This window comes from Tinamus guttatus, unplaced genomic scaffold, assembly GCF_059628265.1.
Source record: "Tinamus guttatus ecotype Peru unplaced genomic scaffold, ASM5962826v1 Tinamus_guttatus_pri_ptg000439l, whole genome shotgun sequence".
Taxonomy (NCBI): domain Eukaryota; kingdom Metazoa; phylum Chordata; class Aves; order Tinamiformes; family Tinamidae; genus Tinamus; species Tinamus guttatus.
In genome coordinates, this window is record NW_028288973.1 from 63,518 (window position 1) to 207,696 (window position 144,179).

The following is a 144,179-nucleotide window of genomic DNA, read 5'->3' on the forward strand; positions in this document are numbered from 1 at the left end:
CATGGGAAGGATGGGCAGCTGGTGGAGATGCATGTGGTTACGCTGCCGGAAAGGGAATGGAAGATGCACCCTCTGGAGGGCTTGTTGCAACCACAATGGAAAAGTCACATCTCCTGTATTGAATCTTGAATCCTGAGGCAGGTGAGGCATCTGCCCTCACATTCCATGCTCTTAGCCCTCCACAGTTACCAACCTGGGATGCGTGCACGCTCCTCTGCAACGCGCTGGCAAGGAATGCTGCAGTTCCCTCCTTCTCCCCATATCTCCTCTTGCTTCTAGTGAGCTGCCTAGCCATGATACAATGCACATATGCAGCCTTATGCTTGCACACACAAACACACACACTGACACAAATATTTCCTGTTCTCCACGATCTCAGTTATCCCTGGGCAGCAATCTGGTCCCAGCCACACTGATGCAAATCAGAAAAACCTGAGAGGATAATGGAGATGATGGAGAGGAGGTAGAGCCACCACTGAGCTGAGGAAGTTCTTGCAGGTTCTTCCCATTATAACTTGGAACAGAGTTTGCCCACATCCAGGGGACCCAATACATTTTGCTTTGAAGCCCCCTTTGCTTTTATTTGTCTTTTTTTAAATGTTTTTTTTGTCTTCTTTTAATATATATAGCTATAGATACAAAAATAACAGATAGTTTTCTCTAGAGACGGTTTTTGCGCCTTTGGGCTTTGAAAATAAAGTATCACAATTACTGCAAATAAAAGGGGGGAAAGTGCAATCTCCTCTCCCCTTTTTATCTTCCCCTTCCTCTCCTCCCCCCACCCTGCTGCCTCTCTCACTCCAAAATTTCCCACATACCCTTGCAGATTTCTTCCCTTAGCAGCATTGTTTTGAACAAAATAAAAAAGGCAAACCAACAAAACAACAACAAAAATATGCCATGTAGCCTCCATCCCTTCTTCCCATGAGCATGCCTGCTGTGTTCACATGCTCCCTTCAAAGCAAAGCTTTTCACCTCAAAATGGTTCCCATGCTCCATGGCTGTTTGCATTTCCCTGCTGCTGGGGCCAGCTTTTCACCTGCTGTAAATCAGCATGAATCCACCTCAAGCCAGAGCTCCGCTGCTTTACACTAACAGAAGTGTGTAATCGCGTTTTGCTAATTTAAGCTAGACCTGAAGATCTGGCCCACAATTTTTAATATTTGAAATGGAAGCATGAACAATAAGGAAGTTCCCAGAAACAGGCAAGGTCAACCCCAGACACTCCTCCTCTGTTGCTCATCCCTGTTCCCTTCCCTTCACCCCTACCCTGCCCCCCACCCTCCTTATTTTGACCAGGACCTCCCCCAGTCCCTGTTTGCTTATTCCTTCTTAGCACTTTCTGGAATTCATAATCTCTCAGTAAAAAAAATAAATAAATCAATCTCTCTCTATATGTATATGTATATAACTAAATGGCTGCCGCGTGGCAGTCACCTGGCTGGAGGGTCCATTTCCTCTCAGCCCCATGGCCTTTTCTTGTCACTATAGTCTCTGCAGTGATGGTCCAGGTCTTGCCCTCAGGCAGGACTGTTCCCGTATTGCTTGCACTCTCCCATGCCTCTGAGGTACGGTACCAGAGTATTTATTTTATATATATATATACATATATAAATGTATTTATCTCTGTATATATATATATATATTTATGTGTATGTATATATATATATATTTATAAATTTTTGTTTTCCTGGTTCTTTTTCCCACAAATCCTTTGGACTTGCTGCTGGGGAAAAGTTATAGCACATTCCTGTGCTGGTGGCCGAACACTCCCTCCCTGTGCCCCAGGGACTCTCATCTGTTCCTCTTGCTGACCCCATCACCCAGCTCCAGCTCAGAAGGGAGCGGGGAACCATGGTCCCCTGTTCCCATTTTGCCGGGGCCGTCCGGCTCCTCTCCGTCCCCTGGCAAGGGGGTGTCCTTGCAGAAGTCCGTCACCCAGGAAGGCATCGAGAGGAAGCCCCGGGGGTCGACGGTGTAGAAGGGCTTAGCGTCATGGGCCACAGGGCCCCGGGACGATGGGCTGGTGTGGAGGCTGCTGGTGCTGTTGCACTTCTTCACAAGTGTCAGCCCTGGGGGTGGTGGCGAGAAGAGGGAGGTCAATGAGAGGCTGCTGAGGGTCTCCGAGGGCTCGCTGTTGTTGCCGCCCCCCCTCAGGCTGCTGCCCGCCCCCTCCTCATCTGAGGGGTCCATGGAGTCATGGTGGGTGCACCCAGGGCTGGTGCTCCCACCACTGCTGTGGCTCCGCTGGTGCCGCCGGATATTTTGCAGGCTGAAGATCCCCCGGCCCCTGAGACTCCGCCGGCGGGAGGCGGGTGACAGGGGGGCTGCCAGTGGTCTTTGGCTGGCGACGGCTGGCATGGGGCACAGAGCCACTGGGAGGTCCAGTGTGCACTGGGGAGAGTCGCTGAGGTTGAGGCTGTCCTCCAGCGTGGTCTGCAGGCTGCCCACGGAGCTGCTGCTCCGGCTGTCCAGCGAGTTGTCACTCCCAGGCCCCTAGGAACAACGGTGTGGAAATACATGGTTCTCAGGGAAGACACAAGGGTACAGGACCAAGAGATTGTTTTTTTGTGTGCTTTGGGCTCTGTAGTGTAAAATAAACTAAAATTATGGAGAAACTCGGGAAAAACTCCAGTTCCTCTCTCACTCATTCTTGTTGGGAATGCTTGGCTATGCAAGGTGGCAGCTCTAAGTGTTTGAAACATATTCCAGGAAGCAGCAGCCATGCAGGCTCTCCATGGCGTATCTCCGCAGCGGGTGCTTCTGGAAGATGAAAGGTTTCGGCATTTTTCAACTCTCATTTCATTCTGCACCAGGATGTATCTCCCTCTCCCATGAGGAATACCCCACCAGACAGGAGGTCTGTGAGTTCTGCAAACGCTGCCTGTGTGCTGCCCCTAAGCACTGGTGGCCCAAGAGGCTAAGGTTCTCTGTCATCATTGGCTCTTGGCTTCTGACTGAAGCTGCTAGACAGGCTGCAGACAAGTCAGAACCATCAGCTGGTCAGAAATCAGGTGGGCTTCTGTACACAGGTCACAGGAAGCCTTCTCTCAGAAAGTCACAGATTCACAGAAGGGAGGGCTTGGAAGGGACCTCTGGAAATCATATAGTTCAACCCCCCTGCTCAAGCAGGGACACCTAGACCATGTTACACAGTATCGGGCCCAGGTGAATTTTGAACATCTCCAGAGGAGACTCCACAACCTCTCTGGGCAGCCTGTTCCAGTGCTCTGTCACCTTGACTTCTGTCAAGAAGTTTTTCCTCATATTCAAGTGGAACTTCCTGTGCTTCAGTTTGTGGCTGTTGCCTCTTATCCTATTGCTGGTCACCACTGAAAATAATCTGGCTCCATTCTGTTGACAGCGTCCCTTAAGATATTTGTATGTACTGATAAGATCCCCTCTCAGTCCTCTCTTCTCTAGGTTAAACAGTCCCAGCTCTCTTAGCCTCTCCTCATAGGAGAGATGCTCCAGTTCCCTAATCATTTTCATAGGCTTATGCTGGACTCTCTGCACTAGTTCTTCTATGTCTCTCCTAGCAGGGAGAAGGAGAGGTTCTTACCTGACGAAGAAGTGAACAGTTGACACTCGGAGATCTCAGTGATGCCCATGAGCCTTGCAGAGAGATCTTAGGAAGGTTGTGTGGACATGAGACTTTTTCAGGGCCTGTCTGGGTGGCAGAGATGGCTGGGTGGAAAAATTCTGCTGGCACAGGTAAAAGAGGGCAAGATGTACCTGGAGAGAAGGGGCTGGGAGGGACTGACAAAACATCAAAAGGAATGGGGAGAACAAAACAGAAATAAGGTCAAAAGTCCTCTAATTTACTTTGGTACCTTTGTTGCTGCTACATAGAAGGTCCTGCAATTCCAAAGTACATACAATATGTAGTGACACATGTTCCTGATGAATCTTCAGAGTATGGTGTTCACACCATGGTCTCATCTTCTACACAGTGATCAAAACTGGTATGAGGACTAGAAGGACTAACACAGGTCAGAACAACAGAGCAAGAGCTTCCTTCTCCTGTAGTTTTCTTTCAAGAAAAAGCCTGAGCCATAAATATGCTTTGATTCAGCCATGTATCCCTCTGCCAAAGAACTTTCATCCCAGTGCCTACAAGGCAAAGGATGAAAGGAGACAAACTGGTGATTTGGCAAACTTAGGGGCCACAGGAAGCCAGAGAGTATTCCAGAGCGGAACTGTGACTCGTCTACCAAAGGCAGAGAGAAGCACTACCTGTTCATTGCAGCTGTACCTGAGGAACCTGGTTTCAGGGGACAGTAGTATGTTTTACCATGAAGAATGAACAGAGTGCATCCAGCCAAATACCAGCTGTAATGTCACTGGAGTCTGTATTCCTGGTTCTCTTTTACATTCAGCTATGACTGTGTGCAGGTGCATTACTGTAAATAAGAATCAATTCTTTCAGGATGCTTCACACAGGCAAGTCTGAGGAAGAAGTCATTTGAGGACCTAGCAGTAAAAGCAGGAACTACTCTTCATCCCACTCCTGAGGGCTGGAAAACTGAAAGTTTATTCTTGATTTGCATAATCATATGTCAGATTAGCTCCATTCCTGGCAGGAGTAAAGCAGGAGAAAGGCAGCTGAGTTGAATCAACCTACACTTTCAGCAGACTTGGAGAACGATAAAAGCAGTCCTCACCTTTGGTACTTTCATGCTTCAGCCAAGACTGGACTGAGTTGAAAGAAGTTTTCTCCATTTCACACAGGTAACTGTCAGGGTTTGAAGAATCATCAGCACTGGTAATTGGGAGCAGGCATTCCCCCAGATCTCCTACCCCAGTGGAACCAGGGCTGTCCTGGCCATTCTGTTAAAAAAAATAAAGGAAAACAAAGTCTTGTGAAATTTAACAGCAAATGACAGAGCAGACTGGTCCAACCTTGAGAAAGGCTGATTCTGTATGGACCTTCAGCTAACTAAATAGCTACTCAGAAAGATTGTATTTCTGAGAAAAAAAATTGACTTAAATTTAGGCTCATTCAGGGGAAGTTATTAAGAGTGGTAATGAGAACTTTCAAAATCATACATCCCTATATTCTGCTCAAATTCTTCTGCACAACATGTCTCTAAGAAGGAGCTCTTGAAAAGTGACCATCATTTATATTCCTCACAAGGGACACTCAGATGAATACAGAGCACTTCAGACCTAACAGCAATACAATATATGATACAACTTGTCTATTACCATCAGGGGCTAACCTTTGTCTCCTTAGGACTTAGTTGAGAAGTGCTGCGATTGTCTGAATCATCTCCTAGAAGGATGGAAGAGGACTTGTCTGAGTTGAGGGATAAGGCTTCCATTTCAGCTAGCTGAACCTGCAAGAAGGGAAAGGAATGGTCATGGGACATGCCTGGAGTCCATATTTCAAGAAGTCACACTGGTGTAGGTAAGTAACAGCCTGTAGACTTGAGAGCGGCTTTAAGTTTTATTCCTTGGATACACCAGACCTGAGTTGGGCAGGAGAATCCACTTTTAAGGAACCTTGAACATATAGTCTGCGAGCAGCCTGTGGCCAGTCCATGTTCTCCTTGTGACAGAACTGGAGAAAGGAGTTCCCAAATCCGTCCCAGCGATAAGGCTGGCACAAGGCCCTGTAAGCAAAGCCAGGTGAGGAGAGCAGTTCTCAGACTGGTAATAAAGCAGTCTGCTCTGTTGAGGGACGAGGAGTGGATCCCTCTTTCTGAAGGCGCCTCAGACAGCTCTGCTTAAATATGAAGGTGCTTTCATTCCAGGGATAGTCATGCCTCTTTCAGTCCATGCCAATATCATGCTTTTCATATCCTCTTACCTTCATCACTGAAACTCATTTCCCTTCAGCTTCCCCGCATTTTCCCTTTCCCCTCCCCACTAATATAAACAAGGCGCCAGCTAATACTATCACTATTCCTATTCTACACTTCTAAACTCATCCCTCCAACCCCTGCCAGATTTGTGCTGTCTTGCTTTCTGAAATCAAGTCTGGTCATTGAGTTTTTGTCATCCTTGAGGCTCAGGTGTGCTTCAGTCCCATGCCTGCGTTTGCTTCATCCCTTAGCCTGTTTCATACCACACACGCTCCTCTCCCATCCTCCCTTCTCAGAGCTTTCCATTCCCATTTCACCTTACCTCACCTCCTCCCCCAAAGCCTGAAAAGCATCTCCTTTCCTCTAGTAGCTGAAGCAGCTGCCCTGTCCCTCCTGTGTTCAGTTCTCCATTGCTGGTCTCTAAAGTCTCACTGGTTCCCAACACCACCACCTGACCCTTAACAGTTATATTTTGGTTTGTCTCAATCAGGATTCCTTGTGTCTTGGGCAGTTTTATGTGTTTGTAAGAGGCAGGTACAGTTTTCATCTTATAACAGCAGGTGGAACATTTAGAGAGATGACTCCTTCGAGCTGGGAGTTTGGTGGCCTGTGCCAATGCCAGACACCGGAAGAGGTCTCCATCTGAGGGATAATGCACTTGGAATAAACAGAAGGGAAAACCTGAGCTGGATTTAAATAAAGGATGCAAATGGCATCCGTCTTTTGGATATTATTCTAACATACAAACATGGTGCCATTCAACCATGAAGAGAGCCCAAGGACAACTGCTGCTGCTCGAAGCACAGATGCACCAGAGAACCCACAATGGTGTTATGCCAAGCACACTACACAGCCATCAGTCAGCAACAACCTGTGTACAGAAACACATCCAGTCCTGTTCAATGTGTGTACTCATCCATTACTTGCATAAGTGCTTGTCTCACCAGAACAGCCTTATAGCTGTGCTTGTAGAGATGCAAGCATGAAATGTGATAACATCTGAGACTACCTTCTCCATCCATAAAAAAGGGTTTCAACAAAAGTCAGAATAGTCTGTTCTTCACTGACTGCTTGCTCACAAATTCTGGCCACCTTGGGATCTACACAAAAAAACATAATCAACCAAGCCATGAATAGACAAACTGCGTTTGTGAAAACATTGCTCACTGCTGCTCATTGACAAACTTCTGCCACTAGCTAAATACACCATCAGCCACCAATACTCAAATGTGTCACTGTCAACCAGCCCGAGAGTGAAAGGACAGAGATGACATGAGATGAGGTTAACACTATGAGGGGAAAAAAAAAAAAGAAAAGAAAATCATGTTCTTCAATCTGGTAAATTGCATTACTGCAGAATATTTTAAAATCTTTTGACTAAAAATGAGGGTGAGAAAAAAGAATTGCACTAGGGGAAATGGGGTGTTCAGTAGAAGCAAGGTCTTCAAAAATTGCTTGGGCATTAACTTCAGGCACTGAACCATACATATCCCTTAGAAAAAAACTAGTTGCAGATACAATACATCTTTAAAAACAGAGTCAAAATTACAAAAAAACCTTAGTTATATGAATAATTGTTTTGAAAATGTGATGCCAGGAAAGATGCTGAGTACTTCTACTCAATGCAACAGAAAGTTGAGCCCATATTAATAATTTTGAGAACATGTCTAAGGGTTGTATTCCTTCACAGTACTCAGCCTCTTGATGGACTAAATTACAAATGAGATGGGAGCAAATGTTTTTGGCTAGTATGTCATTTTTGCCACAAAGGCAGCATTAACAGTGATTTGGTGTGCTATGAGCATACTATTTTGTTCAAAAACACATGTATTGAATATGGTGAGATAAAAACTGCTCTGGCTTCTAACATAGCTTAGTACAATTCTGCTGCTTGTACCATGTACATTCTGATACTCTGGTAATATTAATGCATCTAGGTACACTCTAGTGTACAGGCCTTGATGTGACACAATATAGTGGCTTGCCTTTGGAATTTCCATGTTGTTTTTTGCATTGTGAAATACAAAGAGAAAGTCATGATCAACTGTGAGTTAAAATTTTGAGCTGTAGTTTTGATTTAAGGATAATAAAATTGACATTTTACTGTTGAATTCATTCTTGCAGATATAGAGAATTTATTTTCAATTCTAGATTTTACGTATGCTTAAATAGCAATACTGAAAAATATTTTATGGAATTTATTTGAAAAATAACTCTCATCTATAAAAAAATGATTGTGATTATTCTATCAAACTATTCTTTGCTGGATTTGTGTTGTAATTGCAGAATTTGCTGTCTGTGTTCCTTGCTGAGAAGGTGAAAAAATGTTGTCTTCATTCATAGACAGGATACTAAAGACTATCTCTAAGATTGTCAGATGGAACTATTTAGCATCAAATACTTCTTAATTTGGGGGTAATCATTCTGGAATGTCTTAGAAGGACAATTTCCTGAGAAAGCTGAGCCTCACCTGCTCAATATAAGGACTGAACTAAAACACTAGTGACTTGAACCACTCGTTATTTGTCTGTATTAGTGCAGCATCCATGGCTTAAGTGTTGCAGTACTGAGAAACTACTACAATGTTTGCATTTTGATACCTTCAAAGAGAAGCTATTGGAGCAAGTAGATAGCTAAAAGGCTGAGAAGATTTAGAGCATCAGAACTAGGGGTCGAGACAGACTCCTAGTCTCAAACTCTCTTTAAATCACTCTCTTTAAGTAAGCATAATCTGACAATGACTTTCCCAAGTTTCATGTTTTCTTTATAAGCTGTAACAACATAACATGCAAGTTACGTGGAAGGAGATGGTGAAGATTGCCTCTGATGTACTGATGTACTGACCTAAGCTATTGACACAAGCCTGACCATGGTAAAAACACTTAAATACAACAACATGATTTCAGAAGCAAATATAATTCTGTTTCTCACCTGATTTCTTTCTGGCTACTTTGCTCCTAAAGTTTCACAACACAAAGAGACTAATTGTTAAGGAAGTGTTCTTCCAAAGCATCTATAAACTTCAGGAGCACAAGTCTAAGTCACTTGGTAACCTATTCTTAGTGGCAAGACATTTGTCAGTTAGCAAGTTCTACATCAGAAAAGTTAGCAAGTTCTACATCAAACTAATTAACTAGCTTTCATCACAAACCAATCCTTGTTCACAGATGGTGACTCTGTTCAACAAGGCATTTAAGCATGTGCTTAACTCACCAACCTCAATGGGAAATTAGCAAGCACATACTTAAAATGAAGAAAAAATACATACCTAAATCTTCCACTGAATTGGACCTGAGTGCTATCATTTGGGTGAGATCCCACCAGTCCTTTCTACAACATGAGCCTGAACCTCTGCTTTTCATGCAGAGCTGAGCACAAGAGGATACCCTCAAAGTCAATCCTCTCCATATGCAGTCAGTCCTGAACAGTGTCCTGGCACATCTCACCTTTCCACCACCACAAACATCCTCCTGGGCTAAGGAGAACAGGCCAATACTAGGCAGTTATCAGCAGCACATGACAGATGACAACAGGTCAAGCCCTCTGTCTACACAATCTACAGTGAGGAGCACACATCAGATGACCTGTGGGCATGTGGATGTGAGTGCGCAGGTTTTGGGGGGAGACTCCCCTCACGCATCCTCGTACGCAGGTTACCTCTTGCTTGTCATGGTTACACTTCTCGCACATGGCCGGCGAGGAGTAATGATGGAAGACGGAGCCCGATAGGTTATCGATGATCATTAACTCCCCGTCGAAGGAGTCCTTAATAATTAAAGAGACACTGTCCAGCCATAAGTTCTCCTAGGGGACAAGAAAGGGGGGAGGATGGGAGAAATTATTTTAAGAATACTGAGTTTTTTGCTTCGATGTTTAACGTGAATTTGGGGCTGGGCTTTCCACCCTGACTCATCAGAAGCAGCACTTTGTACTGCAAGTACCTGCACAGGGTCTTTGGGGGAACATTTGCTCCTTAGGGCATGTAAAGAACGCCTTGCCTGAAACCAAGGCAGAAGGGAAGAAGGAGGGACAGCCTTCACTCATTGTCAGTGCATCATGGCACTGCTCATGACTCTTTTCCAGCTCTGCTGATGTGTTTCACTCTTGATCTGCTGTTTCCCCTGCTTTCTTCTCCTGAGCTCCCCTCTCAAATATGTCCCTAACACACCTTGAGCTGATTTGCTCCATCCCTCTTCTAGCCCTCAAGTTCCTACAACATGACACAACTGAACTTCTAGGCAGTGCTAGAGGACCCCCTGCTATCACATCTGTGCTCCCATGCCAGTCTACCAACTCATCAGCCTACAGCTGAAAGCAAATCTCTCACCCTGAGGCAGAAGAGTCTGTCTCCTGCTGCTAAGCCCTCAGGTGCCTGGGCTGCCTGGCTTCTCCCAACAGTCACCTGCTGCAGTGTGATTGGTAAGCATAAAGGTATACCCACCTGTGCTGGAGAGTAACATCTCATGCATAGACGTCCTTCAGGATCTGTTCTCCCACCACCTCCTCCTGTTCCTGTTCCTGCTGCTCCTCCTTGTCCTGACTTTGGGGAGCCTGACTTGCGGGAGCACAGCCCGTGTGAAAATTCCAGCTCAATCTCAGCATCCATTTCTGCATCCTCCTGGGCCTCTTTGTTGCTGTCGTCCAGGTGTTTCATGAGCACAGCTACCACCACATTGATGAGGACAAACTGGGCTGTGAGCACAAAGCTGACAAAGTACAGCGGGGAGATGAACTGCAGGTTGCTGAGGCAGCTCCGATCATCGTGGCTGCAGTCACGCAAGGTATCCTTCAGGGGAAGATGGGTTTGAGAGGGAATGAGGGAAGGAAGGACTAAAGTAAGAATATAAATTTGGCTGATCTTTCAGTCAAAAAACACTGATGCCAGCAGAAAGAATGGCCAACATTGCTATAACCCTCACCCTCTGGTATCATGGGGTCCAAGAATTGATGACACTGTCTGAGCATGAGGTATGAACTGCACTCTGTGCTTCAGAGCAAATACCTCCAAAGATTTCCAGAGCAAACTCCTTCCAGACCACCACATGTTGCAGTAGCCCTGCACATGTGCTAGTGCAGCTTGACACTGCCTTCCCCCGCCCAGACTAAAAAGAACCATATGTGTTCAAAGAAGTTTACTTCCTTTCCTCCATCTTCTTTGAAGAGAGGAATTTTGGTTTTGATACTCCTGGTCTCTCTGCAGATGAGTGACATGTCCAGTGCTCCTATATTAAAGTTTGATAACAGGTCTTATGACAGTGGATATTCTCTCCTAGCTTGGATGCTGTCTTCTTCTTCATCCCAATGACAGTTTGCACTTGTCTGAATCATAAGGCTGTAGGACTAGATGAGCCCAAAATCTGAGATAGTGTTGTGGGGAGGGAGATTCCGACCCAGTCTGGGACCGGATCTAGCAGCTCAGATCCAGTTTTCCCTCCCTTTCCAGCCCGAGCAGAGCTGAACAAATCAGAATTTATCCTTCCTCAGAACAGGAATATCAATGCTCCTAAGGCACTATTACCTTCATGATCCCATTCCAGTTGTCGCCTGTGGACACCTGGAAGAGTGTGAGGAAGGCCATCCCGAAGTTCTCAAAGGTAGCGTGGCGGCTCATGCCCTCACAGGGGTTCTCATCATTGCATACTGAAAGGAAGGGGAGCACAGCTGTCAATGAAGGCTATCCTGCCACCTCTAACATCACCAAAATGAACTGAGGAGGGGGCTCTCAGGCCTCTCACAACTTGAAGACCTCAATTAATGGCCCCAGCATGCTGTTCAATAGCTGGATATTGCTATATAGGACACAGGGCTATTGGGCAACAAAACTTAGTTGCTCGGGGTATTCTCTTAATAGGTCATTGTGCTGCCTTTTTTCTTGATTGCTGATCCCTGGCAAAAGACATGAGTAAGGTTTCCCTGAGTTTTTCCTGTAATCTTGAAGACAGGCAAAGTTGCTTTTTTTTTAAAAAAAAAAAAAAGTTTCAGAATGAAAGAGAAACTGGGCACTGCTTTTATTCTGAGACTGGCTGTTAAGACAATGAAAATTTAGAGGGAAAATCCTCTTTTATCAAATATACATAGGGGAGAATAAAGGACACCACATAACTTAGTTCCTTTATTAAATCAGTACTGAGCTTGTTGTGTGACGAGAAATCTCTGATTCCCAGGAGATCCGTAGCTCACACTGGAGCACAGTCTGCTTAAAACTTACCCAGTTTTCCAAAAAGCTCCACTCCTAGAGCAGCGTAGATGAAAAAGAGGAGCATGAAAAGCAATCCGAGGTTCCCCACCTGAAAGTAAACCATATGGTCAGCCTACCCTAAAAACTACCTCATCCAAAAAGGAGAGTGTAGATCATATCTTATCCAAGATCTGCTTTTCAGAGCCAGAACAAAAGAACAGCAAATTCCCAGTGTACAAATGCAACCAAACAACGCCCAGCACATGGGATATCAACAGTCCATACTACTACCCAACACGTTACCATCCATGTTACAACAGCTATGCTTAAAGGATGCTCCGCTCCCAGCTACCTCCAGCACTTCAGGACACACTCCATTCAGGGCTGGCTAAGGTGTGCATCCATGTTGTGGGTCAGACAGAGACAGACATGTTGAAGAGGGGCACAGAGAAGTCAAATTGGATGTGTGAAGGATGATCTATGGATTACAGAATACAGGCAGTATGCTGCAATGCTACATGCCCCACCAAGCTACCTAACTCCCTCAAAGTTATGCCTGTGTGAAGAGCAATACAGCAATGCTTTGAAGGAGAGGCATAAATACAGCAGTTCCTGTCATGAAACCAGCAGAGGAGGGTGGGGAGGCAAAGCACCAACCACATCCAGAGGAGTGAGGAAGACTTGTGGAGAGAGTAAACAGGAAGAGTGGATGAAGAGACCCTTTTGAGATGTGTGGAGAGGAAGAAGGATAGAAAAGCAGACTGAGGGAACCAAGAGGAAAAGCAGAGCTATGCTGCTCTTTGTTCCCATGAATAAAAGAGCAAACTATGGTTCTTAGGTCTCCAGCATTTGTTGTGATGATGGCTGCATGGTGCACAAAGGCATAGTGCACAAAGCAAATTGCAAGAGCAATAAGACTTTTGACATTGTCGCATAACATCCTCATCGGCAAGCTCAGGAAGTGCAAGCTAGATGAGCAGACAGTGAGGTGGACTGAAAATAGGCTGAAAGGCAGAGCTCCAAGGTTTGTGATCAGTGGTGCAAAGTCTATTTGGAGGCCAGGAGTCAGTACTGGGTCCAGTATTGTTCGGCTTATTCATGTGTGATCTGGATGAAGGGACAGAATGCACCCTCATCAAGTTTGCTGATGATACTAAACTGGGAAACATGCCTGATACTCCAGTACTGTGCTGCCATTCCGAAGTGCCTTGACAGGTTGCAGCGATGGGCAGAGAGGAACCTCACGGAGTTCAACAAAGGGAAGTGCAGGGTCCTTTACATAGGAAGGAATAACCCCATGCACCAGTACAGGGTGGGGATTGGCCTCCTGGAAAGCAGCTCTGCAGAGAAAGACCTGAGAGTCCTGGTGGACTGCAGGCTGAGCATGAGCCAGCTACATGCTCTTGTGGCCAAAAAGGCCAATGGTCTCAGCATTAGGCAGCAGGTCGAGGGAGGGAGTCCTCTCCCTCTACTCAGCCCTGGTGAGGTCACATCTGGAGTACTGTGTCCAGTCTGGGCTCCTCAGTACAACAGGGACATGGAGCTACTGGAGTGAGTCCACTGGAGGGCTGCAAAAATGATTAAGGGACTGCAGTATCTGTCTTATGAGGAATGGTTGAGAGAGCTGTGCCTGTTCAGTCTGGAGCAAAGAAGACTGAGTGGGAATATTATCACTGAATATAAATATCTAAAGGGATTGTATAGAAAGGATGGAGCCGGACACTTTTCCTTTGTGGCACAGGAAGTTCTGTCTGACCATGAGGAAAAACTACTTTACTGTGAGGGTGCCTGAGCACTGGCTTCTCCGGGGAAGTTGTGGAATCTCCTTCCTTGGAGACAATCAAAAACTGTCTGAACATGACCAAAGGCAGCATGCTCTAGGTTGAACCTGCTTGAGCAGAGGGCCTATACTTGATCTCCAGAGGTCCCTTCCAACCTCAAAAATTCTGCACCCAAGGCCTCACTTCTCCATATCACTGCTTGCCTCTGATTCTTTTGCCTCCCATTGTGAGGGGCAGCAGATTGTATCTGAAGTGGGGAGGTAGAAAAGGCAGTCTGAGCAGAAACAGAAAATGCCAGCAGTGTTCACCGAACTAGTGGGGCAAGGGAAGGTAGGGTCAAATTAAAGACTTAAATGATATCTGGGGATATTTGAAAAAAAAATAGAGTCTGATCTGAATGTCTGTCAGTGAACGGTCCTTTGGCCCGTGCTAGGATTATCTACTTTAGGAGTCTTAATATAGTTGTTGCAACTCTGGTGGCATCCAAATTCAGGAGAGAAATATATGATTCAGCCCACCCACTTTTCTGGGCTGCCAGATGCTGGCTCCCTGCATATTCAGTGGAAGGAATTATTTGTGATGACTAAATTGGACACCTCTAGTAAATACGTATCCCTCTAGACCTTTAGCTACAGGGCTTTTTTTTTTTTTTAAAGAAAGAAAAGAAGCATGATAAAATTCAGCTAAGGGCTAAATTTCCAAGAGGCTCTTAAAAATTAAAGCTTTATTCATTTCTAAGAATTGTTGCAATATAACAAAGACAGGAGGGGAATTGAAATAGGGCAACTGGAGAAGCCTTATAAGCCATTAGCAAGCCAAAATCCCTGATGTGACTCTGTGTTCCAGGAACATAAAGAGAAAGGTTGAGAGGAAGAAAAAGCGCAAGGGAAAGGACAGCTTATTTTAAACTGCTTCTTTTGCCAAAGCCAATAAATCTTGGAGAATAATATTACAGATAATTCAATTGTCCCCTGAAGAGTCAGTGTATAAAATATGGAGACAAAATTCGATCTTTTAACAGTGAAACTGAGGGATTTTAGCACAGCGTTAAGTGCAGATTTTGACGCAACTTTAACTATGGAGTGATTTTTTGATCTCTCTGTTATATAATTATAATTAAATGAAGCCAACCTATTACAGAAGGAAATAAATGCCAGTCAATAGGGAGCGGACTGTTCACAAGCATTGATGCTGGGAGTATTACTTGTTATTAGTTGCCAGGGAATACCTCAAGGCCAGATCTTCAGACATCTGCTCGTGAAGGTTTTGTGGCAGATATTAATGACCTCCAAAAGACAGATCATCTTGGTTAGCAAAAGAGCTGTAGAAGGCAAATACGTGTGAGAAAAGCTGGAATTTATTAAGTTGGAAGAATATACTTGTGGTTTGTGGCTAACACCAGGAAGTAGGGCTCAGAGGCTTGGACTGAAGTCTCAGCTCTGCACTTTGTGTCCTGGGCAAAATATTTCATCACTTGATAGCTCTTTTTCTCAATCTGCATGACAGGATATGAACATTTTCCCCCTCTCCTATTTCTTCTCCACACATTGGCAGTAGAAGCTGTCTTTCACCTTATAAGTGCAAATATTCTTCAGAGTCTTCTCATTTAGGGCCTCTGGATACTATTTCACTCGGTTCTTAATATGTATGTGCATTTATCTGATTTGCAGAATAAACATGCCACAGACACATAGACATTGGATCTGGAGACATGCCCACTCCAGATATTTTCCTGAGCAAATGAGTTGTTGAGGCTCTCGGAACTGAAAAGAACAAAGTGCATAGAGGCTGCGCAGATCCAAATTGGGGGCAGCAGAGCCAGAGCTAATAAACATTACCAGTCCAAAGTGGCCTGCTACAAAGAAAACCTTAATATTCTGTTTTTCCATTGTCCAAGATATATCAGCTACCCTGGATGAAAAAATATATTATTATACATGCAATATATTAGTATTATATGCAAATACAAATTATTATTGTATAATAAAGCATGGGAAATCAGAAAGAGCTCAGAATTCAGGGAAGATCACCATCTTTTCCCCTCATTTTTGCCCCACATGATTCCTGTAATTCAGATTGACATCATTTATTGTCACTGACATCAGAAGTAAATTCCTTGTGTAACTACTCATGCTGTTTTCAGATCGATTTTCAGCCCTGCATCACTCATAAACACTGGCACATTAGCTGATAAATCAACTGACAAATACTGTTGCATTTTGATATCATGCAAGATAGCTGTCTGCCCCAGACCTGCCATGGGAATGATCTGACATATGATCAATAGAGTGACTTGGTGCCATTACTCCTTTCTTAACAATTCTCCCTTGAGCAACCAAAACAAAGGAGAAGAGCCTCCCTGACTGCTCATCCATCATGGAGGATCCTCTCGCTGGGCTGGATGCCTGTGTAAGGCACCATGTCAGCCTCTCACTCGGGAACAGCTGCCTTTCACAGCTCATGAAATCCTTCTGTCTAGCTGTCTTTCAGTAGACGCTTAACTGCCGGCTGCGTGAGCCACAACAGAGAGCGTCACTGCTTATCATACACAAGAGGTTCAGAAAAGTGTAAGGATCCAGGAGGAGGAAGGGAAAGAAGAAAGCAGGAATGAGGAGGCACTGGCTATGAACAGGAGTGAATGAGAGAGAGCAGGAAAAAGGAGGCACCTGTGGGGAAGGGTGAATGTGGCAGAGACCGCGATCTGCTTTCCTCCTGAAATGGCTGCCAGTCACTCTCCCCTTCTTATGGAGAATAGAGAGAGTAGCTGTTGACTAACAGCAAGCAGTAGGACACTACCTGGACATCACGGGAAGAAACTTGTGTTATCCAGGAGCAAGGCATTATTTAATTCAGCCACCACAGAATAAAGATTTGAGGTAAACTGCACCCCAATATTGGCACAATAACCTGGACATCACCTGCTGGTCCACCTGCTTGCACCATTCAGTAGACACCATCTTTGAGGCTGTATGTGCACCAAGGTAACTGGTGACTGACCCTTTGGGGGTCAGTCTGACCCTTTGGGGGAAAAAAAAAAAAAAAAAACAGGTGCAGAAAAGGAGAACCTTTAGGGAAGTGCATCTTTCTTACCTGTGGCAGGGCTTGAACAACTGTATCCAACAGCGCTCGCATTCCTGTGGCCATCTTCAGTAGCTTCAAGACTACCACAACAAGCACAAGATGAATGTCACTCAGACTCAGCTCAGAAGGTCCATCCGTTAGGTGACCAGCACATGAGACAGAAGACTGGCTCCCTTTGCCCCAGAACAACTGCATTTTCTCTCTCATTCCCTTTCTCCATTTGCTCTCTATTTTTGACTGTACAAGTCCAGTGGTTCTTTTCCCTCTAGTCTTTCTATCTTCTTAGTAAATACTCTTTCTTCACTCATGCTTACTGGTTTCTTCCACTCTGCTGAAACACGCTCTGACCAAGGAACCTCTTTCTCTCAGCAATTTATATCACACTTCTCCCTCTGCTTCAATTCTTCATGCTTTTTATCACCTTCTCTCCCTCCTGCCACTGTCCATGCATGCAGTTGAGCAAGTCTCTGCCATTATCAGGAATAATTTGGTACTCTCCCTAGGCAAGCTCCAAGCCAGTTTTGGAGGCTCCTTTCCAAAAACCACAACAATACTTGCCCATACAAGAATAACAAGGAGAATTCAGCTCTCACATCCCACTGCCTCCCCCCAGAGGTAGGGATAGGAGAAGCCCATAGCTCTACAGCTCAACATTGAGCTCTACAGCTCAATGCAGAGTCCCAGCCCAAGTCTGCCTACAGCACTGACTCCAGCCAGCATCTGTCTCACCCCGAGCGATGCGCAGCACCCTCATGATGCGGATGATAGTGGGGTTAATGGGTAGAGCAGCATTGATTTCAATCTCTTCCAATGTGATTCCCATGACAGACAGTAGCACAATGGCCAGATCTAGCTGGTTCCACCTTAAGAAGAAAAATTAAGGAGGGTAAACAAAGACAGATTTTTTTTTCACGTCCCTAAAAGATAAAGTAAGTTGTTTTCACTTCAACCTAAACATTTCTTAATGTGTGAATCCACAGTCCCATTCTGAGTCAGGCTACATGAACTTTTGTAGACAGTCACAGATACACTTTGCACAGACTGTGAGCAGTCAGAGGCAAGCCAGACTGATTTGAAAGCATGGAGTTACACTACTACAATGGGCTCAGCTTCTTTTATCTCAGATCAGCATGGTTATATACATTCAGTTTTATACATTCAATTATATATGTTCAGCTTTTCATTTGGCCCAAGAGCAAAAACGTAACAAAACAAAACATGCTGTCTCTAAACCCACCTCCTTGCTATCTAGAATAGTCAGCATATGCCAACAAAGAGGCAGTTTTTGCACAACTCTCATTATTGCCTAGGAATTGAGACTCATGTGGGCTGTAGCAGGGTCCATGCTATACTGAAAAGGGAGGCAGCAGGGCACCCTTTGCTAAGCATCACACTCCAGCTAGGGATCCATCCTCAAAACCTCCACCCCAAATCCAGCTGTCCCACTCACATGCTTGACACAACCCCTCTGCTCACCTGTCTTTGAAGAATCGCCGCAGCCCAAATGCCACCAACTTGAGCACTGCCTCCAGCACAAAGACTGTGGTGAACAGGTAGTTGCAGTATTTGAGGGCTGTCTCCAAGGACTGCCAGCAGAAAGAGAGGGTGAAAGAAGTGAAGAGAGAGCAGGACCAAGTATGTAATCACGTGGGCTCTCCTAAGCACCAGTAATTCATTTGCAGACAGCGAAATTGTCCCAGACTACCCACATCAATGTGGAGGCTTTTTTGTGGGCAACCATGGACCCTCTGCTCCATGTTCCTTTCAGAAATGTTCACTGTTCCTTTTTCCTCATCTGCTCAGCACAAAGGGGAAGAGGAAGTTATCATAAGGGCCATCCACCAAATATTATTATCTTTCTCCCCTATAGCCTGTGTCACCTGGATGCTGCCTACTAATGGCACTGACGTAGCTTGGAGTGAGGCAGAAAGGTCATTTCTGCTGGAAAGAAATCCTTCTCTGCCTTAAGCCAGGGCTGATATGCACCATATCTAGACTTCTGGTTCTTCCATGTGTGGCCCCTTCTCCACCACCAAGAACTTGCAGACAGTATTTAGTGGCACTTCTACTGCAGACGTTCAAAGCTCTTTACCAGGGTTTTTTACTGGAGCCTGACAGCATGCAGGCATGGGTAGACCTGCTTTACAGTGGAAGGAACAGAGGAGTAAGGAAGAGCAGTGCTTGCTCAGGAACAAAAGCCTGGCATGAGGCTCAGACAGATAATGGCCAAGAAGAGTTCTGAAGAGTAAAACTATGGGCACCATCAAGGAGAAGATAAGAGGTGGGCAGGTGAGCAAAATGGGCAAGAAACACAGAGGAACTTGGCAGTGGATTTGAACGATGACATAGATTCAGTTCTTCATCAAAGCCTGAGCTACCTGAACAGCACCTGCTCAGGCACCATAGCTGTCACCTAAATCAAGGGTCTCCTGAAGAGAAAACTGACTCATCACTGAACAGATATCCATTTGTCCACATAAAGAGGCAGAAATCCCTTTCTATGTATGCAGCACACGTTCTTTTCATCAGAGGCTTCCAGAGGTCTGCAAGTAACTGAGAGATACCTGGTCTTCCCTAAGGTAAATATTATACTTCTTCACAGTAAGGAGCCTAGAATCCTGAATAACTCCCTGCAGCTGAGAGAGGCTTTCTTCACAGCTTGCTTCTGCAGCTTCTCCTGTGGAAGAAATGTGGTTGGGCAGAGGGATCCCCCTTAATGGCACACAACAAGCCACTCTAGTCCTCACAAGTCAGGACATGCATGAGAAGTGGACTGACATTTGAAAGTCTGATGCAAAGCCTGAAGCTCCTGGGGCACTCTGCTACTTCCACCACTTTCACTACACACTCACTTAATAATAAAAGGCTCATAAGCCTAACTCCACAAAGCTTTCCAGGGCCTAAGTCTTGTTTGGATGGATAACAGGTGTCTGAGCAGGGTCTACTTTTCTGGATGCGTACCAAATTCCTTCTTGCAACACTTACATAGTATTTTTCAGACACTCACCTCTCCTACCAATTCTGGTGAACAGTGATCATCAGAAAGCTGTAGCAAAATAACATAATTACTAGAGGCAGGGCTTATCTCCATGATCTCACTCACCACAGGTTGGTTGTAGTGCTCCAAGGACATGGTGACCACGTTGAGGCAGATGATGAAAGTGATGAAGATGTCCAGATAGTGGCTCGTGCAGACTGAATGGATAAGGAGGCGTATGGGGCAGTAGGTAGCATAGTACGGCAAACGCTGTGCCTCTTCAGTGGAAAGAGGGAGAGGGGAACAGTTAGCAGGAAATTGGAAGAAAGAGAGAGATGGGTAAGAAACACCAATCAGGGAGCAGGCATTGAAGTAGGGATAGGTTTTGAAACAAAAACAGGTGAAGGAGGGAGAAAGAAAGAAAACAAAAGGATAGATAAGAGATAGGGGACATCATAGAAAGAAAAAAATAAAATATCATTAAAAAGAGGAAAGCAGAAAAGGGAAGAAAAATAAGTAGAAAAAAAAAAGGAAGGAGTCATAGATAGAAAATCTGTTAGTCTATGTTTGTTGGAATGGTGCTAAATCAGCATTTCATGCCTCCACAAATTAAGATCACAAATGATAAAAGGAAGCAGATGGTTCCAGGAGAGACCCCAGGGTGTCACAGGAGAGAGGGAAAAACTGGAGCAGAGGAAGGGAAAGCGTGCCCACAGGCTGTGAATGGAAGAAAACCATCAGTCTGGGGTAGTAGTGATGATTTCCAGGGGTGAGTGTGCCTTTGCGATTTTTTCCTATAAAAACACAGAAAAGGACAGAAACACCAGGGAAAGGGCTTGCTTCCCGCCAGAGGTCTGGGACACCAAGGAGGGATGCTACAAAACTGATGGAAAGAGCTATAAACAAGAGAGAGGGATTTTTTTCACTCTCCCCTGCTTTTTGATTTTGATTTAAACACAAAGGACAGACTATTCAAGCCTCCCTGATGATACATGCAGGTACATACACTCATGTATTTTTAGTATGTGTAATTTCCCAAAGGGCAGTGTGATAAAGCTCCTCTGGTGCCCCAGCTTCCCAACAGACCTCTTCAGCCAACTCCCCTTCCCCAAATTGCCCTAGTATAGTGCACAGCAATGCAGCAGTGGTGCAGGGAGGGAGACTGAAAGCATGGGCACAAGCAATGAATTTCAGGAACCAATCCGCCAGGAAAGAAAAAGAAGAGGAGAAGGTTTTTCTCAGAAAACCTTGGCCTACGAACCGACCAAACACTTAGGCTGTGCCTTACTCCTTCGCTTCTTCTCCAGGCGCCGCAGGCGCTTCTCCTCCCGCCGGCGTGCCTCCTCGGCCTCCTGATGCTGCCGGCACTTGTGGAAGTTCTCCACCACCACCCCCACAAACATGTTGAGCACAAAGAAGCTGACGATGAGGAGGAAGGATATGAAGTAGAGGAGCATCCAAGGGTTGTTGTTGATCACTGGCTGGAGAAGGCGGGAGAGGAGAGACGTTGTGGTCAGTGGACTGGTAGTATGGAAATGAAGGGGCTGAAACCACCTTGGTGACTGGCTGCTGGGCAGGTGGGCAGGGTTATGGAAACGAGGGAATAAATGGCTCATGTAACATTTACCTGAACCCACACAGTTCAAGCCTATGGCGCTGTACCAACACTGTTACAGTCAATGTTAGTGTTACCCTCGCCTTAGGGGTGGAGCAATGGTGGCCAAGCAGCTGAACAGTCCTTGTTTACTGAGTAATAGAGTAACCACTTCTGGGCCTGGAAGAAGCCAGCACACCCAGAGAAGCACATGATACTTTGCTAAGGCTTTACAAAGAGATGGGACCTGGGGACCTGCCCTGTGACACAAATTGAATAAAGGGTGTGGGAATTACTGTAGTCATCCACCAGACAGCCACAGCTGCAATTCCCTGCATGGACAAGGCCTACCCCTGACCACTGCAACTGGGTGAGTGAAGGATTCAGAAGAACCCTAAAAGGAACCCTAAAAGAAGAACCCTTGTCAGAGAGAGGTGTCTGAAGCAGTATGTTACAGCAGTAGCCTGAAGTCAAGAAGGTCCTTTGTAAGGAAATCTTTGTACCTGTTGGTCAACAGCCACAGCATCCAGTCCATTATACATAATATTGACCCAGCCATCTTTGGAGGCCAGCACAAAGAGGGACATCAGGGCCTGGAACACACAAAGCATATCATATGTAGAGCAAGAGTATCTGGCAGGCAGGGAAAAATTAGTGTTTTACATTCTAGCACACAGTGTTGAAATTCTCTTCCTGTCTGTGTCTCTGCACATATCAAAACCTACTCCTACTGTGAAAGGAGAGCGAGGGAGGGACAGGAAACTAAGTGCAGCCTGACCCACCACAGAAGAGAAGTCTTGAAGAACATCTGTTTTATGGTAGGAAGAAAAAGAAAATTAAGCTCTCTGCTGCCACCCCTTTTCTTCCCTCTTGTAACCTGCAAGTTTCATCCTAATATCAGCTCACTAGTGGCAGAGACTGCACTGATACCCATCCACCACACTCCCTTTCCTTGACCTGGAGATCAGTCTTCTCAGGCACTGTATCTGTGCCCCACACAAGGACATACAGAGAAGGTGACAAGCCTTGAACTGGACTCAAACTGTGAAAGAGGGCTATGAGCATACTCACCTGTCCAAGGTTGTCAAAGTTGTACTTGTGGTGCACCCACTTGTAGTTGGCAGCCACACAGTCAGATCTGTTGGTGATGTTCCTGATGTCAACCCCCAGGCAGTGGTAAAACTTCCCCTTGAAGAGCTGCAGGAGGGGAGCAACTCTGTTAGTCCACTTCCCCTCCAGTTGTATCCCCTCTCCCAGGGCACAGAGAGCAACAAAAGGCTCCTCTGAGACAGCCAGTGAACTGCAGAGCTCCTCCAGCTGCAAGCCAAGTGGCAGAGGACAGATAACGAGGGCCACCAGCACATCACATAACAGACTCCCCTGGCAGACTCCCATGTCATGCATTGCTAAGGACCCAGAGCCAACCTGTTAAACCCACATCTGGATTTTCAGCCTCTTTCACTGACCCAGACCAGTAGTGACTGTAAGTTCTCATCATCTGGAAGCCATTAGGGCTGCCTTTTGGAGCCCAATTAGAGACAGTGGCCCAAGGGGAAAAAAATATCTTCTATTCAGTCCCTCCAGCCATGCAGTCTCCCCTTCTGCTTCCCAATTACCAAGTAAGCTGAAGGGAAAAAAAACCTCATCTGAGGGTAAAGAAACAGAAAAAAAACATCCCCTCCTTCTCAAATACTTTTTTTTTTTTTTTTGGTAAAACTGCACTGATGTGATTCTTCTGCCCAAGGCACCTTTCCCCATATGGAACATACTGGATTGTGCATTTGTACAAACTCATCAGAACAGACTAAGTATAGCGCATTCTCTGAGATGGAAGTAACACCCACGCCTGTGCTCCTCTGCAACGCAACAGCCGAAAATAAAGAGGATTAAATAAAAGAAGGTTGTGGGTGGATTTAGGGTTCAGAGTGAGGGGGAGAAACAACTGGCTGCAGACAGAGATCAGGCAAACAGGCTCTGAGATGCTTACCTTTCCAGAACTGTGTAGATCTGTCCCTGCGACACCAGTCCTGGCCCCTCCCTATAGCAGGGATCCAAACCCTGCCCTCCTGCCTAGCTGTGAACATTAACTCCCGTCTCACACATCCACACATCCATCTCACACTTGTGCTTGCTGAGCACCCAGCTGTCATTGCCAATGGCTGTGGGGACGTTCTGGTGAGCGACAGAAGAGCTCAGGGAGGTGGGGAAGGTGCTGAAAGTTTCCTAGCTTGCCTGTCCCTCCTGCTCTGCTCAGCTCCCTGTGCCTGTTGCAGTGTTTGGAGACACAGGTTCCCTAAGATAGGGGTGGTGGTGGGACAGGTAAGGCAGGTTGCCCAACTATAACAAGCCTACCTGTACACCCAGGATGCCAAAGATGATGAAGAAAGCACAGCAGATGAGGACAATGTTTCCTATGGGCTTCAAGGATGAAATGAGTGTTTCCACCACCAGCTTCAGGCCAGGGGCTCGGCTGATAACTCTGGAAGGGAAGGAAGGCGATAGAGGGATAGGGAAGTGATGTTTGCCCTGAGCAACATGTTTTTCAGCGTCATATCTCCCCATGCAAAGATTTGTTAGTGGGAAACACTCCAAGGGCCAAAAAGCCTCTTTCATTCCCATGATTAACAAGGTACCTCCAAGGTAACAAGGTACAGCTAAGAGGAACCTCTCTGGCAAGCACACTTGCTACCTGTGAGATACCACATTTTGCTTGGCACAGCTGCCAGACGCGTGCAGGGCCCCTGCCTGCTGCTCTGAGCACGGTGTGGGGCACTGATCTGGGGACTTTTCCTGGGGACACAGCTGGAAGGGAAGAGGGCAGCGCGCAGTGGGGCTCTGACCGGAGCGGACGCAAGGTGCGTAGCAGTCGGAGGACCCGCAGCACTCCCAGGATTTTGGCACCACCAGCAGAGGCCACTGAGACCACAATGTCAATGAGAGACACGAAGACCAGGAAGCCATCCAGGACGTTCCAGCTGCTGCGGAGATAAGCCTGGTCCCCAAAATACAGGCCTAGAGAGACCACCTGCAAGAGAGGGTAGAGGACCAGGGGTTAAATGGCTCCACTCCATGTTTCCTTGTAGAAGGCAGCCACAGATAGAGCGGGAGAATGGAAAACAGTTATTAACTCCACCCAACGCTTCCTGAGGTAGCAATAAGGGCTCATTTTGCACACTTCAATAAATCTCATTGCCTCTTTCTCTTTTTCTGGAAGGCTGTGAAGGAAAATGTCTTTGGGGAAAGCAGTGGCACATAACTACAGAAATAACAAGGCCATGCTCTAGAGAGGCATTTCAGCAAGATTTCCGTAGAGTTTTCTCACCCCTCGTCTGCCTCTCCGAGCAATAGGACACCAGAGAGAATATTACAGGGAAAGTTCCTGGCCATTTCACAGACCTGAGCTAACTATCCCAGACCAGAGATTATCCTTTTTTTTGAAGGTAAAATTTGGCACCGACATCTGTACTCAGACTCCTAAAAGAGTGGTCTGATTTTCAGCAGCACTGCCCTGAAAATCACACCCCTTTTTAGAAATGAATTTTTAGGGTGCTAACCTTAAGGTACCCAGTTTTGAAACTCTCTTTACTCACTTATGTGACACTTCTTCATCACAAAAGGGGAACAGCATGATTTGCGCACTATTGTAAAATACTTTGAAATCTATTAAATAATATCTCAAGTAAGAGTATTTTATTAATATTGTTGTTGCTATAGCCTTTGCTCTTACTCTGGAAGGAAAGGAATGGCCATTTGTCATTATTACAAAATCCATATCTGGAGCTCAGATATTTCTCCCAGACAACGAGATCCCTGTGTATAAATGCCCTTTTTATGCAAGAGTAGAGCAGATTGAACCCCAGGCAGTATCTACCCTTACCAAGGCACGGTGCAGGGCTAGTCCACTGAATAGCTAGAGAGATTTTGGAGGGGTGCTGCGCTAACATAAATCGTGTTGCTCGTCACATGCAGAAAGGACCCTGAGCAGTCCATCTCCAGTAACTTACCTTCAGTGTCATCTCAGCTACAAAGATTGCTGTGAAAATGTAGTTGGACACAGTAAGAAAGATTCTCTCCTACAAACAAACAAACAGAAAAAAAGAGAGAAAGGCCCTAAATATATCTCAACTTCTTCCTGTTCTGCTGTGAGACCCCTTCTATGAACTTGGTATCTCTAGCTTTCCTGTGAAGGGTCTGAAAGTTGGGGGAATAAGAGCATTGCTCCCTGGAAAAGGTCAGTGTTGGGCAGCATTCAGCTTTCACATCTTGACTCTGCCCTGTGTCCGGACAGAATCCCATGCAGCTCTACAAAAGCATAGTGGGTGGGATGTGCCATGCTTCCTCCAAGTCAGCACTGCTTAGTTTGCATCTGCTGCACCATCCCAAAGTGCTCCTGAGCACTGACCACTGTGCTGTGCACAGCATATTCTGTGGGACAGCTAAGGCAGAGATGCAGAAAAAGTCATTTGAGTTTGTCAGCCTGAGCCATCAATAAGTTCAGCTTAAAAGTACCGTAAATGAATGCTGACATACTGCTTCCACAGGGACTTTGCTACATATAGAAGTTACTTCTTCATTTTAGTTTCCAGCCCCTGCCCCTTTGACAAGCCATCTCTTACCAAGGGTAGCCTGTGAGACTCCCTCACCTTCTAATAGAGGGCACTAGGATTACTCTACTATAAAGAAGGCTTGCCTTACTATAAGACACTTCAACAGAAGCATGTATGACGTGAATTACTAATATCTGGGCTTTGGAATAGATGAGTGAGAGTTAGTGTTTAATGCCAAGGTTTGTCCAGAGGCTTTACCAGTGCCAGGAGCACTTACGAGCCTCTGCCAGAGGTCATGCTAAAAAGTAGGTAGGAGGGAATTCTCACCGTGCTTCTGTGTTCAATCTGTGGTCTCTCCAGGGCAATGGTGATGCAGTTCAGGAAGATGAAGGCCAGCACAACATAATCAAAGAGCTTGTGAGCAATAATTGTTTGGCAGAGGAGACGAAACCTGCAAGAGAAATCCAAGCAGGCACATGTGCCTTGGGCAGAGTTATATTAGGAGCTAGGACAGAATAGAGCATTCTAGCCAAAACTGAGCTCTGATTAGAGCCATAGCAGCTTTCCTATCACATATACTGATGTCTCCTATCCTGGCAATATCACAGAGCAACCCATGGTAACACAGCAAGTCTGCACCAGAGCAAGGAATTGAATCTCCATCCATCACCCCAGTGCTGGAGTTGTCTCTTACCCACTACGTCACTCTCCTCCCCTGTAGAAGAGAGTTTGACTCTACCTCCCAAACTCAGAGCTGCCTCACATTTGTATTTCATTACAACAATCACCCGTGTGCTGAAAGTCGAGGAAATGCAGGGAACAGTCATGGGGAACAGACTTCTGGCTGCTCTGAAAGACACTTTTCCCCTTAAAAGGTATCATATGGAACTATAATAAAACCCCATTCTTTTCAAGAGGTGATGCACACTTATGCAAATGCTGTCAGTTAAGGTATATGGGCATTTTCTTCTTATGGGAAGACCACCTTGTCAGGAAGAATTTGTCCTAAAATGTTTTTCTAGACACAAGGAATACTAACTTTGCCCTAAAAGATATAATATGGCTGCTGATAAACTGGCAGAGAAATGGAGAGATTGTTCTTGTACCAGGGGAGGTAATATCAGTGTTATGGAGTCATTAATAATGCATTACTTTTTCTTTTTTAGTTAATGTCTGTATTCCCTGTCTTGCTTTGCTATAAATATTTATGATTACAGAAAAGACAAATGGAATGCTCCTAAGAGAGAAAAAAATCATAATAGCCATTTAAGATTCTCTTCTTCCTTTTTGTCTTTAGAACTAAAGAAGAGAAATGCTGTTTGGCTAGGGAGGTGGAGATGGAGGAGACAAAACATATTTCTAACAGATAAGGTTTAAGTTGCAACCTAACATCCAGCTTATAGGGTGCAGCTGCTGTTCCAACAAAACCTGTCTTATCTTCTCAACCCTCTGCTAGTAAAAACAGCACAAACCTGTTCTGTGGAGAGAAGAGATATATGGACCAGTCCTCTCGTAACTCACACCAGTCTGGCTTGTAAACTTCCATCATCTTCCGGATACGAAAACACAAGCTCTGGAGGGATGCAGCAGAAGTTACTGTCACTGGTTACCTGCCCAGTTGCCTGACAAAGTCACTCTTTCTTTCTCATTCGATCCTAAAACATCACTACCTGGAGTTTCCCAGACAAACCAGTTCCACAGGGCTGCTTTTCATTAGCCCATGAGTGAGGAAATGGACTCAAAGAGCACCAAGCCACTGATAAGGATCTGCTATACTCGGGTCTGTTTAGTTCTCAGCATCTGATTTCATCCCCAAACTGCATAGAAATGAAACTGCTGGTGGCCTTTCTCATGAAGGATGGTGTCCATGGTCTCTTCTTAGTGGCTTGAAGTGAGTCTGTTACACTGGAATGGAATTTCCTAGATACCTCAGCTATCAAGAGGCAGACATCCCAGCCCAGGAGGCCCAGGAGAGGATGGCCTTCCGTAGGCACTTGGGCTTTGACGTTATTTAATTTCACAGGATATATTTCTGTTCAAATCTCTACTGACACTCCAGCTATGCTCTTTTACAGGCTCTCCCATCTATTTCGCAGGGAAATCTGACCTCAAGGATGAAGTTGGAGTTTCCCACAATATTGAGGCATAACTTTAGGTTCCTTGTACCAAATACTCACATAATCTATCTCCTCATCATCCTCTCCCCGCTCCTTGCGGTTGTTCATCTTTGGGAAGATCTCCTTTGCAATGTTGGGCATTTTACCATTACAGTCCTGGTGCTCGTTGACCCCGGACGCTGCCCCTGGCTTACGGGTCACTCTGTAGCCAGATGGGACTGATGCCAACTCCACCAGGTCACAGGAGCCCTTGTTGTCCAAAGAGAGCGTTCGGCGGTGATGAGACATCCTTCTAGTCGCATCTCGCTCCCCATCTGCCTCCCTGCGTCTCTCTCCAGACAGGAGAGATTCATGCTCGGCAGAGGGAGGTTTGTTTTTCAGGCTGTGTCCCCGAGCCAGGCTGTTCCAGCTGGAGCGGCGGCTCCCCCAGGCTCCGCTACGGCCCCAAGCACCATAGTGGGAACTGCGGGAGCTGGACTGTAAGAGAGTGGTACAGGAGTTCAGTGACTATGGGCATACGGAGGGTAGATATTGTTGTATTTCAAACCACAGACTTGTCCCTGGGCCCCTAAGACAGGAGATTGCCTGTTTTGGTCCTCGAGGAAGGTGCATGTTGGGAATATAGCAGGTACTTCTGTAAATCTGATAACAGATTGACAACAAGTTAGTAGTAGTGTTGGCTGTGATTACTTTACAGCACCATCTGTGTGTGAGGCACTTACAGGGAAAGTAAACAATAAAGCCAAAGGGCAGGTGCCTGACGTTGTCACTTGCATGAACACACAGCAGGAATAAACCTTTCCAAAAATCCGACTGGCAGCACTTTATACTGCCCTGAGGTAAAGGATAACACAAGGTATGGGGAGATAATCTAAATCATCGTCTTCGAGTAGTCTTTGTAAAAGCTAGAAATGATAAAAACGGTCTTGTTGGTTACAGTCTAGTTCCACCACATCAGCAACTTGTCACGTAGCACATGGCTGTCACCTCTGGTTATTTAGGAAAATGGGAGTATGAGTCCTTCTAGCACCAGTGTACCCACACAAAGCTGTGTGTATCAGTGGGCAAATTGTCTAGAGGTTGATATAACAAAATGGACAGGTCTAAGGTGTGTTGGCCAAACAGCCTGCATGTCTGGAGAAGTGCTAAGGGGCCACAGGGCTTGCTATGGGGGCTCCAAGTCAAAGTTTTTCTCTTCTTTTCTCTGAACAAAATCTTTCAGAAACCCCATCTGTTGTGAGGCTTGGCAATGCTTGCATCAGCCAGACTGTTCTGGTTCTCAACTCACTCTGAGGATCACCTGGGAGTAGAGCACCATTGTATTTATCCCATGCTCTAGGCAAAAGGGGCAAGGATAAGAAAACAGATGTTTCACTCTAAGAAGAAGATTCTGTCTGCTTGCTATCCCCTCCTCTCTAACCAGAAAAATAGAAAAGAACTGAATCCTACACTCAGCAGAATATAGATTGGTAATGTGGAAATACAGGTCAATCATCCAGACTGACTTGGTTTCCTAAGGAGAGGCTATGCACTTGTGTTATGCATTGTGGCAGCAATGCATTCTTCCACTGCAAACCCCAAATGATGGCAGAAAGACAGCAGACTCCTTGGGCTTTGAAAGGATGGTACCACTTGCTGTTCATTCACTCACCAAGGACCGCTGGTCATAGGTCATTCTCCCCAGGGACATCACACTACTCTTCCTGGAGCCAACAGCAACAAGGATCTGGTCTGGCTGCAGGGAGTTGCGCGAGGAGTTAGTGACCCCCCCAGAAGACACTGGTGGGTTAGAAGAGGGCAAGGATGGGTCCAAGTGTCCATTTGGTGTCACAGGAATTGCACAGAGCTTGGGATCTGAGTGGAAAGATGCAAGGAGAGGAAGAAAGAGGAAAGAAGGCTGCTTTCTCACCATCCAGCAACTGTTTCAATTTCTAGGCTGTTAAGCAATGTTAAAATCCAACACTGATCCATTCTAACTTAAGGCATAGCAGCAAAAGTAGTCAAAACTGTAAAGATCATGAGGTATTCCTCTCCAATCCCCAAACTGATGGTAACTCCCCTTGGGGCCAGAAGGACAACTGGAGTGCCACTCAGACAGACTCATACCGACAGGTAAAGCAAGAGGTCCAACCCTGGCAGCAAGGGGAGGAAAGCGTGCTTCTGCATGCCAAGAGTCAGGGGTGGAGATTGGCTTCTTCAGGTCTCAACAAATACTGCCAACTGTCACATAGGCAGTCACTATTTAAAGCAGTTAAATTGAGACCCTGAGGAAGAGATCAAGATGTGGGGATATCAGCAGCCATCAATGCTTTAGGCTCACCTTAAAGTTCCTGTGATCGTATTCTTCATGCCAGTCAGTTCTACTGCACTGGGACACTTAAAAAATGACTTAATATTGGCCTTTAAGACCCAGAACAGGTATGCTAAGTGCTGTAGAAGAACATGAGCCATCCAATATGCATGGAGAAAACGGGGCACTCTGTTTTAAAGCCTGACAGGACTGGAGCAAGCTTTTTTGATTTTCCTAGTGCATCCTAAAGATTATATATCCTGCATGGCAAGTACTGCACTTGGTGTTAGGGCCCTGTGCATACCCATAGGCTCTGTTACTGTCCCCCATTCTCTTTCCTAGGTGTATGGCTGACTGCATTCAAGGTCAGCTCTGATATTCTGCAGCTATATAACCTTGGATCAGACTGTTGTGACAACAGCTAGGTTGTGAGAAAGAGCTATGATAAGCCAAGTCTGGAGCCTCTGCTCCTTGCCTTGGGAGCTGCATTTAAGCTCAGGCCCATGTTGTTGGTCTTTGCTGGGCTATTCTTCAAGTATGCTTGTACCTGGCCTGGTGCTTTGCTGATCCTGACTTTGCCTTGCTGACTTGACTTCTACTTCTGACCTCAGACCTGTCTCAACACTATGGACTTGCCTGGCAAACACTGAGCCATTGGTTGACCCTACTGCTGTCAACGCATCTGCTCCGCTTACTTTGTGCAGATACTGCACCCTTGTTGGTGTGGTCTCTGTCTTGCCTGTGTGGCTATCACCCTGGCTCCCATCTCACCTTCCCCTGGGGAGCACGCCACTCTTACCATTCTGTGGCACAAAATCTTTTTTGAGATATATACCTTCTGTAGAAAGACATGAGATCTTCAAGGAAAAACTTCAAGTATTAGAGAACCTACCCTGCAGTTTGTAGGCAGACTGCTTCAACAGTTTGTTATCCTTAATTTAAAATATGTGGCTTTTTTTTTTTCAGTTTGAAATTGTCTAGTTTCAGCTTCCAACCTTTACAACCTCATTATACTTTTTTCTGCTCAATTAAAGAACCATCTACCATCCGAAATCTCTCCTTATGGTCGACACTTGCAGTGTGTGTGATCAAGTCACTTCTCTAGATTCTCTAAGGTTCATTAGTCTCTCACTATGAGGCAGAATTTCCAAATTTGTCTGGGTCATTTTTAATTTCTCTGTATTCCCTTTTCAAATGTGGGTGCCAGAACTGGACACAAATGGTACCTCTGAAATGGTACCTCTGGAGTAGAGACAGTATCATTTTCTCATTCCTATTTTCTGCTCTTTTCGATTATTCAAGAACTGCTGCTCTTAGCTACCACTTTCCTCAGGATATCAACACAGTTCTGAGTTTCCACCAATGACACCACAAACTGGTATAAAGTTCAAAATGAACATGTACAAATTAGAAGAAAACTTTCAAAATTGTTTTGCTATGGGAACAAGCAGATGCCACTGTGGAGATGGGGGTGAATTTTCGTAGCAATCTGCATTCACATTTTTCACCAAACAGCAGTGCAAGTTGAGCAAATGAAACTGTTTGCTCAGTGTACCTGAACCTTCCTGGACATCATGCAGCTGATCCAACTCCTCCACGTTTGATGAACTCTGATCTTCATCTGAGTATGACCGGTTGGCATCACCCTGAAACAGACAAATTTAGAAGCTGTGAACTCATGAAAAGAAAAAATATAGTTCTTTTCTTTCATTCTTGAGCACGACTGTAAAATTCCCCTTGGTATCCAGGCATCAGCAGGGCCCTGGGAAGAGTCCTGTCTGACCTGGAAGGGCTGAGATCCTGTGTTCTTGCTTTTGGAATGAAAAAGGACTCATGCTGGGAGCCTGTTGCAGAGAATGAAAATTGTGAACACTTTTCTCAGTGGCTTGTTTCTTTCCTTGGAAGGATTATCGCTGTCCACTTGTTTTTTGGATTAAGCCCACTCTGAACTTAAGCAGGGAAATGACTAAGATTTGATACTCTGAGAGTTCTCTAGTGTTGTCCCCAGAGTTTCCCCTTCTTAATACCTCTCTTCCTTCTCCCCATCAGAGACAACATCTGTGACTCACCTCAGCCTGGAAACCCTCCACCAGGATGGCCACCAGCAGATTGAAGAGTACATAATTGCCAAATGTCATGAGAGCCACAAAGTAAAGGGATGCCCATGGTGAGGTGGAGGCCATGCCATTATAAAGTACAACATTCCAGTCCTCCTGTGTTAAGATCTGCAACCATGAACAGAGGCCACATAAACCTGAAGAACATGATGACAATTCCCAGAGAATCAGAGTAAAGGACCTCTTGACCACATCAGGCCTCTTAGCTTCTCTATAACCACCCAGCCACTGCCCAGTGTCACTGGCTGGCTGTTTTGCTGATCTGATAATGCTGGCTGAGCAAAAAGAGTGTACATCGGGGTAAGCATGTGCTGGTGTTAAACACAGGAGTTGCCCCAACAGAAGTGACTTTTGCAAACTGCACAGCCTTCTGTACTGTTAGGAGTGAGTACAATGCGCCACACAGAGAGATAGCACCTCCTGATGTTTTTTATTTTGTCCTGGCCCAACTGGAGAGAGGAAAGTGGGCTCACCTGGAACACAGTGACAATGGCCCACAGCAAGGAGTCAAAATTCTTGCGGTCAGGAACCGTATCTCCTGTGTCTGTCCTGAGGCTGAACTTGCATCCAAAAATGTGCATTCCCAGGATGCTGTTGGGACAGGAAGAGGAGCCCAGTGTCCAATTTAAATATCTCTGCCATCACAGTGAGCTTGTTGGAGAAGTTCTCTTTTCTTCATGACAGGCTAGTGTAGTACCACAGGGCTGAGGGGCAGAGCTACACAGCCAGAGCACTGGTACCTATCTGTGAAGGAAGAGCTGCATCCTCTAGCAATTCCCTCCAGCTCATCCCTCAGACCTGCTCTCTCGCCATTACTCTTGTTTGTTCCTGTCTTCTTCTTCATTCCCTCTTGCAAACAGCATACACTCATGGTGCCTTGACAGACTTTCCTGGATGCTTTCTGCTGCCCTCCTGTTGTAATCAGCATGCAGACTGGTCCTATAGCCATTACTGGTTACCAGTAAGGGATCATGCTCAAGATAGATGTTTGCTGGCAGTATTTCTCCATCCCCTTCAGGCCAAATCTGCTGAAAGCAATTTAGGGCAGCAGTGGCCTCAGCCTTTACGCACACATAAATGTCTCTCAGTACTGCCTAAACCTAGAGCGATGGGCAAGATGAGTCACACACACACATTGAAATTGTCAATATGAGCTAGGCAGCACCTCTCCAATTTACTGTGATGCAACTGCCTCCTCACCTGAATATAAAGATGAAGAGCATGAGGAGCATGCAGAAGGTGGCTACGTTGTCCATAGTCTTCATCAGCACCACGAGCTGGCGCCGCAGCGCAGGCATGAAACGCACCAGCTTTAGCACCCGTAGAAGGCGGAAAGTCCTCAGCACCGAGAGCCCCCCGTCTGACTGGCCGATGATCTCCCAGATGCTACAGCCCAGAGACAGGCACAGAAAGTGCAAGGAACAAGGGAACAGAGAAATGAATAAATGGGAGAGAGAGGGGAATAGCAATGCTAATCCAAGTTCTCACCTCTGCATTGCCAGCGTTTATACGAGGCTCAAAGAGGGAAATCTGCACAAACAAGGTATACTTGGGTGTGTATAGTGAAAGCTTATACTTATGTGTAAAAGGTTGCATTTCTCCCTTTCAGAATTTAAACATGGCACTATATGTTTCAGGAATAAGAAAATTATTCCAGCATTAAATCCCAGCAAGGTAAGTTCCTCTACCAAATTCTAAACCACTGTAGCTTTCTTCACTTACGAATTTTGACAAATAATTCAAAATTAATGCTTTCCATGGACTTCCAAAGCAGCTGTAATTGCCTCTGTTCTACAGGGGAGGGAACTGAGGGACAGAAACACTATGAAGTGGCTTGCCCAACATCACTCAGAATGTTGGAAAAGGATATCTAGTCTTCAAGTCCATTTCTTTGTGCACCAGCTCAGCTCCCTTTCTTTTATAGCTGGTAAACCCTTTTGGGAAAAACACATGAGAATTTACAAGCTCTCTGGTGTTCTTTTCTATATGTACTTCGGATGACCCACAGGGCCTTTGTCACCTGATGATGACGATGATACTGTCAAAGATGTTGTAGGGGTTGCGGAGGTAATCAAAAAGCCCAAAAGCAGCAAGTTTCAGAATCATCTCCAGGGCAAACATGCTTGTAAAGACAACATTGCTGATCTCCAAGATGTTGGTCAGTTCCTCTGGCTGGAAAGAATACAAATTCAGAGAGTCAAACCTGAAAGAGTCCTGATGCTATCAGGAAAAAACAAAAATGCCACTATCGCCTTGGTACAGGCTCTGTAAGGAGCTATGAAGGACCATGGGTGAGATTAGAGTAGACCCTTTGTACTGTTATTCTGTTCCACATTTACTACTTTCATCACAGATTATGTTTCTAGTGAATGCTGAACTTGTACAGTTTTATTGGAAATGGTCATGAGCCCCATAGCCATTTAGGCAGCTGACAGTCACCAAACATATCCCATGCCCTACTCTATACTCCTCTCACCTGGCTAGGGGCTATTTCACTTTGTGCAAAGAAGATGAGTATTTTTTGAAGCAAGGAGCAGAGACTCCCCCATTTGCTCAAAAGCAGCTAATCTGTGGCCAGTCACTTACTACAATACATTCCTTTGAGGTTTTCACAAATACCTCGGCACAATTTGTTGCTAAAATTTTGAAAATATTTGGGTGAGAAGAAAACAGTTCCCCATCTTCTTCTAAATCTCACTGCACTTCTCTGCCCCCCTTTTCCTTCTATTTTTTCCCTTCCCTCCTCATTTCCTACAAATCCTTGGTGGAGAACCACTATTTTCTTTGTCTTGCTCTGGCAATCTTTTCTCACACTTCCGTCCTCACAGGGGTCTCGATAATTACTCAAGAGAATTGACAGAAAGGAGGAGCACACTGCTAACATATAACAGACAAGGGCAAGAGGAGCACTAGAGGGGGAAGAAGAGAGAAACAGGAAATGAAAGCAGGAGGAGAAAGGCAGATACATAGGGTGAAGCCCTCTACAGACCTCACAAGATGACTGTGATGCTAAAAGAATCACAAAACAACCTAACCCTACCCAGGCATTTTCCTCTATTGACTCCCAGACACATCTTCCACCCACTGTGACAGAGCCTCCTTCAGCAGAGACCAGTGTATTTGTGCATGTGAAAAAAGTGTTTTAATGACTTCATCAGTGGAACAAGCCTGAACAAATTAAATTACTCCTCCCTTTGTTTCTCAGATTAATGACTTTTGCTTCACTGTGTACAACCTTGGAAACTTCTCTGACAGGGATAGGAAATGATCTAGACAGTTTACTCAGGAATAAGGAAATGTCCTCACAGAGGGAGATGGAAGCTACACTCTTGTCTTTGATGAAGGATGTTGCATTCTTGCTGCCCCCTGTTCGAAAATAAGGTGTTCCCTCTCCTGGATTTGGGGTGGACTGCTTTGCATAAAGCACCTCTCCTTCCAGCAGTGCACCAGGTCAAACAGCAAGGGCTGAGGACCTTAATGAGGTGAGATGCATGAGAAGCAACACATGCGCAAGTATGCCCCTGCATACATATACCCAGAGACATGCAGAGCCCACGGAGACTCTCACAGCAATGACGAGGTATAAAAAACTGCTAAAACAGAAGAACTTCTCCCTGTACAGGGGGTCACATGCTGGAGGTCCAGACTGTGGACAACCCATGGCCTTCAGGTTATACGAGCTTGCCGGGATGGTCCACATGGCTGCAGAATGCTGCTGGTCATCACGTTCCCAATCGCTGGGACAGGCACTCCAGCTCCAGGGGACTCCCACCAGGCTCCTGGGGCCCAGTTTTCCTATTTACCTCAAGGCAGGTACACCACATCTCAAGGCAAGGTTTAACCTACTTTGCCAATGAACCCCAGCTCCAGTTTCTTCCATCTAGTTTTTAGCATGACCCTAATCCAGGCTCATGGCAGCAGGTAGGAGCACTATCACTCTCTACTGATCGATGCCAAATAGTAGGCCAAAGGCCCCGCACTTCTTTTATGGGGATCTGAGCTAGAAAGACTACTTTTTTGAGTATCACATAAAATGGGTGGAAGTAAAAACCTGCAACAGGCTGTTGCTAGGTGAAAAAAAAGAGGAGAGACTTCTGGCACAGAAGAAAAACAGAAAGGTGAATCCTGCATATCAGAGCCATTTTTTTTTTTTTAGTGAACTCAGTACTAGCATCTACTAGGAAGAGAGGTCAGGAACACTCCTTGAGGACTGCAAAATTGCTGCCCTTCTGAAGGGCAGGAAAGGTCCTTTTGTGTTGATTGTGCCTTTTACTCATTCAGCTGGCGGAAGGGGAAATGAGGGATGAATGTGGTTCTGGTGTGACCCTTCTGCTGGGGACTTTTTAAATCCCTGCTCCTGGGCTCTCAGGGCCATACAGTTAGCTTTTCTCTTCTGTGGTCCACTAGCTGACTGGAAACTGCTCCTTACATCTGTGACATCCTGTGTCCTTTGCTAATTTCTTGTGCTCCCTGCTACAGATTTTAATTGAAATATTCAGTTTCATAAAAATAAAAAAGGGGAAAAGGCTCGATTTCCACCTGTAATTACATTTGAATAACAAAATGATCCTAACAATGGTGAGGGAGGAGAGGAGGGGAGATAAGAGTCAAGAGAGAGAAAGAATGAGCGAGTGCACACAGGAAGGGAGAGATGAAGATCACTTCGGACAGAGCCAGGCAGTAATGACACTGGCTCACTGGAACATGAAGCCCATATGCTAAACAGAGCTATGCCAGTTTCAGCCTGAATCAAATGATGGTGTCAGAGAGAATGAGGTATGCAAAAAAGTGACCCACTACGATGAGTGGATTATCCTCTCTGCCGTCCATGCATTCACTCTTGTGCTGTCGTAGGGAGCAATTGATGTTTGAAAAGCCACACTTGCATCTCACTTACGGAAAAGGTCACCTGTTCCCTGTCTCTCCTTCCCTCCCCGACATCTGTTTCTCTAGTCAAGCCTGCACCTGTTAATCTTTTTCTAATGGGCCATCAATCAGCCCCAGCAAAGCATCCATCCTAGAGAGAGGGTTAGGAAGGACTGGGCAGGGAAAGAATGAAGAGACAGACAGAGATAAAGACAGGGAAAGAAAAATTAAAATCATTGTGGAAGAAAATAGTAAAATGAGCTCACTGACACCCAAAAGAAGACGAGGAGAAAAGATCTAAAAGAAATGGCACAGAAGATAAGAACAGGGTGGGAAAGGAAGAGCAAAAGGAATGAAGTAAGAGAAAAGAAAGGGAAAGAAGAGCCAGCTGGAGAGGCCCAAGGCAACACACTCATGGACTAAAGGCAGATCCTGCATTGCAGCTGTTTCTGGAGATACAGATAATTAGGCACAGTGAAAAGACCCATTAGCCCAGAGCGCAGTCTGCTGTGAGCAGGGTGGCGGCAGGGTCTGGGTCCTGCGCAGGGATGCTCTCACATCCCATGTTGCCACCATGACCATGAGCCACAGTGGACAGGGCTGACGGCTGGCGCACAGCCTGTGGCGGGGGAAGCTAAAAGGGAATAAGTGGGTGTCTCCCACTATTCACACAGACACATGAGAGTCCCAACACAGCATATGTGCTAACCCCCAGGGATAAGAGATGTCCAGGCTCTCACAGATAGGTTGCCAGATACATGCTGTCAAAATGTTAAGCAGGCTCCTTCCAGGTTACCTGGATCTGTCTAGAAACTATATTAAATTAAAATATCCACAAGGAAATGTCTGAACTCGAGGCTATTTTGGTCTAAGAAAAAGCAGAGATCACTAGAAGTCTCCTCACACATTAAGAAGCCAGGAGAGACTGATTAACCCCCCAAACTAGGAGAGAAACTCAAACGAAACTATTGGAGTTAAATACTGAGCTAAGGAGTGTAGTTTGAAAGGCAGAGGGATCGCAACAGGGAAAGCATGAGGTAGAATTTTGACTGAGTCATTTTGAATATGAATCTCTTTCCAAACCCATGAAACTAGCAAATTGCAATCCCTATGGCACTAAAGCCTTCTTCCTTACTAGTGTTGATTAAATACTGAGTGAAGTGCATGATCCAAGTCTACTTTAGGGCTTGCTGTTCTATTCGTCATGCCTGCTCAGTGATCAGGATGCTAAAACTGGGGCAAAAGAGGATAGCTGCACATCCTTTCATCCCCTTTTCAGTTTCTTATTAGTTAACATAGTAGTTTTTAGACCAGATCATACCCAAACCCTAATTAGCCCATTATCTGACAGGAACAAGCAACAGATGCACTGTACGAAAGGTTAGGAATGGGTAGACCACCACAAAGAGTGTTTCTCCTAACCAGGGGTAAATCAGCAACTGTCTAGAAACTGAAGAGCAACCGATGGGATCTCTGTAGACCAGAGCTATTGAACTGTACCTGCGCATCACTGTCTTTGGGAATAAAAGAAATATTCCATTAAAAAGTCTCTCCAGGCTGTCCATTTTTATACACCACTTCAAAGTCACTTGACAATAATCAGAGGAGTCATAGAAACTGGCCATGGAAAATACCACCTAGTTCATGCTTCTTTCATTTACCACCCCACAATCAGTACAGGAATTTGAGATGCTTTGGTTATACTCTAGTTTTACAAGACTTAGCAATGTGGTTTATTCTACCGCCCTGGGGAGATGGTTCCATCATTTACTGAATGTCAGTGTGATGAGCTGGCTTGGACATTTGCTGAATGTTTCCGACAAGCAGCAAATAGTAAAGAGAGAAGCAGTGAATGTAAAATAGGATTTGGTAGATCCAATAAATGATGGAATAAAGAGAAACCACTCAGGCTAAAATGATATGAAGATACTGAGGGGCTGGTTCTGGTGTGGCCTAGCCGACTACGAAGCAGGAAGCAGGTAATTTTCTCCCGATCTGCACAAGACAGATGCCATGAAGTATTGCTCCAGTATAAGGTATACTGGAGAAGGAAAAACAAGCTACTAGAGCTACAAAGCAGTTGCCTGCTAGCAGCAAAGCCTTGAGCCTTACAGGCCATTCAGGAGATATATGAGAGAAGCAGCAAAGGGGCATGAGAGAGATTTGCTCTCAAGCTGAATAAGGAAGAAAATTGAGAAGCAGCAGAGCCTCTATGAACATTAAGAAAAACTGAAGATGCTTATGGACACAAGCCCCTGATATCCTGATTTTCTACACTGGCTTTTAAAAATAAGGCACTTCTAAGTAGAAGGAGATCCAAAAGACTGGAAAAACTATTTCAAGTAGGACAGAGCTTGAAATGATGACTTCTGGCTTGTGCAATGTCACAGCAGTATTTGAAGACCTAATGTTGAGGGCATTACATGGTATAATGCGCACTGACAGGTTTGAATAAACTTGATATATTTATAAGTGATAACTTTTGATAAGCTTAAGGTTTAAAGATGACTCATGGCAGTGCAGTTTGTCCCCAAATGAGTTGATTTCCCTCACAAGAGATGTGCAAGGAGAAAGGAAGCAGTCTTGGCCATATAAAGAGGATAGCATGAGGGACTTGACAGATGAGCAAAGCAAATTCCAAAGACAAATTCCAACATGATTTGCATGCAAGAAAAGTGGTTTGGGTTGCTAAGGTTAAGATTCCTGGTAGAAAAAAATATCATGAATATTAAAGCATAGCTGTATGAAGAGATATTTCTTAATTTATATTTTCTGTTTTGCTAGTGCTGAGTTCTTTACCCAAAGCTGAGCGCTGTTATTGTGGGAGCCAGATCAGCCAAGGCTCTGGATTTGAAGGTGACCCTCGCACTTTGGCTTCAGGTTCAAACTCTCCATCCTTTTGAGAATGAATCTAGTTCCTGCAGTCTCTCCCACGACACAACTTAATGGCTGGTGGGCACTTTGGTCTTTTGGCCAGCTCATCTGGCTGTAGTTTGTGGGCAAGCGGTGCAACACAGAGTTGGAAAGATGTGCTGTGAGCAAATCCTGGGACTAGCCTGCTCTCTAAATTTGGTCCCTCCGACCTTAAGGATTCTATGATTCTTGTGCCCAAATGGATGGATCCTTCAGTGAATGACTGGGAAACTCCTGAAACAGAGAATAAAAACTCGAGGGGTCTCTATAACCAGCCATTTTCATCTGGGAGAGAATTATCTCCTTCACATGATGAAACAACAGAAGTTACCTCAGTCAAAGGATGGCATTGCCATCCAAACCATAGATCTGTGGGGGCAGGTGGGTTTTGCTGGCTGTTGTTTTATGAAATATTATGTTTCTGGGAGGAAAAACAATGGGAAAAGGAGAGAAAGGAAGGGAGAAAGAGGCAAGGAAACATCAGATTTAAGTGTAATAATATTATGGCTTGAGAAAAAAAGAAATAAAGCAAAATAAATTATACATGGCTATGCGCTTTTGAGTTAATTGCTGACTGAAAAGAACTTGGATTTCACAGTATGGTCTGAATTTCTTTTTGTTCTAATCTCCCTGTGCCACAGAAAGAGGACTCGGCATACACATTGTAAATAAACAGGCTACACCACATTTTTCAGGTACGATCAATTCAATCAACATTCTTTCTAGTAGAAACAGCCCACAGGGCCAGGGCTTTTGCCTGCTACTTGCGGATAACAGGTGATAGCATAACTTGAAGGATGTTTCATTAATAACCTGCTACTAGAAACCCTGAGGCTGCAAGCAGATCTGACTCTGCTAAGGGCTGTACAAACACAGCAGAGGCTTAAATCTGCGCTTAACAATAGTCAGAACATGAGAGTGAATTCTCTACCTCCAGCTCAAATATTCCTTTGCTAACTTCCTAATTCACACTGTCTCCAATAAACCAAAATGAACAATGCCTCTCCATGCTTGGCACTCACATCTTTGAAATACTGGTGGGCAGTTTTCATATTGTCCTGGGCTTTAGCCCTTAGTGATCCCTCTGTTACGTGATAAATGCATATCTCTTTTTCATCTATTTTCAGGAGTCAACCCCTCCAGCCTCTTCTTCATTTTCCTCTCTTTGGAGCTCCTGTCAATATTTTTATGGTACTTAAGTATATGTAGCAGTTTTGCATTCTGAGGTCAAATTAAGATTTCCTATCTTTGCATCGGAAACTGGTTGGGCTTTAAAACTGGTCTAATGCTTGGTGTGTATGGGATATAGACCTATGGGGTTTCAAATATGGACTCAGCCACTATGTTGCCACAAACAAACAAACAAAGGGAGCTTAGGCAACTCCGGGTCTCAAGAAACCTCCATCCTGTTATGGTACAAGACAAGTGTGAATGCCTGGTTAAACCAGACTCGCTTGCTGCCTCTATTTGATGCCCAAGACAGTGCTCAGGCCTAGACTTAGCTTCAGCTCCAAAGCTCCCTGATGCAGTCAGCATCTCAGTAGCAGACCAATCTCCTTTCTGTGATCTGGGCAAAGACGAATACATGGGATCAATCAAGGTCACGTTCAGATTGGCAGCACAGATTTGAAGTGTAGATGTACAACATGGACACTTTCATCTGAAAGTGAAACAGAGCTGCCTGCCAGCAGTATGGATGCAAGGTCAGGGGTTCAGCATGCTTAACAGCCTCTCAAGCCTGCTCTTTACATTGCAGAGTAGACATAACCTGCATGGCCCATCTATAAAATAAAAGCACAAAATCCTTCTCCATCTCACAAGTTTGTCATCAGGATAAAATGCACTACTGACTCAGAGCAGCTGGGGACTTCAGGAAAAAAGTTAAACCTGTGTCCGAGTTGCTGTATATGTCTTGACCTATATATTACTGGCTATCAGGGCAAAGGAAAGTCTCAAGCCATTTGAGCCCCCTGAAATGACTGGATATGAGAGGTGGTGCTTCTCTTAGCCTTCTTGTACAGATAGACTGTGCTCAGGCATCTCTTAATTAAGCTGGAAAGGCTAGCAAGCTGATGGATTTGAATTGAGATGCTGGTGAAGTGCCTGTGATATCCCCAGAGGGAACATTAAATTAACCAAATAGACTAAGGATTCAGTAAGCTAATGAAGAGAGAAATGAGAGAGAGAGATGTGGAAGAGATGGGGTGAAGGAAGGGAGGCAGATGGAGAGAGGAGACAGAGAGAAATAAAAATACAGGTATAAAACTGAGATGGGAGGACAAAAAGAGAGGGATAAAAAGGAGGTGAGAAGAAAAACCATGGAGACAGTGGAAGTGATTAAGTGTATGGATAAGGAAAAGAAGCCCCTGCAAGATCCTAACACTATCTCAAACGCCATTCTGGGACCATGACCCAGAGTCCAAATTGCTCAATCTCTGCCTCCACTGAGTTGCATCGCCTTTTACATAGATCCTAACCCAGGGCATGATTCCCCAGCCGCCTCTCCCACCCTGCTCCCATGATGCATTACCTGCTCATGGTGCTCGATGCCCATGCTGATGGTGTTCACCAAGATTGCAATCATGATCCCACGGTTGAAGTACTTGCTGTCCACAATCCCTCGGAGCTTGACCCTTACTTCTCGCCACATGTCACTACAGAGTTTCAGTCGTCCACTTTCTTCCACCTCCTCCTCCTCCTTCTCCAGCTCTGAGGTACCCTGATCCCCCCTGCTTTCATCTCCCTCCTCTTCACTGGCTCCTCTATCCTCCTGGTCTGAGTCAGCACTGTCCAGGACAGAAAGGCTTCGGGACGCTTCATGCTCTCCCCTGTGGCATCGGGGACAGTTGGTGGGATCAGAGGTTGTGGTCAGGGCAATGGGCTGGACTAAGCCCCGAGGAGCGCAGTCGAGAGAGTTGTGTTGCTGGCAAAGCCCTGAAAGAAAAATAATCTTGCTTAAAGTACAAGGCTTTGTTGCCCCCACCCTAAATGTATTCAAATTGGGCACCTATTGGGTTTTGGGGTAACTAGACTTTTTAGCTGTGAGGATGATTAAACACTGGCATATCAGCTCAAGGGTGGTGATAAAGTTACTTGATTGGTTTACCGACTGTGTCACCGAAAGGTATGGTATTTTTCAACTGCCCATAATTAGGTTCAGTGGGTGTTCATGTCAATCAAAGGAAGAACCGTCTTGTCTGGTGCAGGATACAGTGGCTTCTGTTAAGCAAGGGCTGAGAGAAAAATGATCATGAGGGCTGCTTTGGCCTAAACAGCTACAAGTGGTTTCTGAGACTCCAGATGCTGAGCTGAAATCTCTAAATTAGGGCAAATACACTAGCAAAGTACATCAGAAAGACAGAAAAGCACATGTGTGAATGGTACCTTTTAATTGTCTGTATATTCTGAATCAGAACAGATCTGCTGACTTCACTGAGAAAACTAAGTCTGTGCTCCTTCAGTCCTAAGTCCTTCAGTTGGCCTGGCAGATCAGTTGGACCCTGGGGGAATGAACCAGCTCATTCCATAACACAGTGCATGAGGATTGCAGGAACTTTTCTCTCAGTAAGTAAAGAAAATGAAAAACTGTGTATGCAAGACCAGGTGAAGGAAAATCCATCTATTCGCTTTTTAACGGGGAGCATTTCTTATGAACAGTATCAAGAGGTAGTTAATGCTAGCTTTATAAAACCATTTTTGAAGTCACTTTTCAGGCTAGGAATCCTCTTTCCATGATATCTCCTGCCTAATTTTACAGAACGAGTTGTGCTCCCATCAAGAACAATTGTCTCCATTACTCTTGCACATCAAAACTGCCATCTTCAGTATCCCTCTTCTTCCTTGTTTCCTTCCTTGTTTAGGAGACACCCTATTGTGCTCACTTGCCTCCATCCTGAGATCCTGTAAAGCTCAGGGGGATCTGCTATGTCACCCAGTCCCCACTCTCATACCAATTCTTCATATCCCATTAATTTTTTTGTGTGTGTGTCCCAGGCTGCTATTAACCCCCTGCTCCTCCAGACTTAGAATCCTTTCCAAGCCTCAGTTAGCGAGTTTAATGTTCTTCCACCATTGTTTTTAGGTTTCAGAACTGGCTTTCCATATTCCTTGATGGTCACCCCCAACAAACTGCTCTGGTGTATTGACCACAGAACTGTGCTCACTGGCCAATATTAATTCTACCTCTCTTCTTCCTAAACACATACCCTGTGGCAAGCTAGTGTACAGGGTTGCTTCCAGTTACTCTCACATTTCTACTACTGGTGTTTCCAGCTTTGCACGTGCAATGCTTACCGTAGTGTCTCTGGCTTTTCTTCTTCACGCCCAGCTTGGCATCGCTTGGCTCCACATGGCCTCGGCGCCGGCTCTGTAGGCTGTTGTAGAGCCCAAGGGTGCGACGTTTGGCCTTGCGTACAATGTGGCAGATGTACTGAAAGATCTCCTCATAGCAATCGCCCGGTTCCATGTAGCTGGCCACTGTGCTTGAGGACAGGTACCGGGCTCGCTGCTCCTGCATCAGCTGGTGCTCTCGCTGCTTGGTCTCTGAGAACTGCGTGGCGATGACCACCAAGCACAGGTTAATCATGAAGAAGGAACCCACCTGGTAGCAAAGGAGAAGGGACAGGGGATGTCAATGGGAGGAAGAACATGCAGGAGTGGAGGTGAAAGGGGAGAGAGACGGAGAAAGTAAATAGCAGGAAGAGAGAGGAATGGGAACTACAGCAGAGCTGGGATTCCAGAGGAAGCCAGGTTTGACTCAACTTCTTTTTGACTGACCCAATGCCATTTTGAAGGAGTTTAGAGCTCTGAACTGCAATTCAGGAATAATGGGCCTTATTTTGGGCTCCACTGATTGGTTTTGCGACCTTTAGCAAGTCACTTGGAAGTGATGTGCAAAGGATTTGGTGAAAAGTGGACTTCTTCTATGATAAAAAGGTGGTAGGCAAAAGGCTGGTTTGGTTGCCTTTTTTTTTTTTTTCTTTTTTTTTACTACTGGAAGAGCCATGCACTGTCATTCCTGGTCTTCTTTGACTTCCAGAGGGTACATCAATGTTCTCAAAACATTTTATTTAATTCTGCCCTTTATACTTTAATTTACTATACAGGGATATGATACTTTGCAGAAATAAATGAGCTCTTGAAATCCAAGAGGCATTTACTAATGACTTTGAAATGGGCAGTAAATAGTCTGTTAAAAAAAAATCCTTCCGTGTTCAACTTTTATTGTTCTGCTTCTTCTAACACTAGACATATTGTGCAAGTTCTTATGTCACTTGTCCTCTAGCCTAGATAGACGACTTTCCATTTCAAATATGCAAACATAGCCCTATCCCACGATTTCTTAGAAATGAAACAAAAAGCCACAAGACTTTGTTATTTACCCTACAGAAGCTGAAAAGCCCACAAGGCTTATTTTATACTTTGGGACATTTCCTTTAATCTTCTTTTGCCTGAGTTTTCTCATCTATCTGAAATAATATTCCTTGGTGCTCAGAGATCCAGGGGTAAAAATCGCCATCTCGGTTTTATTAAATTATAGATGAATCTCCACTAGGAGATCTATCCATTACAGTCAGGATAAAACCCGAGATTCAACAGAATGACAATTTCACACATACAAAGGCTGGTGACCATGTTCAAAATCATTTTCAAAAGATATGATGCACGAATGGTGCTTGCTCCCTGCAGAGCTATAAGTGATGACATGGCGACTATAAAACGCCATCTGATCTTTAAACAGTCGTCACTGCTTTGAAACAGGCCCTGTGCAGGGTGGTTGCTGGGAGGAGAGGAAGCACTAGCGCTGGATTTCTGTGTCCCTAGGACTAGGGATGATCACTGCTACGAAGGCTGCTGCTATACTACACTGAGTACGTGCACCGTGTTCCCCCTGTAGAACCCCTCACAGGACCAATGGCACATCTCTTCTTCCCAAGCAAAGAGCTCTGTACAGAGCTGCACGTAGTCCTATCCTTACCTTCATGCATGTGTCCTCCCCTAAGCTGTGAAAAACTTAGCCCTTCCAGACCAGTGAAGACCATAAGCCATGGGGATGACATGCTTACAGCTTTTGGAAAACCTGGGGCACTTTTTAAGTGAGTACCCCTGTGTTCACCTGCCCAAGTGCCCTTCCTTGCACAGGCCTTGATATCTCCCCCGCTCCCGACAAACTAGCTCCCTTGGCTGTCCCTTTCCTTGCACACAAGTGCTCAGGAGCTCCATCAGGAGATACAATACAGTTGCTATCAGTATTTCATAGCGCAGACAGCCCTGATGATAGCATATGAATAAGCCTTCGAAAAACGAAGCCCTGCCCAAACAGTTTTCAAGAAGCCCTGTCCATCATTACTCATAAGGCTAATAAACCATAATAAACCATTTTGTAATAAAGATTTTTTTTCGTAATCCTCCTCTCATCAGCCTTCAAAGCTGTTCTAATTCTGTTCCCCTTCATCACTGAGTCCTTCTCTTTCCTCTCTACCAACCTATATTTCAGCTTTTTTTCCCTTCGACTTCCGTATATGGCCTTAAAAAGAAAACTGATGCCTCATTCAGAGGCCATGCTTTCCTCCATGGCTTCTGTAGTCCAGGATCTCTTGCTGTGTTTTCAGTGATAAGTGTAAGAGTGGGAATCCAAATCTTTCTCAAACACATCCTCCCACCCTCTTCCCTCTCAGCATCCCCCAGCATTACACAACACTCACACACTCTTCCACTCAGTTATCTCCCTCCTCTTACTTTGAGTGAGGTAGGGTTGGGATCTGGTTACATACTATAGGTACATTTCTGGACACTAATTATGGCACTGTCTAATGTTTCATACCTTCCAAAAATGTCATAAACAACAACTGACTAAAACTTGCACCACCATGCGAAGTAAGGAAATGCTGCTATGGTACAAGTAGAGGAGCTGAGGCACAGGACAGTGATGTGCTCTGAAGAGAGTCACCCCGTAAGCCTAGGGTTGAATCCTGAGAGCAATTCAGGTTTCATATTGCTAAGCCCTATGCTCACAATCATTTGCTGTGATCTTCCATCAGAACACCAGAAAGAGAAGGGATGTCTGGATATGGTATCTAGCCCACATGAACCTTGAACCTCTTAGCTAGAAACAGCAAACATGAGACAAGTGTGCTTATTTTCTTCTTAAGATGACAGGCAAGCCCACAGACTCTAAGGTTCTAATGAGCTCAACATTACCTCCTAACAGGCAGAAAGCCAGAAAAGGTCACAGATGGTTCAGAACCGAGCAAGTCACCTCAGCTAGATGAGCAGGGAAACCGAAAGTGTCTGATATGGAAAATTGTCCTGACTGATAGAGTCAGAAGGAGATTGTAGATTCCAAGCCTCAGTACAGGAGATCTGTTCAGTCCTGTGATTGAAGTGAACTTTGGTTAAGCTGATCCTGCCCTTTTTCCCTCTAAGGCTCTATTCCCTTCTCTGTAATATCTAGTAAAACATGACCACTGCTGGAGATGCTGGAGACCTACCCATTATTTTCATTTCTCATGCCTGGATTTCCAACATCTATGAAGCCTACACATATAAGGACAGAGCATTTCAATGAGGCCACTGAGTCCTCCAATGTGAATGACACCTTAAAGTGCAAAATAGCCCCAAACTTTCTCTACAACAGGAGTGACACCAAAGACCAACTAGCTGGAGCACAGACATGAAGAGACCTGGGAATCAACTGGACTTCAAGTAGGAAGACTCAAGCAGAGTGCTGACCCCCAAGAGCTTAAAGAATGTCCTTAATGTCACCTGCCTGGTCTCTGGCAGATGGAGAAACTATTTACAGTTTGATGAGTAGGCAAAATATTTTTATCAGGTGTTCTGCAAGGCCATTACAGGGGCCAGTGTCAGCTCCCCAGCAACATATTTAAGTGGAAGGAGTGTTAGACTACTCTGAGAATATACTCAGGTGGTAGAGCCTTCTAACTGCTCGATGAGCATTAACAGCTAGTATTCTAAAATAGGTTTTCAGAATCACAGAACACATATCTCTGTGTTCTTAGGTAGGAAGGAAGAAGTTATGCACAAAAGCATAGCTCTAAGGAGAAAGCTCTTAAGATCCTGGTCCAGAAGAGCTCTGAGACATAGCTAGGAAGAACATGGAATAAACAAGCCCCAAGGATCAGGGCAACCCTACCTGTAGATAAAGTCAGGCTTTTGAACCACAGAGAAGGAGGGAGGGATAAAGGCCAGAAGGATTTCCTTCATGAGGTCTTGAATAAAGAAACACAAGGAAGGAGCACTTGAAAGGGGAATGCCATTGCCATAGGAAGGCTTGTCATAAGAGGGGATATAAAACTGAGCGATTGCAAAATCATGTTGTGATGTTGCTAAGTCTGTGATGGCATTCTGGAAAGATACATTATATATGCAAAGTAGGTAGTAGGAAGGCTATATACTTTATTGGTGTTATTCCTCCAAAGACAAAGGAAACATCCCACTAATGTATCTGGCCTATGACTCCTCTGCTCTGAGTAGTCCCCAGAGTGAGCTGAGGTTCACGTGTGCCTGTGTTTGATGGAAATAAACCCACATGGTTTCTGCAAATGAGAAGGGTGTGTCTAGAAATGTCAATGACATTTGGCAGTAAAATCTCAGGCTCAAGGCTTAATTGAGGGTTTTCAGACGCCTGTAAATTCAAAGACGAAATTTGAATCACTGAGAAGCCACATGAGGTGAGCCAACACTAGAAGCCTGCTCTCACTTTAAAATGAGAAATACGCATATGTAATTTATGCAGTTTGGAGTTAAGGGGAGATTTTGGAACTGGAACACAGGAGACAGGTATTCCTGCCTCAAAGTGTTATACACTGACACAGCAGTCTGCACAGTCCCTCCTGGCTCAGAGAGAAACTGTGTCTGAGAACAAGCAAAAAATCTGTGCTGAATAGCACATTATACAAATATGGATATCCTGGTCAAAGTAAAAATGTAAGTAGGGGCTGGTTGCATGGTAGGAGATCTGAACAAACAATACAGGAAATGGTTGTAGGGCATATAGTAGGCGTAAAGTCAAGTTTTAGCCAGGTCCTTTCCGTGGCCCACTCGAATGTAGACTTTGGATATACAACAAGATTCTTACCAGCTAAGTGACATTGAATCTACCATGTACAGATTTTGGACTTCTCATACTCCATCCTAGGTCTTCATCTTCTACTCTTGACTTTGGTCTCCATGTGAGAAAAGTGCAAGTGTTTTCATAAAAACAAAAGCCTTTTTTTGTCAAATACAGGACATTCCCTCCAATAAAATATATTTACACATGGGAAGTCTGAGGAATGGAAGCAATAAAGGCATTATGTTTTTCACCTCTCTCTCCAGAGACCCATGCTCTTGCCTGACAGGTCATAGTTACCTCATGAGAAACAAAAGGGTAGGAGAGATGTAAAATGGTCTTGCCTCAAAGAGAAAACTTAACAACAAAGTCAAGGTTAGGTGAACTCTTTCAGCTATCTACTACAAAGAAAGTCTTCATAGCTAGAAAAACTATGACTGTTTAAATATGTTAATGCTTTGTATGGAAAGCAACTCAAAAGGCATGTGATGAATACAGAACAGATCTTAATTCCAACATCTGCAGATGGAGACTCAAAAAGTGAGATTTGCTGTCTCATTGTAGAATGAATGGGCATCCATCACATAGTACATAGAGATTTGCTTATACAAACATTCTTAAAACAGAACAACAACCTTCACATGCATAAATCCACATGGTCTATAAACTGCTTAATGAGTTATCATTGATACATACCTCTCCTTCCATCCTCACCAGTCACAAGTTATGTCACACAGTCACTCTAGTTCAAGTTGGATGGCAGGAACTTTGCGAGCATCAAATCTTTATTCTTCATGGTGAGGAAGCAATTCTGCATGACAGACCTTGATTCTGACTGACAAATTCATGTGTTGCCAAAGCCATAAAAGAAGAACAACTCAGAAGCTTCAAATATCTAAAAAGAGCCCGTAGGAGGGAAGACGCAGAAATGTTTTTCTATGTTTTGGGGCCTACTGGTTTTGGGAATTTACTTTGAAACAAGATCTGTGGATGAGAACATGATCCTCCACTGGATGTGTTCATTTTGAGGAATCAATCCTCCACATTTTTTTGAGTGGAAGAGAAGAACCTGATCCACACTATGCGATCCTACCACTGACTCTTGGTGAAAATCATGTGAACTAGACTCTTAAGCTCCTAGAACAAATAAGTGATAGTAATTTCCTACTCAGTGTCCATGATGACCTAACATTTGCCCTTTTAAAGATTGTAACACTGAGAGTTTCTCTGTCTTATACTTACAATTATCAGCAAGATAAAGTAGATAAAATTGTAGAATGAATGGGCATCCATCACGTAGTACATGATCTCCACCCACCCTTCCAGTGTGATGACCTGCAAAGACATGCAACCACAATAAAAAGAGGGGGAGAGCGGGCTTCCACAGCTCATTCACAGTGTATACAGGCTGGTACTGACAAGGCTGTTGCAACCCAAGGAAGGTGAGAAACAAAAAATGATTTCAAGGAGGCCAAATTTCCATTCCAGAAAATCAGCGTGGTTCTGCTTGGTGACACTGGCATGCGGTCAAAGCCTGTGAGATCATGCTAGTGCGCAGCAGGAATATTTCATTAAAATAGTTCATTTCCCTGGATCACAGCAGGGAAAAACTTGCAGCGGGTTTCTGTGCCCCTTGGACTGGACACAGCGTACAGCCAGAAGAAAAGAGAGAGACACAGATTTTAGCTCCCATATGCAATGTGTGCTGAGAATTAAAAAAAAAAAAAAAAAAAAAGTAGCCCCCTTTGCTGTAGTGATCTGGACTGAAAGGGAAATAGAACACAGCTCAGTGAAGGATTTAGCTCATTTTAGCAAGGCCCCAAAACAGTTATATGCCCCTTCCCATCTTCAGGAACACTATTTGTGGCATGTGCTATATCTCACTGGCCGGAAGAGAGGTTACAAGGCTGTTCAGCTGTATCCCACCCTGCAGAAACCACTGTGAGAGCAAAGACAGATTCACGTGAAAAAAAAAAAAAAAAAAAAAAAAGCCTGAGTCCTAGTAGGAAGCTAATTAGATCTTACCTGAAATATCACAATCCAGGCATACCCGATATTGTCAAAATTGATGGCACCTTTGTGCGGATTGGCATTGCCTGTACGGCATACGTTGTAGTACTGGTTCCAGTTGACACACATACCACTGACGTTGAACTCTTGCCGGACAGAGTTATAGTAATAGTAATCATCCTTGTCCAAACAACATTCATGGCCTCGCTCCTTCAGAGGTGGGATCTCATGGCATCCCATAATTCCATTGTCTCCTGACAGTGAGCAGATAAAGGGCATCTCGTCATCTTCCTCAGGTTGGTAATAAGGGGGTAGGACAATGTCACCTTGTCTACAAGGATAAAAAACACTGTCATAAAGTTACTGTAACAGATGTTGCCCTTAAATGGCATTTGATGAACTGCAATTCTGATGTAGGAACTGTACTGGATAAAGGATTTCTAGGTTCATTTCTTTAAATGAACAGAAGATAGGGCTTCTGGAAAAGTAAGAACTTCCAGGAACAAGTCCCTCCTTTTTTAAGGTTTGCCACCATAAGATGCCCAGACACAAATCACACAGTCTTCTTGACTGGAGACAGAGAGAAGTTAAAATGCAGACATTTGCATTCTGATCACTTTCTCCATTAGCATAAAAGTTAAATCAGATGCAATGATATTAAGGAAGTTCATCAGGCTTTATGCGATGTGCTCATGTATGTAACCATTGATGGACATGTTTTATAACATTTGGTAGTGAACCTTCTGTACTTCTAACAACAAAAAAAATCCAGTTCATGCATAAATAAGGTTGCACAGCTAAGGCTTAAAATCAGGAAATGCAAAGCTAAAGTTGACTTAAACTCAACTTTGACTCCTCCTTGACAGTTGGCATTACTGGTGCAATGTTTCATGACAATTTCACGTGCTTTTTTTTCCAAATGAGGCAAGCACCTTCCAAGTGCATGAATAATTAAAATCATCTATGCTTGCCTGTGCTCCAGTACATAGCTTTCATGTTGTATGAACGCAGACATTTTACTAAATGTTATTGGAAGAGGACAGGTGCTGATGCAAAAGAAAAGAGAAAAAGCCTCTGATTGTAATCTCAGTGGGACAAACCCACAAAGATCTCTCATTACACATCCACATTACTGGTGTATTGGGTGCTTGTAGAACGGGTTTATCTGGTAATGGTCAGACAAAGATTTATCTAGCATCTGTCACGTTGCAAATTGTGGCTCCAACTCACTTCTCAGTTACTTCTCATTCTGTATGGATGTAATTACACTCATTAAAGTAGTATCATTCTTGATTTACATAAAGGACAATCATCCTAAACAGTCATTTCTCCCCAAGGAATATATAAACACAGTAAATGGCTGCTTTAAGCAGCTCCTGCTCTACTGCCCCACTGCTGTTCTGCAGATTGTGTTTTCACACTTACTTTTTCCCCAATTTGAGATGATCTAAAGCTTCAGAATTGTTTAATCAGTTTAAACTGATCTGCAGCTTTGGATTTTTTAAGCAGTTTAAATTGATCTAAGGCCTGGGATTAGCACATGTTTTTTAGAAGATGTTTTAAAGCCCAAGATCAGCTAAAGCTAGAAAGTCAACAGGAGGAGCTGTGCTCTGGTATTGATACTGTGTTCCCCGGGAGGGTAATTGGAGAATTTGTGCCAAGCAGGAGCTTTACCAGCACTGTGGCTGAGAGGGAGGACAGCAGTGTTCTTCAGGCTCCCTCTGATTCAGCTAGAAAAAAAAAAAGTCCTCGGATACCTGCCATTAAGAAGAATATCAGAGAGAACATAGAAGATTGTGTGACTACGGTTCTTGTCACCAGAACTGTGCCCATTTTTCTTCACATCTTTTCTTCCCAATCAAGAATCTGTGCTTTGCTTTCCTGCAGCTGAACTTCCCAAGAGCCTTGGGAAGACCTGGGAAGCTGGAGTGGGAGAGGGTCTCCCTTTCACTAAATCAGCTTTGGGACACCTCTCCCAACCGCCAGCTTCCCCTGCCCCCAGCACCTTTTCCAGATATTTCTGTTCCTGAGGCTCTCCAGTGGTTTCTTCATATCCCCCAAAGCTTGTGGAGGTAACGAGCTACTACATGAAAACAGCAACTTCACCTCCACCTTGGACAATGTCCCTGGAAGCACACAGGCAATACCACAGTTTTCTGTAGGACTCCCCTATTTGTTTTCTGAAGCAAGAACACATCCAAAAGAAAGAGAATGGCTGGTGTTTCTACATTTTAGCTATTCCTGGGAGTAGAAGCAGCATCTTGAGGGCATGGCTAGAAGAGTCAGCTATTCTAATTTGAGCCTTGCCCAGTTTCAGATTAGCCCACAGATATGTAGCCTGATCCCTCCCTTTCTGATCACTGCAAGATGTAGCTAATACTCAGGGCCATATCATCTTACAACAGTCTGGAGTAAAAAATACATAGAAAGCCAGGCAACAGAAGACAAGAGAACAGGGAAGAGAAAAGCAAACCTCCCTTTAGGGCAATGAAGTTGCTGAAGGGGCTGAAGAACAGACCCTGGGGAGTGGCTGAGGGAGCTGGTATTGTTTAATCTGGAGAAGAGGAGGCCCAGGGGAGACCTTATTGCTCTCTGCAAGTACTTGAAAGGAGGTTGTAGTGAAGCAGAGGTCAGTCTCTTCGCTAAAATAGCTATCAACAGGACAAGAGGAAGTGGCCTCAAGTTGTGCCAGGGGAGGTTCAGGTTAGTTATTAGGAAAAATTTCTACATGGAAAGAGTGGATGAAGCATTGGAACAGGCTGCCCAGAGCAGTGGTGGAGTCACCATCCTTGGCAGTGTTCAAGAAACGTGTAGATGAGGCACTTAGAGATCTGGTTTAACAGGCATGGTGGTGATGGGTTTATGGTTGGACCTGATGATCTTAAAGGTCTTTTCCAACCACAATGATTCTATGATTCTACAATTCCACTGGAAGAAAGAAATGGGCCGTAATCTTTTAGCCACTCACATTGTGAAGTTCTCCTCCATGAAACAGCGGTTGCGGAGCAGCCCAGCCCATAGCTGCACCCCGATGATGCCGAAGATGAAGAAGACAAAAAAGCAGAGAAGTAGGACGTTCCCCAGCATGGGCAAGGTATCCAGGAGCAAATTCACAAGGATGCGCATGCCTGCAGGAGGGGAAGAGAACCAGAAAGAGGAAGTATAGGATGGAAAGAAAGAGGAAAGGAGAAAGGAAAAACAAGGAAGGGAAGGAGAAAGAAAGGAAAAATAAGGAGATATAGATAAAAAGACAGATGAAGATAAAAGCAGAAATGTGTAGGAAATTAATTACAGCCCAAATCAGGATAGATTTATTATCACTGCCTTTTCTTGTCCTAACCTCTACTGACAGGCAGCCAGCTGAGCTGCTGTGACACTCTTAACCCTATGCCTCCAACTGCAACACCAAGAAAAAAAGCAAGAGACTTTCAGCACCATCAGCAATCTGATTGATATTTCATTCTCCTGCTTCCTTACAGAAGGGCAATGGAGTAAAAACCCTGTCCCAAAAGTGTAGAAGAGTTCAAAGCCCCCATCCTTAGACAGCTTAGACTGAAAGTCATCCCAGTTTGACTACTGCACACTGCAGCCTATAAGAATTGAACCGGTGGTACAAGGCAAACCTGCCTGGTGGGATGAACCTCTCCAGCACTCACAAACAACTGGCATAAATTGGTCTTCTCAGTGGCAATCTCACTAGGGGACAGTCATGGAAAGTACATTCTCTTCTCTTGGTTAGTCATCCCTCCCCAAATCTGTTGGAGCACACAAGTAGTGGACACAGCCTGAAATGTTCTCAGCATAGCATCCTTGCCAGTGCAAACATTTCTAAAATCTCTCTTCTTTTCCTTTTTTTCCCTTTCCTTTTTTAGCCACCTAATGAATTCTTTCTGTGGTTTTATTCCTCTGCTGGTTCTTCAGCTCAGAGAGCCGCAAGCAGGGGTAAGGGCAGACTTGTTTCTCCACTGAACTAATTACTTCCTCTCTGTTCTCCAGGGATAGCGAAAGTCCAGAAATCCTCCCAAGCATCACTATCCTGCCGTTACCCCGAGTGCAGCTTGAATGGTCCTTCTCTATTCGCCTCCACGGAGGTCCCTCCTCCAGGGGCCCAGGGAATTCCACCACAGAAGATGTTCCATGTGAGCCAGCAAATAATTAGCTAATTAGATATTTATAACCAGTTCATTACTTCAGATGGCAGTGGAAGAGGAAAGAGGAGGGGAAGAAAAGATTAGGATTCACTGACAGCCCTATGAGGCACAAGTTAATCCCCCTTTTATGTCCAGTGTCAAGTAATTAGCTGCATCACGTTGTACATAATACTCTGTCTCCATCCCCTAGCTTGTTCACACTGTGGAGGGAGGAGAAAAGCGGAGCGTGTAGGGTGCATGCAGGCATGGGGCTGCACACACGCTGCTGGGAGTGGGAGGATAGTACACTGATAGTAGGGAGTATACAGGAGAAGAAATAACTGCATTAGTAACTCCAAAATGCAAGGTCACAGCTCTAGCCACTCGGGGGGATCATGAGCAGGCCGTGAGCCACTGCCAGTTTTCTCATCTGTTATACAAAGCCCAGTAGCAGAGTCATGGTGCCACACAGCCTGTCCCTTCAACCTCCCAGGCTCTGAAGCAATGCTCTGCACAGCACTCTGGCTCTAAGGCCACACACTCTCACTGCAGTGCAGTACATCCCCAGCATTAATACTCCTTCACAGCATGATCTCAGTAGTTCTCATAGCTACCCTGGTCAGCACATTAGGGAAATTCAAGCAGCATAGGAAGCTGTGCCAGCAATTCAGTAAGAGGGGTTGATGTTTTTCAATATAATTGATGCTAGTTCCATCTCACAGCAGAGAAAATGGCAGGAATGACTGCCTTTGGGTAAAACACAGAACAGACATTCCCAGCAGAATTCTACAGATGAAAGCTTGTTTGGTGAGAATTTGCAGAGTCTGAAAAGAACGAAAGATTTCATGGTGATGCTATGGTTACATGCATGTTACTTGCATGTCTTTTCCTTGAAAACATTCTGCCTGCCCATACATTCCCACTTCTGACTCTGAGAGATGCTACTGAGGATGCAGGATTTGTATTTATCCATAGCTTCAGCATCATGGCAATATACCTCATGCTAGCATCTCAACCATAACATAAGAGTAGTTTTCTCTGGTGCAAGGACATGATCTCCTTTCTACATGATAAAAAATTTCAGTAGTGGTGTTTCAGTAATTCTAAGTTCAAATGAAACTTAATTTTGACATTAAAAAATCCTCTAGCTCAACAGAAACATCCTTCTCTGCACACTGACACCTACGCATCTAGCACTGGTTCCTCCAAAAGTAAGAACACTGAACCTACACTCATCCAAAGGGCAAGTGCAACTCCCCTGTGGGCCACGTGTCTCTAAAACAAGACCATTTCACTTTTTTTTTTTTTCACTCATTTCACTTTGGGCAAACCCTGTTTTGCTTCCTGTCCTGAATCACAAAACAGTTACGCTGTTCTTCACCAGAGGCATCACCTTTTCAGCAGAAAACAAAATGGACCTCCTCTGCTAAGTTCACCCAGTTAGTTAAAGTATTCTGGGACTCACTTACTTGAAGCATAGAGTGTAAATACTAGTTCGTTACCTTTGTTCCCTCTGTTGTGGCTTTTTCCTGCTGACTGTGCTGTGCTGGCTGTAATAATCATAGCCAGAGCCTCTGAGGCCTGTCCCCTGCAGAGCACTTCCACTGTACTCTGCTATCAGCCATCCTTACATCTCTGCAGGTCCAACTGCTGCTAAGAGCTAGCATTTTTTTAATGCAGAGCCCGAATGGGGCTGGTAGGAACTGTCATGGCATTTTGGCAGTGCCCCCTGCATCTGTGCCAGCCCATATTGGCATTTTGGCTGGAAGCCTGTGGAGCCTCTCCATGCAGCGCCTGAGCCAGCAGCCCCGCACGGGTCTGGCTGCAGCCTGGGCTCTGCAGTCCCTCAACCTCAAGCAGGCCCAGGCTGGTCTGATATTCACACTACAGCACCTGCTGTGGGCATCCAAGGAATGATTCTCACTGCCAGACTCCTGAAAGCTTTCAAAGGCAGGAGGAAATCAGCCCCACTCAGCATGACACATATAGCAGCATGCTTCCAGGATCTGCACAGCCAGAGGCAGGGAGGCATATGGTCCATGACCCCCTCAAGCACTCAGGAGCTCTGAGGGAAAGGGGGAGAGAGAGAGAACAGCCTGAGGATGGAGATCTTCACAGTTCAGATAAGATCTCTAAAGCAACTGCATAGGGTCGGAAATCAGTAGAAGGCAAGGCAGAAGCAGCAGCATATATTTGTCAAGGCAGTGCTGTAAGCTCAAAGCAGTCCAAACCCAACCTTTCCGAGGTGGGAACACACAGCAGTGACACTCACTTTTAATCAAACACCTTTGGGAATGTTCCCGCTCTAGAAAACCAAGACACCTTTCTACAACAGGCCAAAATGGCTAAGAAAGGTGCACAGTTCCTTCAATGGACAGCCCAAATCCAAGATGACACTGGTGCATTTCACACACGAGTTCTGGAAGGAACCAGAACACTGATTCTTCAGAAAAGTCCTGCAGTTTACTCTTTACTGCCTTCTGCCATTTCTGCCTGCCTCTTCCCTTATTTAATTCTCTTTCATTGTGCCTACTTTTATTTCTCTTCAGTGTGAGTGCTCGTGTCTTCCTTCCTGCCTGCCTCCCCCTCCCCACCATTGTCTTTCCCCGTATCTCCATTTTTCCTTTACCATCAGCAGCACAAAAGTCACGCTGGCTCACAGCAAGGAGGGAATATGAAAGAGACAATGACCTTTTCTGAAGAAGCTTTTGAAAAAGAGCTGTGCCCTGAAAAGAGAAAGGAAGAGGGGATGGGCAGTTGGGAGAAAAAGAAGGGAAGGAAAGCATTGATGAGGCAACATTCAACAATCAAACAGGCTCCCGGGGCATCAAATATGAAAAAGATTTGCTCTTCAAGGGGAAGAAAAGCTAGAAATATGAAATAGTTATGAGTGCCAGGTGTAGGCTCAGAGGGGCCTTTTGCATTCCCTACTCACCCTCACGAGGAGACCAGGGGAAGCAAGGAAACAATACACGGCATCTGCTGCGGGACTCCAAGGATGGGTCCTCATGGCCAGATATCTGAAAACGACTCTGAGATAACACTTCCCTGTCACCTATCCATGCCCTTTACTCAAGGGCAGGGGAAGAGCGTGCAATGGGTCCTCACCAGCAGGGTGATATCCTAGGATATCCTCTAGGATATCTTCTGGGAGCAAGGCTATAAGCACAATAGAAATAGGGCTCCACCAATGTCAGGTGGAAAAGCGCCTCGCAGGGGCAGGGAGCAGCAGGACGGGGGGAGGAGTGCTGGGATTTGGGCTGTCAGAGTGGAGCAGGGAGCTACGCAGAGCCAAAGGTGAAGGCGAGTCGCCAAACTCCTGCCTGGTTTCCAGCAGAGCAAATGCACTGTCTCGCACGGGAGGCATCCCGGGGTCCTTTCTGACAAACTCTGTTGACGCCAGCTCGACCATCGCTCCCTCCAGACACTTCCCGTCACCGCCGATTAGCTCGGCCGTCACGGCTGAAACCTTCCTAAACCGGCCTGGCGTGCGCCAGCCCTGGGGACAGCGGGGCCGCGGTGAGCGGCCTGCGAAGGGCTGTGGGGAGGCGAGCGCCGCGCGCGCCAGCCGCGCACGTGTGCCCAGCTGCTCACCGCTGCTACCCGCTGCTCCTACTCCGCGCGACGTTTTCCTTCTCTCCACCTGCCCCTGTACAAAAGCGATGGCCAACAGCTGACCCAGTTCATCCCATGGCGCTAATTACCCCGTGACCTGAACAGTGGACAGGCTGTGAACAGAGTGAGGAAATCTGTTTTATTTTGGGTTTCTTATATCTCACCCGTCCCTGAGGCTTTGTGCGTGCCTCCCCGCTCTATTCTGTGGGACGAAGCTCACGTGTGCAGAATCAGAAGGAAGTAACACATTGAGGCAATTGTTTCCTTGCTATCCACTACCTAAAATAAACCAGATGGAAAGAAATATAACTCTCAGTACTCATCTTATTTGCATCACAGGCCAAGTCGCCAATTGTCATTTTAACTGGAGCAAAAGGAACTATCATCTTCCCCATCAGCATTTGTGACGGTAGCCAGCAGCACATTTTGCAGAGTGCAGAGACCGAAGCATCTTTCTGTCCCCCATCCAGGCAGCTTGCCCAAGCGTGCCTCTTTCCTTCCTCCCGCGCCCCAGGACACATGGCAGTTCACCGAGCTAGCACTGGGTGGGCAGGATTTTCCTGTGCATGTTCCTTTAGAGGAATTTTCAGAAATGAGGCACCATTCCAGGAGAGAGACAGTAATCGTGTAGTGAGCACACAGAGAGCTGTGGCTCGTTTAGTGCCCAGCCCTTGTGGCTGAAGTAATCTCAGTTTGTGTGTAAATGCAAGCTCGGCTTGCGGCCTTCCTCGCTATGGTCGCTTCTCTCACAGAACCAAGGCTCAAGCTGTCATTCCACTCATTGCATTCATCTACATCAGCTAAAATGTGAGGCCAAACTACTACTACAAAGAGAAACTCTATGGTAAATGCCCAGAGAAGTTCATCATTATTATAATCTGCAGCTTCCCTTGCCACCCAGGTCATTTTCCCGTCGTTGCATTCCCCTTGATTAAGGCCTCTCCTGCAAACACATGCATGTGGGAGCAAGCAGAGCTCAGCAGGAGAGGCCAGCATGTGGCTCCAGATGCCTTTCTCTCAAGCTGCAAGACCAGCCTCACTGATATCACAGCCTGTCACCCTCCTCCTCTGCAGCAATGCCACAGACAGCATGCCCAAATCACTGGCTTGATACAGACGAAATGAGTGAGCCAAGTTAGAGCAAGGTGTAGGGATAGCTCTGAGCCATCTCTGGAGCTAAGAAAAAGGGAGCTGCCTCCCTAGCAATGCAAAAAAAAAAAAAACGGCCTCGTTCAGGGACTACTAAAGTCTTTTTCTTTGGTCTCTCAGGTTCTTGGATGTGTTTTTAGGATGTGGGCTTGGGTTTTGGGGGTTTGCACTTGCAGGTTGCCAGTATGATCCATAGTCTAGAAGTGCCAGTAAGTTCCTCACCCCACTATTGCCTTGCCAACAAGCAAAGCTTTCTCTGATTCTAAGTAGCTCAGAGACCTCAGCCCAGTCAGCCTGTTGATGAACCTGACCTCCAATTACTCACATCTTTTTCACTTCTCAACTAGACCAGAGACAGAAAATATCAAAGCACGGCATTTTCAGCACTTACAAAGCTTCAACCAGTACAAAAAGGTATCATTCTTTTTCTCAGCACCCTGGTACTGACTTCACCTTAGGATACAGAATCAAGTTCAAGCATTAAGTATCCCCAGCCCTTGCCTTCAAAGTACTCTTCAGCCTAAGCCTGAGGTAGCCAAAATAGAAATTAAAGCTCCAGAAAGAAAAAATAGTGGTAAAAACTTCACCCTGCTGGGATGACGGAGCTCTCCAGAGCAGGTTTAAAGTGTACAGATGTGAGAGAAGAAACCCTCTCATGCTTGCTTTGAGGCTATAGAAAGAATTCCCTCAGGATCAAGGGACCACCACAGACCTTAATGCTTTTTGCTCTGACAGAAAGACACCTTACGTGGACCAGATCAGGGCAACATGGACACCAAAATTAAAAAAAAAAGGGGGTGGGGATAAAAGAAAAAAAAAAAAAAACACACTGCTAATACATCTCTACCACACCCCCCCACACAGCCAAAGCAAGCACCAAAAGAGAGAGAAAATGAAGCTCAAAACAGTCCCTTCCATGCTCTCTTCCTTGGAAGACAAGGAAGCAAACAGTGTGCATGGCCACACTGCCCAGTACGCTATGGAAAAGGACACAGGTCCCAGGGCTAGGGATGAACCTTCAAATTCTGATTCCCTTGAAGGAAATAGTTGCACACATGCCAAGGAAATAGGCCCATCCTAAGAAGACTTAGGATGCAGAAGTGTCAGATATGTTGAAAACACTGAAATGATCATCCCCTTTAGCAGGTTTATCGCCCGTGGAGATCTCTGCTGGCCTGGTCACTGAGGGCCAGGCAAGCTCTGCGGGGGCTTGCAGCACAAGTAGTTAGTACCTTGTTTCTTTGCTGGAGGAAACCCTGCAAATAAACACGCCCTGACCTCTGAGCCCTGCTATGGTCCACAGACAGCATTGAGGTCAGTGCAAAGTTCATCCACTTGTTCAGTAAGTGCCACTGTAACATTTTGGTATTTATATAACCTGCAATGTGAGCAGCAACCGAGATGCAAGTGCGGGTCTCAGGCAGGAGCCCCTCTCGTCACTCTTTCATCTCATTAGCCCTTACAAGCTTTCGGCTGTTAAGTAACGTTGCCTTGGAGAGTGATGCCAGTTGCTGGATTATTTCTTAGACAGGCGTCTCTTTGGGGGATCATGGCCTTTCTGTTCCTTTTCCTCATACTGAACATTTAATAAGTAACACCTACTACCACCTGCTACTGTTGTTCATTCACTGATCATCTCACTTCTCAAGTCATCACTGCAGTAATGACTGCATTCACTTTCAGGGGAAGCTGTGTTTAAAATATGCCATGGCAGTTTTTCTCTCAGAATTGCAAGGATCTTGTAACACTGGGGACAAACAGTAACTCCAATGCTGCAGTTGTGAGCCACTTGCCTCGGTTCTAAAATTACACTCTTACATCCTTTACACATCTCTAGTACTGTATAAGTAGGACAGAATAATGCAAAATATTATGTAAAACAGTGTTAATGCAACTTCTGGTTAAGATTTAACGGAGCTGGTTTCCCCTTGCTGTCACTAACATGAATCATGTTTCATTCTACTGTAGGCAGTGACATGACATTAGGTGAAATGTGTGTGAAAGAGGCAAATGCAGCCCCAAATACACAAATACCAAGAAATCTAAGGTTATGGTTGTAAATTGGCCTGCCCACACACACACAGTGTAATTTGCATTAGTGTATATGACATTATCTTTTACCCCCATAATACATTGTCATTATTGCTCACATTTCCATGGTATCCATTGCTTGATAGGTCTCCTGGGACAGATTTTGCAAAATAGCTCAGCTCCCATTTAGGCATCAGAATAAGTGGCTGGGCCTTCGGGATCGCTGTGTATACTGAGAGCTGAGCTTGTTTGAGAAGGCAGCAGAATTGCCACGATGGGAGCTGCCAGATTCTGAGCATTTTTAAAATTCTGACTGTGCAGGTTCCCTAGAGAGGAAAGAAATAAAGATTCCAGCGAAGGTCTCTTTATGACTGTTTTTTTTTTTTTTTTCTGGGCTTGCTTTACTTCCAGTAACACAAACTCAGAAATGCTGTTGCTAACTCTTGTGATTTCTATCAGGAGTCTTGGGATGCGTGGCATAAACCTCCAGGCGTGAAATCTTGCTATGACTTGACAATCTTAGATCACAGTAAAAAACAGAAAAAGTTTCTATTCCTCACTACTATGGGGAAACAAAAGTTGCACAGGATCTGAATTACAGGTCTTGCCGTCTGAAATCCACAAGAAAAATAAAAAAGAATTGAGATTTTTTTTCACCTTTTCTTCAAATCACATGATTTTAAACCCAACAGACGATTTACAAGAAAGATTTGTGACTTTCGAATAATGAGTTCTAACAACACTGAAATTGAGCAGACACATTCTGAGAGCGAAAGATGAACTTCTCCACTGATCTATGACCTCCCAAAAGGGCCAAAGCAATATGTGATTGAAAACAAGACACTGCCATTCCTATACTTCCTGTGCTTTAGTGTTACCGAGATTTCTGCCATGACTCTGCACTCATACAGGGATATACTTTTTTATTTTCCCAAATTTACTTTGATTATCCATTTAAAGACATGGCACTTGCACTTGTTTTGGGTTTGAGCACATCCTCACGGTCTCTCTCCAGTGCCTACACGCACATGTGGGACTGCCCCACTGCCAGGGCAGGAATGTCCTTGCAGGTCTTACCCACCACCTGCTGCTGCTTGGGCTCCTCTCCTTTGAACCCAGCTCTTTCCCTGCACCTCTCCCTCTCGCTCCTCACCCCACTGTGTTTGCTCTCCTGCTCTTTTCCTGTATCCTGAACATGCCTGTCTGATCGAGGACTCGACTGTACCACGTGCCATGCTGCTTGGGGATGGCAGGTAGAGGGAAGTGCTGCTCAGCACTGCATTTCCACCTCCAAGGAAAGTTGCCCTCTAATGACATGATCTGGGCACAAATCACAGCTCTGTTCAGTGCTTTGGCTCCACTGGGCTAGAAGATTGGGATGGGAAGGCAGGATACACACTGAGGTTGAGCCCATCAGTGCTTGGTTTCATCCTTTCACTGCTCGCCTGCCTGGATCAGACCCTATGCAAAGCTGGCAGCTTCATTTTCAAATGCATTTGAGTGACATGTGGCCTGATTAGGGAATGAAACAGGCTTTTTGACCCCTTAACTTATACATATGGATGCTCTGAGAGAACATCAGTCTTGTCCCTGCACCATCCTGCCCGTGGCAGTGGCTGGGTATGGATAAGCACGTAGGTGTGTGCGTACATTCGCACAGTGAACAGAGTCTGTGTATAGCAGTGAGACATGTTTGCATGCAGTACTTTGTAAATATTTAAGAAGAACAGAGGGCAGGTAAGTTTAAATATTTGAAAAATACAATAACATCTGAGTTTAAATTTTCTTTTTTCACACACACACAAAAAAAGGACTTCCCAAATGATCAACTGGAACTGCAGATTTTCTAAAAGTGAATCAACTATTTTGGATAAGAACAAGCAAGTGAACACTTCCTTTCAGAAAGATAGAAGCAAAGACCTTCAGAGGGGTTCTTTAGACAAGAAATTCCATAATCCCTTTGCATTCCCAACTTCTTGGGCAGGACTGTACCTGTCACATGCTCTTGTCTTCTTTGTCTGATTTAAATGCTTTAAAGGAGGGTCTTTTACAGCCTAATATATTTCAGTCAGAAGCTAATTTCACACACGCTCATCAGTGAAATTAGTTCCTCAAAAACAGATTTAGAGAAGTAAATGTCACGACTTTTGCCCTGTGCCATGTGTGAGGTTTGTAGCCACATCACTGTCTTATGCACTGAAATGGCATCGACCACTGGTAGCTAGCTGTGGAATACAGATTTAAGGCAAGCATAAAAATACAAAACAAATTCTGCTTTTCCCATTCCAGGGTTCAGCTGCTTCAGATTATTTTTATATTGCTGCTTTGGTCTAGTGGGCTGAATGCACTGCTAAGTATTAGGAGATATCAGTTGTATTCTTGATTCTGGTGGTGACTCACTGTGTCTCACTCACCCTGTTAGAAACATGAAGATGATTAAACTAACAAGCTTTGGTTTGTGTTTCTGAGATCTGTAGAAGAAAAAGACAGAAATCTGTTTTTTGTTGTTGCTGTTGTTTTCTGACCAAAGGCACTACTATAATAATAATTATTAATAATACAAGAAAAACTGGGCTAATCCAAGATTTTCATCACAATATTTTTACCAGTCAAAAATGATATTTCATTGAAACGGAAAAACGTCGACTTAGATACTGTCATAGATGCTGAAACTTCATTTATGAAAAAATAAGGATTATAAGAGGGGAAAGCATTCTGATAAAGTAGAAATGATCTGTTTCAACCTTTATAGAAAGGGAGGGTGATTTTTTTCATTCTAAAGCATCTTTATGCTTTATGACAAAATATAGAAAACATATCAAAAAGTTAAACAAAACTGCTTTAATTATATAGGATCAAGCTGCATTAAAAATGGGAGATGTTCATTCTTGTTCTGACAGAGAATAAAACAAATTTAGAAAGAAAAGAAATCCCCGCAAATCTGAAATTCCATTTCCTGCACAGCTAGAAATTATTTCTGAAGTCTATACATCCACATACATATTACTGCATTTATACACCAAATATTAGTAAGTGTATACACTTGCTATTCAATAAAGTTGCTATGCAACACTCCACAACAGACTCCTTCACTTCCGTACAGTGTGCTCAGCTGAAGTAATCTGCTTCCAAATAATGAATCGGTTACCAAATTGTAAGTGGAAACTGGAAGGCATCAAGCACAATGCAAAGACTCTTCTTTGCATGAGACCAATGCAACGAGAAAGAGTAAATTGAAGAAACGTTTTCTGCTCCAATGTCAAAAATCTAATAATGTGAGAAAGAAATTCAAACTACCAGAAATGACTGCAGACTCTCCGTTAAAAAAGCAGGAAAAAATAAAACATTAGTCCTCCATCCCTGCCCTAAACCTTGTGTATTGCCATGAGAAGAACTGATGAAAAAGCTGACAGAAATAACAACATTTCACCTAGCAACCTGCCACACAATTGTGAAAGGACAATAACTACAAACGGATGCAGAATTTCATTGCAAGCCCAGGGCACAGACATGCCCAGAGCAGAGAGTAGCTACCTTTGACAGAGATCTGAAGGGAATTTTCCCTCTTTACACTTGTTTGGCAACTCACTTGGTTTGTCACACCAACCCAGTACTATGCAAGTCACATGGCAGTAGTACCAGAACAGTCTACAATTTTCTTTCATGCGTTTCCAAACAAAACCCCGAAGGGCAGCGCTCCTGAGGCTATAGTCAGGAATGCAAGAGACAAGCAAGAATACTAATGCAGAGGTAATAAATATTACAAAAATAGGGCTCCTCCTTTTTTCTCTAGTACACTTTAAAAATTGCACGTGAATACAGGAATGATGAAACAGGTCAGAGGCTCAGGCTACTTCATTTAGAAGCGCTATCTGAAATTGCCAATAGAAAATGCTTCTGAGACTTGCAAGAAATGCAATTAAGTGCTGCTAACAGGGAGCTCTAACCCTGAAACATCGAGGTTTGAAACCTAGTGTCTCCGTGTATCCTCTGATCCCTTTAGACAATACTGTTTTATTTACTGTTACTTTATTTACTAGGCCTCTTGGTTTGGGGCTGAACGGACTTCCCATAGCAGAGTCCCACAATCTAGGAGCACTTTGCTCAGTGGATTTTACATTCACCACAATTTGGATTTACTGTTCTTTTCTCCTTCTGTCATGACTCAGGTAGAAAAGTCTATGCAGCCTTTGCTCTCCACATAGTGATTAATGCACATATAAATAATGTTTGTCAACTCCTTGAGATATATTATTTCGAAGTCTTACAGGTCTCATGGTAAGGAAGAGCTTTCAGTAACATATTAGCAATGAATACAGGTAAGCAGAATTTAGACATATCCAATTTGGGCATTTAGCATTCAGCTTGCTCTCCTGTCCTGAATATAAAATAAGTGAGTTTGTTCTTTCTTTCCCCCCATTTATCTAATAGGTGATTTTTTTTCCCTCTGCACTGTTTCCTCAGAGTCATTCTAAATAACCTCCATCCTAATTTCCTGGTGTTACTTCTTTTTTGCCTACCAAATTTCTCTACAAATTTCTGCCTCTAGTATGTGCACCTTTCAAACCCTTGTGGATTATTGGACTATTATAACCTAGCCAGCCAGACTTCACTTTTTTTAATAGTCTTCCCATACAACAATCATGCAGCTTCCTAATCGTGTTGTTTACTCTGCTGATAATAAACTGCCGTTATCCGAGTGCACTAGTGTAGATAATGGTCTTGTAAACCACATTCACTGCCATCCTGAATCACGGTTGCCATTTTATGCAAACCCCAAGGCTGCTATACTAAATTGCAAACTCTTTCCTGCTTTTTGCTCTCGTTCACCTTATTAACCAGGGATTATTCAGAATCTGTAACTGGCCTGTAGATTTTTGAGGAACTCAGCTCCCAGAAATGTCTTGATTTTTGGAAAAATGCATTCTACCTCGTTAAATCCTTCTGTAAAATTGGTCCTCATCCACATGCCAGAGTGAAAGCATTTGAAATGGCTAGTAGTAAATGCTGGGCCATCTTGTCCCTTGTCAGTGGAGTTTGTTGCATGATCCGTCCCCTCCACTGAATATCTTGGTTTAGGATTAGCACCTCTGTCCCTCACCAGATATCCCAGACTTCGACCAATGCCTTTATTTCCCTCTACCTCCTGTTGTGTTATTCCCCTCTCTCTTTGCTAGCACCTGCAACTCCTCCATTTCGGTATCATCTGCAAATCTCAATAGACTTTGCTCTTGCTTCAGTTAAATAATGAAGAACTTAGAAAGACATTAAAAAAAGATTTGCGGCCAAAGGTCCTATTAATTGTGTTTGCTGTACCCCACTAAGCACCTTCCTTCAACGCAGCACATTCCCATTTATCATGAGTCTTTGTTTACAGCTTCTTAGCCAGATTCCAACCCACAAGTCAGTGCTTCCTCTCCCAGGGAATCTGATTTTTTTCCCCCATTAATAACAGGACACCTCTCTACCAAAAAGTTCTCTGCCTACAACCACAGATGTACGAAGCAAGAAAGACAGGCAAAGGTTTAACCACAGAGTAGAAATTAAAACAGCATCTGTTTCATACAGATGGAGTTTTATATTGGCAAAAGGACAGCTTCATGGGCAAGGGCAATCAGGTGAAATTCAATAGGTTTTGCTATGCAGAGGTGAAGGTTGGTGATTGAAAGCTTCCTGGGAGCCTGAGCATCTACAGAGAAACTCTCTAGCAGGGCAATGCTCATCTCACTTACACCACTCCTCCCCAAGGGTAATTTCTGTGAATAGTGAAGTGACTCCTACTGTTCCCAGCTATAAATAAGAATGAAACAAGGGCTTGACTTTTTTGTCAGTCAGGCTTCACTCCTGACTGCTGGTGTCCAGTAATTAACATGTCTTTGGCAGATGTTTGCAGGAGTAATTTGGATATCACTCAAGATATTCCCGCTCATCACAAAGGCTAAGTCTGTAATGATAATAGAGGTCAACTTTGGAGTGGACTTTGAGCACAGACTCAAGGGAGACCTTATGAAGCGGAGAGGAAAGCGGGTTGTGTAACTTTCTGCCACGGCTGCATGCCCCAGCCCTTTCCCCTCCCCTTGCCCAGCTCCCATCCCAGAAGAACTGTTCTTCCCATATGCAGCTGGTTGGACACTTTTCAAAAGTGGCAAGCTGACTGTGCATGGGCTCAGGGACATCCCCCTCATCTCACAGAGAGCTTTCAGACAAGGTGGCCCCCAGTCATGGCTGTGTGTCCACAGCAAAGCCCATGGCTTGCTTCCAGCTGCCTTCCTCCACAGGGGCAGAGAGAAGGGGCAGAGAGCAAGTCATGATCGGGGGCAGTTGTTCTGCCAATAGCCAAAAGGCAAAAAGCCATCCCAGGCTGCTGTGTTTATTACCTCCACAACAGACCTGCTAGAGGGCTGGATACACAGCCAGCCCCAAACCAGCTGTTTCTCTGCCTGGCCCCTTCCTGCCACACTGGGCACACATGACTATGCCTCAACACCCTGTTCATACCTTCAGCATCCTCTACCCCTGGATACTGCCCAGAGAGACAAAAATACATCCAGGAAGAGGGACAAGACCCAGAAGGGCTTTGCCCTGCGTGGCACCATGGATCCTACAATCTGCCTCCATAGTATGTTCAAGAAATGGGCGGTATCATGCAAGTGACTTTGGTGCAACAAAAAGCATATGGTGTAGACTGGGAGGCTGACTGTGCAAACCTTTTCAGAAAAGGGAACATCGGAGCTTAAGAGAAGGATTAGGAGAGCTCTAACAAGGTCTTAGCCACTGCAGACAGTCTGATTAGGGAGATTATGAGGAAGAGCAGAGAGACTTCCTGCTGTTCTGGGAGAAAGAAAAACTTACAAAAGAAACACTGAAAGTCTTACAAGACTGCATGTGGTGGTGGCCGTCTTTGAACGGGGAATAGCCAGAAACATCAGACTGACACTGCAGACCAAGTTCACTGCTCTTGCAGCTATCCAGACATCAACAGCATGCAACTTGCCCACCGGTCCAATTCCATCTGCCTAGTTACAAACACCACGAAGCCTGAGCCATCCCTATTGATATTTCCTGCAGTTGAATAACAACAGCGAAGCTTGTTTACTTGCTCTAGGGTCACAGGACTAGCAGTACAGACTTGTGAAAGACAAGAGGCAGCTGAAGGGAAGAAGAGGAAAGAAAAGAAGTTCAGTACTGGTAAAGCTGCAAAGCTCAGTAGAGAGCCGGTCTTGCTCCCACCCCCTGGCAAAGGAGGAAGTGAAGGCTGTGGAAGTGCAAGGTGGCCGACCCTGTGGCCACCAGTACAGAACAAATGGGGGTAGAAAATAGCCCCAACCCCCCAGCATGACCCAGACACTGTGTGAGAGAGAAGCATAACTTACTGGGTACACGGTTGATAGCTTTCAGGGGTCTCAGGACACGGACAGTACGAATTGCAGACAAGTTGATATTCTGGAGATCCAAGGAATACTCCACCATACTGCAGAAGGAAGGAGATAAAGAGTTTAAAGCAATCCAAAATCTGACTTGAGATAGATGGTCTGCAGCACAGGACTGCAGCCCAGCAGGATGGTCCTTGTGCTGTAGGTGTACCCACAGCGCAGGATGAGATCCCTGAAGGTGGCTTAGGTTAACCTGTTTTATTTCGTGTAGAAATAAATTGTTTGCTTAAATCAGTAACTTCTTCAGCTGCCTCAGCTAGATGGGAAAGCTTCTCCCATAACTGTGAATCACTCCTTTTGGACACCAACCTAAAGGGGGAAATATATATTTTTTTCTTTTTTAACCCAACAGCATGCTCCCCAAATAACCTTTAGATGCAAGTAGCTATGAGTAATGAAATTGCAGAGAGGCAGGCGCAGGTAAAGTAGTGACCTGCCACAGTATCCCTTTGTCCAATGCTCTCCTCACTCAGTGAGGCAAACATTCAAGAATTTTGCCTACCTCATGGAAAGCTTTGGGAGAAGCTGGATTATAACTGTTTATCCTGGCCAGTAACTTCCACCTGAGTGTCTCACATTTTGCACACTACAGTGAACACAGATCCACAACATGTCAAGGAAGACATGGTGTGTTGCCATCAGCTCCCCTTGGTGGGAACCTGATGGGCAGAAGGGATCAAAAGGATGACAAAGTTGTCAGATGCAACAGCAGCAGAGTCAGAAACAGACACTGTCTCTCTTGAATCTTTTCCCAGGTATGAATAACAGAGCTACTGAAAGCTCTCTTGGCCTTTCATGGTGTGCAAGAGACGGAGGGGTCAGGCGACACAGCCTTGTACTACTGCACCCTTTCCCAAACCAAAAGCAATACACATAGAAAGATCTGCAAGTCAATAGTCTAACAGTCTAATCCTTCTGCCCAGGCACCACTGAAGGGAAAATGGGAGGACCTAAGCGAGATGTTGAGTGGGAAACAGGAGCAGGGCCAGTCCATAAGCAATGTCGGGAATAGGACTTGAGTGGAACTCAGCTTACATGGATGTGGCTCTGTGTCTGGGGCTGTCCGTTCCCCTTCTCTCACAAGCACTGACCTTCCTGTCTAATCTAACACAAAATTGCTTTCTCCCAGTCTTTCCACATACTCCAACTCCTATACCTTTTACAGACACTGCACCAATGGACTGATCTTTGTTCTGATGGCCCTCTTCATTCAAAAGGACAATGAAGAGTGTCTAGTTACCTGTCAACACCTTTTGCAAAAGGGACTTGTCAGACTGATAGATTTTCAAACACAATAGCGTAAACCTGTCGAAGTGTTGTGATTATTCTCTCATGCTCTCTTTCTTTCTCTCTCTCATTCCTTTCACTCTGTTCTTTCATACACTTTTAGGGTAATTGCATGAAATAATTCTTTCCCTGAAATGCAGTGGCAGTCATTTACCTCCCTGGAACTGTCAGTTCTACATACACTGAATGCAGACAGAGCGAGAGAGAGAGGAGGGATTTCATGCAGATAATCAAAATATTCATATTGGGAAAAAAAAAAAGATGCAACTGAAAAAAAAAAGCGAAACGTAGTAACAATACATATATAACCTATAGAAAGTATTCGTGATAAACAGGGGCTTGGGATTTGATCAGCTGCAATAGGAAAGTGACTATAAAAGAAGGAGGAACATGCAGTGCTGCACAACACACAGGCACAACTAAAGGGCATCACAAAGGACATGAGTGCACGGTGCAGGGAGCACTGGGCCTTTGCACGAGCACTCATCAGCCTCACTGCAGAAGCACAAAGCAAGACTACCTCATCAGAGTGATATTGCTCCAGAATTTGGTTTTGCGGGAAGGTTTGACTTACGCTCATACACAAACACTGTTTCCAGGAGTTGAGCTAACACCTTTTCACAGCAAAGAGGCAGAGGCATGGCTCAAGGAGTCTTTACCCTGCAGTTCATTATAGGGGGATGTATATGCAGGTGTATCTCATTTCAGAAAGTGGTCTTTGCTCAACAACAAGTGACCAAATGGAAGGTCCTGAAGAACACCATGACCCTCACAGCAATTAAGCGCATTGGAGCAGCAAAGGGCTAGCATCAAGATGAAATCTGTCTTCCATTAAACATGGTCCTGTAAAAGTTGTTTAAAGATAGAACCTGCATTTACCAGCCTTTTCCTTTCTCATCCTCTTGTGGCTACAACCATGTAGTCCTTATTAAAGCGGGATAATCCTTAACCAGGTACATGCTGCTGCTCTCTACTAGAAGGAATGAGCTTGTCATCTATGTGCCACAGTCTCTGTGTTACTAGAAAAGTAACAGTGTTCTCAGCAGCAAGTGCTGATGCTTTTGGAGCAAGGCAATCAGAATGGTACCGTAGCTGCAACTATGTAATTCCAAGCAGACGGAAAGTCAGCATCCTGGAGCCCTTCGGGGCTGTGGATTTGCCATGATATATTCCAGTTCAGCTAGAAAACCCTCAGAACAGTCAATGGCACTGCCAGTGAAAACAGCAGGCTGTTCCCAAGGATGGGTCAGGAAAGGGCAACTGCTAAATTTTTCAGAGAGTAACTTCTAACAAAAATGAGCTCAGCCTTAGCAGGCCCCAGGGCTTTGGCTCATTTAACATGCCCATTCTGCCTATGTTTCTCCCTAAGACCTCATGGTCTTGGCTGTAGTAGCAGGGACATATCCAAGATACTTAAAACCCTTCAGCTTAATTATGCTTGTTGAAGTCATATGTATAATATCCAGAACAACTCCAAAACAATTCCACTGCAATTTTGTGTTAAGGCCTCTCATCCTTACCTGTTCATTCCTAGGATAGTTCTGATGCTTTTCTTTGCACAAGGGTAGTATATCCATATGAAAATAAGCTGGTAGTGACAAGGATAACACGAAACTCTAGCAATTGTAAACAATGAAAAAAAATATGTATATGCAGAACAGATTAATCCAAATATTGCCTCCTTGCCCTAACAAAAATGAGATCCCTCAGGGACTTGGCTGTAGTCCAGAATGATTACTCCTTGTTAAATCTCACGACCTTTACAGTCTCCTAGTCCTTGTTCCACAGTGGCTCACTGCAGTGAGTAACGGTGTCCTCCATATTCTGATCTAGCTTCTCTAATACTTCCCTCTTTCTTGACTGCTTTATATATTTTTGTTTATGAAGACCTTTAAGCCCCAGAGGTAGTCAGACACAGCTTAAAATGTGGAAAAAACCCAAAAACGCAGTGTTGAATGCGAGTTGTCCTTTCCCCTCATCTTGACAAGGTATTGGGGGGTGCACCTTTCCCTATGGAGATGGCAGCTCGTGTCTGGTACTGCTGAAGTATTATGTGGCCTCTGTTTTGGGTGGGTGAGTGCAGGGACAGGTTAGGAAACTGGAACTACACTAAATCAGAGAGAAACTCCTGATCTGTGAAGGAATTTGAGCACTGAGCTGTCAAGATAATTGAATTTATTCAGTAATTCTTCTTCCCTCGGTAGTGATTTTCTTTTGCAAAACTTTCTGTGAGAAACTTTTGGAGGAAAGAAGATAGACACATCAGCCATCCCTGCTCAAGGCTGACATATGGTGGGAACGCTGTCACAGTGGGAAATGGGGCAGAACCATCGGCTGCGTGGCAGGATTCATCCTTGAGGATGGGCAGGAGCAGGGGTGGCTAGCAGGGGATATCTCAGTGAAGATGGAAAGGAACTAAAGCCCTGTTCGGAGGCCATGTGTATCCCACCCTAGGCCGAGGATGGCTTCCAGCCCACAGAGGGGCCCACAAAACTCATCAGGGACAGCAGTAATTGGCAGGGCCTGGTGCAGATTGAGGCTCTGAACCCCAGGGAAGGGGACAGCCATTGCAAGCAGCAAAGGGGGCAGCAGAGAGTGAAAAGAGGGAAGAGGTGGTGCGAGGAGACACACAGGCTTTGCCCTGTGTGCTTTATTCGTCAAAACCAGCAAGGCCCTCGCTCCACAGACCCACCCTGCAAAGTAGTTGGCTCTCCTGCTCTCCTCTCGGACTCTGCCTCTCTTCACACCTTCAAGACCTATCTCCCCTTCCCTACTGCATCTCTCTCTCAACCCCTCTTGCCTCATGCCTGTTTGCAGCACTTCCACCTCTCCTTTAAATTCTTCCGGCTCTGCACTTCTCCCTTTGCACTTGCCTTTCCCTCTCCTTCCTTTGCTTACCCTCATTTCCTACAGTGTCATTCCCAGTTTTTTCTTTCCTCTTCCATTTCCTCTTTATTCCTTTTGTCCCTTCCCCTACCAGTCTCCTTCCTTCTCCTCCTCCTTTCTCTGCTCCGTCAGTAAGCATTACCCTCTGCCCTGGCAAGCCCGCCCAGCTGAACACACAAGAGACCTTGAGTTTAGCAGAGGAGAGGCCTTGCTACCATGCAGAACAAATGCCTGCAATCTGTTAGCACATTAACCCTGTTGAGGAGGCACCAAGAGCTCCTCCATCCAGTGCCAAACCACTGGAGCAGAGAGCGAGCAGAGAGCAGCAAGGGGCGACACACACTGCGAGCACGAGCCCACGCCGTTTGCAAGCTCGGAACGACGGCTCTATCAGCTGCCTCTTGGCACTGCTTTTGCTCCTTTGTGCCCATGAGCTGATGAGCGGGCTCTTGGCACTGCCCACTTCTCCAGTGGCCGTGATGCTCATTGCCCAACAGCAGCAGAAGTGCTGGGCCAAGCTGGCCATGTGCCAGGTGAGGAGAAGCAGGCTTGACAACAGCAGCCGCGAGATGGCCGTCTTTTTGATTTTTCTCTCCTCTGCAAGTGACTCACACCATTTCTAAAACACACGCAGAATGGGTACAAGAGACACATAAAAATAAGCACGAAATAGCTACCTGATGAAGACACAGAAAGAAGATAAAGTAGTAAGAGCTAAGGCTATTTAAAACAGATGCAGCAAGAATAAGAAAGTCATGCAAGGACTCAACTTTATCATGCCATATGCACAACACAAGATATATACTTGTACAGTGCTTGACTAACAGCTTCCCCACAATTACATTCAATGACATCCATGATTAAAATGGTTCAAACATTACCATTTTCCTCTCTCTATCTACATCTTCTCATACCTTTATTAAATAATTATCAACTTTCCTAATTTTCATCCCTGAACTATTTGCTGAAAATTAGCTCCCCAAAATTAATATTTAAAACGTATTCTGTACACATCCATGAAAAATACTGAGGCAGTATTTTTCTTATGACACAAAGCCAATATGTTTTTGTTAAATTCAAAAGCTGTCTAGTTCGCCTTCCCTGATAGGAGTTTTCAATTGAAATCTAATTAACTGCAGTCTAATCAATTCATATTTCTTTGTCAAATACATTTGGTCCTGGCAGTGAAGCCAAAAACTTCATGATTGTGACTTCCTAGCTTGCAGTGCATCTCAGTACGAAGTGGAGCTTTTTTCCTGCTTAGGGATTTTTGGAATGACTGAGGCAGAAGTCTTGTTGCTCTCTACCCTTAATTCCTTATTTCCTGGCTATGTCAGGAATATAAACCTGGTGTGTATTCATACTATAACTAGATGTGATTTAGCAAACATTTGCTGTATACAAGAGTATGCCTATTTGTCCTTATTCTCCAATCTGGCTAACAAATTCAATGTGCTGAGGTTTTATCTCTTCGGAAGACCTAGAGCATAAAGGTCACAGGGAAAACATAACGCACTAAGACTGCCAGTTCTTCCTGTCTGAGGACTTCAGTGACAGAAGTCTGATCTAGTTTCACTTACCCTTGTGCCCCTAGAATACAAGCCCACGTGGAGGTCGGTGTGGGGTTTCAGTTCTCCGAAATCCCATCTGCAGCTTGTGGGGTGAACAGATGATGATTTACCCGTGAATATTCTCACCTCTGTAGTACACATGAGGATCACTAGGGTAAGAACTAACTGCCTTTGGACACCACACCCTGGCTTCAGTGCACAGATGGAGCAAAGCCAAAAAGGGTAGTCATCTCCTTGGAGATGTCCCCTTAGGGTCCCACATCTCTCCTCTTGTTTTACATTATCAAACTCTTCTGATTAAAGGAAATTTAAAAGCTTCTGCATTACTAGTTCCACCCAGTCTTGGCTCTCTGTAGCCAGAGACAGGTTGCTGTGACCAGAGGATGTGGGAATTGGGGCTGGCCAGATGTCCCAGGGGCTCTCGTACCTGCATTTGGGGCATGCAAGAAAGGAAGCCAGGCAGCAAAACGCACTCATTGGCACTCGCTGAGGCCTGGTTAGCAGGGCCATCATCACCCAAGCAAAACGAGGAGGCAGAAGAATAAGTACACAGCTAAACTACTACAGCAGGTGGCACGTGCCATTAAGAACACCTCCTGTCAGCACTTGTTAAGGCTTGATGTGCCCTAGCTTACGTGCAATGAGACCTGCAAGCAGTTGGGTGCCATTAATGGATGAATTCAATCCCTTGCAAACCGATTTGGATTTGGAGCTGAGCGGAACTGGGAGACTTTGACGAGGCTTGTCCAAACAGTGCAGCAGATAAAGCAGAGAACTGCCTCCAACCCGAGCTTGCAGCTACAGGCCACATACGTACGGGTGAAGCAACCAGCATGTAACACACATGAACAGGCTGCTTATCAGCCAGCAGGGCTTCGGGGCCACAAGGGACCAGCACGGGGCACCTGCTAGCACGGGGTTTGCTAAGCACACACACAGCCTCCCAGTCAAGCAGGAGTGCAGACACCTCTGAATTCATGTTCAAAAATGCCTTCTTCATAGCTGCTGCAGCTCTTACCTGACTGATTTCAAGGGCCTGCCCTATTGCAAGTTGGGCCTGGGTTGCTTCTAGTTGCAGGAGGCATATGCTGCCTCCTGCACTGAGCCGTCTCTGTGCACACTGGAGAACGCTTTGCTTTACTACAAAAATACCTGAAGAGCCAGTTACACAAGCATTTACACACATTCTGCACAATTTGCTGTCTCCGAGACAAGGCTTGAAAATGCACCCTAAGTAGATGAGCCGAAATCCTTCCTAACCTACTGTAAAAATGATGGAAAGATATCATATGAGATGTGGCCAGGCATTACACAGTGGGCCTCTAAATTGCTCTGCAAACCACAGTGTACTCAGCTAAGTAGTCCTGTTTATCTCTTTTAGAGCTAGAGCTCATCACACCGTGAAAAAAAAACAACTCTCTGCTGACATAAAAGCTGGGGAATAGATGTAATTTTTGCAGTCCTTGTTTTACTAGCAAGTTTTTTTTTTTTCCTCCCCCTCCTACAAAAAATAAATAAAAAGGCTTTTTGCTGTAGTAAAAAGTAAGACATTTCTTCTGGGAGTGATAAATTAATTACTAATTACACAGTCAGCTCCAGGGCTATGAGGCATAGCATTCTTAAAAAAACAACCCATAAATGCCCCCTCCTGTACAGAATAACTTTTTTTTTTCCTTTTAATTTCTCTCCAAGCAGAAGCTTGCAGAAAGCTTCAAGACTGTATGAAAACAGTCCCTTGCTGCCTGCAATGTTATTATTTCACACCCCTCAACATCCAGACTTCTCTCCAAACTGCGCGCTAATAGAAAACATCAGAGTTTCTTAGCAGTTTCAGAGACATGATACAAAAAGACATAAGCAGGTTTTCACCCTGTGAAGAGAAGACCAGAGGGACTGGCCAAGCTCAGACATCTTAAGATGGAATTGCGGGGCCTCATTTTTGAAAACCAGGAATCTGAAAATAAGCTCCCAACCTAGATCTGTGTTTCACAGCTTAGAGAAAAGGCTCTGCAGCTTGGTCCTGCGAGCCTGTTGGTGAGGGCCATGGCATTTCCCAACACACAGCCCCATTTCTTTGCTTCCTTTTGGGATCAAATCAGAGTCTCACCTTATTCCCCACCTGCAAGGGGGTAGGAGAAACTCGCCCTGTCTCCGCTGGGCTCAGTGACTGAAGTTCAAAGCGCCCAGCTGTGCCCTTGCAGGGAAGGCTGCCCCTTGCCCCGGCCCCACTTGCCCATGTCAGCGACCAGTCTGGGTTGTCCACAGCCCCAAGCGGGGCCCAGTTCAGGAGCCATGGCTTGGATTGCCCCAGCTCATGCACCTTTCCAGAGATCTGACCAGGCTCCAGTGACTGCTGCTCAGCCCTGGCAGAGAGAAGGAGGCAGCAGAGCCACCCACCTTAGAAACAATGATCTTAGGCACAGTAGGCTGCTCTTGAAATATTAGTGAATTTCAGATCTTCGCAAAGTCGTGAGACTCATCCTACCCTGAGAAGAACTCCTAACTCTGAACATTTCTTTTTTTTAAGTAAAGCTAAGAATTCATGTGGTAGGGAATTAGCTTTTAGAGTAGCCAAAAAAAAAAAAAAAGAAGAAGAAATTGGAGGCGATAATAGAAAACCTCACAGAACACATGGAGGGTGCCACTGCCTCCCTGTTTTGCTTCTTCTCTTGTGTGATTCATTTCATTTTGATGACTCCTTTCATTTCAGTATGTTGCACATCTATGGGTAGTTTTACTAGGAGGAACTAAATGAAATAATTAGTATGATTAAGGATAAAAAAAGGGTGTGTGGGGGTGAAGTCTATGATTCTGATATTTCTGTCTTTGGTTAAAATGCTATGTAGCCTGCTGCTTGCTGGATTCCATCTTTATCTGATCGTTGCTTGAAATACCTAATTGCTGTATTTATTACAGTTTTCTTTCACTTGCCATAATTTTATAGAAACTTTAATTTGGCAGCAAAGATCAGCCAGCACAGATTTTCCAAGTATTCGTCTGTTTACATTACTGCTAATAAGTATTTAATGGTCTGAGATTTTAAAGTAATAACTATGCAAATTCTGGCCAGGTCCCTGAAGGCCCATAGTTAATTAAAAACAAAGAGAAAATGAAAGATCGGCAACAGACTTCCCTGTCTTCCAAGATTAAGACCTATCACAATTTCAGGCTGAGCTGTGTCTCTCCCACCTTTTTCACCAAATGCCCTTTTTACCAGCCTTTTTCACCATCCCCATCACTGCTCCAGACAGGTTGGTGGCTGTGGGACCAACCCTCAGGAACTGCAGACCGATCCTGCCCATCTTCAGCTGTTGTGGAAGAGCTGCACTAATTTTCTCTCATGGGTATGGACAGGCATTTGGGAAGGAAGCTGACTTCTGTGGTCCTTCAGAGAGCTGCCAGCCCCCTTTCCTAGGTGAAAATGCAGTGGGATAAACTTAGAACTGTAAATGAGTGGCTTTCCTGAAAGGAAAGGAGTATTGTGCCAGTGCTGATGCTGCACTGCCCTGACAAAGACACATCTTGGACAGATGGAGTCAGGAAGGATCATTACTACAGGTTAATGGGAAAAAGTGGAAACAATAGCTAAGAAATTAGGGGATGCTGAAATCAAGGATGGTAGATAAGTACCAGCAAGGTGAGCCCCAAAGGAAAAAAGAAAACAAACAACCCCCTTGCCTTCAGATGTAAGCTAGTAGAGAGCAATACTTTCCAAGCTCCCAATGTAGAAGCAGCAGAAAGCAGCATTTCAGATGTGGCTGGCCAAAAGGTACAGAGACTTAGGAGAGATGTTCTGCTCAAAGGGGCTAATAGGCATTTAAAGATGTTTAAAGATCCCAGAAAACACTGCAAAAGCTGTATTGCTTAGCAGAACGGAACAGATGCTTTGGAAGGGAAATTAAGATGTAAGGACAATTGTGGTGCCATACTATAAATGGAACAGGAGATATAAAGGCAAATTTAGAAAGTTTTCCAAACTTCCAGGACAATATTCCACATATGATGAGACATTCTGGAATTTTCTGTTTTGTTGTTGTTGCTTTAGTGTGTTATTTCACAGGTTATAGGCAATTTCTGATAGAGGTGGACATGAAACATCCAACTGATCTCCTTGGTGCCCCATCCTGGCCAAAAGGCAAAGGAGAAGATGGAGGCATCTGGTAAAGAATTGCTGGCTAGGATAAGAGACTTTCATTTTACAGAGTTTTGGATTGCCTACAGAGGAAGTATAAACATTAACCACCATTTAATTAGAAAAAGAGGGGTTTTTTTAGGGTACTGACAGCCAGACCAGTTAGGAGATCATTAAATGAAATACCAAAGGAGAAAATTTATGAAAATGGAAAAAAAAAGCTAATCCTCACAGTCTCCATGTCAAGAGCAAAACTAATCAAGGCACTAAAAGATGTAAAGAGCAGAAAAATTGCATCATCTATACACCAATGCCAGGGGGCTAAGTAATAAAGAGAATAGGAACTGTTCGTTTTATGAGCATAAACAGCCTAAATGGCATTAGGAAAGCCTGGTGGGAAGATCTGCATGGAAGGAATATTAAAATCAATGGTTTTAGCCTAGCTAGGGAGGCTCAAGTGGAGAGAAAGGGAGGGCGAGTAGCACTCTCTGTCAAAAAATGGCCTTCTCTAGTATGAAATCAATGACAATTTGGAAATGAATACTTATGGATTCATTTTCTGCCATATAAAGTAGAGAATTCCTTTGGGTAGGGTAGCAGGCTGACAGAAGCCTTATTAAATTTAACAACAAGAAATACAGAGTCCTTCACGTGGGCTAGACCAACACCTTGTATCTGTATGGGATGGGTAATGGCTCTGCAGAAAGGGATCTGGGGATCCTCAGGGGCAGTTGGCTACACTTGTGTCTACAGTCTGCCCTTGCCCTCAGCAGGCTAATGGCATTTTGGGCTGCATCAACAGGAATGCAGCCAGCAGGGGAGGACACTGATCATTTGTTTTACTCTGCACGTATTAGTGCACATCTAGAATAGCACATCACATTCAGTTTTGGGCCCCCAGCACAATAAAGACATTGATGAACAGCAGTGAGGTCAGCAGAGAGCCACCAAGATCTCAGAGGGCTTGAGCATCTGTCCTGTGATGAGAAATTAAAGGATCAGGGCATCTTCGACCTGGAGAAGAGATGCCTTCCAGGGCACCTAGCAGCTGTCCCCAGGATCTACAAGGAGGTCAGGAGGGAGATGGAGCTGGGCTCTTCACAGTGTGGGTCGAGAAACAACAGACGTGAATCCGAACAAGGACAGTTCACACTGTGTACACAATAATTAAGCCTGGAGAGATGGTTTAGTCTCCATCCTTGCAGGTTTTCAGGAACCAACTGGACAACACTGTGCAACCTAACTTTTCACCATTGATCCTCTACTTTGAGCCACAGATTGGACTGAAGACATCACATGGTCCTTTCCAACCTGAATTATCCTGTGAATGTGGTTATACTCATTACGTTTGCCCAAATCACACTAGAAAGGCGTCTGACTGGCTCTATTGGTATTGATCCATAACTCTTAAGAAAGCAACTCCCATTACCCGTCCCGTAAGAATTGAATTTGGACAACATGTGTTGAGCTCCACCTGAATTGCCTTGCCCTTCATTTAAAATGATGAGTTTTGTAACTTGAAGAATATTGTGCCTAACAGTCTAAGATACAGAGATTCTCTATAATTTTTTTTTTTAATCATAGAACTTAAAGCTGAGACTGCTTGATTACATGTTATCGACAAAACAAGTAAGGTCATCAGTAATAATAGATGTATATATGATGGATTAGAAAGGTTGTATTCATGAAGACAAAAGCATGCAGAAAGAACTGTGCATCAGCCTAGTCTGGATAAAGATTTTAATTCATAAACTGTAACTGATAACCAGGGAGGGTTTAATGAGATATATATATATTTATATCTCAGGTATTGAAGAAGCCATAATTGAGAAAAGAAAGCTGAACCTGTTAAGAAAGAGAGTATACTACAAGGAAAACTGAGTGCAGAAATATAATACGTGTGAGAGAGGAGAAGCTTGTATCAATGAACATAAATTAGAAGACAGAAATTCTAGAAATTTTGTAATGAAATCAAATGGACACATGAAATGATACAGGTCGGTCACTGGAACAAGAGAACAGAATTGTCATAAGCAGTGTTAAAAAATAGGAAAAAAAAACTCAGTTATTTGAGGAAGATCAGATAATGCATTCATATCATAGATGATAACAAGCTGTTTTCAATTCCAATCATGATTGAGTATTTTAAGCTGTACCTACCAAAAAAAGAGTAGGCTAAAACGAACAGATCTGGAAAACCTGCATCCAAGAGCTTTAAAGGAGATGACCGAATGAGATCTGGAGCAGTACTCATGATTTTTGATCAGTCTCAGAGGACTGGGAAAACATCCAAGGGTCAGAGAAATTCTGATGCTGTGCCAGTACTTCAAAAACACAGTGATATGAATATTTAGACTGACTGGACTGATGACGATCACAGTTCAGTAATGAAATCGCCAATATGTGGCTTTGATAGATTACAGATTAATGGTGGATAATGAAATTAAACATAATCAACACAACTTTAAGGAAAAATAGACATCATCAAACAAATGTGCTATAATTTCTTATGAGATTACAAGTCTGCTTCACACAAGTAATTATGTTGATATGACTGGAATGATATGAAATCATCATGACATACATTAGTAGGAGAAAAACTGGCTAAGTAATAAGCCTCACATGTAACAGTAAATGGGAAATCATTTGCAAGCAGATGTACTTCTGTAATGCACAATTCTTGCCACTCAGTTCTTCATTTATTTATCACAACCTGGCAGAAAATATTTAAGAAAAAAAAATCACTGATGAATTTTGCAGTTGATGCATATTTTGGGAGAACAGAAAAGAAATGAAGAGGATAAGTCATCCATATAGAACAGTATGAGCTGCCTTGGAAATGCAAGTATTTTGTATTTCAATATGAACAAGTGTAAACCATACATCTGGGAACAAAGATTGCTGTCCCTACTAACAGGAAGAGATTTTCTCTCTACAGGACAGGAGAGCGAGAGGAAAAAATAATAATAATAAAAAAAACTTGGAGTCAATGAAGAAAGCAGCTGACTGAATTCACAGTGAGATGCTCTCACTGTCAATTAGATAAGCTACTGCAATCCTTGGCTGTAGAATTGGCGAAATATCATCTGGAAATTGACTGGAATAGGGAGACTGTATTACGGGTGTATAAGGCACAAAAGTGATGACATGGAATACTGTGTCCTGTTCTGGTGTCTATAAAATATAACAAATGTATTTTAAAATGCAAAACTGCACAAGTCAAGCCGCTTGTCTCATCAAAAGCAAGGTTTGGATGTGATGTGATCACAGTTCGAGATCTGTGCAGCAAACTGAAGTTTGATACTGGAGGGAGGGAAATATGGGACATTTTCTGGAAGACATAGCAAAGACTGTCCTCAGTCACTGGACTCCAAGCAGGAACTAAGGAAAGGTTTGGGGGCACAGGCTTGTGATCACAATCACCCCTCTGGCCAAACAGTGAAGCCTCCTCATCCTTAACATACCTGCATATTTATAGGAGTATATTCTGTGATGAAATGTGTTGTGCAATGGCACAGAAGAAGGCAAAGGCAGATAATCTCCACTGCATATAGCTAGTTATAGCATTTAGCTCAGGAGAGGCACAACAGGCACCCCCTCCTAGGGATTAATGCCCCCAGGGTGAGGCAGTTTGTATGAATGCATTCCTTGTGTGAATCCCTCCATCCTGAGTCATATAGAGGGGCATCTTCCCTCCTAGGGGGGTGAACACAAGTGACACACACAGTAGTGAGGACAAGAGAAATACTCTGTTGTTGGAGAGCTGTCTGACTGGAAAAGTTGGTGAGTGTTAGCCCACAAATAAGCACTCTTCTCCTACATTCATTCATGTAGTGACACTGGCCTAAGTTTGCAATGTGATTTTTGTTGCTCACATTCTCTTGGCTTTTAAAACATAGTAAGCTTTTGCATTTTGGCATTCTTCAATCCAAATTACCTGGCTTAGTTTTAGGAGATCCAAGGGGAGCAATGAAGAACACTGACATAGGATTATTCTCCCTAATCTTTTTTGGGAAAAAAAAAAAGGCAAAAAAAGCATTGAGGTGGTTGGAAGAGGGATTGTGCGAGAGGGGAGAAAGTTCTGGGGATGTCAGCTCCTATTGCCATGGATACGAAACATTTTTAGTGACAGTGGTGTCTTCCTCCTTGAGCTGCCGGGTTGCGTGGGGGGCAGGGGCAAGCAGGGCAGGGGCACACAAGGGGACTGAGTTAACTAACACTACAGCTTCTGGCTTTCAAAGGAAGCGAGGAGAAAACTACAAATGAATGCCCAAATACATGGTTTATGTAACCAAACACCGTCTGGGGCAATAACAGCAAATAATCATTATGCTGTTTGATAAAACATGCTGTCACACAGAAAGCCAGATGGAAGTATCTCAGCCATCCAGAGCACCCAAAAGAAGAGTCCCTAGGCTGCACTCTGCTTTCCCCGGCTATAGGGTATTCTACCAAACTTCGCTGCCGGGCTTGGAGTGCTGCTTCTGACCTAATTTGGGAAGGGAGAGGGGAGAGACAGGGCTGGGAAGTATAGTTCTTTTTTTTTTTTCTTTTTTTTTTGAATTTGAAAGAAGCAGCATGACTCCTAGGTACTGCTTCACCTTCCAACATCACAGCCATTTTCTTCAGAGCCAAATTTATGATCCCGTTGAAGTCAGTGAGAGTGTAGGATTATGAAAAGGAGAAGGCCCTGGGGAAAAAAAGTGAATTTTACACTGATCGGGATCTAATTCACTGATATGGAGAAAACAGAGTAGACTTGATGAAGGATGTACTCTGTTAGTCAAAAGGCCAAGGCAGCATTTAGACCCAGAGAGGCTGAAGCCATGATTTGGGAATGGATCCAATCAGGATAAAACTCAAGGCTTGACTCTGAGGTCAAATAAAAGCCTATGCTCTGTGTGTAAGGACAATTTTGAGCCTGTGCTTGGATTTGATTTAAACAGTGCAGACAAATTTAATGAATTTCAAAGAATAATGAATTAATAACCACAAGCTTTTATAACTCAAAATACATTATATAGTCATTAGTTCTATATCACTAAATGGAAAAATCTTTCTTTAGCAGAAGTCTTTTGAGATCAGATATTCTAATGAGATTACTATCATTTCAGCCTGACATCTCATGAGGCGATTGTATAGAAATCAGGAAACAAATTTCTTTCAGTCATGGACCTGAAATGAAAAATACTCCACAGTGATTATTTCATATCTATGGAGTTGATTCTAAGTCTCCTTAGCACTTAGAGGAGTTCAGAGATGAGCTGCTTTTCCTGCACCGCTATCAGATACACAAAAGACTTCCTATGCTCTAGAGTTTCTCCCAGCAATGGCAGCAGAGAGAAATATATGTAAATGGCACTAACTCACATCTAATTTAGGCAGCATAGATTTCCTACATTTCCCTCATTCTCCTGACCTCTCTGTCCCCCCAGATAACACCGTTCATGAAATATGCTATGTGCACCAGCTAGAGTGAACCCCGTGCCCCAGGTTCCTAGTCTCTCGCCCCGCAGCAGCAGTGCTGCCCGTCCTGCTCCCACTCAGCAAACCACATTGCACATCACACACAGGGGAGCACGATGTACTCCGAGGTTGCAAACGCATCCCTTTTTCCCTTTCCTTGCCCAAGGTTGTCAAGGTAGGGTCCCATTTTCCCTGCACCAGTGTTTTTTTTTTTTTTTTTTCAGACAGGAGTTCAGACTACAGCTACAGTTTTCCTCTGTCTGTCCTTCATTCACTTACAAACCAGCTCATGTCCAAGAAGCAACATTCAACCTTAGACCACAACTGAACTAAGCTGGAAAGTCTCAGCTCCTCCATAAAGAAACAGGTATACACCCCTCCAGAGGAAATGACTTTCAAGTCTTGCTATAGCAGAAGCATGTCAAAAACAAACGCATCACACAGTGTGCTGTTTTCCACCTCAGGGAAAAGCTCTGTAAAGTAATCTTGAACTCACTTCTGGCTCAGTGAGTGATGCCCTGACTTCCAGGTGACAGTGAAAGCTGGCAATTCCTTGCCAGAAGGAAGAGGGAAATGAGGGTTTCTCCAAAAAGATGTTCATTCTTGTTTGTTATGAGAACAATCTCACAATAAATTCATTTACTCATTTGTTGTGAGAACAGCAATTTTTTTTTTCTCACTGACATTTTTTCTTGCTATATCACACGGCAGTCTATTTGAAAATGGAGACATCCCCAAAAGCACATGCTTATTTGTAGCAAAGAAGGACATTTTTCTATGATTCAAATAGGCAAATTCTGGTAGTCTTTCTGCTTCATACAGGCAGAGTGGAACTCAGAGCTTCACCATAGCAACTTTGTAGCAAAAAACACTCAAATGTCAACTTGTCCCAGTGGTACTGTGAGTGAGGCCGATGCAACGTGAAGACAAAAGCCCAGAGTAGCAAAAATAACATTCCATCTTTAAAGCATTGCTGCTGGAAACAGAGATGTTGGCTTGGTTCAGGTGAAGGTTATAACACTCTCATTCAGTTATTTAGAATGAAAAAGGGTTCTGGTCTAGCTCTGCAGCTGGTGCAGATTAGCAGCCCCTCTTTTAGCTTTGCAAGCTACACTGATTCACATGAGCCAGGAGTTAGGCTGTTTTGTCTACCGGTTTCTCTCTGCACTAACCACAGCACACGGCTGACACCAGTTCCACAGAACTAACTCGAGCAGCATCAGGGTTTAAACTTTTCCCTCAGTCACACTCCACGGTAAATCAAGAGTAATTTCATCACCTTTGTGCAGGTTTACCCTGACCTTCTATCAGTATATGAGGAGGACACAAAAGGAAGCACATCTGTACTTGCCACTAACCTTTGTGTACTCCTGTGTTGGGGAATTAATTTTGTTCTATGCAAGATTCCAAAAAACACAGAACAAATAAACATCCAAACTTGAACCTACCCAGCCATGACAATGAAGAAATCCAGGCGGTTCCAGGTATCTCCAAGGTAACATTTCTTGCCAAAGATCCCCAGGGCCACCATCTTTAACACCATTTCCATGGCGAAGAAGATGAAGATGAAATCATCAAATACCTGCCAAATGGAAAACCAAGAGCAAGTTTAACATGCATCCTTAGCTTTGCACTTCAAAATGTAGCATGTCAGATAAGTACAAATTTTAGTGTTCCTGAAAGTTAATTATGGGCAAGCCTGAAGAGAGGCTGGGCAAGTTTCTTCCACACAGCCCTGGCATCGCAGCTCCCTTCCGTTCACTGCCATGCCCTCTGCCTTTGCAAGCTCTGCTGTCCCAGCACCCCCGTTTCCCTATGCACCCCATTGCAACTCTGCATTAGCATAAATGGGCACAGATGGGGGGAACTGAGAGAATGTGGACAGAGAAGATTAGCAACGGGGGAATATACATAATGTGCACAAGCAGGGATGAGGTGGCTTGTAAGTCCAGGTGGACCAAGAATTGGTGGGACTGAGAGCTGTCTGCAAATGGAGTGGCCAACCTGTGGGTCTGCAGAGCTGTGTGAAACCTCACAGCAGGTTGAAGCAGAGCTCCTACACGGTGACAACATTATGTGGCTAAAAAAAGCAGTTACACAGGCATAAGGACAACTGGGAAAATCTGAACTCCATAGTGGAAAAGAATGAGAAGAAGCGAGTAAGTCAGAGCTTTTTCTTTCAGGGCTGTATGAATCAATGTAGACTCGGCACCTGCCCACATAGGATTGAACAGAGTTCTTAGCTCAGGACTAGCAGATGTGAACATGTCTGGGAAGGTCCTTCCAGGCCTCTCAGGAAGGAGTCCTCACTACCTGTCTAGTCCTCACTACCTCTGTACCAGTGGCATGGCTGAGACAGTAGCATGGCTTCACACACAGCTTGAGGAGCACACCTAGGTAATGTTATAGGTTAGTCTTTACCGAGACCTTCTTTTTGCGGAAGCAGCTAGCACAGCTGGTGCATTAAGGGGCTGGAATGTGCCCATGAACCATCCTGGTGTACCTGTTGTTTCTTCTTTCTTTGAGTATCTTGCATGTCACTTGGTCCTCAGACTCAGGAGCACCCTTGCTTATTCAGGGGAGAGGCAAACCACTGGGGGCTCCTATTTTCTCCTGCCTGCTGGCTACAACTTACTTTTTTCTCCCTGAATATCTCTGAGCTGTGTCTTGCAGCTGTCTGTGTCAGGAACACTCTGGATATGCATAGAATCAGGCAGGTTCTGTATTATCTAGCCACAAATAGACTTTACTCATTATCCTTCTCTCTCCTTATTCCACTCCTTAGAGCAAGCTCTTGCCATTTTAAGACAAAACAGTTTGCTGCTAGGGATGTTCTTGCCAACCTTTCTGGGAAGGTGCTGACCACACATGAAAGGGAAACAGACATTTGCAACTTGTACAGAGCCACAATCATGACAGGAATGAAATCTGCTTACCTGTAAGATTTTACATCTATCAGAAAGACAGTCCATATCCTCGCATGGTTGGTACATCCCCAGGGTAACACAGTTTAGCAAAATCACCATCATGCTGACACACTCAAACCAGGTAGAAAAGAGTCAAGGAAAACTTCATAAAAGCATCATGCCCGAGAAAAGCTTGCTTTAAGCTTGGAATGATCAAATAGAAAGATTAAAGGAAATAATCACTGCTTGGCTGATTTAGTACACTTCCCTCCCTCCCACCCCCTCTGTTCCTCACTGCTCTATTCCTTGATTAAGGAAAGACTCACTCATCTGGGAAGGGGAAAATAAAGGTAACACAAAGGCCTAAAGTATCTGTGCAATCATTGCTGTAGTTAAACATACACTGATTGCCCCCATCACTGCTTTACTGAATCTTACAGATAGAGTAGGAAGAGACTTTCTATGGTGTCCTATATTCAAATGCAACAGAGATCTGTGGGATTTAGGAAAATGCTTTATTGAACCCAATGAAATGGACAGATGAATCTCCATGTGAGCCTAGTGACTATAGGCCTTCTGGGAAGAGGTACAACATAAGGCAAAAAATTTCCCTCTCCCTTTCTGAGAGACTTGGAGATAAACAGTTGACATATTGGAGCAGGTCAATGGTCCATCTAATCTGTTATTCTGCTTCCAGCAGTAGTCCATGCTGGATAAATCCTCACAATGTGTCTAATTAAGTTATTCAGCAACCATGGGGGGAAATTGTGCTTCTGACCCCAGCTGGTGATCTGCTTATGCCCTAAAGCATAAGGACTGATTGCCCTTATAATTGTTTTCTCAGCTACAGTGGTGTCCCTGCAGATGCTTTGCTTATTCATTTGAATCTTTTGTTTAGAATCTGACTAAAATATCTGCTTCAGTAGTAGTCAGCAGCCATGAGCTACATTGGCTAATTATACTTTACATTAAAAAGTGTTTCCTCCTATTTATTTTTAATTTGTTGCCTTTTAATTTCATCAAGTACCACTCAATTTAAATATTACAGAAGAGGGTAAAAATGGAGTATTTCAGTGACCTTCTCTATGCCCTTCACAGTTTCTGCAGATCTCCATCTGCCTCTTCTTTACCATTCCTCTTTCTAAGGAGGGAATCTTAGGACCTGATTCTGCCTTACCTAGGCACTCATTCTAAAAGTGGGCTCGTGTTTCTGTGGTTTCTTTTCGTTATTAGAATTGAAAAGCAGTGATGTAGGTCAAATGAGAATGGATCTCCAACATGAAATAGACCTACCACTCTTGTGTCTTTTAACACAGACAGAAGAGTGGTAGGTCTATTTCATAAATCCCACTCGGCTTCCATTTTTTGGATTTCAAAGTTTTTATTTTTTATTTAAACTATTTGAGCTGAGAAATTATCTACTCAAAAAAAACCTGCTGTGTGTACCAATTTTTTACTTACAGGATTGAATTTAAAATGGTGGCCTGTATCTCTGGTCACTTGTGAAAGAAACTCCAAAATCCATGGTTTGTTCTGTGCAACTCTTCCTTGTTTATTCTGACAGTGATTCATGACTAAATTGCACAATCTGATCTAGAAGATTATTAATTCCTTCTCTTCTCTCCCACCTGGTTTCCAGAGCTCTACCTTCAGTTGTAAAATCAGAGAAAAGCAAGGCATTGGCTGTGCCAATCATACTATGAGGTGAGTTCAAGAACATGTTATCGCTATCACACACAAAGTTAATCCCAAATGCTGTACAAGGTAAGACACATGGAACGCTCCCTAGCCCCTTCTAGCTATGGTCCCCTTCCCTAACATGGCAGGCACATTACTGTACTGCCAGCTTTGAAAATAAATACCCTAAAGGTCACGAATAAAAGATTTGCCCTGAAAACTCTGTATGATGTGACTTCAATTTCCTACGCTTCTATCTCCTATGTGCTTTGTTAATGACCTGATTCAAGCCCAAGAGAGCAGTTGAAGATGTTTTCGCTGGCTCCCACAGGGATTCCAGGAAGACTGACATTTTCTTCTGGATGTTTCAAATCTATTTTGCATCATCTGTCACAGAATCACAGCATGGTTGAGATTGGAAAGCACCTTTGGATATTATCTATTCCAACTGACCCTGCTCAGAGCAGGTCAAGCGGTTCTCAGTGCTCAGCACTATGTCCAGTAACGTTTTGTGTATCTTTATGGATGCAACCTCTCTGGGCAATTTGCCCTAGTTAATGACCATCCTCTTAGTAAAGAAGATATATACATTTTTTCATGTTTCAGTGGACTTCCCTGTATTGCAATTTGAGCCTACTGCCTCTTGCCCTGTCACTGGATACCACGAAGAGTCTGGTTCCCTCTTCTTTATTGCCCCCATGAGGTATTTATACACACTGATAGGATCCCCTGAGCCTTCTCATGTCAAGGCTAAATAAATTTTCAGCCTTTTTCCATATGTCAGATGCTGCAAACCCCTTATTCATCCTCATTGCTCTACACTGGACAGTGTCTGTTCCATCTGCATCTTTCTTGTACTCTTCTTAGTCTTTTCTTTTGCCTTTGTAAAGGTGCACCATCTTTTTCCTTTATCCCATTCACATTTCTTTCAATCCTGTTAGCAGTTCCTCTCCATCTCCTCCAGCGTTTTTTTTTTTTTTCTCTCCATATATCTATTTCTTGGCTCAATTTCTCTCAGTTAATGCTCTCCATTGCACACTGATTTTCCACAGTCTCTCACCCCCTCCATTTCCAGAGTCACCCTCGCTGCTCCTACTCTAGCAAGCAGGTTGGCCAGAAACCACCACAACCTCCCTCCACCGAGCCTGGAGCAAAGCTGGAAATCATCTGCATTAAGCTGGAAAACATCTGCACACTGCCAGAGGGGCGGCAGGGAGGACAGGCCAGGAGGAGAGCCCTTTTCATTTGAGCCTGAGCACAAAAGCCAAATAATCACAGCAGCAGGCTGAAAAATCCAGGTTGGACTGAAACTTTCCTTTCAGAGCCTGGCACTTGGGTGCCTCCATGATTTCCTTAGTGGCTTGCTGCATGCATTCGGTAACAGGCATTTTGACAGCTGATTGAAAGGTGGTGCTGGAGCAGCTGTGCCAGCACGACCGGTGCTGAACGACACTTCTCCTAAGGGCAAAGAGTTTTTATGTGGGCTGAGCCACTGACTGCAAAAATGTCTCTTCCCAGGCACAAGGCAGCAAGGAGAGGTACGGACAGAGCCTCTGCTCAGAATAACTCTGGCTGAAGTAAGCATGTATAAAAGGAAGAGCGGGAATTGTTTTGAAAGCAGGGAGTTTTCTTCAGGAAACAGACAGGAGGACCTGGAGGTAGGGAATCCTATCTAGCTGCGACCAGGCTGACGATTCATGGATAATTCAGGGAATCAGGCTTGAATTCAGAGCTCCATTTTGCAGAAATCACTACTTTGCACATGTGCTTTGTCAGCAGTAAAGCGCGGGTGGTCAGGATGCTCCTGTGCTAACTTGGCCACTTTTGTTCCCCTGGAAGGTGCCACCAGTAACCTGATGAGGAAGAGGTGTCCTCCTCGGTGACACGGCTCCATCACAGCATCTTTGGGCATCTGGGGGTGCGAGATGCCAACATGTGAGACCTGGGACAGCTGTCATGAGCAGTTTTTAAAACTCACAATTTGTGGGAGGTGCAGAAGGCTCAGAATTTTGTTTCTTAAATATCTAGGGCTGTCTGCATTCAATTTCTTCCATGCCTTTTTTCAGGTACTGGCTCTCTGAGTTTGCCAGGGTTGCCCAGGCTTCCTGAGGATGTTGCTGAATTAATCGCTGATCCCGTGTGGCTGAAGTGACATTCGGAAAGGTCTCTCTCTTGCCACCCCACGGCTTCCCTTTCAGAGCAGGTGGGGGCCCAAGAAGATGCATCGGGGTTGCAGCAGAGAGGAATAAAGTGCGAGGAGGAAACTGGAGCATCTCCTACCCCGCAGCGGGAGGGGTTGCTGCCAGCTCGGGTCGGCGGAGGGGGTAATTATAACTACCTGCTGCCGTGGATGTGTCACCGCTGTCAACCACAGCGGCTGCCTCCAGTCGCCACGGCAACAGCCTGGAGCCAGGTTTATAATCTTGCTTTCGATGCCGCCTCCCCCTTGCTGCCTCTTTCCCCTCAGCCTTGCCGGTGCCTGAGCCTGTAATTAATTTCATCTGCTGACAAGGCTGGTCTTCACAATCTGCATCATTCACTCAGAAGTTTCATTACTAATTAACTTTTTTTTTTCTTCAAGTTCAAATCTTCTAATTACAAATGGGCCCACGTGCGCGCTCCCTAGGCCCCTCCTCAGCGCTCTGCAATCCCAGCAGTCGGCTCGGGGCATCTCACGGCCACGACCCTGGTGCCTTTCGTGGCAGTGAGGCCCAGGCCCTTCCATGGCAGAGACAAGAGCAAGGCCCAGGTGTTCCCACCCCACACCAGATCAGCCCCTCGCTCTTGGCCACTACAAAATGATTCAGGGGAAGGAGCCAGGAAAGCCGCAGTGATCCGTTATTTTCCTAGCGCTGTCACTTGGTGCTTGATTCAAGCCCTCAGGAATAAAGGGGTCACGGCTCTCAATTCAAAAAAAAGGAAAAAGAGGAAGAGAGAAGGGTTTCGTGACACCTTTAACTGTGGCCTGCTCTCATTCCCACATAACCGTCTCCACTCTTAAAAGCCCTGCTAAATGTTTGGCTTCGGCGCTGCCTTGTGACTTCAAGATTTCTATCTAGGTTAATTGTATTTTGCCTCAAAAGCATTTGCATGTACTGTTTTGATAGCTGGTGCCTTTCTTGTGTCAGCTTTGCCAATGGCGTAGCTCCTTGCTCCCCTTACCCCTCATGTGCAGCACTAGGTGCCAACCAGAGGCAGCCATCTGGGTGCTGCTTCCCTCTCTCCCCCACGCAGGGAACAGCAGGATCTGTGTCACTAGCAGAGACCAGGCAAGAAAACTACTTGCCCCAAAACGTACAGGATGAAGACAGTGCTGTAAACCACGCGTTAGAGGACCTTTGGAGAGCTTGAATGTTGTAGTAGCACTTGACAGCATGACCATGCATGATATAACTTCAGGGATGATGTTAGAAAAGGATGATGTGATCCAGGCAAAGCTTTTCAGTTGCATTTCTGTAGGAAAAGCCACAGAAGCAAGGAATGCTGTATCGAAGCCATAAATACCTTGGATGTGGAAAACTGAACGCCCATTAAGTTCTTCTTACTAGCCTCAATCTCTGCTTTCTAACAGTGACAACAACAAAACCAAATGAAGCTATACTCTGGGGTGCTCTCTCCTCTTCCTCCCGTATTCCTTCATCATCCCTGACCATCAGGTCCAAGAAGCTCCATAGCATCTGGGAGCAGCTCCTAACAGCATGGGAAATGTCTATGTTTTATGAATATTACTCCTTGGGCCTCCAGCTTTTTGGTGTCTCAGAATCATTCCTAGGGTATGCCTTGTGCCAAGTCAGGTCTTGAATATCTCCGGGCCCAGTTCATCTGCACTAGAAATGCCTTGGCTGCATAAGGCTCACAAGGGGGGAAAAAGCAGCTCCGTTGTCTGGCCAGTCTTGATCGCTCCTATTCATCTCCCAGAAGGAGAACAAGTGACTGCAGAGGCTCTGGGTGCTGTGCCAGCTTAGTTAAATGACTGAGTTAGCAGCAGAAGGCGCCAACCCCAAGAAATACGTAACAGGAAAACACGGAGCTCCACACGATGCATCCCCAGCACGAGCTACCCGCGCACATGATCCATTGCCTCCCACCTCTGAGCTGGTGCCAGCCAGGCACTTCCCTTGCAGCTGCCACCTGCTTCCAACAGAGTCATCTGTGGGCACCCTGCCCCCAGATGAGACATCACATTTGCACAATCATTCCTCTTTTCTCTGCCTCCCTTTTTGCTTCTCGCTACCTCCCTCTTTTCTAACTGTTTTTTTCCACTGGGTAGATTCCTGTCATTCCAATTTGGTGATTGCATTTCCTTTCCCTGCTGTTCAAATAAGCCCTGTAAGGACAGAGTTGTGTTTCTTCCTTAGTTTGCTCTCTCCTGTTTTGTGACCCTCCTCCAAGAAGCCAGTAGGATGCTGTAACTGCTGCAAGACAGTTAATATTTCATTTATAATGAAAGGAGTGATTTCTGTTGTGAAGGTCAGAGACAAACAGCTCTAGGGAAAGAAGTTCTCATTTTCTTTCCCTCTCTGCTGCTGGCTCTTAAAGATGCCCTTACAGGTGGGTCTCATTTTTTCTCCCTCCCCCATTTTTCTTATCACCACTCACATTTTTCCTTCTTCTATGCTGATGCATAGGAATTTCTCCCTCTTTTTCTGCAAAACAAGTCTGCAGAAGCAAGAGGATTCTTTTTAGCCTCAGTCAGCTAAGCTAACCCACTAGTAGCTGGGTGAACATCAGATGTTATATTCAAAGGAAACTACTCATATCTCAAAATGTGTTTGTTGTCAAATAGATCAAAACAATCAAAACATCTCTCAGAAAATATATCTTTAAGAATCCTCTTTTGGAAAGGCTGAAACATTTCTTGTTTGTCTTTTCTTTAGTACAGAGGGATGTTTCAATATTACATAAATAAAGGCTGTGTTGTTTGACCTAACTTAGAAGTTTCTTTTTTTGAGTCAATTGGAAATTAAATGCCAATACTCAGTGTTGCAATATTGGATCTGCTTGGCAGTTCAAGTCATAGAGGGCAAAATATAAAGCTTTATATGGAAACCCTCAAGGTCTATATGTTCTAGGTATTTTTGTGTTATGTATTTTAGACAGCTGAAGTATGCATTGCTAGTTCAAGCCTTTCACAATATTTATGCCAAAGAAAGGACTAAACCACTGCCACATACAGGAAGATTGTTATACTTATTTAAACGACACAAGAGAAGACTTATACAATGTGTGATAGTGTTCCTTGGGAAGCAAGAAAATGAAGCACAGAAGAGAGCAAAGATGGAGATATTTAAAATACATGGTAAAGACATCAGTATTTCTGACCCTGGAAAATAACTTTTCACCAAAACCTGATCTACTGGAAAAGAAAAAAGCCTCAACCATATCCACAGAAAGTCAGGTGAAGACCAGCAAAAGAAAGTGCCATAGGCCAGCCTTTCTGGTCTAACTTCTCAGGGTTGCTCAGAATGGGGCCCTGTATCAGGCCAGGTAGTCTTGATTAATGAGAACTCAGTCAGTTGTATCTCATACAGCATATCATATCCACTGTGAAACTAGGCAAGCACTGAAGAGAGCTTTTTGAAAGTTATTGTCATTCCAGAAACAAAATGGAGTAGGTTGCTCATTTCTTAAAACTTCTTCGGTATGAGTTATTCAGACCAGCTAATTGTATTCACTAAATGTTTGAGTCCAGCGAAAGCAAAACTAATAGAAAATAATTTAAAATCTGATGGGAAAAAACATACAATGGAGATTACAATGCTTAGAATGAATCTGAAGAGCAAATGGACAGACATATTAACACAATAAAACAAATTCTTGGCTATTTTAGAAACAAGAAGCCAAAGAGAGGGTCTAGACCTAGCACAGGGCCACCATGGGCCCCAAAGTGCTCCTAATCAAATGGAAAGCTTTACAGATAACTCCAGGCTTCTTTATAATGTTCCTCACCACAGTAAGCACAGGATATCCCTGCCTATCATATAGCCAAAGCCAAGAGTTACACCAAGAACTCTGGCTGTAATACCAACTGAATGCATATACATTGAACTTCTAAAGCAACTTAGTGTTTTTTCAGAAAAGGTGTGCAGATCCCACCATTATTTATTCAGGTATTTCATAAATATCATACATCTTCATCAATGCTGCTACAACCCTCATAGTAATGTTTATGTCCTGTATGTAACAGCTGGACCACAGAGCTTTCTACAGACATTATCTACAGGCAATTATCCATTTCTGTATTGCGTCTGGCTTTCAGGATGCAACAGGGCACCTGCTTAACACTGCCTAACATTTCTACAAAGGTGTTTACTATAGGAAGTGTAAAAAAATATAGTATCTAAAAGAAACCACCCAAGGATCTCCTTTTTAGGTCAGAAGAAACTAAGTAGCCAAATAGCCGGGTATTAGAGGTAATAACTCTGTTCCTGAAGAAAGAGCTTTTTAATATGCTCAGATGGCTGGGACTGTGGCCGCACATCTTATTTGTCAGCAAAGCAATACTCCACATGCTGTGGGATAAGTTCTGGACTGACTCGAGGAATCACACCTCCTGCTGACTCACAAATGGTGCATTCTGCAGTGTTCTGGCTCTGCCTTGGAGATCTCCATCCAAAACCTAACCTGGCTTCTCATTAGGAAGTTTGACAAAGTCACAGCATGAGGTGATAGGGCTGCAGCTCAGAACACTATACTATGAAAGAGTTAAAAGTATTTTGTTCTAAAAACTTCTAATGCAAGCGAAGGGTTCAGCATCTGCTTCCTGCCACAGTTGCATTGGTGATGGAGAGTGGAGAAGAAACACCAGAGGAAACAACTGAACCATAAACTGTGATCCACGCAGTAAAGTTGTCATCATTTATCTAGATTTCAGTTTGCAGAGTCAATTTTCTACTGAGATGGGCAGCAATTCCGTGACCTTAGAATTTGGTTTTCATTTTGCACTCGGCTGGACCTCTGATCTGAACCTGTGAACTGGGCAGACTCAGACAGCAAGTCATTTGCAATGCAGGAGTGATTTGAATTAGGAATGCTTTACAGATTTACAAAATCTAGACTTGAACTGGGCATGCCCTGATACAGGGCGCTCCTCCTGAGTGAACCTGGGTTGTTAGAAGACCCTCAGAGAGGCTGGTATCAAACCAGAGAGATTTCAGAGATTGGAGAAACCCACGGTGCCATCAGAGAGGAAAGAAAAAAAGCAAGCATTGATCTCCTGATTGATCTCCTGTCCACACTGCTCCCAGATTTTTTCATTTCTTATTTTCTCCTGTCTCTACCTCTTTTGCTTTCCAGAGCTCTCTTTCAATCACTCAACAACAAGGCAATAAACAGGTGTTTGTGTAACATTTTGCATAATTTGGGCTTGATTTTGGTTGGTATCATTGAGGACGTGTGGAGATACCTCATAAATAACAGTAATATTTTAATATTGATAATGCTTAGTGCATTCACAGCATTTAGCCTCCCTAAAGCAACGCTCAATACTGTGGGCACCAGAGTGATTGAGCATGAGTCATGCTGGCTCCTTTCCCTGGCATGGTGTGATCTGTCAGCTAGCCAGAAAACTGACAGGTTTAGAGAATACGTAACAGGCATCAGGAACACCTGAATTCTAATAAGTCCCTGGCAGTTGCTGACTTTTTGATATCTCGGAAACACTCTTCTAAAGAAGACTCTGATCTTTGTCCATCCGACCTGGGGCAGTGGGAGTCTGACTCTCAGAGATGTGGTGCACCACAGTTCTTTCTGGCTTTGTTGGACACGACAAGTGTTACACACTCCTGACTATCAGTCTCTAAGACACTCATGTGTTACAAAACCCAAATCAGGGCCTCCTTTGGAAAAAAACTCCTCTTCCCCTGCTTGTTTTCCATCTGTGAAATAGGGAAAGTATTACCTTACAAGGTAGTTATGAAAATCAGTAAAAGTTTATGCAGTGCTTTGAAGGAAGCACTAGATGATTTAAATAATCTCTTTTAATTGTGTGCTCAAGCCAAGCAGCTCTTTGTTGCAGTATGTAAGAGGAGGGAAGGAGAAAACAGACATAAGAAGAGGAGTACTGGCATATCTGCTCATCTGCCATGGGCTCCTTTCTCCTCTTCACATGAGAGAAAGACCAATTAACTAGCATTTCCCCCACCTCATAGGTACCTCTGTTGCTCTGTTACTTGTACACGTGAGTACCTTCCTTTCCAGGAGGCCATCCATAACCCACCTGTGTACTCAAAGAGGAGCCAGCAGCTGCTGTGAGCCTGTGTGGTTACGAGCTGGATAAAGTCCTTAGCTTCCCGTTATCTGCTGAGCTCAGTCATATGCAATTGGTTCTTCCTTCAGGCACATGTCCTGTAGGCCATTGGTGCCAGTTCTTCCAACCTACCCTTTGGAAACCAGGGCAAAAGTTTCTGGGATGCATGCAGCTACAAGCCTTCAAAAAAATGGAAAATATTGAGGGAAAAAAAGGCATCCAAGGCTGAGGGAACTGCATTGTGAAACTCTGAAAATAGTGAGTTTCATTTAATTACAGCCAGTATTGAAAATTATACTGAAACAAGGAACAGGAGCTCATACCTAGCTCACTCGCTCTTTTTCCTTCTTTCTTTTTTTTCTCTACATTTTGCTTAGACCATACGCAATTTCTTCTGGGTGACCCTACTGAGCACTCCCTATGCTTCTGAATTAATCTTTATTTACTTTGCTGCAAAGCTTAGTGTCACCGCATGATTTTATTTTTTTGTATTGAAGCACTCCTCAGAAAAGCCTGCAAAGCTAAACACCAAGCACATGATTTTGCGATTCTGTACCCACTGAAGGCTTGACCTAGCTGTGAGAAGGGAGAAAAGCAAAGCAGCTTTGTTTTATTTTTCTGCTTCTCTAATTCAGACTGATACCAGAGTCAGGGTATCCTCTAAGATTGATTAGCTTTGGAAACTGGTTGTCTGCAGGAACAAGATGCTCACCTGGGATCTCAAGTGATTCAGATCAGATTCAGGTTGTAGTTATGACAGTGTAAAACTAAGTCTAGTCTAATCCTGATACACCTTGATTTTTTTGATCTACAAAAGTATCTGCTACATGATAAAAAAAGTGCTAAACGGAAATATTGACATGACTGGCTGTAGAATGAATGGTTCCAAAAAAGGCGGTTACAACACATCATTCGGCCAAGAGGGCAGGCTAGCTGGAGTCTCTGTTGTCAGTACAGAATAGTTTGGCTACCTCTCTGATGTCTTTTTGCCTGTTGTATTTAACACCTCTCTTCAGATTTAGTACTAGGAGTAGAAATATATGTCTCCTCCTCATATTTACAGCCTAATTTACTTTTTCTGTGCAGTTTCTAATCAGAAACTATGGATATGCACTAATCTCATTTTCTTTTGGACATACTCATTATTGTTTAGCTCACTGCTCCATCCATGCCAAGTATTTCCATTTCTCTTTTCAGAGTCTTTCCTTTGAGCCAATTGGTGGGTTTTATTTTTAACAACTGTACCCATTCTTGTGTGACTCTGCAGGAGCTGCTCCCTTATTGAATTACTCCTCACAGCTTCACAGCCATCCATCTTCTGGGCCGTTAATTACTGAGCACATAGTGCGCCAAAGAATCACTCACATTTCCAGGGTCCCTTGCAGGTTCCATTGGCTTCCCTACTAGTCACCTACCCTCAGGTTCTTCTCCCACTATAGTGCATACCCCATTTAAATATTGCATACTTAACTACTTCCTTTCCAGGAATCTACTTCTTTTTGCTTATAACAATAAAGTTACTCCAATATAAAGAAGAACAAAGAAATGATTTTTTTAGTTGACATGTAGCAAGTACAAAACCCTGGTGAGCAGAGTACAAAACCCAGCCATGTCCCCCTGCCCCAGAGGACAAAGATCAAGTGGGGTCATGGCAGCCTGCAAATGTTCATCAGAGGGAAAGCTGCCTCATGCTGTGAACATTTCACCTCTGAAATTCCCTGGGTCAAGAGATCACCAAATCAACTAGTATAGCTTGGACTTTAAAGAGAGATGCCAAGTTATTGTTAATATGCAGAACAAACCAAGCTGAGATAGTGCAGCTGGGTATGTACCAGAGACCTGCTCTACGTGATAAACTTATTCCCCATAGATTAAGGTGGCAGCAGCTCTGCCAAGGGCCCGGCAGCAGCAGCAGCTTATTATGCTGTTCTCTGAGATAACATACTGGCTACTACCAGATTTAGGATACCTGCAACTGGCAGAACCATCACCGGCTGAAAATTTATTCTCCTGTCTCTTATGCAGTATGGGACAATATGTCCTGTCCCAAAAGAATTTAGCAATGACTAACGGGACTCAGGGATTTCTCTTTTACACAATCTTTTCATTCATCTGAGAGTGATTCCTCCTGTGCAGATATGATTGGATATGAAACTAGTAGTGTATTGGAAAAGACCACTGTGGAGGCTTTAACTTTAGGCTTTCTTACTACTTAATCTACCTTTAGATTTCAACACTTCTTTCTTGCATATTATTACATCACTGATAGCAAAATGCACCGTGACCGCAGTTTCCTCCACAGCTTTCCCTAATACACTTAAACGCCTTGTGGGATTTGACACCTTGGTATCCAACAGGCAAATTAGCTTACAGGTCTCATGGTCACCACACATTCAGCTATCTGCATTTCAGACAGTGGAATAATCTCCTTTCCCCATAGCCTGTTTGCACAGCACATCCACTCAGCTTATGCAGCCAATGTTGCGACTATCAAACCCAAAACAGAAGCTGGCTGTGCTCCGGCTGATGTCTCTCAAATCCAGAATGACACCTGTCTGGGAAAGTAAAGCAGACACAAACTGATAGTACCAAGCGCATCTTTATCATCACCATCAAGGCACTACTGAACTTGACAGGAGCCATGGATAGGAGAAGTGAGTATGAGATTTGGGGAGAAAGGGAGCCCCTTTCTCTAATACTCTGCTGACCACCTACACTAACTTCTCCAAGCAATAGCAGACTGTTGCCCTTGGCCTGCCACACTTCAGTTTACCTGTAGCACTCAGCAATGACCAGACTTGACAAGGTATGTGAGAAAAAGCTGAAACTATTTTCTAGGAGAGCCAAGAAGCAGAGTGATGAGAAGTCATTGTTGTGACTGATGCCTTGATGATGCCTTGAGCATCCATCCATTTCACTGCCAGGATGTGCTTGGCTTCACAAGTTCATTCCTATGGGACACTGTAGAGCAAGAAGCAGTTTATTTTGGCCTGAGTCAGTTAAAGGACCAAAATATTTCTTCTCAGTTGGCTGTAGCCACGAGTTAACTGGGAGAAAGCAAAGGAAGGTTCCACCACAGGGCCTCCTGAGAAGAGGAGAAAACTCCTCTGCCTTTCCAAATTTTCTGGCAAAGAGGTGATCATGCATATTCCTAGGGAAGGAGGCTGAAATGATGGGACACATCGTCCTCCTCAGCAAAGGCTCCCTGCACCTCCACTGCATATGAAACACAGCCTCCTCGTAGTCTCACTTTGAGAATATGCATCAGTTCACCATATTTAAAAGGCTTTAACATTATTTATGACACTGAGTGTAAGTAAAAGGAAAACTAGAGCTTAGGTCAGGAGAGTAAAGGCAGACTTGGCATGCCTGGAAAAGCCGGCCACTGAGAACTCGCAATAAATCTTGGAAAACGAGCTCAAACGAGCTCCCATCATTTTTTTTTCCGGAAAGAACAACCTGTCCCTAAAGCCAGCTCTGCTTCCAGCCCCCCTCCACCATTGGGGAGGATGACAAATCACCAGCCAACAGCAGATGGCCGAGGTCCCGCGTCCCCTCGGGCCTATGGAGCCTTGCCAGGCAGACAGCTGCAGGCCAGGACAGCCACTGGAGGCTGGGATGGCTGCTCAGTGCCAGGTCTGGTGTCAGCCACGTGCTCAAAGCCCTGCGTGCTGTGCTGGGCTGATAAGATGTTTTTCCTCTCTTCTGCTCTTCACCCTTCCCACCTGCCTGACACCAAGATTTGGGAGCAGGGGGAACGGAGACAAAAGTCACAAATTTGCACCTCTATTGAGACAAAAGTCACAAATTTGCACCTCTATTTTGTGCATGAGTGTGATGACCTCTATTACAATTTTTTTTGTCTAAGCCCAGCTCCATTTCTCCAGTATAATTAGTTCTAGTGACCCTTCAAACATACTTTGCAGTCTGACAGAGCTATAAATTTCAGAGTAGCAAGCATCACATAGGGCTGTACTGTCATGCACAAAGCTCTTTACTTGTCCTGTCTCTCTTTCCAGGCTTTAAAAGCATTTCAGTGAAGTCTCCCCACACACACATACACTTGATCCTTTCCTCCCCCATTAGCAGTTACACTTATCTCTCACACTCCTCCTTTCAGCTCCCTGGATGCTGCCTTTCAGGGTTTTGTTTGAAGGGGTATAAAAAAGAAATGATAGACTGTGTTGGCCCTGTTAGAGGCTGCTGCGTGACAGCTTTCAAAAGGATGTATGCCTATGCATGTGTAACATATACAAGACCGCATACATGGAACGATCATCAGATAATTCAGGGCTTTCATTTGGGAGGTACATATGTTCAGATATTTTGATGGCTTGCCTAATGCTTTATTTCTTAACCTAGCATACTCAGGCTTTTGGATGACATATTTTTGATGGACATATATATTTTTTAAAATGGTCAAATTGCTCTATTTTAAGCTCACGATGTCTCTTTGCACACCCAGTCATTCCCTTGGGAAAGTTCACTCTTTCCATGTTTGAGAATTGCCCTAAGTTTTCCAATTAACCCTAAAAGAAGACCAGAGCAAGAAGAGTTTGTTATTCCCTATCATTGCACTGAAACACAATGCCTCCTATGCCTACCACAAAGGTCTTAAACAAACCCTCTGAAGTGAGCAATTCTCTACAAGTTTCACAGAAAGGGTCCTAAAGGAAAGTAACTGCACAGGGGCAGTGAATCTTTCCAAACAGAAGAAAATCCTTAAGAATTTGAGATGGGATGATCACTTTTCCAGATACAATTACATCTTGGCCATCACACGTCTAGTCTTGAAGGCACACAAATAGCTGAGGAGGCAATTTTTGAGATTTATGCACAGAGCTAAGTTGTTCCCTAACAGACAAAGCTGGAGCAATGTGGATGCACAAGACCATGCCTGTTTGTGTTCTTGTTTCAGGAAAGAGTACAAATAAATCATTCCCTTTTCTCCCAAATACTGGGATCACTTCTTGTTAGATGTTTTGTGTTTCATTTCTTAGCTCAGAGCATCATCCCCACAGGCAGCCGCATCAGCACAACTAGTAAGAGAACATGAGAATCAGATAAAGCAACTGGGAACAGAGGAAAGTAGGAACTTGTGAAACTTGTTTCCCTTCCAGGAAAACACTGGGTGTTTGGTACCTGATCCAGGGGGAGATAGTTACCCTTGCTTAGAAAGAAGCCTCTTCTATGAGTTCTTCTGGCTCCCTTTTAGTTCTGAAATAGCTCAATACTGAAATAATAAAACAGTTTAACACCAGAAAAGCTATCGTAGGTCATCTTTTGAAAACACTGATGTTCAACCGAGCCCCAGCAGAATTAATTTGGTGGCAACTCACATACCTGATCTTGGCAGGTTGCAGATGGAAGGGACAGGAAAACAGCTGCAGTAAAACAAAACCTAATTCCCTAACCCTTTCCTAATACAGCTGCTTTCTAATGTGCTTTGGGACACCCACTGGAGCATATGGTGGTGTGATTGAAATGTTTTATTAACGCGTAACCTGTATAACTCAATTGTAAGTTTTAATCTATTCCAAGCTATGTCAATAATGCTTTCTTATCTAATCACCATTCTCCAGATAGAACAACAGAGAATAGCAGCTCTGTCGGAGAGGACATGAGCTGGGATGGCTCCAGGGCTTACCACGCATCCTCTCCCCAAAAGGGTCATGCATTTGTAGCTGAGTAGCTATAGTCCATATCCTAGTCAGCCAGTGGAGCTCTCCACCAGCTTCAGGGAATCTTAAGGCATAGTCTGCAAAAGGCTGCAGCGTGGCAGCAGATATACACCCTGCTCAGTCATTCCTGCTGGGAAAATCCTCCAGGAGTGGGGAGAACCAAATTGGTAACTGCTTCGGTCTTGCCAGTGTGACCCACCACTACATGTGCACAATATCACATGGCTGCAGGAGAACTCAAATATATGACAACCTACTGGATTACCTGCATGCACATAAATAACACTTTCTGCAATACAGATATAGCTTTGCACTTCCTTGACATGGTTTTGAGACAGAACATGCACAAATGCTTCATTTAAAATTATCTTATAGTAGGTCTATGATAAAATCTTACACCAGTCTTCTGAGATAAGTAATTGGAGCTGGGATGCTTAGGATTTTTTTAAATAGGAGTAGAAAAACACGGAGCTCACACTGTCTAGTAGGAAAGGCAGCTGGGGAGCCTGAAAGACCTTTCTCAGCTGTAACATGGAAGATAGTGAGACACATGGGGTTTATCAATTGCCATGCTCTGAAAAATGGATAGATTTGGTGCTTGTGACAGCACGTTGAAGAGACAAGCCGAAATCTGGGGTAGGGATTGCAAGCAAAATCCATTCACTTAGCTCCGTAGTTTTTGATTTGCTTGGCCGTGCTTCAGACTAAAACTTCCACCTCTTTCTAGCAGGATCTCCAGCTGGCTGGTCCCAGTTCTGTGAAGGGGTCAATGAAATAATTAGTTGAGGTCATAAGTATTAAAAGATCTCTTTCCTAAACTTGATTTTATGAGGCTCCTTTTCCTGGTGTCTGGTGATGCTGACAGGATCCCTGGTCAGGCATTTCTACTTTCTCAGCCATTATGTTACTCTGCTTTAACTGTACACAGTTATTTATGAAGGGTCATTTATGAAGGTGCTCAGAGGTGGTACAATTTATTTGCAGATCATCAAATCTAAAAAAAAAAAAGAGAAAAAAAAAACAAAAAAGTTGATCATGTGGCTGGATTTGTAGGGAGAGGAAAATTGTTTGTTTTTCACTGACCCTTAAAAACAAATATTTTCCTGCCTGGATTAGAAAACATGCCACGTCTGAGTAAAATTTAACTCAATCTCCTTTCTGTTTTCTGTTGCTCTTCAAACAGGGAATTTCAGAGACTGCTTCTCTGATGAGAAAAAATGGATTTGGTTTATTTCAGGAGCGGAGGCTGTGCCTCGGTTCTCTCTGATATATGAAACATCCCTTGATTGTGCAAATGCATCCTGATGGTGTCTTTGTGTTCCTGTCACTCCTGATTTATGGGGGCCTTTTCTCCACTCAGAGGAAGAATTTGCATTTCAATTTCCATTACTCGTACCTCTCCCCGCAGCGCTCCAGCGCTGGAAGCGAGCGAGCTGCCACCTCACCCCCGCCAGCTGCTGCTGCTGCCCCACACGGCTGCGACACAGGGGCTGGCAAGGGCAGGGAATGAGCTCCCGCTGGTGGGATCTCTAGAGAGAGACTTGGGCTGAAAATGGCTCTTGGCACGTGTGATCCCATTTCACTCTCCCTCTGAGGCTTCACGTCTTTCCCACCTTCAACCCTCAGCAACAAGCTCCTGTCCCAGCCAGGGCTCTGGAATCCCAGCCATGTGCTGCCTGCTCTCACGTTCCTGCAGCCTGGGTTTGCTGCCACAGACAGCCCAGGTGTGATATGAGCCCTCTGAGCCCACATGGTGGGCGAGTTGGGTCAACAAAGTGTGGGGGGAGAAAGCACGTGGCCCACGTTCCATCCACTTTGCAGCATAAATTTTTGCTTTGAGAGGTGCAGTCCATGTTAGGAAGGAAGGAAGGAAAGAGAAGAAATGGATAAGAAGAGAAAAGCTTCAGGAATGGAGGAGGAGTTGCCAGGACACATCAAGCTTTAAAGATTTGAGTTACAGAAATGCATTAAGACTTATTCTTCAGAGCTGTCAAGCTCAGTAGCCCTCATCAGCACAAAACTCCATTAAAAAAAAAAAAAAAGCAACCAAGCAAAAGTAAAATAGCCCTGATTGTTTGTTTGGTCATTCAGACCATAGATTCCTAATGGGCTCTTGGAAATCAAACGTCATAAAGTGTGCCATAAGGCTATGTCTTCCTAATTTGCAGTGGCGCAAAATGAAATATTCTGAATATATTTCATTTCAACTTGCTTGAAACATGTTGTTTTAACCTAAAAGCCTTCACTATTTCCCGTTACCATGCTGACTTTTACATTATTGTATAAAGTCGAAAGGAAACCTATAGAACAGATTAAAACATGGCCATAATTTCCTGGGGATGTTTATTTTAAATACCCACTCCTGCAATTTCTCTGAATCAGCAATTTCCAGGTGAAACCCCTTCCAGGGCAAACATCTCCCAGAGCAGCAGCAGGAGCTCATGCACTGCGCCCAGCAGGAACTGGGTACATGTCTGTACAGGTGGATTTATATGTTCAAGTTTGGTCCCTTTTTCTCTGCTGGGCCACCTTCTAGTTCTCACAGATGCTTGTACAGAGCACGCAAATACGTTACATAAGGCAGTGCCTGTCCTATTTACCCAGCTCCCAGCTGTCTGCAAAGGAACTTTCGTCAGTGGGTCTAAACTCACAACTGCTGACACGGAGATTATCCACCCCGTGAAGAGAGGTTTAATGAGATTAATCTGTGGGAGATCCCCATCAGTCTCTTCCCTACATATCCCTACAGCACAGGAGAGGCATAATCTCCCAGCCTATGGTGGGTGGGCTGCCCCAGGCCTCCCCTGGAGGAAGCCATCCCATTTCCTAGGATTTGCTAAGCCGCTTCTGCTCCCTTGGCTTGGTCCATTTGGCTTGCTGCGGGTTGCGCAGCACACACTGGTGACACAGTGCCACACACTAACAGGGATATGGAGCAAAGCCTGGTGGAGCACCAGGTCTAAGCAGGATGGTGGAGCAGGGGTCATGGCTCACATGCCTGACTCCAGCTCACTTGCTTGCATTGCAGCACAAAATAATATAAAACATTTAGCAGGCAAACACAAGCCCAGAAATCACATTCCCTCAGCAACTCACGCAGTTTCATAGAAGGTGGAGCAGGAAAGACCAATCTAGTCACATCTCATACAGCCTTTGAAATAAGGAAGGTTAGACATTAAAATTGCTACTATGGACTTAAAAAAAAAGAGGGTTTTTCTTTGCACCAAGTAAGTCCATCTTTAAACATCTCAAGGGGGGCTGATTTTGAAATGAATTAGAAATCCTGGTAATGGATGATGACTAATACACTACGAATGACAGAAACTTGGTGGAATGCTAAAAAGCAAATGGGATATTATAATGCCTGGCTGCAAATTATACAGAAAAGTGGGATTAAGTCAATGGGTTGGAGGAATAATGCAGTCTTTTAAATACTTTCACAGAGTTAACTCAGAAACCTTAAAACTCTTAAGGGGGAAAATTCTGTGTGCTGAGGATCACATCATTGACTCTGTGAGAATTCACAACGCCAGGAGTTGTAATATATTTATAATCCCATGCTGCGCATTTATCATTACGGCTCTAGATAAAGACAACTGGGTGTGCAGTTTTGAAAGAAGCAGTGGCACGATTTAATAAAATGAAAATGAGGAAATTCACCTGAAAGCTGGCACAAAGAACACAACACATCTTTAATGCTTTAAGCAATTGCTCCTTGGAACAGCTAATTCTAGTACTCACAAGAAAGAGCAGCTATTCTTGACTTCGTTTTCAGTAACACACAGGAACTAATTCTAGAAGTGACAATATCCAAGCCTTTAAGTAATAGGGTTCACTATATAATTAGGTGCAATATCCTACGGAGAGGCAGTGAATGGAGAGATACACGAGGGACACTAAATTTTAGGGAAGTGTTTACAGCACAATGAGAGAGTCATTCAAAAGGACATTAGTTAAGAGTAAAGAAAGTGAGCACCGTACGGATGGTTTGAATAATATATTAGTGATGTGGGAATGGAGCTGTCAGGGAGGTCACGGAAGCAGCGGACATACTGTTGGGTAGGTCAAAAAGCCTCTCGAGACCAGAGAGGACTCTTGGCTACCAGGGTGAGAATTAACCAAGCAAGGTAGACAGTCAGCATGATAGTAAGTGACACCACATCAATAAAAACAGTGCGATCTACATTGGAGCACCTGAATTAAAGCCTTCCCAAGTCACCTCACAGTATCTCAAACTGCGACAACCTGTGAAAGGGAGCTGGGGTCCCAGTTGAGAGCACCTCAGCTAGCACACTGCTCTCAGACAAGACATTTGGCTGTGAAAGGGCTGGGAGGAGGAATAACTGATTGGGAAGGACAGTCACCTCATGTTATAATGAATTTTGCACAACACAAGGCTGTTCAGAGAAAGGCAGCAGACTGGGAACACTGTCCTCTGCCAAGAGAAAATATTTGGCCTGTTCCTCAGAAAAGAAAAATATGCTTTCAGGGCTCATCTGGGCCCTTTTACCTAGCAAATACCTCATATTGCAAGCATCGATTACATTAGTAATGATGTACCTTGACCCACCCCCAGACTGACACCAGAGCACATTGTTTGAGGCTTTTGATCTGCTATTACATGGGTCTTACATCTGCTGTAGAGAGCTGAGACCTATTTCATGACCTCTGATATGTGCAAGAGTACATTTCCTATGGCTTATTTGGGATTTAACTGCATAATGGCCCATGATTGCAGGGTACTTGATGAGGCAATTCAAGACATCCCTTTCAGGCCTTAACCTGTGAACCAGAAGAAAAATTACAGAGCGTGTAAAAGAGAGAAGGTAGTTGGGGATCTTCTGCACTCCCACCTCATGACACAAGGCCCAGAGGATATGTTGTGCCATAGGAAGATGGCAAATCCAAACTTGGTAGATCAAAATACTTCCCATGACTCCAAGATGGGCTTAAACAGCAGAACTCATTGTCACCAGAAGGTGGTAAACCAACATGATTCAAAGGGAAACTAAGCAATCTACAGAGAATTAAATCCATACTCAGTTATCATCAAAATAGAAGTGTGGAAGGGAGCCTTTCAAGCCTCAGCACTTTCTCTGATCTCTAGCCCCCACACATATGGGATTAGTCCACATCAGCCCACAGCAAGGTTCGGACACCTTCTTGGGAGGTACCTTCTAGGCATGTTGGTGATGGCAGTTCATCACTAGCAATTATGCATGGGACTGGGTAGACCCAAGCTCCAGCCCAACCCAGCCATTGCTCTTGGGTCTGAACTGGGCAATATTTAAAGCAACTATGATTGCTACTTGATCTTCTGACGTGCCTAAGCGTGATGGAATCACACACAGACAAGCAACAGGTCTGAGCTGAAGCATGGAGTAAGTAACGTATCACATGAGAGCAGCTGTGAGACACGGAAGATGAAGTGGGCTTCCATGCCCATCTTTCTGATACTGACCTTTTTTTTCCCCTTCCAGGAACAGTTTGCTTTCATCATTTGCAGTCAGTCCTTCACAGATCAGGGCAAGCACATTTCCTGCTCAGTGCCACATGGCCAATTTGTAAGAATCATGTCGTTTGCATCTATGTGGCTGTTGTGATTCATGCTAGTTAATACCCCAGAAGGTAGAAACAGACACCTTTTGGACAGCTGTCTTCCACACCACTCATAATCAGAGGAAGGACAGGCCACTGAATCAGACTCTAGCCCAGCACTGGAAAGGCCTTACTTCACTTAGCATCCTGGGAAGATGTGGTTAAAAGATTATATTGTACTGGGACACTACAGCGATACAAAAGCCAGTTTCAGGTTGCTTTGGCAGACACATTTTTTGTTGTATTTTATCTAGTTCAGCCTGAATGCCAAATGCCCAGCCTTCTCCAAGTTCTTTTCAGTCACGGCATTTAATCGTCTTTTATTTATGGATTTCCAGCCAATCTGAACAGGGCTACCAATTCCTAATTAATTTGCTACTCATTTCCTTATTACCCCAAAAGTGTGTGTATACAGGACTGCAGCTTACATGAGTGCATTATGAGCAGCCGGAGCATGTGTCACTTCCTTTCTGTGTAAGATTGGTCTAACTCTCTATAACGTTGCTCCCTTCCTTCTTCTCCTTTCAGTCCTCCCAGGATATTCGTTTTTCTTTTCTCACATGCCCCAGGGCTTTCCTCATCTCTGCTTCCTTTTGCACCACTTCCCACTCTTCCCATCCTCTTCCTGGATCCCTGCCCCACTGTGGCAATTCTTAATTTCTTCTCCGCTAGTCCCCTGCCACCTCACTACAAGATGTCATTACTTCCATTCCTGCCCTTGCATTCCTGCCCTTGCCCTGACACACTGCACATGTCACTTTGCAGACATCCCATTCCTCGGGAAAGTATAATAAAAATATTAACTAACTACCTCATTTTTATATACAGCACAGACACAGCCTGTTTTTAGATCAGGTTCTGGCAGAGCCAGAGGACTGAAGCTGCCTAGGATAGCTAATGATCTCATCTTCTGCAAACCATGAGCTTTTCTCTTGGCTCATTCTCTTTGACCTTAGCACAGCCTTAAATATTGAGCTGTTGCATCCTCCTGGAATTGACATCTCTTGCTCCTGTGCTGCTTCTCCTTGTTCGTTATACAGCTGCTCTCCCTCTTTCTAGAGACAACTCCTTTTCTGTGCTGCTGTCTCTGCATCCACTCCTGTCTGCTGTGGTCTTCTAAGCCCTTTTCTAAATAAACCTTAAGATGTCCCTGCTAGTCACTGTCAAGACCTGCAAACCACTGCCGTTACTGATGAGGCAAACCCCCAGCCTGTGTCATGCCTGATGATGGTACCCAACAACATCAGCCCTGTCTTTAATGCTTGTGGCTTTTGGCCACAGATAGAGAAACAGTAGTAGGGCTTCTAATCTAGTTGGCTGGTAATTTCTATATTCCTTCCTAATTTTACAGGAAAGCTCATGCTTTTCTCCCTAGAAATATGCAAGTCAGCAATGACAGTCACATGCGGCAGTCAGGCAGTTTCTCTAGGCTCCTACTAGATGGATCCCAACAACACTAGTTTTAGTGCATTTGAGCAGGGTTGCAAATGTCACAGGCCATGGGGCTTTACAACCTTGCAGGCACAAAGCTCTTTTGAATATTCAAAATTCTGTGCCCCTTTCCTCCTTCATAAGCCTCCAGCATTTCTATAGTCTTAAAGCAAATCCTCTCCCTCCCTGAAACAGAAACTTTTCCTATTGTCAAGAGAACCTGGAAGGAATTTATTTGTTGCTAAGTCAAACAACCCATAATTAGTACTTCTCATCTTCCTGCTGAAAGAAACCCCAATACTTCCAACCTCTTCAGCATTTCTCTTTTTTTTTCTCTTTCACTGTTTTCCCCTTGTTTCCCTCTTAGTAGAATCTCTCCACAGCACAGTACACGAGATGCAACGGCCTCCATCCCACAGGACAAAGAAGTGTTATATCTCAGGTCAGTGGTGTGATACCTAGGTGTACACTAGGAGTGCAAGCACTTCAGAGCAGGGATCACCTTTTTTATATATTTATATGGGGTCTTCCACCACCAGTTCCTGATCCTCCTCCACAATGGTAAGAGCAAGGTGCTCTGTGAGATGCAGACCTTAGGAAGCTTTAATGATTTATGCCTTACAACTCCTAGAGTCTCTCTCTTTTAAAGTATAGCTCCCTCATACAGTTTTCTCTAGGATCCCCCAACCCATCTCAAAGAGGAAGGATGCAGAGGATGAGACAAATGCAAGAGACATTGCTTGTTCTGCTGCTCATAAAACTGTTCACCTGTCCAACCTCTCTGAGTTTCTTGCCATGTGTCCCCACATTAAGCTTTCCTGCAGGTCTGTGTACCCTACATTGCACCACACTATCTTCTTTCCAGGTTCCCAACATCTTCTCAACAAACTGCTCTTTTTCTCCAGTCTGCCGAGCCAATTCCTAGACTACCCCCTGCTCCCTCCCTTGGGTCTAGTTTAGCACAGCATGACCCACCAGCTTGGCAAGCAGTCCCACATGCAGCTCCTGTGCTGCCCAAGTACGGATTGGCTATGTGGGTCAAGCAGCCTGACTGTCCAGGTAGTCGCTCTGCCTCTCCATGGCTGGTGGGCCAAGCAGAAGAGAGGAGTGTTCAGCTCTGCCTATGCTTCCTCTAATGAGGTCACCCACAAGACTGCTGTCCTCCCTCTGCCTGCCCTGGGTTATGTGACTGAAACGGGCCAGCAGGTTCCTGCAGGGGTGCATTGATCACCTCCACTTCATTTCCTTAGGAAAGGGAGTTAAAAATAACCACGGCGCTAACATTAATAATGCAGCCCAAGATTGCACTGAACTTTTCTTCTGATACATTGATTTGTAACTTCATATCTAATTTACTTACCTTTATTACTTGTAGGACTTGCTCAACATGTGCTGCACATCTGACCGGCTTTCAGATGCACAGATGGAAAATGTTATTTAGTGGGGGAGTGTTATTAATCATTGTTAGAGCTTCCCAGAGTCTCCATTCCATAGCAGCCTTCATCCACACTTTTGTTCCCTTTTATCTTGACCCACTTCTCTATTTTGCTCCAAGTCCCACTCCACTCTAGCATGCCCTCAATATTTCTGTCTTATTATTCATATCCCACAAGAAGAAGCTAAAAACTCTCTTGCACTTAAATAACTCCATTACTCTTCATTAAAAAAAAAAAAGTTGACATTTCTTCTTCTTAAAATTTCTGCTCTGGCCTTTTTTTTTTCCCCCATCATTTTCTGCTCTGACAGTGAAATAGTGATGCCAAAGATAGAGGTGCCAGGAGAAAAGACTCAGGAACAAGCCATTTGAGTAAAAACAAAGAAGCTGCTACTCCCAGATACTACATCCACGATCTGTAAACTTAGAACATGAGGGCTCTATCATTAAGAAAAAAGAATCTGAGTAACATCCACCAAATTAGGGAATTAACAGGCAACAAAAGCTATGCAGTATACTTGGAAAAATAGCCCAGGAGCCAATCCAGGGAACTCTAGGCATGAGAGCTTTAAATTTAGACCTAGAAAATGGGATGTGGTAACATTCAAAAACAGAATATCTAAGCATTTGGAAGAACATGCTGTGACAAACTCTACTAAAAAGAGTCTGCTAAGGAAAATCATATCTTACCAACCTCTCAGACTATTTTAAACATGACACACTAGTGAATGAATGGAATTGGTCACTCCAGTAGGATTAAAATGATTACTATAACAGTGGATCAACTCTGTGATGGATAGCGATTATGTTCTATGCTATGTATGCCAAGTATGTTGTTTAACATACTTATTATCTGGAAATGAGAACACCCAGAGAGTGACAAAATTGCAGACTACACCAAGTTATTTGAGGTAGCCAAGACCAGGAAAAAAAAAAAGGGAGAAATGTTAGTGAGAGCTAAGCAAATCGACAATGTGATGATAAGTTATATTCAATGTTGACAAATGTAAATAATACCTGTAAGAGGGTAAAATGTACATTATTCACAAGTCTTTCAGGATCGTGAATGTCGTGTCGCAGTCAAAGAAAGGAATTGAGATGGTATTAGAAACAGCTGAATGCTGACCTCAGCTTACTGTGCAGCTGTGGAAAAGAAAAAAAAAAAAACCCTGCAATGTCAGAACACAAGAGGAATGGGATAAAGTGATACAAATACTGTGCTGAGTCTTCCATTTAATTTAGGGATAGAATCACACCTGAAATATTATATGTAATGCTGGACACAGTCCCAGAAAAGAAAAATAACAGAAATAGGGAGGCTGGATAACATACAGCAATGTGCATGATCACAATTTATCAGTAAGATACACTGACAACTGTTATAGCTGGAGTACCAACCTGGTCTAAGGTAATTCCCCATGTTCCTATATTCTCCATTGTATTTCAGGATTTCCCCATGTATCACTCTCTTGCTTCAGGACTGGCGCACAAGAATCCTATCTTGCACTGAGTTTAGCTCCTATGAATATTAAAACTCATAGCTGGAAACATCCCTTTCTCTTGTTTTGTACTGGTTGATTTCCCCGTTCCCTCTGCCGTTGCTATTATTGAATTCTCTACTTCTGTTATGTAAAGTAATTTGTGCCATTGTGTTCTGAGAATGCAGGCGGCACAGCAGATAGCACGCGAAATAACACGATATTGTACTGCTTATCTGAAAATCTGTGCTTACAGCAGAGAAGAAAGACGTAAAGAGGGTGTCTGCAGAAATAGCAGGTGGAGGAATCTGAGAGGGTATCTGGAATAAAGCAATGAGGTGGGCACTGGCTTGTGGCACAGCATATGTTGCTTGACAGAGCGCACCATGGAGGAGACCCTCCAGGCAGATGGTGCACGTGCCTCGTAGATTCCTGGTCACCGCTGTCGCAGGCAATGCTCGGCAGACCTGAGGAGCAGGGCAGATGTATAGAGCAAAAGGGTTCTCCCCTCCCTCTTATCCCATGCCAAGGTAACAGCCTGGAGCAGCACTGTCTCCTGGCAGCTCTCAGGGTTACTAGCTACTGCCTCCTGTTTCATATTTCTGAAAGAAATGCTGGGTCAGAAATGACAAAATTTGCCTCCATTTGGATGAAGCAAAGGATTTTGCAGCACATGGGTTTGCTTTGGCTAATTAAAACCATGAGACCATGCAAGGAAAGCAGTGCTTTAATCGCTGAAAATAGCTGGAATTAAAACTAATCATGAGCATTTAGCAAGCCACTGATAAAGATGTTTGAAGAGTCTTTCTGCCAAGGGCCCGTGGGCTGCCTTATACAGGCACAGAAGAGAGGTAGACAAAATCCCTTGTTGATGAGGCATCACATAAACTTGTCTGTCTGTATGCCCTGCCATACTCTGCTGGGGTTTGAGCTCTACTTGGGAGGGGAGACAGCAGGAAACAGCATCAGGGCTCCACTCCTCAGAGCAGCAAAGCCTGGCTGCCAGTGGAGGGAGCAGAGGGAATCACTCTGGCCTCTGCAGAGCCTCTCCAGAACATGTGGCAACAAGGAAAAGAGCAGGATGAAGCAGGGAAAAGGATCTGAGACCAATGGGCTCAGGAGCACCACAGGTTACATCAGGTGGAACTTTAAATCCTGTTAAAGATGTGGTTCAAAGCCACAGGACCCGTGACTTTTCAATCAAATCCAGAAACTCGGTGGAGACTCCAGTGGCAGAGGGCGTCCCCAGCAAATTCCTCCCCATCATATTGCAACTCGTCAGTCCATGAGGTCGCAGCTCTGCCTCTGAGATCCTCCTCTCCTCACACTCAGTGTTGGTGGATAGGTGCTCTCTGGTCTGGGAAGTTCTACCAAAATGGCTTTGATGCAGCTTCCAGAACCTGCTCACCCAGCCTTATAAGGAGGCTGCAAAATGGGGTCCATCACTGGCCATGAAGTATCTATGGAGTATCTGCTCTGAAGAACAGGGATGGACAAACTCCATCAGACCTGCCCCAATTAAGCAAATCAGGCTGTTGCCACACAGTCCAGAACCATACAGCACTCATACAGCTCAAGAGCCTCCAGCTACTCTACTTAATCCATTAGCGGGATCTTGCCTCTTAATGTGGTAAAATATTAAGTCCTTGACTATCCTTTGGATATTTCTTCAGTAATGAACATGGACAGAGTGCAGTTGCATCAAGCCCTACCTCTAACTTTGACTGTTTTATTCATTTTGTGTCACATCAGGATACAGCACTCTCTCTTTTTCTACTTTTCAGGAATTTGCTGTCTCCATTTTCTAGTATCCTCCTACATACCCCAATCACGAATGATTTATAAACAAATTCAGAAGAAAGGGTACTCAGCTTGCAGTTCTGCATGGTTACTCCCTACAAATCATCTGTCTTCTCCTCTTGCTGAATTTCTGCAACATTTTTCAGTATTCAGACTGTTTAGGAAATGCCCTGTAATTTATTGGTGCCATACTCTACCTACGTACACACAGTTAAGATGCAGAAGGAAATAATTCTAACCCATAATATTTTCAGTTCATCTGTCCACACAAAATGAGCATTGAAAATAAAATACCTTTCGAACAGCCTTTCAGGGTTATATTTTCATGAACCCATAGCAAAATGGTCATGGTAGGCCACATGGGTGAAGATAGTTGCTCCTGTGGAGACAAACTTCCACTGTACAAATGGCAAAGGTCTGTCACACTACCCTGAAATTCAAAATTTAAAGTGCATAAGAAAATTCAGACAAACATACTGTTCGAGCAGCACTTTCTCAAATATGTTTTCAGGTCTTGACCACACTCAGGGATGCCTAAGACCACTTGTGTACTGCAATGATTTGATCTGACCTGTGTAACAGACTGATAACAACATGACAGTTACCTCAGAGACCTAAATAATTCCTGGTGCTTTAAGGGTGGAGAGGTTTGCAATGTGCTATGCTTGCAATATGTCTGAATTAATATCAAAACTTCAAATGCCAAAACTTCACAATTTCCAAATGAAGAGCTACACAAAGAGGTTATTTTTGGTGGCTTTTTATTCCCTCTAAAAGAAGAAAGCTCGCTCTATCCAAGCTGAAGATTCATTTTTTAGAAGCTTCCCCTTGCTATCAAGCATTTCTAGACTGCATTTCTATCATTTCTATCAAACTCCATCTTGCTTTCAGAGTCCTCTCAGAGAGGGCAGATAAGAGCTAACAGGGCTGCATTAACAGTAGCGTCATTAGTAGATCAAGAAAAAAATGATTATTTCCATTTAAACGGTACTTTTAAGACCATATCTAGGTACCGTGCCCAGTTTTGGACCTGCTAGTTCAAGAAAAGTATTAATCAACTGAGACAAGCTCAGCAGAAGGCCACCAAGATGCTTAGGGGGCTAGAACACCTGCCCTGTGAAGACAGGCTGAGGGACCAGGGCTTGTTTAGGTGGGAGAGGAGAAGACTTTGGAATAGCCTAATAGCAGCCTTCCAAATACCTACAAGGAGGTTAACAAGAAGATGGAGTCAACCTCGTTATTGAGGTATACGGCAGAAGAATAAGAGACAACAGTCACTGAAATAGGAGACGTACCGACCAGATACAAGGAAGAAAAAAAAAATTACTGCACAGATAATTAAGTGGTGGAACTGGTTGCCCCCACATAGTGCAGTCTCCATTTCCAAGAGATTTTCAAGGCCAGACTAGACAAAGCACAAAGTAGCTTGGGTTCAACTGTTAATTCTTCTTTGAGCACGCATATGGACAAGGGACCTCCTGAGGTCACTTTCAACAAGAACAATTTAATGATTTCTGTTTCCCTCTCAAAACTACAGCATCCCTTTCCTCATCTTCCTATCCCACCCAAGCATTCTACCAGAGTGGGCATCTCTGTAATTGAATGAAACTAGACAGTTTTGCAAAACTAGCTCTATTCCTTCTTTGTCAAAAAAAATCAATAAGGAAATGAGCGGGAAGCTTCCCTTCCCTCATCATTCAGGCTGACAGTGTTCTTTTACCCTCCATCCTTTCCTGAGAACAGATACTCCATTTGCTCTTTCACTCTTGTTTATTAGGTTACAGCTCTATTGCTGCCACTGCTCTAGGATTTTGCAGCCGTGTTCTCTCATCAGCTAAGGAAGAAGTTTCTATAAAGAGATGTCACTTTTTTGCATTCCTGTTGCTTTCCCCAGATGCACATCGCTTTCTGAGTCTCCAAGGGAATGTTCATGTTCACACAAGGCTGGGAAGGAATATGCTTGGATCAGCCCCCAGCCCAAGCATGCAGACACAGCCTTGTGCTAACACACCCACCCACTCAAAGATTAGCTCAATTTTGACCTGATTGCATCCAATTAACCTGAATTTCTCACTTCCTTGCAAAGTAATTTCTTTGGCAAGCCTGCTGGCCTTTTCCTTGTGGCTATAAGTATGAAGCCCTAGAAAAATTGGAAGTGAGAGGAAAGCAAGAAAAATAAGAGAAAAAGCAGTATAATATGACAGCATAGGAAAAAAAAAGGGTAAGGAAAGAGGAAATTATTATGACTCTCTCTATATATATGTATATATGTAGCCCAATATACATTTACTAAACCAGTCATTTATGTTTTATGCTTATTCCCTGTCTTCCCGCAACTTCAGCTGTCAAACAAGTATTTCACCTTTGGACACATTAAGAAAGCATCTCCCATTCTGCAGGTGCCTTTTACAGCAAAGCACTTGGGCACATGCCTGAGATTAGGCACATGCTGAAGGAGATAGTGCAGTCCCAGGCACAACGAGAGTAAAAGAAAGTGCCAAAGATTGTCAATGGGAGGAAAAGAGATAGAAGGAGGGGAAAGAGGGGAAATGGAACAAAAGAGAAATATAAAAGGAAAAAGAAATGAGGAAAAAAAAAAGAAAACGAGGAGGAAAAAAAAGAGAAATTAAAGCAAAATAAGATAAAGGCAGCAAAAATTAAAAATGCTGGCTGGTGAAAGGAGCAGGGGTAGTAACAGAAGGAAGAAAAATATTAAAATAAATCAGTATCAAGAGAACATGACTGAAATCCATGAGTAAAAACATAGAGCTAGTTGGAAGTGAGGTGGATATGTAGACTGAGACCCCACAGTTCCCTGGCACCGCCTGGACTGGCCTGGCTAGGGAAACCTGCCTTCTTCACTGTGCGTGCAGCTCTGCCACCACAGATCCAACCTCAGCTAAGGACCTTTCACCCCAGCGTATTTCTAATAGCCACAATGACATAGCAGAGAGAATAGGGGTCAGACGGAGATAAAAAGGGGTACAAAGAGAAAGCCAAAAAAAAAGGCGATGAAATGAGATCCAGTCCATTTATCAAACAAAGCAAAAACAGAGATAAGGACTTATTTTTGGATTACATTTCTGAACCCCATCCCCTCCTGCTTGGTCCTGGACCCCACCTCCCTCGCTCAGTTCATTGCTCTATTTTGGGTTTAATTATACACCACGTACAGGGACTAGAGCATGCCAGGATCTTCCCTGGTGTGGAATTTAAAGCTCTTCTGTTTTCCCTTTTACTCCTTTCCTTTCATGTCTAGCCTTATGAAAGCAAGAAAAAAAAAAAAAAAGAAAGAAAATCATTCTTTTGTTTCTCAGAGGAACAGGAACACTGCTCCTTTTCTTTTCTTTCCCCTCTTCCACCTAGTTCATTCTCTGTGCCCTGATGCCAAGGCTGCCCTGTCGCTCATGAGGAAGGTTTTACGAGGCCATTCTATCAAATGAAGGGGACAGTTTCTCCTAGGCCGTGGGTGAACAGGGCCAGCAGCACACGCACACTGCAAGGATGGCCCAGATATTCCTACACGCGCTCCTTGACAGCCGGCCCCCAGCGCTGCCCGCCAGTATGGGATCAGTGGAATAACTGGAATTACAGGGGGCTCTTTCTCTGCAGTACCTAAGGGCAGGTAATGCATTTTCTCCTGGCAGAGGGGGCTCTTTCTCTGCAGTACCTAAGGGCAGGTAATGCATTTTCTCCTGGCAGAGGGCTCCCAGCATAGCAGGCGTGTGGTGCTTTGAGATGAAAGGGAGGATGACGGAAAACAAGGCACAGGGCACAGACAGAAGCCGAGGCAGCAAGCCTCTTCGGTGGGTTACCTGTGATGGACACTTGTTCTTTATTTTTAACCAATGCAAAGAGGAATCAGTGGATGCATATCACAGACTTAAATCTCAAATATGTGATTGTGAGCAAATGCAGTTTTTTAATAAAAAAAGATTAGGCTCTTACAGAATACAAAAGGACAGAGCAAGTCAAACTGAAATGGGAAGCTGATTTAACCTTAGCCTGAGCCAAAGAGATTTGAAAATTACATGAAATGCAAATTTAGGCCTGAGACAGCATAAGCAGCTATTTCAGATTACATCATTCCACAAAAGCCCCCCAAAATCCCCAGGGCTGAAAAATGAAGAAAACTGCAGCAACAATCAAAAGAGACCAATTTTCAAACTGGAAATGTGCGGGACTGATCCATACCCTGTCGCAATCATGAAAAACCCTTTTGTTCATCCAGTACAGCTATAACAAGCCCTAAATACATAGGAAAATAAGAGCCAGAATATATTCTGCATTTGATCAATTATAGCAGCAATACTTACACACAAGAAATGTCTTTCCAAAGTTATATCACGGCTACAGCCAAAGCCTCCTGCACACTTTAAAAGCAAGAGGGTATTTATCCATTTCTTCTGGGGGCTGCAGTGATGGCACCATGCACCGCTTCAGGTTGGCGACCACAGCTGAACAAACAAGGCAGAGCTCTATCTTGTCACACGAAGCTAAGGCAAAGCCTGTTGCTGACTCGGGGCTTGGAGTACAAGGGCAAACAACTACTACTGCCTCACTCTGAAAAAAACCTGCAGTGCTCCACAATCACCTTCCATGGAGTGAATGAAGATTAATTAACGTATCCCTACTAAGAGCCTGCCTTGGTGAAGCACTAGACACAAGGAGCGTCTCCTGCTAGAGTATGGCTGTCTGCAAGACCCCTCCGAGGAGCACCAGGCTCTTCTGCTGAGTCACCCTCCCCACGTGAGCTGCATGGAGATGGGGGATGAGCACCGCTGAGTCATTCTGTTGAGACGGGAAAATCATCCCCACGCAGGACGAAGATGAGGCGGGAGCAACCTCCGGACTATTGAAGGCATCGCGGAGGCAGAGCACCCAGGAAAATCAAATCCGAAGAGAAGACGTCCGCTCTGGCATGCCATGAGCGATGTGGTTAAATATTCATCTTCCTACCTGCACAGTGGGGAGAGGGGTTTTTCCGTTGGCAGATTGCAATATTAGTGCAGCTGTGTAGATCCTTGGAGTCTACTGAAGGTGCCAGCTTGCAAAATACCTTCTGCCACCAAAGCCTTTGTGTGGCCTCTTGGGCTCAGAAAGGACCAAGGGGTTAAGATGCAGCTGGTCCAATCACCTAGGCTCTCTTTTCTTAAGAAATCAAGCTAGAAATTCAAGATTTCCTAATATGTACATAAAAGCGTAATAAGATAGGAACTCTGGAGTGTTGTGAAAAAGCTTTCAGTAAAATCACATCACGTCTGGATTGTTATTGAAAGCCCATATTAAATATGGCTATTCAGTGAATTGTGGGATTTAGATGAAGCCATCATGTGAACACTAATGGAGAAAGCACACTGCCGAAGGGGGAGCACGTTCCCAAAAGCAAAATATTTCCTTCATAACAGACAGGAGATTTTATTTGCATATATACATATGCATACATATGTGCATACACACACACATATTAATTTAGCAAAAGCTAGGAGGTCAAACTTTAAGTTAGTGACCCTGATCACATTGGTTAGATGTTATATTCTATGCACTTGGCACGTGGTTTTAAGCCTTCCCCTGGGGTATTGCAAAGAGCAACCACACAAATCATTACAGAGTTACAAAACAAAGCACTTCTGGGGCAATACTTTAATCAGGCTAATACAGTAAAAGGAACAACAAGAAGATGAGATCCAATTTTCCCCTGTTATTTCACACAAGGTATTTATGCAAGTCGCAGCCGTGAATATAGTGATATAACAAGTGGTAAAATCGCCCTATAGGCAAGCTCTCTGTATGTATTAACTAGTAGATGTATTAAAATCATGATTGCAATAGAGAACACCACCTCTGCTCCACAGTTTTTTGCTTTGTCTGAGACAAAGCGACTTCTAGCAAGATAACCAAGCTCATAACTAGCTTGATTGATGCTGCCATAAAATAGGTTTCACAGGACACAAGTTTACTGCTCATTCCTACAGTCCATTTATCCATATATCTATATCTACATTTGCATTTCTGCAATTTACAGTATCTACATTTAGCCATTTACATACATAAACTACAAATGGTCATATTCTTTGGTTCCAAGAGGAGTTGAGCTTTCAGTAGGTTTTGATGGAAGGATTTTTGGAAATAGGAGCATTCATGTCCCTCCTCAAATGCACAGATTCTCACATAGTTGTGCACATGCTTTTATACTATAGCATTCCCACACATACACTCCACTTGGAAACTACACCATTTCTAACTCAAATGACCCCTACATAATATTTATCATCTGATAACATAATATATTCATCTATGCAAAAGCAAATTTAAGTGGAGAAATGCCTCATATTCATAATAAACTTGCATGCACAATATAGACACGTACACATGAAAGCAAACATGGCCACCTGCATGCAACCACAGTCTAAACTGATATGACAGTTATATAGTGGTAAGCAAAGCTTTATAGCACACATTTCATATCCACCAGAGAGTGAAGTCCCAGCTGTGCCCAGTGCCACCTGGGCCCAGAAAATTATATGGACATTTCCAGCGTTCTTCCTGTGGGGGGGAAGCGGAGCTTGTCTCCACACAGAAAACAAATTAGATCTGTAAGGATTTGTCAGTGTGATAAAGCCTGAACGAAACACATTGCAAATCTACCATTAGTCAGTAAAACCATTTCTGGAAAGTGCTGGTACATGGCTTGTCTCCACAACAGGTCTGAGAGATGCCAAAAGGCAGTGGAACAATTAAATACACTGATCTACAGACCATAATTTTTATAGTGTGATTTAAGTAAGTCAGTTGTACCGTCAGCATTTCCCCGTCTCCCCAGAAAGGATAGAGAAGGTGCTTTGCTCCCTCAAGAACAGCAGCCAGTTGCATTTAGGCTGTGATCTCCACACAGAGCCAAGAGAAACCACAGTCCAGTGTTTTGTTATCTAGCTTTCAAATACAGTATTATATTGGAGAGAGAAAGATTTAACCGGCTGCAAACCTTTTGAAAGGTTGTATGCCCTTTAGCTTGGTTTATTTTATGCCTGCCTTTTAACACAGAATAATAAATTCCCTGATATAAAATTACAAGCTCATAAATATCAAACAGATTGCTGCAGGCTCCTCTTAAAAGTACGCTTTGGAGCAGCACCTAGACTACAATATACGATGCCAAAGCTGCAAGGATAATGGGGCTTGTTTCACCTGCAGTTCAATAAATTCTTTTCGCACTTCTAAAAATGTCTATGTTGTGGTGCAGGGGGGTAGCAAAACTGCCCTTTATTTCCATGTGGAATACAAGCTGAGAAAAGAACTAAGCACACCAATAAACACACCACCGTTACTTCAGGGCAGCATTCCTGAGTAGGCAAGTCATACAGGACCAAATTCTCCCTTAAGTAGAAAGCCAATGCAAAGGTTGCTCTGGGCAGTCTCTTCCCACTTTCGCAGCTATATCTATATATCTATACTTTCAGGTTTTGTGAAAGGGTTGCAATATTGAGCCTTTTTGTTAAAGCATCATTTTCAAACTATGGCTCCATGGGCTGAATGCTGAAGAGTCTACAGGGAAAGAAAGAAAAAAAAAAAGTCAACCAACCATCAAAACTACACACTAAGAAAAACAAGTCTTTTCTCAACAGATTTATCCTCACTAAATGGTAGCCTGCATCAACAACTAGTTCCAGAAATGGAAGAAGGTTGCAAACCACTCTGAAGGATCCAACTGCTGGCTCTGTCAGTCTGGCAATCTCAGCTCCCCCTGGAAGACTTTGCTATCTAAAAGTAAGTTTCCCTCTACATGATCTTCAGAAACCTTGGGAAAAAAAATACACTTCTAGCCAAAAAGCAAGAATTCCACCAGCATTTTCCTTGAAAGTCAGCATCCCACTTGTGGAGGAAGCGGAACGCATCACTCTTGTTTTGGAGGGGACAGTTCCCATCTACCAATTGTTTTCACAGCTTTCAGAGGAGCAAAGCCTGACCTGGCCTCATGCTTGCTTAGCATGGATACAAGTTTCACCCTAAAGCGATGTCTACACAGTGTCTGGCAAGCAGCACATGCACTGCATTTGTGTCCCAAGCCAGCTGGAGGGCCTGTTTTCACCTCAGCACAGCACTGAGCCCACTGCCATGCTCTTCACTCTCCACAGAATTTATTAGCATCGATTCAGCACCACAAGCAACTGTGTGGGTTGGGTTTTGCTCATATCAGGCTGTTCTGAAGCACTGGCTCGTGCCTACCTCCAAACGATGGCACAGACGTACCCTGAGCGAAGCAGCTGTCTCTCTCCACATCCAAATGTGCAGAATTTCAAGCAGAATGATAAAGAGAAGCCTAATTTTGCATAAACTGCAATTAGCAGTTTTACAAAGATGGCTTGCAGCAGAAGCAAATGGGGATGGCATTGGCCATTAAGGGAAGAAATCAGCGAGGACATGTTTTGCTAAATGGGGCAAAATAGATTGCTCTAGCAACACCTAGAAAACGAGAAAGGGCCAACAAATGCACAACAGTCATTTCTGCCTTGGAAAATCCAAGTACACAGAGAAGGCGATTCAGTTTTGCAAGGGGGAGGTAAGCTCAAACAGCAGACTTAAATCATTTGCTGCAAATGGGAGCAAAGGAGTCCGATTCTCAGCTAGGAAATTTTAAAATTTCACTAAAACCCAGTAATTTCCTCCTTTTACGTGCTCATCATGATATACACTTTGAAACAGACGCCCCATCGGACAGTAAATATATGTGTCTAGAAAAAAAGCTAAAAAACATAATAAAGAGCTCTGTTGGATCTGAGAAACACACCAATAGAAGGATTAGCTTCCCTAGCACAGATGCCAACAAGTAGACAAACAAGGACTTTTATTCCCCACAAGACATCAGTTATCCAAATCCAAGCAAACACCAGACTTACAAATACAGCTGGGAGAAAAGCAAAATAAACCGAATTTTTTCTATGACATATAAACCCATCATTTAGACAATCAGCCAGTATGGCTGAGACCAAACAATGACAGCTGGAAGTCAAAAAGTAAAGTTGCTAGCCCTGCAACAGAGATGCAATTATATATTGCAGAGTGCAGCAGGTTAGAAAATGTTTCCTCACCTCCCCAGAGAAAAATCTGTACTTCCTGGCATAAAAATCAAAATATTTATTACAGGAAAAAGCGGAAATGTTTAGCTTCTGAAATTGAAGCTGCTCTATGAAGTTCTCAGTCACTTGCTCCACAACTAAACTTTTCTCTCTGCATTGGGCTCCCTGTTCATCACCTTCTGTGATGAAAGACTGCATTTTAGCAACAGGGAATACCAAATCCTGGCAGTCACACGTCTGTAATATATCAAAAGATATCCAGGTGACATCTCACTCTACACCTGACCTGCTATTTTGTAATGAATCAGAATGGCAATGCAGAACCTAAAAACTGGGGGTTTAGAGGAAGCATTAAGCCCTGCAATGGTCTGTTAAAGGCCCCCAAAATAAAATTTTCAGTGAAAAATTGAAAAGTCCCAGGGCAAACCTTCATGGAAACAAAAAGCAACTTGCTAATGAGAAATAGTTGGGATGAAAAGCTTTCCTGAGGAGACCAAAATTCAAAGGTATAGAAGATTAAACAACCAATATTACTTGAGACAAAGCAGAGAGAGGTTAAAATGGGAAGAGAGACGAAAATATGGATCTCAGCACCAGCAGGGCCCATACTTCTATGCTTGTATAGGTAGGGAAAGTTTAACAGGTGTGTTAACTTGATAATTTTCGTGGAAAAATAAACCCGTTTTCCCACACATCCAGTCCGCTACACACAAGGAAGAGTCCACTCAACTTGCTCTCTTCTCTCCTGGAAGCAAGGTGCAGGAAAGGGTTACCCTGAGTATTTGATGAGGCTGCAGCCAGAGGGGAAGAAAATGCAGCTGAGTGTTGAGGGAGACAGACAGAGCTCCCTCGACGTGGCCAAGAGCTGGCAATAAGAAGAATGGAACGAACAGGCAAAGGAGACAGGACCAGAACAGGAACTAAGGCAGGTGAAAGAGACTCTAGGAGGCATCAACCTGTGTTCCCTGTAAAACATACACAGTACTGCAGGAAAGAACTATTTTTCAGCCTTCACAATATACCTGGAAAAAAAAATGTCCTAGCAGACAAAAGCACACCTTTTTGTTTTAATGCTCAGCCATGACTCTTATCAATGGGTTGAAGTTTGCTGAGGGCACCTGGCACCTTGAAATTCCAGGCATGGACACTCCTGCCCAGCTCAATGTCATTTCTAGAATGATGCTACAAGGGGCTTGTGTTTCCTTTCTAATTGACATTAAAAAGGAAGAATAAAAGCCATACCTAAGCACAAAACAAGAGAAATTATACAGTTACATACAATTCTAAAATTATGACACTACAATCAGGACTGAACATCCAAGACACAAGCAAAGAAATGCAGGCTTTAGAAACTGCCTTTGGAGCCCCACTTTGGGCTCTAAGTACCTGAGATGTATAGTTAGTGATGCTGGGGGTTTGCTCCTGTGGTATTTTTACCTCTTTCAATACGAGGGACAACAGCAGTCTGAAACAAGCTAGGACTATGCAGCTAGCAGATGTCAGAAGGATTCCTGTTTTCTCTGTTGCAGAACATGTCAGAGACACCATGCACAAAGCAGTAGATTACATGAAGGTGAAGTAGATTGCAGCTGAAAGCTGCTTGGAGAAGTGAGTTCTGTCCTTGCCTTCCTCCAGGAAATGGGATGAGTCACTTTAATCAAATGGTCACTAATTCTGTTATTTTCATTTTACATTTCGGAGCAAAAATCCGAAGTCCAGCTGGAGGGAAGGCTAACATCTCATCTCTAACATCTGCAACTTAAGGCTCCGTGTTTTGAACATAAGAAGCACTATATAAATGCTCTGAAAAAAAAATGCTTCCAGGTATCTTTAATGAGGATTTGCAAATTCTTGGATGCTTCTAATTTCAATCTGTGCACACTGCCATGCTCTACATATATGCAGGGGCCAAGAACATCCCTTTCCTCTCAGGAGCGTTGTAAAGATAAATTAATGTTTGTGAAGCACTTGGCTTCTATAATGACAAGCACTCAGATACTACTGTGATAAAGAAAAGACCACAAGGAAATCAATAATCCTATCTTCAGAGCAGGACTTAAACACTGTGCTGTCAATAAGGCCTACAGCCACACATCGAACAAGCACCAGAAAACAAATTATAATAATCTGTTTGCTCATTGAGTGAGCACCAATCTTTGAGCACCTGATGGAGGCAGGAGGCCAATGGGGAAGGAAAGAAGAAGAAAAGTCTGAACACAGTGAGAAACACTGACAATCTTAATCCTGGCACTTTTGAACGGGGGAATGCTTGATTTTACAACCTTTTGCTCCAGTTCCTTGTTTCAGTCACCCCCTTTGGCCCAACTTCGATTGCCCAAGGAGGCCTTTAGTTAACCTCCATGAAGGGTGGCTGAGGCTGATCATGCCTATTTTCAGATGAGCAACCAGAAGCTCAGAGGTGTCAAGTGGCATGCTCAAGCTCACATGACTAATTTCAGTGGGCAGTCGGGAGGGAGTTTGGATGACTCCAGCCTTAAAACTTCCCTGCAGGACAGCTCATCCACTAGTCACTGCCCAGGTGGAAAGAAAGCTTGCAGAAAGAAAGCTTCAAAGATGAAAGTTTTTGCACCCTGATTTAGGTGAAAATGGGAAAAATGTTGAAACAACATTTGAATTAGCATATTTTAGTAATATTTGTAAGAGAATGAATAGCTAAAGGCTAAAGTGATTTTCTTGCTGAGGCAAAAACCATCCTCGCAGCATTTTTAAGTGTTGTTTCCAGAAAAAAATGAGTCCATAGGTTCAATTGCCAAATTCAACAGATTTTTTTTTTTTGTATCATGAATAAAATTAGAAAAAAAAAATAGAAGTAAGAAGAGATATTTCTCTTGACCTATGGTCAAGAAGCAAGTGGCATCAATAGGGCTAAAGCAGAGAAAGAGTGTATGTGCTATGAGATAACTACTCACCAAGGAGAATATCAAATTAGAAGGAAAGTGCCAAGAACAGCCACGGTGACTTGGATTAATGACAAGAAACAACATCTTTATGTAATAAGATCCAGTGCGTCTAGCACTGTAAACCGCAAGGAAAAATTGAAACATGTACCAAAAAGCTGAAACATTTCCAATTTTGCTTGCAGTTTTTCAAGCCTGGCGCACACTGGGACACCTTTTCCTGCCAAGGCAAAGAATAGAGAGGATCTGGGGAATGAAGGCAGAGAAAAGGCAGTGGCAGGAAGACCTCAGCAGACAGAAGTTCCTCACTTCCCTGTGCCTGAGCAGCAGTGTTGCATTCACATGCACTTGTCACTTCACTGACAGCCCCATTATCTGCTGTGAACGAGCATTAGGGACAAAAGCACCCACTGCCAGCTCTCAAAATGCTAGTATTGCCTCTAATCTGAGCACCAGGTGAGGATGGCATTACTGGTATATCCAGAGAGGCAACAGACTACATCACCATTAGCAGTCAGTAAGATCAGAGCTGCCTGCTGTGACACAGGAGGGCTATAACCAAATGATACCTGTGTTCAGAGCGGGTAGTGACACATACCTCCCATTTGCACTCTGCTTCAGATTTCCCTTGCATCACTTCAGCCATTGGGCAGAGAGTCCAAGGGAAGGTAGGAATCTAATTTCAGCTAGTAAATTAAGCTCCCTTTCTAGTCAATAGTAGGGGCATTTCCATGGGCCATTGATCTACTTTGGACATCAATGGGTAGATGTCTGTCTTCCAGATGACTCACGTCCACATCGGGCCCATAGTGGAGGGCCCAGCTTTAAATTAATCATCCTCAGCCAAATAAACTCACTTCCAGGAAGGCAGATTTTCTCTGAAGCAACCTGGGCCCACCAGCACTGTGCTCACAAGGTCAAGAGACACATTAGGATGCCAAGATGCTGAGGGTATCAATACTACTGAGCCCACAGACACTCCACACTGAGGTTTAGCTGACCATAACACCTCTTCTGCACAAACAGGTCTCACTACTTGTTCTCTTGGCTCTACACACGTAAAAAGCGACGCACAGGCTGCAGGGGTCTAAGGCATTCCTCTGCTCACTGCTCCTCAGGTGCTGCAGAGGAGCCAGCTGCTCAGGCAGGCTGAAGCTGTTGAAAGTGGATGGAAGAGCTGGCAGCAGAGCACTGTTTACCTTCTCTTACCAGTGGTCTGTCTCTCCCCTTTGTGAAAAGGTGCCTGTCTCTTGATCTTGACTAACTTCAACACCTGCTTCCTCTAAATTGTGCTCCTACTTGTGCTCTTGTCATCAAGCTCCCTCTCTCTTCCTTTGCTGTACTGCTCTCTTCCCCACCCCGTCACTGCAACTCAGACTCTCCTCATGCATCAGGACCTAGATGAGGAGAGATGACATGTGTGGGGAAGACCAGCTCAGGGGATAAAAGAGGGTTACCAATGCTAGGCCTCTGGAGACAATCTGCCACATCATGGGCAGCTGCTGTCCCCTATAAATTTCTTTCTAGTACAGTGTACAGAGCAGACACTGCTTGAGCTGCTCTGTCTTTGCCAAAGGTCAGAGCTGGCCTAAACTACATAAGGAACTTGAAGAGGTCTGCTATCAACCAAGGGAACACTAAACCTCCAGCTCCAGTGGCACAGAAGCTACTCTAAGTGTCCATTGCATCTATTTTTCTTATCCAGCATGCGGTATACTTCCTCACAACTGCTCCAGGAGAAAGCAGAAACATCAACTGAAGTTGTAATGCATCAGTGAGGGAGAAAAAGGGTTACAGAGTTAGTCAGAACAGTAAGTAAGAGAGAAAAAGAGAAAGAGAAGGGAGAGAGCACCCTGAGGAGGTGAAGAGATTAGAGAGATAGAAACAGACATACTTAATACGGCAAGAGCTATCAAGGTGATAAAACATTAGATAAGGACCAAGGTGCCTACAACATAAAACCGGTGGAGACACTGATTTTAGGACAGGGCTAACACATTTATAGGCTACCACAGGAGGAGTGCAAGGCAACATTGCATGTCTATCAGAGAGCTCTGCCTACAAGCCTCCCTTTTGAACATGAACATGATATTCATCCCTCTACCTCCTCTAAATAGGGTGCGCTCACACTGTCTCATCCTTCCTTCTGCCCAGACAGGGATAACAACGAACAAGAAGCTCAGAGAGATGCCCAAAGTCAATTGAGCCCCTGTACTGCTGCCCATTAGGCTGTGCCACCCACTGCCAACAGAACCAAGTTGCAAACTCTCTCCAGGTTCTTATCTTCCTCCACCCCACTGAACAGACTGTTTCTACCCTCTGGAGTTCAGCCCAGCACTAGAGAATACATTTTACAAGTCTCCACTATAAAAAAAAATTAAAAAAAAATCTTTAAGTCAAATTAGACACCTTTTATAATTTGAATGAGTCTGTGTCTCAGGTCCCTTTGCCATCTGGATTTCCCTTCTGTGAATTCCCTCCAAAGACTTAACATAAGCTGCATCCATACATTTTTTGCTCTCTCATTTTCCGTTTCTATCTGTTTGGATGCACAGGCTGCTTCTATTAGAAAGGTGAAGTGGGTTTATTAACGATCCTCTCTTTCTAAGCTTTCATCTTTGTACCAATTAACAGTACTCTGTTACTGTCATTATAACACCCATGAGCAAGGACACTCCAGCTCTCACAGGTTGGAAACAGACATTACACAGATAGTTTGAACAAAAACCATGACTGCATTCTCTCATTTCTTTCATGAAAGAAATTATTAAATAACCACTCTTGAATGAACCTCAGTCCTTTATAGGGTTGTTTCTTAGCTAACCATTGAAGTTTGTGTTCATCCACTCCTACCCACCTGCTTCAGGTCCCAAGTCCTCCCTCAGCTTTGCCATTCTACTCTCCTCTTGCAGTATCTGTTTAAGTGCACTCCTGGAGATTAACTGTGGCTCCAGAAGATTGATTAGTAGATCTTAATGGAAAGGGCAGGAAAATAGCACCAAAACCCAACCCAATTAAAAGAGAAGCCCTAGGTTGAGAGGGTGGGAGGAGCAGCTTGAGGAAAAGAGCACATATCTAATTACCTCGGTGATGCTGTTCCCTTTTTCGAGTGTGATTTGACATGAAAAGTCAGAAGAACTAAGAAACATTTCTCTCATACAGACACTCAACAAACAGAGGAAACGAAAACAGTTCCCTTTGAATCACTTGCATCTCTTGCTGACAAACACTGGAGTTATGACTAAGTCAGAATTTCTCAGCCTGTGGGATCTTGAGCCATTGTGAGAGTACAGCAAACATCACAGATCTGGTGTAAAGCCTCAAGCAAGGAATGCAAGAGGATAATGTGTACATCAAGGTCTTTCTGCAGCGAAATGAAGAAACTTGTCCAGCCAGTGCTTCCCTGCAGCAGTTTCATGGCTGCTGAATGGCCTGTACATTTGACAGTTCTGCTACTAGCTTAGTGCTAAATGACCTTCAAGGTGTGGCTGAGCCTTTAACTAGTTAGTGAGATGGTCATGATCTTCCTTAGTAATCCGGGACTGTATCACATCCTACAAAGGAAAGGTCAGTGTAATGTGATGCTTAGATCAAAGGTACCTGAAAACTTAACGGGGAGGAAAACAAAGAACAAAAAATAAATCATGAAGTAGAATCCAGTATGCCTCGATTAGTCAGAGGCAAGCCAGCCCCTCTCCCTTGGGAGGGGTCACATCTTTGTAAAGTGAGCACCTAATCTCCAATTTCAATTACTTATCCAGCAGAAGAGAGTCAACATCTGTATTTACCTGAAGTGTTTGCAGACTCAGGAAGTTCATGCAAGGCAAGGAAGCAGCCAGAGGAATATAACAAAAACATATAAACAGGCGTCCCAAGTTGAACTAAACATCCAGCTAGCCTGGTCTCCCACAGAGCTGTCCAGGGAAATGTGCAAGAATGGGACAGGCATGACACTTCCCTTAGGCATTCTCCTAGGCACCAACTCCTTTCAGCTCATGGACTTCCCGAGACGGCTCAGGTTTCTGTATATTCGCTTCCCTTTGATGGATTCCTATTAATGAGGGAGAAATGGGAACAGCCACAGAGAATAACGACGCTTGACAGAAGCTAAAGAAATCCTTGATATCAGTCTTCATTAAGTATAATACATAGAAAGAGCATCAATACATCAACACAATATACTAAGATGTGAGCTGCCGTGCTGTTCTTGCAGCTGTATGTTTCAAATCTTTGGAAGAAGTTGATGATATGCTGCTGTTTTGTAATGTGGATGTTTTCCCAATAACCCTAACCAAATATTTCTGTTTCTGGGATCCAGGCACAAAAATGATGGGAGAGGAAGGAAACCCCCAAAGGATTTTCTGAATACTTTCTATCAAGGAGCAGGGAAAACAAACAAAGAAACAAACAAAAAAAAAACCTCAGGCTTTTTAGGAGCCATCACTCCTAGAAGGATGTGAACTCATTATGAAAGCCTGTTGTCATCTGAGATAGCATTTGTGAACCATTGCAAATATACTTCACATGCCCCCCCAGAAAGGGTGAGCATGAACCTGCTGACCTGACGCCTGCAGATCTTGGGTGAATCAGCAGCAAGAACAGACAATTCCACCCTCTTAGAAAGATCAAATGCAGTTGCGTGAGAAGGGGGAGGCAGCGAACACTGGGAAGAACACACCATACACAGAAAGATGACAAAAGCAGGATGCAGTATCTGTCACCTCTAAAAATGGAGTCTCTGGGGCTGAAGTTTCAGAAATAAGCCTAGGTCATTCCCTACATTTGAAAACATCAGTGACTCCTAAAAGTGCCAAGAATTCTGCCTAATAAAAGCCTGAGTTAAAATACTTAATTTAAAACTTACTGGGCAGGGTGTTGTTACTGGGGAGAGTTTTCACAGGAGAACTGAGTGTAGTTATTTGTTGCTTTTGTGGATATAATGGCCATATTTTCCCCCTTTCTGCATTTAGCCCTCACAAACCAGGTCACAGTCATTATACACTTCCATTCTAAAGGTGATCACAGAATCATAGAAACATACAATGCTTAAGGGTGGAAGGGACCTCTAGAGGTCATCTAGTCCAACCCCCCTGCACACGTAGGGTCACCTAGAGCACGTGGCACAGGACTGCATCCAAGCGGGTTTTGAAGATCTCCAGAGAAGGAGACTCCACAACCTCTCTGGGCAGCCTGTTCCAGTGCTCTGTCACCCTCACTGTTAAAAAATTTTCCTTAAGTTTCTGTGGAACTTTTGGTGCTTCAGTTTGTGGCTATTACCTCTAGTTCTGTCAGTGGCCACCACTGAAAAGAGACCAGCACCATCCTCTTCACTGCCTCCCTTGAGGTACTTATATACACTGATTAGATCCCCTCTCAGCCTTCTCTTCTCCAGGCTGAACAGGCCCAGCTCCCTCAGCCTCTCCTCATAGGGCAGATGTTCCAGGCTCCTGATCATCCTTGTGGCCCTGCGCTGGACTCTCTCCAGCAGCTCCACATCCCTCTTGTACTGTGGAGCCCAGAACCGGACACAATACTCCAGATGTGGCCTCACCAGGGCTGAGTAGAGGGGCAGGATCACCTCCCTCGACCTGCTGGAGACGCTCTTCTTAATGATGCCTCTCTTGCTTCTATGGAGGGAAGGATATGGGAGGAATCAAAGGGTGATGTTGTCATATGCACAACCACAGTAGTTATATCTAAGCAGAGCACAGTAAATATTGGTTCAAATCCACTTGAGTAAAGAAAGATGAGCTTTCTGGAGTCTGCCTCATGCCTGATCCAGGCAGGATACAAGAAGCAGGTAGACAACACTGGCTTTGACAAGATCTCTGTTGGAATAACTCAATCCTCACTTTCCTTTGGGGCCCCTGGGATGCTGAAAGAGGCTTCCAGGTAACCCAATAGGAAAGCACTACTGCACCTGAGCCAGACACAGTCCCACTCTGATCAGCAGCACATACTATTTGGCTTGTACATTGTGGTCTACAGCCTTTGGCTGGCAGTCTGCCATGACTCTTGGCATAATTATCTTCTAACAGGGTACCCCAGTTTCTTCTGGACTCTGCCATTGCTTGGATTCCTCTGTGCTGGTGACTTCCAACTCTAGGAGCTCTGTCTTCCCTACCCAAGGTAGGCTAAAGGTGGTAGAATAATCCTTGCAATGGGTGGGAGAAATTAAAGGGCTTGAGAAGGTGACCCACTATCTAGTGTCCCTGGTTGGAGCACAGCAGGACAAGGGAGAAGGCATATTTGTGCCCAAAGCAGACAGAGCTATATCCTAGCCCAGGAGTAGAAAAAGGGAAGAAAGAGTTACCTAGCCTGAAGCTGATAATTCTAACTCATGCTGTCATTTTGGGGGATGGGGGATGAGGAAGAAGAGGAGCAAAACAAAGCCTCTGAGGCTAAAGAAATCCTTGTGTCCAGCATAATCAGAGCACCTGTCACCTCTATAATAAAAGAGATGGAAAGAATAGAGCTGCATGTTGTCAGACTTTCTTTCCAAGCTTCCCATTATGGGTCAATTTTTTTTTGCACCCTCCCGCAGCATCTCACCACTGCTGAGAAGCTAGTTTGATGGAGCATCTTAAATATTTAATATAGCCTTCAGACTCATAATCCTCCTCTTCCCATCTGCTTCATTTCAGCAGGCACACGGCCCTAAGCAGTCTGCCTGGGCTACAGCTCCTTTTGGGCTTGTGCATCCTCAACCCATCTCTCTGCATTCTCCCCTCATCCCCCCTTAAACCTCCACCTTCCCTTTTCTCCACTCTGTCCAGTTTGTGGAGAAATCAATCCCAGTCTGAATTTCTTCTTCCATTTCCACACTTCTTCCTGATTGCTTTTTTCCCCCCACCCTCTCAATCTTCAGCCTCTTCATTCCCTTTTCTATTCATTTTCTGGTTTATTTTCTTTCTTAAGGAGACATTGCCTGAGGTCAGGATTAATATTCCACACTTCAGACACCCGTTAATCCATCAGTAATTAAGTATAGACATGAGGATCCTGAGAGACTGCTGTGTGAAAGGCAAGGCCCTTGGCAAAGCTCTAAGCAGGCCAGAAGCAAAAAAGGATGGAGCTGAGAGGAGCAGTGGTGGGGGCCCTCCAGAGCTGGAGGAGGGAGAGCAAAACAGGGAGAGCATCCCAGGACAAAAGGGTGGTAGAGCTCTCGGGGAAGGGTTTGATGGGAACAAGTCCCCTATAGCAGGACACAAGATCCAGTTTTCTCAAGTGAGGCTGTTTGTGTGGAGCCCCTGTATGGGGAAAGAGAAAGGTTTCTTTGCATTCACTGTGCTTCTGGCTAAAGCGGAGGGTGGTAATTTTGGCTGTAAAGGAAAGGGAACATCTCGCTGATGAAAAAACAGCATATTAAAGCAAGAAGAGACTCAGTTTGCTGTAGCCTAATAAACAGTTATTTCTGCAACACCATTTCCAAGCTGCTCTCCCCCAAAGCCAGGGGCCTGACTCACCTGAACTCCTCAAGAACTATGTGCAGCTCAAGCTACAGAATAGACACCATCATGTCAAGGAGCAGAAGCACTCTCTCCACCTCATTTAATCTCTGTTGACTCTTGTAACCTTCCCTAGGGATGACATCCCATTAAACACCCAAATAATAGTGGGTCTGCTTCAGACAACAGAAAAACAAACAAGAAAGGAGGAGGCTAGTGAGATGTGATGGACAGGTTCACTGCTCAGCCCTGCAGAGGGCTGAGCCACCAGCAAAGGTATCAGCAACTAGGAGTCCAGAGGTGCATCAGAAGACCAAGGATGATGGTAGATGGTGAGGAAAACCCATAGAAAAGTCAGAACTAAGCATAATGGACAAGAGAGAAATCTCATCTTACATCCTTTCTTCAGTTGTAACCTCCCTAGCTCCTGTTACGTACAATATCTTACAATAAAGAATCTTTCAAATTTTCCCATACCTTTAACTTTTTTCTTTGCTGTCATTAATGAACATGTTAAGCAATGCCAGATCTCCACCAACCTGGATAGAACTGTTCCTGTTTACCTTAGTGAGTATTGCCATTACTTCTGCTGTCTCCCACCCCACACCCACACTCCTCGCTTTCCCCAAAATCCCCTCATAATTTGTGCAGAAGCTGTGCCGGGCACTCCCCTGGGCTCCCACAACACAGGGAAGGAACACGTTTGCCTTGGGTGGCAGGTACCATAGAGGCTGTTTCTGCCTAGCGAGGGCAAGGGAGGGAAGGAGTCATGCAGGCAGTCGGAGGGTGCAGGGCAGAATGTCACCATGGGCAGAGGGGCTTCCCTCTGCTCTGTTTTTTAGCTCCTCTCCATTCTTCACCCAAATGGGATTAGAGAGGCAACAAGGGAATTTCACTGCCAGGCACACTCCATGGCAACACATCAGGTTTACAGACACAGCCGCTCCTAAGAGCGCTCATGCGCTGCCTCATCCTATTCCCTAGGTCTCCTTTCCCAGGCCTTCTCAGCGCTCCTGCTTGCCGGGCTGTCTCTGGAGGTTCTGCAAAACAATTCTCACCCAGACAGGTAGACAGACAGACATGCAGAGGGTGAGGGAAGGACCTGGACTAGGCACAAAGCTTGGACACTCCTAACGCCTCCTCTTACATCTTCCCCGCCTTCCCTCCAGCAACATCCCACCGATGCACACACAGCAGAGCAAAGACTCCTCCAGGAGTTCGGCTCCCCATTTGCAATCAAAGATGACAGAAGATTTCTGCTTTGTCTGCTCTTCCCAGTGGGCCTTTTGAAAGTGGAGAGATGACAACCCAGCAGCTGCCTGCCAGCTGCCAGGGTGGGAGGTACAAGCATTTTGAAGAAAGGAGAATTGATCTGAATAAAGCATAAATCAAGCAAAGCTGAAACTCAAACCCAACTTCCCAGTTACGATTTAGTTTTGTTTCAGCAAATGCCTGGTTCAAGAGAAGGGGGTAGGGGAGCATGATTTAAAGGACAGCCTTTGTGGTATATTCAGCCTGACCAAAACAAGAAAAGTAGCCAAGATCTGGGGTGAGGGAAGTAAAAACAAAAAGTCATATTTGCTGTGGTAAGATTTATAGCCCAGCTGGACAGCATCAAGAGGCTCTGAGTTGGGGTTAACAAGCAGAGCCCTCAAAGTCAGTTGAGCTGTATCCATTTATTATCTACAGAAGACATGCTTCTAACACCTGAGTTCTTACTTGCACTATGTTTCATGCCTTTGGAGGTTCAGCCCACTTTGCATGCAAGAACAGCACCCTCCCCACCTCTGACAAAACAGGGCCTCCCACTGCTCACAGCCAACAGATCGTTTCCCGAGTATAAACTCCGGCCTTGATAGCACATCCCGCTTTTCAAGCAAACCACTTCTCACATACTCCACAGGCTGCCCGAATACAGCAGGCCACAGCACGGTGCCTGGGAAGAGCCACCCACCACTCCATTACACTACACTCATGAGTAAATTGCTCCTGATTTACATTGAGATTGCAGCCCAAGGTGTGTTACAAGCACTTTTGGGGGCCCATTGATTTTAACCACTCACTTTGGACACTACCCTGCCCCCTCATTGGCATGTTTAAATTGCAACCTTTCATTTAAAGGTTCTTTAATCCATTCAGGAATTAAAATACCAGTGAAAGAGTTCCCCTTTTCCCCATAGCTCTCCTGGGCTTCACCCAGCCCCAGATGCTCTGGGGAAGCCACAGCAAACTCCTCGGTGAAAATTAAAAAGGAACTTGCCAGTAGGCCAAATATTTGCTTAAACATGATCAATACAAATTTTCTAATCTTCCTATGCCTTTCAGGGATGGCAAGAGGAGAATGATGAGTACACCTGATTTATACAGATGCCTATATATTACACTGATATAGAACTCATTTACATGATTTATTATGCAGCAATTTTATTATTAGTCATATATTTATAATTTATATATGTTTATAGTTAATAATATTAAAGCAACATATCACAAAAACAAGCATCACTCTGACATTTCCTGCTCTTTTTTTTTTCTCTCCCTGGTTCTTGGTGTATTCTGACAGTTTTGCAACTGCTGCTTGCACACAGTTTCTGCCAAGAGCTGTGCTGGCTCCATGAGAGTTATGTGTCTTAATCTCAGCCTGCATCTCAGTGCGTGCATGTTGAGTTTAAGGAGAAAGATTGAAACATGACAGTCTTGTGACAGGGCATTTGAGGCCTCCATGCAATTTCCAAATACAAGCCTGAAGGCATCAAACATAAACAGCACAGTGGGTGGGGAAGGGGTGCAGAGATAAGCCTGCAGATAAGAAGTTTCACTGCTGTTGAGGAGAAGTGGCAGTGTCTCAAAAGAGGTCATTCAATAGGATGGGACAATCCTAGGTACAACTGTTAAATCCAAGAAGCAAAGCCCAAAATGATTTTGCATCAGACTTTGGATTGAGTATTTCTCTTGATGTTCCTGAAAAGCTGCTCAAGACCCATGGAAAAGTTAATCATCAGTAAAAGAATAACCATCAATGAAGAAGAATAATCATCAATAAATAAATATGTCTACTGGAAAGTGGTGTCACAGCAATAGTTGAGGAAATCTTTTACAGGCAGAGAGACGAACACACGCATGTGCACACACATACACACAAACGAGTAATATAGGTACAAAACAAATTCAGGAGTGCAAAATCTGAATTTGCTTAGTTATCCTCAAGAAGCACCCAAAGAGAGCAGCTAGGGGAAGAAAAATCACTTATTTGCTCTCCCACTACAGTTTATGCCTAATGCTACACCTTTACCTTCCCTATGAGGGGAGGGACATCTTGCGGAGACACCGCCTGTCCTACGAGGAACATGCCGGGTCAGTCAGTCACCCATCCCACAGGATCTGCATGGCAGCACCTCTGTTCACCCTGACAGTCAGTTCAACCTCTGTATTTCAGGCGATAGCCAGCACCTTCCTGCTTCCCCCTCTGCAATGCCCCAGCTGCACCCTAGCCATGACAGTAGCCAGAAGCACAGCCTGGATGTCATGCTAGCCAAGTAAGCCAAGTAATTTCTATTGCCCAGAAAACAAACAAACAAACACTCAGCTAACTCAACATGAGAAAACACTGACTGCACTATCAGTGCATCTATCTACTCTTCCAAAGACACCTGGTATTTATCTCCATTACGCTTGTCTCAAAGGGCAGATGTTGGCATGGGCACTGGCACCATGGTCTTGCAACACTTTATCTGCAACCTCCTTCCCCTGCCTCTCCCTCTGATATTGCAGAGAAGAGTCTAGGGGAATTACTTGAATACAGTGCTCAGTATTGCATTGGGGGATATGGGGAAGAATGGAGGGGAGTGGGGAATGCACAAAAACACAGGGGCACGATTCACCATAATGCAAGGACAAGGGGACACAAAGCCAGATGCAAATGGAGTAGAAAAAGAAAGAATGAAAGGGGAGTCAAAAAGGACACACGCACATTCCAGGCCTAGAACAAGGACTTACCAAGATAACTGACACCCTGTTCCCTCCCTAAGCCATAGCCATGCAGCCATGGCCCAGCACACTCAAAAGGACTGTGCAGTGTGGCTCCATGTGGCAGTCATCCATGTGCACTAATTCAGCAATACAAAGCTCTGAAGTCCTGGCTTGGTTCCCAACTCATGAAGTAGGATCACAATATCAGGAGTTTCTTGAAGGCTCAAAGCTGCCACATGCCTCCTCTTCACAGAGGAGGGTCTATGCACACAATGAATGTCACTTCTGCTTCCCCAGGGCATGCAGAAGAATTCCATGGAGCTGGACCACCTGGCACAGATCCCCTACATCCCCTTTGGCAGTCCTCAGAGCACATTTCTCTGTGGAAAGTTCCCCTTCACCAAGGGATGGGAAGTATATTTTGCCTTCAGTAGTCTGCCTATGCTCTGGATTCATGTCTCACACCAAGACAGAGAATGTCTGGTGTGACAGCTAAGGGAAATCAAATGAATTGCCAATCCCATTTTATTTTCCAGTAAAAGAACACCCATATGGGAGAAAATACACAGGTTCTCCAGAAATCTGCCTTGTATTCCAGAAAAAAAAATGCATTACAGGCATGCCACAAAGTGTGAAATAGATTTTTAAAAGTCAAAAAGCTATTGGATATTTAAAGGATGTGTGACATACCACAATATGCTGGAAATGCATGTTAAAGAAATAACAGCACCTCAAGTGTACTGTGGAAGGATGCAATTAATTCTGTGCTTAGAAAAAAAAATCCTAGGTTATGGTTCCCTGAAGGAGGGAGGTTTTTTAAGACTACCTACTTTGATATTTAATTATTCTATTGCGGGGGAAACTCAAGGCTTCAGTTACCACATGGTAGAAAGCCCTATGCAGCTACACCCATAACACTGCTTTTAATTAATCCTACCCCAAACACTTTCCCCTTCAACACCTAGCCTCATTTGCTTAGGGGTTCATCTGACTTCAGCAGTTTGAACTGAAACTTCCATAGCAAGTAGGCAAATGCTGCTAAGTTTATTTTTTAAAAGAGTGAAAAATTAAGTCAAAAATCAACAGTTGGAGGGAAAAAAAAAAAAAGAGTGATTCCACAGTGGCTTTGTAACAGAATCTTCCATTGCATGCCCACGTGTGTTTTCCACAGCAGCCTGTATCCACAGGTAGGAGCAATGTTCAATCAAGAAAGGGATATGACATTTAGCAAACGGTTTTTATAGAACTTTGCTGACAGCAGCGAAATAAAAAGCAGCAGTAACGCTAAGTGTGCAGGCTCTGGAGCAGGCCCTGGAGCAGGCCCTGTCAGGCCCACAAGCAATGCCCCCATCCCAACCTGAGCCCTCCAAACCTCCATCTCCACATGGGCTTAGCCCCTTTCTCTTCTCACCCTGCTTCTTCCCATCTCCTGTCGCCGTTATGCACCCCTCCAGCTGCCTTGACCAGGCAACCCAATCCCTTTCTCTATGGGGCTCGCTCACACCGTCACCCCAGTCCTTGCCTGTACCCCACCATGCTCCCTGTCTCCACCTTGGCCCTCTTGCTGGCTGCCTGCTCCTCCAGACTCATTTTCCTACTGGATTTCTCAGTGCCTCATTGCAGCATCCTTCACAGGTCTCTTGCCTGGTCCCTGTGTCCCAGATCCAAAATTAAACTTTAAGCAAGAGGTAAATATGGTGTTATAAAAGGAAAAGCTGAGCGGCTTTAAAAATCAGCCACCTCAGATATTTATATTCAGAAATAGCCACCTCACATAGCGCTTAATGAAAACTACAAGTCTTGCATTTCCTTGGTTCTGCCTGCATGTGGGCCCAAATATCCTTTGCAGGAACTCTGCAATTTCAGAGACCCTGCAGGGCAGAAAACAAAAAGGAAGCACCTCTCTGCACTCAACAAGAACCAGAAAATGAAATATCGATGGGTCACTAGTTCAAGGAACGTGATAACAGGGTCAGCCTGTAAGAAATAGTAAGTGGGAGTCAGTAGCACCAGAGCAGGATGAACAGGCTGCTACAGGGGAATAGGGGGAGCAGACTTCTTCCTCCAGATGCTGCTTCTGCATGGAAGAGCAGACTATTACCTAGGGACCCTCCAGTCACTAAAATCCCATTTCTACAGAGGCCTCCAGATGAGAAGATGAGTGCAGTTGCCAACAGAGAGGTTGCAAAACAGTGGGTCACCAAGGGTGGGGAAAGAGAGAAGCAAACTCCACAGCAGGGAAGAATCCTACATCAGGGAAATGAATCACAAAGCAGCCACAGGGGAGAAAAAAAATGCCATAAGGAAAGAAAATAACATCCTTCATTAAGAAATATCGCATTTTGCCAGTGGCACTGAACATCAGGCAGTACCACAAAGGCAATATATTTCACTTCTATGAGTGTGTCTTTAAATATAATTCACTTATGACACAAACATTCTCAAGGCCTACTCTGGCTTTCTTGCGCATGCATACAGCAGAGCCTGCCAGATTTACCTATAAAACAAGAAAACCTACCAAAAGCAAAAATGACATCACAAATCGATGGATTTGGATAAAAACAATATAAAAATTATGATACTCAAAAGCATACTTTTCCAAGGATGGTTTAGCTAAATTATTAATAACAAAGCTTGCTAACAGACTGGTAACTAATCTGTACATCTTGTAGAAAATAATGAAGTTGTATTTGTATGGGGATTATTGCAGCACTTAGGTACTAAATTCTTGGATGAGAAGCAAGACACAGGGCACAAGTAATTGTAGGAACCATCTTTTGGGGGAATAATATGACAGGCATATTTGCCAAGTACATTTTTATGGTGCTTTGGCATACTTCTAGATAATAAACAAAGGCTTGGAAGGCAAGCAGAGATTTTGGATTTCTGATTTCAAAAAGCATCACCTCTGTGTGGAAGAAGGTATTTCGCACCCCTCAAATATTAAACTCCTGCCTCTTCCATGCCATGAGACAGAACAGCTGCTGTTTGTTACAAACAGCTTGTTTCAACGGGAAGGTTAATATTTTATAATATGTTTTCATTTCTTCCCTTCTCTGCCCATTGAGGCAAACTTCATAGCTAGCATTACAAGCACTGGATTCAGCAGCTTTCTCTTGGATGAATTTGTACCGATTTTTAGCCCTTTTTATCCCCTACTCTTCAGGAACAGAAATCCCACAAGAGGTACATTTGGTTCACTCACTCTCCCAAGACATCCAGTTGCTTTAAGTTACAGGCAATCTGGAAGCCCCTGTGGTATTTCAGCATTTATGTGACTCCAGGGAGGCAGTGATAAACAAAACTGGGTTATTAAAGTAAAGACAAAACTTAGCTCTCACAAAGCTTTGGGGGCTGGGAAGCGGGTTGAGACAGCAGGGTGGGTTTGGCTTTTATTCGAGCTCCCGAATGCCTGGCCAGGCTCCAAGCTGCAGCACGGAGCCAAGAGACCGCGGCTCCCGGCCAGCGCGCTCACCTCACATCTGCCCACGGCCACCGTCCCCCAAGAGCAAAGATCGACGAGGACCCCGTATTCTCCCAGATGGGACTGGGGACAGCAGTTCTGAGAGCAGGTCCCGCTGGGATGGGTCCCTGCCCCACGGCATGGGGCAGGCGTGGGTGCAGCTTCCCATCAGCAGCAGCCTTGCTCCTCATTCCTGCATGCGGACACGATGGGGAGGGGAATTTGGGGGCTGCTGCCTGTACGTGGGAGGATGCAGGAGGACAGATGCCCACAGATGTTTTTATTCCCACTGCTGGGAGAATGAAGCGGCTGGAAAGCAGCCTACAAGGAGGAGGAAGATGAGGCAGTGAAAACCCCAAGACACCTCAGCATATTTGCCAAGCCTGGATCACTCTGCTTAGGATATCACTGCCTTTCTACCCCGTCAGCCTTTCCCCACCTATCAAGGTCACCTGACATCTTATTTCTTACCCCTTCTCCTTGTCCCCAAGTTCTATTGCATTCCCTGCCCTCCCACCCAGCCTCTTCCATAGCCCCTTCCCATCCCCCTGCAGATTTACTCCATGGTTAGGGGAAAGCAACCATTTTAAAAACAGGTAAGCTCTCACATCTCCCCCCAGCACTGGCATTTTCCCTCCTTTGAGGGCAACAGCTTATTTCCCTTGTTTAAATCCTGCCTTTAAATGCTCACAACCTGTTCCCCTCCTAAAGTCTGTTTTCGGCAATATTGGATAAGAAGGGCACTCTCTATAGAAAGAGCCAATTCAAGGATGTCAGCAATCAACAGATACAGGCTCCCAGCAGTAAAAGTGAGAATGACAAAGAAGAGAAGGAGGAAAAAAAAAAGTGTAGAGGGAAAAATGACAGACTGCCACAGATGGCAAAAGGAGAGGGGAGAGACAGGGTGGCTAGTCACAAGAAGGGCTGCAGGAGGAGTTGTGGGGCCTCAACAGCTCCAAGAGTCACACTCAAGGAGGAGAAGCGACATGAGCAGCTAGCTTTTGTAGGCTCGAGCACAGTAGGCAACAGTGAGAGACGGGGAAAGAAAAAGAGCTATAGGAAGAAGTGATAAAGAGACTATAAAGAAGTACAGACTTTTCTTTCCTCCTGGATAGCTGCAGTACACAAATATAAATGAAACTGCTGTCTCAGGAGACAGAGGGCAACCCACATCGTATCTCTGAACATCCCCAGTCCTGCTCAAGGGAACTGCTTCCCTGACCTAATGTTCACTGCCTGATGCAATGGTCAGGTAGAAATTTGGGGAGAAAGGAAGAGAATGAGATTGTTCAGGAAATGGCAGAGCTGGGTTATCACACGGAGCTAAGCTTCCCACAGGAAGTCTGCTCCCATCAGACTAAGTCTGAAGTCAGGACTGTGCAGATGAAAGCTTTTAACCACAGCACTCAAATTCTGGCCCCAAATTATTCATCAATCCAAGTTCCTATGCAGGCTTTTCCTATTTTGCAGGAATATTTTCTATTCCTCCTTCCTTTCCTCCTTTCCATAAGGAAAGAGGAAATAATCATCACAAAGCCAGACACGGTGAACTGAAGGGAGTTTAGGTTGAGCAAACTAATTGCAGGTTACCCACTATAAGCCACCTGCAGATGAGTCGCGGCCACACAGCTTCACCTACTTCAGAGGAAAGCAGATTTGGGCCTTGGGTGCCATCAAACACCTACAATTAAAAGTGCCACCAGAGGTCTGAAAATACAGTTGACTGCATTTCAACAGCAGTGATCTCCATGGGCAAGAAGGAGGTTTACACTGCCTTATACCACCTTGTTATGCAGTTTCACTGGCCCATGATGGCAGTCAATAGAGATCAAGCACTCACACCGATTCTTTTGGATCTGGCACTCTTATCTGCTTTCTTTGCTCAGCTCTTCCCAGTCATCTCAGCCTCCTTCCTTAGCTGGGGATTGTACTACATGCTGGAGGAAAAGAAAAAAAAAAAAAAAAACACTGCCCTCTGTTAATCTGTCCCCTTTGAAGCTTT

At 44.4% G+C, this 144,179-nt stretch overlaps 1 protein-coding gene across 2 annotated transcripts; it reads right to left on the reverse strand.

Moving 5' to 3' along the window:
• Nucleotides 1-1,433: 1,433 nt before the first annotated feature.
• Nucleotides 1,434-88,172, reverse strand: CACNA1I (calcium voltage-gated channel subunit alpha1 I). Of its 2 annotated transcripts, none has more exons than XM_088531891.1 (35): nt 87,985-88,172; nt 86,497-86,630; nt 69,647-69,744; nt 54,317-54,476; nt 51,364-51,679; nt 50,581-50,673; nt 44,562-44,868; nt 42,799-43,202; nt 34,510-34,661; nt 33,690-33,875; nt 32,963-33,080; nt 32,442-32,597; nt 31,928-32,018; nt 29,734-29,936; nt 28,143-28,559; nt 27,438-27,538; nt 26,293-26,416; nt 25,423-25,491; nt 24,259-24,443; nt 23,771-23,897; nt 22,490-22,615; nt 21,922-22,011; nt 21,086-21,305; nt 19,951-20,102; nt 18,324-18,433; nt 17,577-17,710; nt 16,857-16,927; nt 12,016-12,094; nt 11,326-11,447; nt 10,249-10,593; nt 9,465-9,611; nt 5,223-5,339; nt 4,665-4,830; nt 3,563-3,759; nt 1,434-2,496 (listed from the first exon to the last, which is right to left on the reverse strand). In XM_088531891.1, the coding sequence occupies exons 1-35, from the start codon at nt 88,075-88,077 to the stop codon at nt 1,795-1,797; spliced, it is 6,312 nt and encodes a 2,103-aa protein (XP_088388017.1). In that variant the 5' UTR covers nt 88,078-88,172; the 3' UTR covers nt 1,434-1,794. The 2 variants fall into 2 exon arrangements, with proteins under 2 accessions (XP_088388017.1, XP_088388018.1); XM_088531892.1 differs by having other exon boundaries at nt 21,113-21,305; nt 87,985-88,091.
• Between the last annotated feature and the right edge of the window lie 56,007 nt (nt 88,173-144,179).

Excerpts from the sequence above, each read along its gene's own strand:
- CACNA1I (XM_088531891.1), bottom strand. The coding sequence starts at position 88,077 with ATGATGGTGATTTTGCTAAACTGTGTTACCCTGGGGATGTACCAACCA. Across the intron at positions 26,417-27,437 it reads CTCTTCTCTCCACAGAACAG|GTTTCGTCTCCTCTGCCAAA; the intron begins GTTTGTGCTGTT and ends TTTCTCTTGCAG. Across the intron at positions 16,928-17,576 it reads GGTGCTGCGCATCGCTCGGG|TCTTGAAGCTACTGAAGATG; the intron begins GTGAGACAGATG and ends TTGTTGTGGTAG.